Source organism: Lygodium microphyllum, chromosome 15 (genome assembly GCF_053477565.2).
Source record: "Lygodium microphyllum isolate KBCC chromosome 15, Lygodium_microphyllum_v1.1.10, whole genome shotgun sequence".
In the NCBI taxonomy this organism is placed as follows: domain Eukaryota; kingdom Viridiplantae; phylum Streptophyta; class Polypodiopsida; order Schizaeales; family Lygodiaceae; genus Lygodium; species Lygodium microphyllum.
In genome coordinates this window covers 13,441,223-13,585,401 of record NC_141149.1, presented here as the reverse complement: position 1 = coordinate 13,585,401, position 144,179 = coordinate 13,441,223, and the positions used below count along the sequence as shown (strand labels likewise).

The 144,179-nt window shown below is 40.8% G+C and overlaps 1 protein-coding gene across 5 annotated transcripts; it reads left to right on the top strand.

Moving 5' to 3' along the window:
- The first annotated feature begins 36,406 nt into the window (after positions 1-36,406).
- Positions 36,407-106,410, top strand: LOC148024277 (uncharacterized). 5 transcript variants are annotated; one of them, XM_087693881.1, is made up of 8 exons: positions 36,410-36,747; positions 37,402-37,575; positions 37,729-37,795; positions 86,360-86,424; positions 86,521-86,605; positions 101,666-101,734; positions 101,843-101,905; positions 104,979-105,525. In XM_087693881.1, the coding sequence occupies exons 1-8, from the start codon at positions 36,599-36,601 to the stop codon at positions 105,063-105,065; spliced, it is 759 nt and encodes a 252-aa protein (XP_087550007.1). In that variant the 5' UTR covers positions 36,410-36,598; the 3' UTR covers positions 105,066-105,525. The 5 variants fall into 5 exon arrangements, with proteins under 5 accessions (XP_087550011.1, XP_087550007.1, XP_087550008.1 ...); XM_087693882.1 differs by lacking the exon at positions 104,979-105,525 and adding an exon at positions 103,978-104,952 and having other exon boundaries at positions 36,411-36,747; XM_087693884.1 differs by lacking the exon at positions 104,979-105,525 and adding an exon at positions 106,102-106,410 and having other exon boundaries at positions 36,412-36,747.
- The last annotated feature ends 37,769 nt before the right edge of the window (positions 106,411-144,179 follow it).

Here is a 144,179-nt window from a genome sequence, read left to right as displayed (position 1 = left end):
AATAAATTCCTTCTCAAGCAAATTAAGGCACCTGAGTTTGATGGAGAAGGGATAGACGTCGCAGCATGGGTGGAGATATGGATTGAGTCGATAGATGATTATTTCTTTGCTTCAGGAACCACTTTTTCCAATCATGCAATAATAGGCTTGGTCAGGCTTGGATATGATGGAAGCAATGGTGCAAAGATCAAGGTATTTCTGAAGTCGTGGGCTCAGCTAAAAGATATTGTACGTGGACGATACCTTTTGCCAACCTACCAAACTTTGAGTGTTGGGGGTAAAGGTGCCTCCGCCTAGCCGCCCGTGTATTACTACACTGACAGTCACCGCCACTGCACACTACAGGTGGCGGGAGCCTGTCATCGTCACTTTATTCTTTATTCTTTTAGTGACAATTTGAATAAAGGAAGGCCCGCTCACACATTGGGACTATTGGAGTTCCCATTTCTTGTCTTTCTCTTTCTTGCTCTTGCTCTCCCGCCATAGCTCTCAAGTGCAAGCTTCAATCCTTCTCACCTTTCAACTGGTATCAGAGCATGGATTTTCGACTCTTGAGCTTAGCTCGTGGCATTCTCAGCTTTCCATTGACTCCCCACTTGCATTGGGTCTCCTTCCCAATAGCCATAGCTCATTCTCTTGAGCTCCTGTTACTCCCCAGCTTCCCGAGCTTCTTCCTGGCCTATTGACGCACCATCACGGCATTGACATTGAGGTATTGCTTCATTATTTCAGAGTTTTACTTTAGTCCACAAGTCTAGGTAAACAGGGCAGCCACCATTGAAGCTTCCAACCTTCATATCTCTTTGCCCCCGGTTGTGGGCTGCTAGAGGCTTGTTCCTAGGCCCCTTTGGCTCACGTTTGAGCCCTCCAACCACTCCAGAGTTGCCACATGGACTAGCAGGAGCAGCAGCAACATCATGCAATCTGCATCTATTTTTTGGGCAGCCACACAATCAACCACTTCAGCTCCAGCTCCAGCTTGGCATTGATCACTTGTTCGAGGTCCATTTTAGGCCTTTTTGCACATGTATTGTACTTGGCATTGATCCTTTGAGATTAGGCATTGGTTGGTGGCTGAAAACAGTGTTTCAGGACTATTATAAATAGTCCATAGACATTTGATGCTAGTGCTACATTCACAGTTTATGCCTATGCTTGTTTGGGCATGACTACATAACCGGTTTGATGCCTATTGCATCCCAATTGATTGGGGGATTGAAGCTACATGTAATGCTATGATTTTGGCCTAATTGTAGGGCTGAAAATACTTAGTTTATAATAGTAAATGCATGTTGAATACTCTTGGGCTGAAGCTATCTTTCATGCTTTGACATATGCCTATTGGTTTCGGATGTATGTCTTGGGTTATGCTATGATGTATTGATCATTGACGGACGACTTCGAGCTTGTCATTGGATCCGGATACTTTTTTGGAAGCTTGAGCTTATATCAGCCCACACTTATTGACATTAGTTTATGCTTGACAGTGGTCAGTGCTTTGACAGTTATATGCTCTTTGGGTACATGCTTACCTAACGCCTACAGCTTGATGCATTTGTCTTGGCACAGTGTACCATGTATTTGTTGAGCTTTAGGGCTCTCTGAAGACTTGGCTTGGATTCTCATTTGCTATTCTGGAATTTTGTATTGGATGTCATTTTGGTTGTCAGAGATATTTATCGGGATGTATGTCTTGCTCATGGATGCTACCTACAATTGCTTTGTAGCTGTCAAGCTCTTGGGATGCTATTGAGGCATTGTCTTGGTTACCTATCTTTGGTACTCTGACTTGGTTTGATTGAGTTGTTGAGCTCATTTATCTGCCTTTTGTGCCAGTGGGAGCATCTTGTATGCTTGACCAACATTGAGCAGGAGGTTTATGCTATTTTGAGCATTTTGCAGTTACTTGAGACTTTAGGATCTCTTACACTTAAATGTTACATGGTTCATGCAGTGATATACTAGAGTTTCTTTTGACCTAAGCTTGGGCTTTGCACTCTTGTGAGCATACACCTACTGGTGTTAAGTCTTGCCAATGTTATGTATACTTTGCCCTACTGTCCAAGGGGTATGCCTACTCACACTAACGGATGCTTTGGTGACATGTTTGGGTGTTTGCTCAGGGTCTTGATGACTTTTGGTGCTGATTTATGCCCATTTATGGCTGGTCATGTCTTGGCTATCATTTCTTGACTTGGTGCAGTGATTTGGTCAGCAATTGCCTCTCACGGTACCCTGCTGTCATTTATTACAGTAAGTATATAACTCCGTACTAACATGGATTTTTCATGCTGAAATATTTTGAAATGATGTACTTTCACTAGTACTTGGTGGGCAGCAACTTTGGTTATACTTTTCTTGCCATTTTCTCTCGATTTTGGTGATTTTTTGGTCATTTTCTACAGTAAACAACAAGCAGTTTTGAACTATTTACAGTCTTCCAGCCTGCATTATGGCGAGTTCGTCCAATGATCATGCTATTTTCAACATCACTAAGCTTGATGGTACGAATTACTCTTATTGGAAAAGCCAAATTTGGCAAGTATTGGTGCAGAAATCACAGATCAAACCATTGAGGTTGAGCGGACATCCGCCTACAACTATGTCAGATGACAAATGGCTTGAGCTTCATGAGTTATGCAAGTCCACTATTGTATTATCTCTCATAGAACAAGTTCATTACAATGTATTTGAGGAAGAACAAAGTGCATGGCAGTTGTGGGATAAAATCAAGAATCTCTATGACAAGAAAAGTCCAGTGAGTCAGATGTATTGTGGCTGAAGCAGCTTATGGATCTGCGCCACATGAAGGAGAATGTGACTATGTCTGCTCACTTGAGCCAGTTCCATGCTATACTCAAGAACTTGACTTCGCAAGACATCACTTTTGCAGAGGATGTCACTCCTCTTATCTTGCTTGTTACTCTTAATGAGTCATGGGATGTATTCCGCACTACATTATACTACTACCTTGAAATTATCTGATGTTGAGAGTGCTCTTCTGCATGAAGAGATTAATCGTAAGAATTTGGATGTCTCTCATGTATCACATGCTATGACAATTAGAGGTAGGAATGATGGTTATGGAAAGAATGACAGTAGCAGTGGCCGTGGACGGGATTCTCAAAAATCTTGGTCCAAGTCTCGTGGGAAGTCACGTAGCAAATCCGGTGGCAAGAATGCAGATGTTACTTGTCACCATTGTGGGAAAAAGGGCCATATTAGGCCACAATGCCATGAACTGCGCAATGAAAGGCGCAAAGATAAGGGAAAAGACAAAGTGCAGGATAAGTCTTCTGATCGCAACATAGTGCCCGCAAAGTCCAGTGTTAAAATTGAAGAGATCAATGTTATGCAGCCTGAGGATGTTGATGATGATGATTATATCCTTGCAGCTTCTTCTAGTGCTTTGTAGATGACAGAGATACACTCTATGTCTGCACAGTGTTGGCTCTTGGACTCAGGTGCGTCCTTTCAAATCTCTTCTTGAGATGATCCTTAAGAGTATCTAGCTCATCATGAGCTTTCCCTGCTATCAGCATATCATCCACATAAAGTACCAAAATCAATAAAGAACCATCACAGGCTTTCTTTGTGTAAAGACACGGATCCATAGCACTCCTATTGTAGTCCTGTGAGTGCATAAAGGCATCAAACTTATGATACCACTCCCTAGGTGCTTGCTTCAAGCCATAAATACTTTTCTTCAATTTACACACTAGGTGCTCCCTGTCAGGTTCTGCAAAGCCCTTAGGCTACTCCATATAAATCTCATCATGCAAGTCCCCATGTAAGAAAGCTGTCTTGACATCCATCTGGTATAAATCCAAGTCAAGCTGAGCAACCAAAGCCAAGACTAAGCGCAAGGTGGTCATCTTAACCATAGGAGAAAAGACCTCATCAAAGCCCACACCATGCTCCTGCTTAAAACACTTTGCTACCAATCTAGCCTTATATGCCAACTTAGGGTGTCAAGGGGTACTTTTCAACTTGTACACCCACCTGCATGGCAAAGCCTTCTTGCCCGTAGGCAAGGAAACCAAATCCCAAGTGTCATTCTTATGCAAGGAGTCTATCTCAGATTCCATAGCCCTCTCCCAAGAGTGACTATCACCCCTGTGTATAGCCTCATCATAAGTGAAAGGCTCTCCTACATCTGTAACCAAGACATAATGCATCGAGGGCTGAAATCTATCAGATAGACATTTGTCTCTAGTACACCGTCTTACGACAGGCTTTGCTGCCTGCCTAGCTGCCTGTCCAACACCATGACCATGAGCATCAGCTAGCTGTAGGCTGTCCAACTGGCTATGCGAGAGCTCTCGGCTCCTCCTGAAATATGACCCTGCGGATCTCAACAACTCTCTCAGGATGCCAATGCATCTTGTCTTCATGGAAGACTACATCATGACTGCTGATGACTTTCCGTGCTTGCAGATGACTTTCCGCGCTTGCGGATCCCAGAGATGGTAACCCATCTCGCATGCATTCCCATAACCAAGGAAAATGCATTTGACACTCTTAGGATCCAGCTTACTTCTCTTGTCCCTGGGCACATGGCAAAATGCCTCACATCCAAAGACACGGAGATGCATATAAGAGGGAGGTTTTCCAGTCCATACCTCCTCTATAATCTAGAAATCCAAACCACTAGAAGGTGATTTGTTTATGACATGCATAGCTGTACTAACTGCCTCAGCCCAAAAGCTCTGTGGTAGGCCTGTATGGCTAAGCATACTGCATACACACTCCTGGATGGTTCTATTCATCTGCTCAACCAAACCATTTTGGGGGGGAGGGGGGTGTAGGGGGCAGTCAACTGATGCTTAATACCCATGTCATCACATAACTGCTCAAAAGCATGTGAGACATACTCACCCCCATTATCTGTTCTTAGGCATTTTAGACTATACCCAGACTGGTTCTTCTCAACCAATGCAAGCCATCTCTGAAACACAGCCAAGACATCGGATTTCAGCTTAATGGGATAAGCCCAAACTTTCCGTGAAAAATCATCTATGAACGTAACAAAATACTTTGCACCACCCATAGACTGACAAGGCATGGGCCCATAGACATCCGAATGTACCAATGCCAAGGGCTCACTCATGCGTGGCTTACCAGACTTCTTATGCGTAGACCTAGTCTGCCTGCCATAAAGACAATGCTCACATGAATCAAAACATGCATAATCAAGGGGCAGTAAGTACTGCAAACCAGAAAGCATTTTCATTCCCTTTAAAGACACATGGCCCAAACGGGCATGCCAAAGAGATACATGTGGGATAGAACCCATAGACAAAACATGATCAAGGGAAGAAGTGGATACAATCAAGGGATAGAGGCTACCAGCCTTGGCACCTCTCACAATCACAAGTCTGCCACGAGTGATCTTCCATGCAGAGTCTCCAAAAGATACATGATGACCTGCGTCATCAAGCTATCCAGCTGACAAGAGACTGCGTGTCAAAGCAGGTACATGACGTACATTCTGCATAACAAAATTGCTGCCAGAAGGAAACTGCAGCCTAATATCACCAATGCTCACAATATCAAGAGAGTTGTCATCACCCAAGTACACAGAACCCGAAACAATATGATATGAATGAAACCACTCTCGGCAAGGTGTCACAGAGATGAAAGATCTGGGACAAGCCTCTCACATACCTGGTATGCGTATAGACGTGACAGGCATCAAGGACTCCTCTACTTGTCACAGAGGGAGTACATTCATAAAGTCCTTGAGCGCTTCCGCATGCAGGACATAAAGCCTATCGGTTGTCCATTGCCTTCTTATGTGAAGGTATCACATTCTGATTTTTCGCAAACAAATGAGCAGAGGGCCGAGATGGCCAAGATTCCCTATGCATCTGTAGTGGGCAGTCTTATGTATGCCATGATCGCCACTCGTCCAAATATTGCCTCATGAGGTACCTAAAGGGCATTGCAGATATGTGCATATGCTATGACAGCTAGGATACAGGAGTTGTGGGATACACTGACTCTAATTATGCATGACATGCACATAGTAGGAAGTCCACTTCCGGCTAGGCATTCACCTATGCTAGAGGTGCTGTTTCTTGGATGTCCAGGGTGCAGAAATGCACAACCCTTTCTACTACAAAGGTCGAATATGTTGCAGAGACCACTGAGGCTTTCAAGGAGGCCATTTGGTTGGGTCATTTGGTTGCTGACCTTGGTATTGATGCTACACCTACACTGCATTCGGATTCTATGAGTGCTATTCAGTTAGCTATTTACTACAGCACAGAGGATTACCGCAACACAAAGGATCGAAAAATGGAGCAGAAGTGCAGGAAAAATGGAAGAAGGAGATAACCAAAAAGGCAGAGTAAAAGGAAGGAAAAGGCGCCCCGGATGGAGGTCAGACCCTGAAAATTTGAATGATGACCTCTCCAGAAGGCTTCAGTGTAGCCTCGAGAAAAGAAAAGAGTAAAAAAGCGCCATTAAATATGAAGGCACTCCCGAACCTTGTAAAAAGAGCGCTGAGCTCACTCCTATGCAAATTGTATACATTAGTAGAAATGGGATAAGTTAGAACGGTGGGAAATAGGAAAAGAGGGCTAATGGCCGACCATGTAAAAAGTGGGGATGACCGCCCAAAAAGTAGGGCATGTATATAAAGTTCAAAAGTGAATGAGAAGCCCATGCTTGTGTGTGGCCAAAGCTTCTTCTTCTTCTTCTCTTGTTTCTTGCCTTCTTGCTTGTGCCTGAGTGAGGGAGTGAGGGAGTGTGGGGGAGTGAGGGAGTGAGTGTGTGAGAGTGAGTAATCATGGAGAAGAAGCTCTCCATCTTCTCTCTTCATCTTCTCTTCTTCTCTTCTCTTCTCTTCTCTTCTCTTGTGCGACTATGGAGGATGGAGCTTGACGGAGGGGGCTTGAGCTTGCCACAAGGATTGTGGAGCTACCGAAGTGCAAGAGAGAGGAGGAAACTCGATCGAGCATCAAGGTGAGCTCACTACACCTGTAAGGTAGGTATTGCGCATCGGCTATGTGAAAGGTAGCCATGGCCGCTCGGCTTGAAATGCTTGATCAATAAGCGGTCTGTAGGTCTCGGGGTAGAGCTTCGTAGCTCCCCTCCATTTTGGTTCTGTTGCCATGACCGATGGAATCGAGCCTTGAGCGTCACACGCATCGAATCAAGCATAGAAGTAGGGTTTGCAGCCCGAACCGGTGCTTAAGATAGTTAGGAGATTTAAGAGGTTTTAATCCTTGGAGCAAGTAAGTATTTTGATTTGTTGTTGAATATTAGAGTAGGACCATCCATCTCTATCTCTGTTTTTTATTTCTGTTGCATTAGGTAAGATTAGGATAGGAAAAAGAAGGAAAACAAAAGGGTCCTGCTGCTACTACTAGAGACAGGGAAATAGGGGCACAGATTCAGACTTCTGGCTGGAAGAGTGTGCAGGATTAATTTCTAAGGTTAGAACAGGCTAGGACGGGGCAATAAGAGGCCCAGGGAACCAGGAAACACCACATTTGATATTCTACCTTCTAAGAAGAGAGTGAGCTTGAGAGCCAGGGAGAGAGCAAGAGAGAGAGAGAGCTGCGGGGAGATCGCGAAGTGCTGATTGATTCAAGTGCCACATTGCTTCGAGGTATGCGAGACAGTTTCCTCTATTGCTCTGCACCTATTTGGAAGGCATGGCACGATTCAGTGGAGTAGGCATTGACCTTGAGGCATTGCGCACAACCCATGGGCCGTCATCCGCACCGTCGGACTAGTTTGTCCGAGTCCCAGAATAGGACTGCCAGATTTCAGGCGTCGGACCAGTTTGTCCAAGTCCCAGAATAGGACTGCCCAATTTCAGGAGTCGGACCATCCGACTAGTCCGAAAATTGGACCACTTATCCAATCTGATCTCCAAAATCGGACCAGCCATCCGATTGTTATAATCGGATCCGGTGTCATAGTCAAATCACGTATCCTAATCCCAGACTTGGACCACTCAACCCATTGCAGTAGTCGGACCTCCCCTGTTTGACCAGGGAAATCTGACCAAAGTAGAATTTGACCACCGTTCCTAGTGTGAAACTTGAACCAGCCTGTCCGATCCGCAGAAACGCACCAGCCCATCCGATTCCCATAATCAAACCAATTCACCAGAACTTTAATAGAAGGTTTTTAAACCTATCCCATAATCTTGGCCACCTTGGTCACATCTCTGATCCCCCAAGGAGCCCAGTTTAGCCTTAAAAGCTAAAGGCCAGACAGGATAACCAAAGATTCACCCCGAACATCTAGACACTGATGAGCAGACCAAATTTGGAATTTGACTTGACGTTCAGCGAGACCAACCAACCAACCAACCCTAAAGCAAAATAGAGAATGCAGCAAGGTCTTTCAATAAAACTTTAGATCAGCCAGAACCTACGCTTAGAGCCACATTAGGCTACGAACGTGAGGGGTAGAGTGGAGTCTGATTGAGCATTTCGTGCATCCGCACCTCACTTTTTGATTTCATCACCTAATGTGCACTACAAGAAAAGGAAAAGCCTATTTTCGCACTGAGCACTAGAAAGCACGAAGCACAATTGGTGAATAAGATTGACGACTGCTTCCAATAACAAGGAGCTCATTAGGAGACATAATAACATCAAGGAACCCACTACTAGGAGAAGATCCCAAAACATAGTTGGCTACCAGAGAGCCCCATCAGTAGGACCCTAAGAGGACACGAAGATCTGGAAGGCGACAACATAGAGGATCGGATGCTGCTGGAGTTACTCAAATTGATCGACGAACTTGTGGAGCTGGAAGTGGGAGCAATGTCAGGATCACAAGGCGGACAAGGAGAGGACCGATTGGACTTGGGGAAATTCCCAGTCACAATGCAGGAGTTAGTCAATGAGTATGACTTGTTGACTAGAATGGTAGTTCAGGCTAGGCCAGTAGAGGAAGTGGTAGCAAACCTAGAAGAGGAAAGAAAGGCGATTAGAAAGGCGCTAGAGAGCATAATTGCCTATAACCATGAGCAAAAGGCCAGGAAACTCCAACAAGATGTAGACATGTATGAGGCTAGCCCTGGCTGGCACAACAAAAGCAGGACCAAATGCAGAGAGAGAGCAACCCAATAGAGGCTGACTTATCATTGAGTGAGCTTGTAGCTAGGCAGCTCATGGACAACACGTCCGCTGAGCAAAGCACAACAGCCTTAGCCATAGCATTACTCTCGGGATTAGGGGTCATGCAAGGGGCAAAGGGGCAATCTAGGATCCCTGTTGCAGCAAAGCAACTAGACAAGTATGAACCTAGCAATGACCTATATAGCTTGGTGGAGCAATTCGAACAAGTTTGCGAGGCAAATGGCCTCATGGACCTTGCGCAACGCTCTCAAGCTTTTGGGCTGTGTTTAGGTGATAAGGGGAGAATTTGGTACACTAGTCTAGATGCAACCAAGCGCACGAACTTTGCCCGTCTTAAAGACCATTTTATCAAGAGATTCTCTAAGGTAGGGTACTCTAACAACCTCATCGTCCGGTTGATGAATGTCAATCAGAGGGAAAAGGAAGACGTAAGAGACTACATCACTCACATGCGTAGCCTATTCAAGAGGATCCCGGCCAATGAGCGACCTAACGAGAAGGTTGTGTCTACGGTGTTTATAAATGGAATTCAAAGCGAGGAGCTCTACAAGGCCTTGGCTAGTAACTCCACCCTACACAAAGACGTGTTAGCTAGAGTCTTTGAAGAGGCAATAAGGGTGGACGATCAGCTTAGGGAGAGAAGCATGAGGAACTCCAATAGGGACAGTGCATGCCAAAGAGCTCCAGAGTGGACAACAACTTTGGGGGAGAGAGAGAGAACTCTAGCATACAGGATAAGGAAAAAGGTGTTGACCAAGGCCAGGAGCTGGCTGAGGTAAGAATGGAGCTTGCACGATTGCAAGAACAGATGAGGAAGCATGTGCGGTCTCACGTGTAGTGTATACACTGTGGTGGAAACCACCTCCCAGCTGAGTGTCAAGATCCTAGATCTAGGCTCTGCTCGAACTGTGGTAGGTTCGGTTATGATGCATTGCATTGCAGATTGCCCGGGAGATTCCCATATGCGCAGCAATACAACCCTCTATACTTAGGCAACAGGCTACCTAACCTCTTGCAGGGGAGCCCAGTTGGCACTTCCAGCATCAAATGACGCAATACCGGCCATTCCTAGGCTAGAGATGAACCCAACAGGCATACCCAGACCACCAGGGCCCTATGTAGAAAGAGTGTACCAAGTCGCTTTCTTTGAATTTGAGGCTATCTTCTTCCCTTTGGGTGTTAACATTGAAGATAAGAGAAAATCGTATCACCCATGCTTTCCAAGGTCAAAATCAACTCCATGCTTTTGTGGGTAGGGCATGAAGGAGATCAAACTAATAAGAGGCACTTTTTGGAGTCCCTTTGGGAGATAGAAAGCAAAGTGCACACATGACTCATGGGACCCCCATTGTTCTAACATAGCAATCTTCCTATCCCAATTGGTAGGAATGGGCTATTTGTTTTAGCAGCTGAACTTGTTGTACTTGCTGTAATTAATGTTGTACCTATATTTTTGACAGCTGAACCATCATTAGGTACAGTTGTACTTGCTGTTTTCAGATCTGAACATGCAATTACAACATCATTTTTAGCAAATATAGACTCTGATTCTTCCTCATCCATCATCTCTTCTTCATCCTTATATCTGTCACGTAAAAGCATGTCAGCACAACTGGATTATCTCTTCCTGCAATATGTTTCAAATCAGGATTTAAGGATTTAATATAGGCTATCCATCTTAGCATAGCTATGTCGGGAGTGGAACAGTTGGCAATCATGCCCAAGAGTGGAAGATAATCGGTTTCAACTATTACATGTGCGCCCATGAAGTACTCCCGATCACATTTCAATGCAGTTACTACTCCCCAAAGTTCTCTTTTAATTTGAGCATACCTTCGTTGTTATTCATTAAGAACCTTTGCTCCAAAGCGAATTTCATATCTGTTGCCTTCAAGACTGTCTTGACTGACTGCCCATCCTATTCCAATAGGACTTGTGTCCACTGTGAGTATGATAAGCTGTCCATTAGAGTAATTAGCCTTCTTTAAGGTGGGGTCTGAAATTAGCAATTTCTTCAGTTTTCGAATAGCTTGAGTATGCTCTTTTTCCCATATAAACCTTTGGCCTTTTCTTAGTAGTTGATAAATATTTTCAGCAACATGAGCGAAATGTGGGATCCAAATAAGGTAGAAGACACATGCTCCAAGAAATCTTCTCACCTCTGAAACATTTGTGCATATTTCTCCCATTTTGCTGATAGCATCAATCTTGGTTGGAGAAGGCTTTCAGCTATATGGGCCACACATATGCCCTACCACAAGAACTTCTTCGACTCCAAAAATAGATTTAGCACCTAAAAGAGTAGGATGGAGTTCTTCCAATTTAGACAAGATTTGAGCACAATCATTAATATGATCGGAAACAAACTTGCGACATCCAAGTTCATTGAGTTCTTCATTCTTCTCATGAACTTCAAATCCTTTGATCGGTACATCATCAAGGAAAGGAAGAGTTAGTTGGGGAATATAATCTCTCAATATTTTATGCATGGCATTCATCATGTGAGCTACTGAATTTGTAGCTCCTTGAGGTAGAGTACACATGCGGACTAAACCAAGAGGCGTCTTCATTGTGGTAATGTCTCGGCTCTCCAAAGCAAGCTGAAATTGGTCATAGCCCTAATATAAATCTCCCATGGAATAAATACAAATCAAACTCAGAAATAAAAGGTTGTCCAAGAACGATAGGATAGCTGCATGAATCTTGAACAAAGAAATGAAATTCATCTTTTACATTACCAATAGTAACTTGTACATAAGGGCATGCTGCATAGAGATTGCTAGAGGAGTTATTGGCTGCTTTCTTGTGCCATCCTGGGTCCACATCTATGGGCCATCCGCCATTCTCGTAGAGACTTCTTGACATGACATCAATTTTCGAGCCATGGTCTATAAGGGCAATGCATGGAGTCTCTTTTTCTCCAATCTTAACAACGGTTTCAGTGGTCGCCCTTGCCCAATGGGTACGGGAGTAGTGACTACTAGGAATAAAGTGAGCATCACTTTCTTCTTGCATGTTGTGAAGATGAGCTTCTTTCTTATGCATGGGCTGCACTTTGGATTGAGAAGACCCCACCATAACATTTTCTACAATAGCTTCTTCAATTTCTGCTTCATAGATGTCTTCATCTTTGGCTTCTATGGCTACAATCAATTCTTTGATTGCCTCCAATAGAATCCCTTGAGTTTTCAACTTCTCTTCATCCTACAAATACACATGAAGTGCTTGCAAAAAGGCATGAGCGGATTCTTCGGTTTCCTCACCAACATATTGTCTTTTTGGTTTAATTACATCATGAAATCCTCGTTTTGCAATTCCGAGAATTTCACCTAATGTAAATTCAATTCTACTTCCAAGAATCCTTTCTTCTAGGATCTGCTTAAGATCCGTTGCAGTCTCTATGTCAGACTGTAACTTGTAGCTGGGATGTTTGCTTTTTTTTTTCCTTCCATCTTCTTTGCTTGAGGGGCATCTCCCATATCAAGCTCTAGCGGTGGTGGATTTTCACCAGCCTTCTGCTGATCTGGTTTACTTCTTGTCACACGTTTAGTTGGCCCTGAAGAGGAGGGACCGGCAACATCTTCATCTCTTCTTCTCTTTTCTTCTACCATAGCTTCATGATTATTAATTTCAGCTAATCGAGTAAAAGTTGAAAATGAATTAACTGGCTTGGTCCATCCGGTTCTTCCTCAGATGCATTGACTGGCAGTAGTTAAATCATCTTTGTTTGCCTTGCCTTGCTCCATGCGATCTAAGGCCTGCATCCACACTTTAGATTTTGCATCAGTTTTACATGCTTTAACAATTTCATTAGTTGGCTCAATTTGCAGCCCATAGGTTGCTGCATCAACAGTTGCATAGGCTGTTCTTGTTGCCAAATCCTCCAGTCTTTTCTTCATGCCACTGTTACCGAAATTTGGCTCAAGAGGAAGACCGATTTCGGTTACATGAATTTTACCATCCTTCCAAAAGACTAATTTTTGTGCTTCAGCTTCATGGAATGCACCACACTCCCTCTTATCATGCTGTAGGCTATCACACCAGATACAGCGTCTTTTAAAGCCTTCTCGTACGGGTCTTTGGGAAGTTGACCGTCCCCTTTCTTCCACTTTCACATCAAGTCTTTCCACCTTGGAATTAATCTCTATTAGATTAAGATGGAGATCCCGCATGCTCTTAATTAGCTCGTCCATGACATCCTTCTTTGGGGATGGAATAGCAGGATTTCTTGGTTACTCGGCCATAGAGACAGGAGGTCGAGAAACAGGAACAGGCTCCTTCATGGATTCAGTTGGTGCAAAGGTAGATCCCCATCTTAGGCGCAACTGCTCTCTTCAAGCAATCATATTAACTGCTTCAATGACATCACTCCAAGCAGTCTTCAATCCCGTCTCAAAGTCAGGATCTTCAAGCCGATCAGTTAGCTTCTCTTGAAGGAAAGGATCTGCAGCCTTCAAAAATAATTCAATCTTTTGGCTTTCCATACCCTGCTGATCGTCAGGATCTAGTTGAGCAAATTTGCTTTCAAATTCGTGGTGTAGAGCAGTGGCAATTAGTCCCTTATTGGGCCTTTCGACCCATTCAATGAAAACTTTCTTCATCATAAGGCCAGAATCTTCAAGAAAAAATTCTTCTCGAAGAGCCTTCTTGAATGTCGACCATCCCAGTCTTTTTGGAAAAGACCATGAATTCAATCCTGGAGGCCATGCACGGCCAAACAGGTAAAATATCAACTCCAGGCATGATGGGGAACTCCAAAGAAGACCATCTTGTCAGTATAGAGGCGAATAAAAGAGGACACATTTTGCCCATTAAATTGCTTGCCCAATTGCTTCCAAAGATTTAATGGCGGAGGCATCATTCCGCTCTTCTTCTTGTCTTCGTTGTTGTTGCAATTGCAATTGCTGCTAAAATTGCAATTGTTGTTGTTGGCTTTCTTGCATCAGACGAACCAATTGTTGCAAGGCATCTCCTCCCGAACTTGATGATTCTCATTTGTACTTCTTCTTCCGTAGCGGACCTTCATGTCAGGTTCACCACTGTCGTCGTGTTGGGGGTTGAAGGTCTACCACCGAGGTTTAAAGTAGAAGAAGAGTGTGGAATTCAAGGTTTGGAGAAGGGGGAAAGATTGGGGTTTGACAAGATTCGGGTTTTAGAAATGACTTAGTTGAAGAAGAAGATATCAAGCTTTTTCTGTTTATTTAGCATACATGAATGGAATGAATGACTTTGTCTTGATCACATCAAATGCATTTGGGAATAATAAGCCATTACATAAGGGATAATCTTAGATTTAAACCAAATGCATATTCCAAATGCAAGCTCAAATGGTTTTTATTTCATGTACATGGATGGATAACAACTCTAAGAAACAAGTATTTTGATAGTAGACTCAAGTACATTCAAGGCATAGTTCAAAAGCTCACGAAATGCATTGATTAAACATAAATTTAACTTCAGCCCTGTTTTAAAACAGTAATTTCCAGCCCATAATCAAGCTCCAAAAGTGTACATAAACTCAAGAATAAGCTCCTCTAATCATTCATAAGTAAAGCCCTGATGTTAAGAGGTCAATTTCTTCTATTACAACCACATAGATCACTTGTTTACTCATCAAAATGGACAAGAACAGTGGGCTGCCCTATTTATGACTGGTTTTTTCAGCCCATAATAGCCATACACCTTCAAAATCCTCCCCTTTGCTTGCCCCAAAGTCATACCAAATGGACGGGTAAGAGGAGGTCTCACCTTCCTTGTTTGTATCTCCTTCTTCAGCTCCAGTTTGCCTTCAGTTTTCATGCTTTGGAGCATGCACCATAGTCCACAGCTCTTCTCCATCTACCACAAGTATGTAGGCCCGCTTTTTGCATCAAAAAATGCAGGCTGCATCATGCTTAGCTCCCACTTATCACTTTGACCACTTAGGTCACTTACATGTCATTTTTGTCCATTATTTCAGGTCCCCCATGAACCTAGTGGACTTTTGGCACTTTTCTTGATTTCTAACCAAATTTTCCACTTGAACCGATGTGACTTAGCCTGCAAACTGTCAATTACTTCTAGCTGATCAAGTTGTGGGTTCCCATAGACTTAATTTTTTATCAATATACATGGTACAACTGAAAATTGTATGACAAATACAAAAAAACTTATGTAACTAAGTGATATCTAAGTTGGTTGTTGGCTAACAATGACTGAGTTATATATGAAAATTCCTCATATAAATCCTAGTAAAGTTCTTCTGTGTTCATAAGAATTCCATGATTTATATTATAAACAATAAACTTTCTGCGTGGCGCTCTCTTACAAAATTTTTGGGACACCTTTCACTTAAAAATATGCTTTTGCCTTTAACTTGATTTTAGAGGCCTCCCTTGTGCCTTTGCTTGTTCTCCATCCTACTTTTTCCATTTCATCTGCATTTCACTTTTTTTGCTTCCATCTTGAGCTAGGGTTAACATTACCCCCCTCCTAGACGAGTGCCAGTCCCATGGCACTTGCGAGGCTTTATTGTTAAGGGTTTGGTGCTTCGAAGGGTGGTTGCCTAAGTGGATAATGGAGCCTTGTGTTGATTGGTAGTATGCTGAGTGTATGGCGGGGCCTCCAATGTTGGTGGTTGTAGCATCTGAGAGTACTTGAAAAGAGAAGACATGCTCTACCTAGAGGGAGTGTCTATCTCACCGTATAGTGCATCATGCTTGTGCTGGTGGAACGGGGAGCTGGGTTGGCATGGGTGATGTCCCACACTTGAGAACCCCATTCCTGTGGAAGTGAGGTGCGATGGTTGTCGCGGCTCAGGGAGGTAGGTCTAACCACCAGCGAGTGTTACCTCCCTCGGTATGTCCTGCCCTTGAGGTGCCCTAAGCGTGTGTAGTGGGGCATCAAAAGGGCTAGGGATTAGACATGGAGCCGACTGACCGAGGCCACTGAATGCGCCTAACTTGAGAACCCCTAGGTGTAATGACTATAGTCTATGTGCAGCTCACTATGTCTTCGTGTGATTCTCTCTTTTCATTTCCATTCTCTTTGTTTTTCTTTTTATTTTGTACTTTTGCCTTTTCTTTCTTTGTTTCTTTCTTTTTTGAGTTACATAGTCATGACAAAAGCCAATCTTCGTCATCAGAGTGAAGCGAAGAAGGAGGCTTAATAGATTTGTTAAGGAATTGGCAGCTTTGGAGATACCCCTTGAGATTTAGGCGGACTTGAAGGGCAGTGGTGGAGAGGAATGGATGATTGCAATGGGTAAAGCGGCTATCATTCATATCCTCTAAAGAGATAAGCAAAATGAAGGCAGTAGTGCAATCAAAAAATAATTAACATTAAATATATTTATATTTTTTAACTTATTTGAAATTAAAAATTAGTGATTAAAATATTACTAATTTTTCTATTAATTTTAACTATTACATTTTATCTTAAAATCACAATTTAAAATAAAATATTATTTAAAATTTATAAAATAAAATATTTTAAACTTTACATATCAAAAATACAAATACTATTTGAAGAAAAAAAATCTCGTTAACACTAGAAAAACTACACCCACACGTGTCTGCACACACATACGTGTATGTATGTACATATGTAGGTATACATACATACATATGTATACATGTGTGTGTGTGTGTGTGTGTGTGTGTGTGTGTGTGTGTGTGTGTGTGTGTGTGTGTGTGTGTGTGTGTGTGTGTGTGTGTGTGTGTGTGTGTGTGTGTGTGTGTGTGTGTGAACTTCTTTTATTTTAAAAACCCTACCTTTAACACATTACATGCGCTCGCACGTGCACACACACACACACACACTCTCTCTCTCTCTCTCTCTCTCTCTCTCTCTCTCTCTCTCTCTCTCTCTCTCTCTCTCTCTCTCTCTCTCTCTCTCTCTCTCTCTCTCTCTCTCTCTCTCTCTCTCTAGCTCTTTGTTTCACCAAATGAAATGACAAAAAAAATTCACAATATATAAAATTCCTACAAAGCACAATTATAGTAATCTTATGCTCCATCAAAGCAAACTCCATTTGAATTTTCCTCTTCTACTCTGCACATGCAACTAGAGACTATGGTCCTCCTCTAAAAGAGCAGGACCAAAAATACACTACAATACAACTCGATGGCTAGGGTAAGAGAATATTATGTACAATCTAGCTTCTAACATGTAGCATGTATCATTTTTGCCACATACTATCATACATTTAAAGGTTAATGTCACAATAACACAATTGCTACATTGCTCTAATACAAAGCTGGGTCCTCCAATTGTGGACTCTTTCTTTCATGTGTTCATGACATTGTGAAACATGGGATCATTGATGTCTTCAAATTTACCACGTTGTTATTGATGCTTTTAAAATGATTCAGAGATCATTTCATAGGATGGTATTGATTGGTTGGATATTGTAGTAAATTTAGCATGTCTTTGAAAGGAGGTAAACTTTCTAAATACCCTGCACCAAAGGAAATGTTTTTCAAAGATCCATCCTTAAGAAAGGCACCTCTTAGGTAGAGCTTCTCAAAGAAAACAAGAGAATATAATTGCAAGGGCCTTCCAAAATTAAGAGCTTAGATTTGTGTAATTGAATACTAAAATGTCGAGTAAAGGCCAATCACAATAAATATCAATGTCTTTTTTTGTTAAGTTATAGAGGAAGGGGCAAAGAGGAAGGCAAGGATGTTCCAAGTGTGTGTTGGGCATCTTCTAAAGCATCAATTTCTAATTGCTTTACTTTGGCTCCAATAGTTGTTACAAATGGACATGTGGAGGCATGGGTAGACATGAGAAACTCAAGGTAACTTTTATGCATGAGCTAATCATTCATAACTCTATTGACATCTTTGGAATGGCCAATCTCTAGGCCACTTGGGATTAACAATGATGGCACGTGCTACCTTCAAAATATCATGGTTGATAGCTTCACATTTTCAAATCCCACTCAAGTTAACCTTGTTACCTCTAATAGAATTGTTGCAATAATGTGGTGATGCATGAATATCCTCCTTCATGCATCTAAGCAAAGTCTAAACTTTTTAGAGTCAACCTTGCCTTGCATTCCTCAAGGTTACATTACCTAATACACTTCCTTGTTGGGGGTAAAGGCGCCTCCGCCTAGCCACCCATGTATTACTACACTGACAATACCCGCCACTACACACTACAGGTGGCGGGCGCCCGTCACAGTCACTTATTCTTTATTCTTTTAGTGACAATTTGAATAAAGGAAGGCCCGGCCACACATTGTGGTTGTTGGAGTTCCCACTTTGAGTTCCACTCTCTCTCTTGCTCTTGCTCTACATTCGCCATAGCTCTCACCGTCAAGCTTCTTCCTCCTAGGTTCCACTTCCCTTTCAACTGGTATCAGAGCAAAGGCATTGGAGCTTGCCCGGCATTCTCTTCTGCTGCTGGGATTTGAAGAGCTTCAACCCGAGCTTCAATGGCAGCCATGGCACCTTCATTTGCATGTATGTTTTAATCTCCTGCCTCCTCCCCGAGCTTTCGGACTTCTATTGGCACCTTCTAGGGCTGCATCGAAACCCCCTTGACATGGCCAAGTGCTCCTGAGCCCTATTAAAGACCCCCTAGCCCCCAGGAATAGCTAGCACAAAATGCGGTGCATTTTTAGGGGGTTGGGCTGACCTGCTTCTGGCATTTCTCGCTTCTTCCCCACCTTCCCGGCACTCTTGGCAACCTTCTTGATCATTGTTGGACTCCTCGGCATTAGTTCTTGGCTCTCGATGATTGATTCGAGTGCTTCTCCCCTTCAACCATTGCTGTATACATAGTCCCAGGACTATCAAAACACGGCATCACTTGATATTTACTGTTTGATGCTTCTTAGCATTGCCCATTTGATGCCTATTGATGCCAGTGATGCCCAGATGTTATGGGATGCTATGTCTATGATTTGGGACTGATTTGGAGTAGATTTGGGCACCGATTGACCTTCTTTTAATAGTAAATATGCTGCTATAATACAGTGGGCTGAAGCTCATTTACTTGGTGTATGCATTGGTTCTTGGATATGGGGTGCGCATTGGAGGTTTGGATGATCATACCGATGTATTTGGAGATCGTCAAATGCTTCTTTTTGGTTCTGGAATGCTTTTGAGCTTGGATTAGACTCCGACTTGATCGTTATTAAATGGCATTTGGCTTCAGTTGTTGGCATGCTTTGGACCGGTCTATGCCTATTGTCACTACTTGACATTTAGGCCTCTTGCATTTATGCTTTGGTCAGATATGGATACCACTTGGTTTGCCCATGCTTGAAAGTCACTTGGAGCTTCGTCTTCAGATGTATTTGAGCATTTTGGACCTACTGGGAATTACATTTGGTTGTCAGTTACATGCTCTTTGAATGCTTTCAAGCTTATGCTTTACGGGTTTGAGATAGATTGGGATTTATACTCCAGATGTATCCTACTAGGATTTGACATGTCTGATGCTATGTACTCCATGTATTAGAGTGTTGCTTGCTCTATTTGCATGTGACTTTACTTCCAGTGGGAGCCTCTTGGTATATTCAGATGTACACAGAGTCTTACTTACACTTGAGCTTGAGCTTGTGGGACAATTACATGCATTTGCTCTCTTAAGAGCTTTTTGTCTGCAGTTAGTCTATAGTGGGCTGATTTGATACGCCTATTGGGGTAGGCACCTATCTCTGTCATAGGTTTGTCAGTTTTGTATACATCTTGGATGGTTATGCATTAAGCTTCTTGCTCATCAATTGTGCTTGTGCTTGGTCTCTTCTTTTACCCTGAGACCCATTACATGCATGACTTCTAGACCTATGAGATGTCTCTTGCCTGACAGGTTATTGATTTGACAGTTTGTGGTACATTCTTGCTCCTTGGCACTCCCTGTTGGATGTATCTTGCTACCTGGCAGTTATAGTGACATATGTATCAATGATTGCTTCACTTTAGGATAGTTTTACATACTACTGTCATTTATTACAACAAGCTGAAATTTGTAGATTTCGAGCACTTCTATGAGGGTAATGCTTACTATTTGATGTTATCTTGGTCATATTTGGTGGACAGGAGCTTTTCTTGGTGATATCCACTCTTTCAGCCAGTTTTAGCAGTGGTTCTAGTGCATTTTCTGCTAATTACAGCAATCTGCAATTTTGCCTTTTTGCTTTGATTTGGGACAGTATGGCTAGTCATCTGAAAGACACAGCTCTCTTTAACATTGCCAAGTTGGATGGTACTAACTATGGGTATTGGATGTCCCAAATATGGCAGGTTTTGGTGTAGAAGTTGCAGATTAAACCCTTGCATTTCAAGGGTGTTAAACCTGAGGATATGGATGATGATGTTTGGATGGAAGTTGATGAGCTATGCAAGTCTACCACTATCTTGTCACTCTCAGAAGAGGTCCATCATAATGTTGTTGAAGATGAGAATCAGAGTGCATGGGATTTATGGGAAATGATTCAAGACCTCTATGCGTAGCAGAGTCCTGTATCACAGATGTATTGGCTAAAGCAGTTAATGGACCTTCGCATGAAGGAGGGGACCTCCCTATCATCTCATTTCACTCGGTTTCATGCTATCATGAAGAGTTTGTTGTCACAGGGTATTGAGTTCAAAGACAACTTGCATCCGTTGTTTTTGCTTGGCACCTTGCCTGAATCATGGGATGTCTTCCGTATTGCCATATGCATGAATAAGCTTGATGGGTTGAAAATCAAAGATGTTGAGAGTGCTTTATTGACTAAGAAAATCAACACAGGAGAAACAATGATACTTCCCGCTCTTCACATGCATTGACCGTTAGAGTTGGCAGACATGGTAGGCATGATAATGATCATAAGGGCAGGGACTCTCAGAAGTCCAAGTCCAAGTCCAAGCCACATGGTCGCAATAAGTCCCGTGGATGGAAGTTTGATCTTACCCATCATTATTGTGGGAAAGCAGGATATATCAGGCTGCAATGCCATAAGATGCGTGATGATAAGCACAAGGAAAAGAGAAAAGAGAAAGTGCAGGAAAAGTCTTCTGAGTGCAGTATTGTACCTGCAAAGTCCAGTGTGAAGATAGAAGAGGTTAATGTCATGCAGGCCACTGTTTTAGATGAAGATTACATACTTGCAACTTCTTCATGCGATGCCTTACAGGCTTCTGAGATACATTCTATATATGCCCAGTGCTGGCTTTTGGATTTGGGTGCATCATTTCATGTGACACCCTGTAGAAATTGGTTTCATTGCAGGAGAGATGGGTTATTGTCTATGGGATCCGCAGGCGCGGAAAGTGATCCGCAGCCATGACATCATCTTTCATGAGAAAAAAATGCATATGCAACCTAAGAAAGTGGTTGAGGTACGTAGAGTTATCTTTCAGGAGAAGCCACCGCTCCTGTTCATCCCCGCTCCATGGCTAGCCAGACAGTGTGCAGCATCACATGATGCTCATGGCCCAGATGTTATACATGCTGATGTTGGACATGATGTCAGTCAGGCAACAGAGCCTGGGTTGAGGCGTTCTACTAGAGGTAGATGACCTCCTGACCGATTTGCGCCCTCTATGGATTATGTACCAGTTATAGATATAGGAGAGCCTCTCACTTATGATGAGGCTATGCACAGGGGTGATTGTCACTCTTGGGAGAGGGCTATGCAGTTTGAGCTTCACTCATTACATTAGAATCAGAATTGGGATTTGGTTTCCTTGCCTTAGTGTAAGAAGGCTTTGCCATGCAAGTGGGTGTACAAGCTAAAAAATACCCTTGGACACCCCAAGCTGACATACAAGGCTCGATTGTTTGCTAAGGGCTTTAAGCAGGAGCATGGTGTTGACTTTGATGAAGTCTTTTCTCATGTGGTCAAGATGACCACCCTACGCTTAGCCTTGGCCTTGGTTGCACAGCTTGACCTGGACTTGTACCAGATAGATGTCAAGATGGCTTTCTTACATGGGGATTTGCATGATGAGATTTACATGGAGCAGCCTAAGGGCTTTGCAGACCCTAGCAGGGAACACCTAGTGTGTAAGCTAAAGAAGAGTCTATATGACTTGAAGTAGGCACCTAGGGAATGGTACCATAAGTTTGATGCATTCATGCAGTCACAGGGCTATAGCCGCAGTATTATGGATCCGTACTTGTACAGGAAGAAAGCTCGTGACGGTTATTTACTGATTTTGGTACTCTATGTGGATGACATGCTTTTAGCAAGGATAGCTCATGAGGAGCTAGATGCTCTTAAGGATCAGCTCAAGAAGAGCTTTGAGATGAAAGATCTAGGACAGGCCTCTCATATAGTATGCGCATTACGCGTAATAGATATCAGGGACTACTCTATCTGTCACAGAGGGAGTACATTCATAAAGTCCTTGAGCACTTCCGTATGCAGGATGTTAAGCCTATTAGTTGTCCATTACCTTCTCATGTGAAGGTTTCGCAAGCCGATTGTCCACAGATAGATGAGAAGAGGGCCGAGATGGCCAAGATTCCCTATGCATCCTCCGTGGGCAGTCTTATGTATGCCATGATAACCACCCATCCAGATATTGCTTTTGCAATTGGGGTTGTGGCACGTTATATGGCTACACCTGGCAAGAAACATTGGGATGCTGTGAAGGGTATCATGAGGTACCTGAAGGGCATAGCAGCAGATATGTGCATTTGCTATGGCAACCAGGATACAGGAGTTGTGGAGTACACTAACTCTGAATATGCAGGACATACAGATAGTAGGAAGTCCACTTCTGGCTATGTGTTCACTTCTGCTTGGGGGGCTATCTCTCGGATGTCTAGGGTGCAAAAGTGTACAGCTCTTTCTACTACAGAGGCCGAGTATATTGCAACCATAGAGGCTTGCAAGGGGGCTATCTAGTTAGGCCGTTTGATTGCAGACCTTAGTATGACAGATGCTATGCCTACACTGTATTTGGATTCTATGAATGCCATTCAGTTGACCAAGAATCCAGTTGGCCAAGAATCCAGTCTTCCATGCAAAGACGAAACATATTGAGGTGAGGTATCACTTCATTCACGAGGTCGTTGAGGACAAGTCTGTTGACCTTGTCAATATTCCGACTAAGCAGAATCATGCAGACTTGCTCACAAAGAGCCTCACTACATAGCGCTTTGCCTTCCTCAGGAGATTGATGGGCATTGGATGAGATGACGTCTTTTTCCTCATACTATTGTACATGTATATATGTTGTACTGTCTTTTCTTTTTTCTCTCTCACTAGGGCAGATTAGCCTTTAAGTGGGAGGCTGTTGGGGGGTAAAGGCGCCTCCGCCTAGCCGCCCATGTATTATTACACTGATAGTAACTGCCACTGCACACTATAGGTGGCGGGCACCCCTCACAGTCACTTATTCTTTATTATTTTAGTGACAGTTTGAATAAAGGAAGGCTCAGCCACACATTGTGGTTGTTGGAGTTCCCATTTTGAGTTTCACTCTCTCTCTTGCTCTTGCTCTCCATCCGCCATAGCTCTCACTGCCAAGCTTCTTCATCCTGGGTTCCACTTCCCTGTCACTTCCACATGCCTTATCTCTATAAACATTAAGTCAAAGCTTGTTCATGGATAAACAAAGGTTTGATGTCATGTATCCATACAAGCACTAATATACCATTTTGTAGCATGACTTTCAAAATGGCCCTTTACATGTTTTGTGGTATTGATGCATCCTCTATGTATGGGGCTCCTCCAAGCTTTGATGGAGTTGGTGGTTGTAGAATAGTGGTTTACTTTTTATCAGGCTCAAAGAACGTGAAAATGACAACTATTTATATGCATGGCAAAAAGGGAAATCTCTATAAAGCTAATTGGTCATTATGATTCTAAGCTATTTTATATCTCATAAACCAATGTCATCTTTCCAAGATTTTGATTATGCTTGAATATGACACTTATATAAATCAAGATGCAAAACTCATTGCAAGGGAAAGGGAAGCTTGGCTTAAATATGTATGGACATAGGTCTATATCCACATTTCATTGCGCTTACACGTGCAAATGCATGTGTATACTTATATATTGTCCTTAATGTACCCCACATCTTCAATATCATGTGAAATTTTCAATGTAATTATCAACCTCTCTATGACTCAAAGCTAATACTAGAGTACCATCAAGATCAAGGGCTTGCAAAGAGGTGATGGCATTTGAGATGCACCTATAGTGTAAGCTAGTTCTCTTTGATTGAGTTTGAGTCCACTTTCGAAGCAATAAAGCTCTAGATCAACATCAAGGATTGGCAAACTTTATGATGATTATGATAGAATGAGGTTGCTACACTCATGAACTTGTACACAAGCCTTGACAATCCTAGTCAATTAATTGCCTAGCCCAGTAACAGCTATGTAGATCCTTGCAGCAATTCTTGTGTCACACAGCTCACTCTTTCTGGCTTGAACCTCAATGGTCAGCTCTGATACCATATGACAATTCAAAGAGAAAGAGATAGACAAAATCTCAGGCACGAAGGGTAGCAGACGTGCTCCCTATTTGTCCCATTTTTATCAACACATAGTGAAGTCAACTGTGTACTACACACATACAAAGATCATTCACACTCACACACACACACACACACTCTCTCTCTCTCTCTCTCTCTCTCTCTCTCTCTCTCTCTCTCTCTCTCTCTCTCTCTCTCTCTCTCTCTCTCTCTCTCTCTCTCTCTCTCTCTCTCTCTCTCTCTCTCTCTCTCTCTCTCTCTCTCTCTCTCTATGTTCACAATGTTTCAAATCCTTATGTAGGTTTTAGTTGCCACTTCTTTAGCCTTATGCTTTGTATACCTTGTTCACCACCTTACAAAAAGAAGATGAGATTGCATTCTATTCTAACATTGAAGACATGTTCTTTAGGGTCAATCATAACATTGTTTATTAAGGAATTTTAAGTTGAAGTTTGGAGTTTTTATTTATCATTACCACTAGACTTAAAAGTTAATATTTCATTATATTTATGTTTTGGTAAATGCTATCTAATTTCTATCTAAGACATTTATAACTTAAAATAGTTGTGACAAGGAAGAATGTGCACAACTTGATTTGCTCACAATGTCGTTCCTTTCAAGAGTATAGGATGCCTATGAATGAATAAGATTAGTGGAATGAAATTGAGTCTAGTACTCTTACTATGCAAAGAACTACTTAGGGTGCAAAGTACACTCCCTTTTTTAACATCCTACAAAGCAGGGCCTAAGCGGAAAACAATAGTATCTTGTCTACTTCCTATACTATCTCCTTATATGCATTTTTCATCAAAACAACAATCTCTACAAGCAATGAATTTTTTCAAGCTAAACCACAAGACAAGACTATAAGAAACCATAAGCATCCCTCCCTCACATGCACACGCATGCATAAATACTCTCTTAGCATTTCTAAAAGATATCATGTGTGATTGAACATCGAGGGTATTAATGATATGGTTTGAATGTAGGGTATGTGCTAGGATTGACCTCTTCTCTAAAACAATTTGTATGCGTACAAAAATAAGGGACTGAGAGAATATCATGTGTCCTTGAACCTCCATTGCATTAACAAATGTTTAGACATATAGTGTGTGCATAGGGTTGAGCTCTACTCTAGAATACCTTGCAAGTGCAAGACAACTAAAATATAAAGAGGGGGATACATAAAGCACTAACCTCATAGAATTAGGAGCTATTATGGTTAGCTTGAAGCACATGAAGCATGGTATGGTGCATAACACTTAGTAAAGTTTTAATTGAAGGCTTTGTCAAGTGGTCCTTGCCTTTGAAGAAGTAATGACCACACGGATAAATGAAGCAATGCTAGATATGAAAACAATTCCCACCATGACATGACTTTCACCTTGTCATACTTGTGAGTACTTGCATCATCCATCACTCACTTGAACTTGCAACATAAGAAGGATTTAGTGTTTGGTATAGGGGTTGTCCTTCCTTATGTAAATCTAGTTTACCTTTTGTACCGGAGAAAATGTGTTGCTGACTTCATGCATCTTATCTATCTTAAACTCACCAAGTTCCACAAATATAGTCACTTTGAGTGTTATGACATGACTCACTACTTAGTGCCTATTTCGAGCAACCCTATCAAAAGCTAAAGTTCAAAACCATCACTAGTCATATTACCAATTTTCTTTTCTTTTTTAAAATTGCCAATCACATTGTAACTCATTACTAAGCATGCCTAGACAAGAGCAAAGGGTCAGCTTTGCAAGTGGAAACAACTACTTTGCATATAAATAATAGAAAAATAAGAGGTTAGCTTAATGATTTCATTAGTTGAAAGGGAATTTATTAGTATTTGGTGGAAAAGACAAAATTGTGTGTGCCATCAACTACTTATCAAATAAAGCACTGCTTTGGTAGAACATCCTTCATCATAGTACCAACTAATCGAAAATGTGAAAAAAGGTTCAATAAAAAAATTAAAGAATCTTCCTTCCACATCAATTCCATCTTCATACAAGGCGAAATTGGAAAAAAATGATGTGGCAAGAAGGCAATAGCGTGGCTATCTAATATCAAAAGTTTTTGTCAAGGACTTTTGTTATTGAGCATGCTTGAGGAAGTTCTCAAGAGGAATGCAAATATGAACATGATCTTCAACTTGACATCCAGGCTAAACTAAATTGTCTTAAATTCACTTCACTTTACAATGTTGTTTCTTGCGCCCATGATGTTGAGAAATAACTCCAAACCATCACCCAGATTCTTCATGGACAATAGTCTAACCAATCTCAATCCTTCAATAACGGCCATAACCCAAAGAAACTCTTCAAACTTTATTGCCCTAATTCTTTTCCACTAAATCAATCTCCAAACTTCCAACCTAGAAGTGGGACTATGATTAAAAAAAACCAGGAGACAATAAGGTAAAACCTCAAGCTACAAACCTTAATGCTCAAGATAAAAGAGTCAAGCCTAGTTGTTACCGATGTGGACAACTTGGTCATCTTTGAGTGAATTGTTGAGTAAATCTTCTATCCAACAACAACAATAATGCCATGGCTCAGTTGCACAACATCAAGGAGGTACCTAATTATACATATGATTGAACTATGGATTCCTTACTAGGGATTCTCTTTTATGCACATCTCTTTGCACGCTTTGGATGTTTACACATTTGGATAGATAATATTGCAAATATGTAAAATTTAGAAAGACTACATGTACTTTTTATTTCACATAAATCTAGTTAATCATGAAGCTGTAATGTTTATCAAAAGATTCAAAATGTTGGTAGAAAATTAAATGTTTATTCCAGATATCAATCATCATTGTATACTTCATATGTAAGAAAAAAATGGAAATGTGGGGAATCAAGCCACATCTTGTAATGCAGCCATCATTAGAAATGGGTCCTTGTTTGAATTTTTTGATCTAGATACTTCTTGTACAAGCCATACAAAGATCGTCAATCCACTTGTTTGTTTTAGCTACTTTTTGTATAGGACATCTAGGAATGGTAAATTTACTTGTTATTTTACTTATTATATTTTGCAACAATGAAATTACAAACAAATAAGGAAATTTGTAAATTTAGTTTGAATATTTTTCATATGTTTTAAAACGTTTTTAAATATATTAAACTTATTGGATTGTATAATTATAAGTATATAGTTATATCTTGTTATATGACTAGCATAAAAGAATAAGTAATTTTTATAAAATTTTATTATTTTTCAATTCATGATTTATTATACTATAATTAGAAATTAAAAATAGTTATTTCTAACTTATTATTTCTTATATCCCTTAATATAATTATTTAAATTTTATTTTTATAATAAATTAATAAATTTACTTATATAATTTAAAATATCTATAAAATAATAATTATCATTGATATGTTTCAATATTACATTGTTATTTTTACTAGTTGTCTACAAAATAAATCATAATTTTAAATTAAGTATCTATTTAGTTGCATTATGATTGAATTAGAATATATATTTATTTTTTAGAGTAAATATAGAAAATCAATGGTTCAAATATGTTAAAGTACTAATACAATGATTTGAAGATATGTTTTATATATTGAGATTATAGTAGTTTTTTTAATATGATGTTAAAAATTCAAATGCTATTGTAAAATACATTTTCAATATTTTTTTAAATAGATAAAAACTTCGCAATAGACTTCACTAAAGAAGTTTGCACAAAAAAAGTATATGTCATTGATTCTATTAATAAAGATGAATAATGAATAACAAGTGAATCATACGCTTAAATATTTTATGACAAATAATGAAAATGATACATCTGTAATATCTACAATGGAAATATATTCAATCACAAATGCTAATAATCTTAACAAGTATATGAATCTTGATAATGATTATATTAGATCCAAATTTCAAAACGGTTTCTTTTTGGAAAGAGTTTTAGCAAAATATAGTACATATGGGATTCCAATTTCAATTGATTGTCCAAAACAACTTAAATTTAATCTTACAAATATAAGTGGAGAGGGATCAATCACATTTTCTATAATAGAATCTAATTTTTTAGATTTTATATGCATTATCAACTTGCATGATTGCATAAAAATCTAGGATTTTGAGGTTTATCCTTTAAAAAAATCAAAAAATGTGGTGAAACAAATAAATATAAAATATATTTCAAGCCATTAACAAATATAAAACATGTTACTAATTTTAATCATTTTCCATTGCTTTATCCTTCAAATAGTATTAGAAATTATAAAAACATTGTAATGTAATGTTTTCTAGACAATGAAAATGAAAAATGTCCAATAACAACACTTGTTGTCATCATTTTATCGCTACAAGAAAGAATATGTACTTATAGCTTGATCAATGTTGTTGATGGAAGTGAACTAGAAGATACCATAATGATAAAAATATAAATTAATATTTTGATAATATCTTTACATTAAATTTAAATAAAAATTTGTTTTAAAATTTTAAATGTTTTTTACAAGCATATATTTGAAAAACAAAAGAATATGATTTTAAAAAACTATGGAAATCTTTCTCAAAGTTGCATGAAACATATTATATATTTTGAAATGTGGGAGCATATAAGTACACATTATTAGATATTATAACTTTAAGAATTTGGGACACTACTACATAACACTTGTTGTTAGTACACAAGCTTTGGCTCATTTGAGAAAAGGTGAGACAAACATAAAAAAATATTACTCTTAAATAGGTTAATATTATTAAATTCTTTATATTATCAAATATATATATATATATTTTTATTGCATATATTTTATAAGTGATTGAAATTTTTCATTTTCAAAGTTTGATCGTACAAAATATGAGAAAGTTTGTTCTAACTATGAAAGCGATTAATATCTAGAGGAGTAACGTTTTGTGATATGTCTACAATACAATCAAAAAAGGTCATTAAGCTTATGGATGAGGCTTAAAGGAATTATTGACGATGGAAAATAAAACAACAATATAAATGCTACAATGATTGGAATCCCAATAGATGAACTATTTGGCTTCAAAGTTGTGGACTTGGTCAACACAAATTTTCTTCAAACAAGAGAAAGATTGTATTGAGTTTCATATGCTTGAGTCCTTTGAAAATATTGTAGATGCTAAGCTACAACTAGCATTCTCAAAAAGTGAATAGCATATGATTTTTTTTTTTTAAACTATTGAAATGTTGCACCATTTAGAACCATGTATATAACTTGTTCCAGTAAACTCATACATATAAATAAAACACAATTTTGGATATATAATAGCTTGTATGTTTACATAAACATAACATGTAGAAAACTTTGTATATATAGAAACAAAGTATGATATAATTTGTGGTTTGTTTTTATAAAAAGAAAAAATGGATATAAATCATATTAAGAAATATATATTGTATTTAAATTATTAGATTAAATAGATCGTATTTTACTATTTCAATATGATATTTGATTGTACATCGTATGCATTAGGGAATAATATAACTTTGTTTAGTTTGAGAAAATCACTTGTTATACATTCTTTGAATAGTTGACATCAAAATGATCAAATTGCATATACATATGTTTAAATAATAACTTGCTCATGTGAAGAAAATGATGATTAAAAATCATATTTTCAAGCATACATTGATATAATGCAAACTAATCGAAATATCAAATACTCCCAATATGATTTTATATTGCACTATTTATTACAACTTTATACATTACTTATAACATCAATAAAATTATGGACAATATAAAGAGTATATAATAATTATTAATATAATTAAAGATAAAAATTTATATAAATAAGTATTATCCAATTATATTAAAGTAAAAACTTAAAAATTTACTTCAAAAATAAAATTTAAAAGTATTATTAGAAAATATCACAACAACTTTACACACACACACACATTTATATTATTGTTACATTGAATGTGTGTGTATGTGTATATACACATATTTAAATAAATAATACTAATAATAATAAAATTTAAAAAACACTAAATTTAATAATAAATAGAAAAAACATGCACTTTAAAGTATAACATGGCATTAAGAGCGTAGCTTAGTCAATTAAAGTTCACAACTTTGAGTGTGGGTGCGTGCATTTGATTCTTAGATCCCGTGAAAAAATATGGCTATCCTCATCCATCGAAAAGTATATAAGAATGTGATTAAAAAACTAAGTATATATCAATAATAATTTTTATATATGAATAGTATGATAAATTTATATTTAAAAATAAATAAATAATATTTCTAATATAAGATGCATTAGTTGTGACACTCGTTTTTCTTCAATTTGAGTCATGTTTTTAATTTTGTGATACTATTATTTAATTTATATTAGTTGGACAAATAAATCTTGGTATTTTGTTTTTTTAATTACATAATTACAATATTTACATATATATTACTTTAAGTTTTTTTATAAAAAAATTATTGAACTAATCTAAAAATATGCAAATGATCAATACAAAAAACAATGAAAAATGGATAATTTGGCATTTGTTGAGGAACTATTAAACAATGCAAAATGGGATATATTGAGAAAGCTCATGGAATCTTAATTGATAGAAGTTCAAATCAAGGATAAAAGTTGGATCTCTATGTGGATACTTTACAATAACATACCTAGAATGCTTGGTGCAATTACCAATTGGAAACTCATTGGAAGTTGATAGACTGTATCATATTCACAACTTTCATCACTAAGGCCCTCGAAAGCTATTATTCCTATTATAATATCACTGTGCAATTTCTAAAGTAAATCAATTTTGAGGACTTTAAAAACAACTTTCTTCCTCTTTGCAGTGGCATAAAGCCTGAATTTAGTGAGTTAGATTAAAAAAGAAATTGAAAGTCTAGTAGCAAAATGATATCAAAACAATCATCCTATAGATATAATCCACTTCTAAATCTTGGAAGCAAATTACAACAAAAGCTTTAACTTTCGTGTAGTAAAGTTTACAATAGCTTGTATAGTCAAGATTCCCATTGTCAATATCCATACATACTAAGTTCGGCATCTTAAAAATGTTTCTTAAACTCAACTATATCCTTGGAAATTTCAAATAAACTTTATGATCTTAAAAGATTTATTGTGTTTGAGATCTATACAACAAATGTGAACTAGTCATTTAGTACTGATATTTATTGTTCTTTGATAGTATGTTGTAAGATTGAATGCTTTACAATATAAATTATCATTGCAAAACATAATGCATACACATATTTTTCAGTTTCCAAGGTTAAGTATCGAAGCATAACGTATATATACATACATACATACATACATACATACATACATACATACATACATACATACATACATACATACATATATATATATATATATATATATATATATATATATATATATATATATATATATATATATAGTTATTTTGCACAAGTATTTTTGAAAAATGCTTTTGTAGCATTTATCAAATTTAGTCCTCACAAAAAATCTTCTTTTGATTATGACATCAATAATTTATTTTCTTAACATATAATAATACATATTAGACTTTGATAACAAGATATATTATTTAAGTATTTGAGACAAAAAATATTTTTAATGTATAGAGTTAACAATTATTTTTAAAATAAATTGATTATGTGAAACTACTAACTTAAATGTGTAATACTATATTTATCTTATGTTGTTCCTCTCCTCTCCCCTCTCTCATCTCTGAACTAAAAAAACTCAAAAAAGTAAGCAAAAATATTGACGATAGCAATATGCATCGTATCTTTTTAGTAACTGCCATACAAAATTATGTGCATTCATAAACAATTCATTTTAATCTAATTTAAAATTTTATAATCAAAATAAATTTATATCATAAAATCTAATAAGGTTGACATTAGCTAGGTTTAGGTTTCTTTTAAGAGGATTTTAAAAAATCGTGAATGAACTTGTCTGTAGGTATCAATGTCTCTTTGTAAGCAAGTTATGCTCATGCTATTTGCAATCAAAGCAGCTTGTTTTAGTTGGTATAGAAATAAATTGTATAGCTTGTGCATGGTGTAGACAAAGAACATGGTTGATATGTGTATGTTGATGTATTCACTAAGATACATATTGTCATTATATACACCATGACCACATGGGAAGATGAATGGGAATAATTTGATCTCCAAGGCAATATCTAGATAGGATGAGATTGTTATAAGCAAGCTATCTATTATGAACATCATTATTCTTTTTAGAAGCTAGTTACTATTCCATAGGATGATGGATGTAAAGTCATGTTAATTGGCTCTTTAGAATCTCTATTGAGATGGATGTAAACTCGTGTAGATCAGCTCTTTAGAATCTCTATTCTCAGTTGGGATTGACTATGTTATCAAGTAGACTATAACCTACTTTATTTTTTGCTTCCACCATTGTGTTGAATGAGGATATTTCATAGTGGGAATCCTTTAAATTGATTGCTTATTGAGGACATAGAGACCCATCTTTGAATATGGATGTTTTACTATTGTGTTGTATTTTTGCATCTTTGGATTATGTAGCATATTAAAAGTGAAGACATAAGCAATGCTAGATGTTGTCAAGTCAAGCGCCAAGTGGATCATTATACAAATGATGCATCATTCCAAGACACCAAAGGATTGTTAAGAATTGATTGTTGGCCTGTTCCCTTTATGATTATTATAGTTGTTTTAGACACTAAGATCGACACATCGATGATGTTCAAAAGCTATAACTAGAGTGGATCAACATTAATAATCCTTTTTGTATAGTTTAGCAATAGAGCAACCACGTGCTTTTTTTAATCTTTGTTTGCACGACATGATCCACATTGTTACTATGGTCTTTACCATGTGCTATTGACATACAACAATGAAGATCGTGCTTGATAGAGTAGTCAAAACTTGCATTTGTTCAATAAATCAATCACTCGTTTGTGAGAGGGTGGTTTGATGCTACATCGTCACTACTCCACTAGATCCGCATATAGTGCACCAATGATACTTTCGCATTTAGTTGTGGTAAGAATATTTGAATTTGTAAATATCATACCAACTTGTAGCACACAGTTTTATTGATTTTTTTGAGAAGCCATAATTTTCATTTTCCTAGAAGACCTTGTGATTTGGTATTTGCATGGAGTGCATTGATGTTGTATATTCTATTAGGCATAAGAATATATATTTTTTCATGAGAATAGTACCATTCTATGTTTAAATATGGGTTAAGAAAAATGAAATGTTTATTTTTAAGCTATGCATTTGTTGAATGATTCTCACAAATTTTTGGAGCTATTTGAACTATATTCAAATATGGGTTAAGAAAAGTAAAATGTGTCTTTCAGACTATGCATTCAATGAAGAATACTCACAAGTTATAATTGAATTTCACTATAAACTTGTTGTATAGCTTGACATATTATGTTGATGGAGAAGACCTTGCAAAACATAAAACACAAAACCAAAAAGTTGCTTGGTCAAAGTTTGAGGTGTGATGGTTTTTACATTTGACTTTTTCTTTTTGTTTGCGATTTTAACTTAAAACTTCATAAAAGAAAGTCAAAACAAGAAAAAATACATAAATATATTGCTATAGAAATAGCATGTCGAAGAGTTGGCACAAGTCTCTTTATTGTTTATAATTATGGGAGAAGGTGTCATTTCCCTGTCTTTTAAGAAGATATGCACTTTTCTTTGCTTTTCTTTACTTTCCTTTATTATTGACGATGATAAAAAGGAAAATTCTAGCCTTGTGAAAGATTATATGTATGAAGATTGTAATTCCATTTGTGAAACTAGATCCTACAATGTGATAGAATGGACTTAACAAATTACATAAGTAGAACAACAGTATGACAATCCAAAAAACTAGAAAAAGACGTCTGAGCCATTTTAACAAAGCAACTATTTATCTCTATGATGCCCCTTTATTCATTAAAATAGAATGATATAAGAGTCATTGTTATGGAAGTCAAGGTCGAGATCCTACCTTTGGTTGTCTTGCAATACTAAACTAACAATACTAATTAACTATTACTTGTCTAATTAATTAACTAATAACTAACTAAAGTAATTAGTTTAATTATTAACAACTAATAAAGAATTAAATTGTAGAATTAACTAACTACTAATTTAGGTATTAACGACGACTAGCAAAACTAACTAAATGACTAACTTGACTAATAACTAAATGGCTAGGCTTTATAGAAAACAGCTATTGCTAGGGACATCTACAAACAACATAAAGGTAAGCAAAGCAACCATATAGAAAGTCAAATTTTCTATCATAAAGGTAAGCAAAGCACATAAAAGAGAAGAATGGAGAGAATGCAACATGGATAGAAGGAATGGAAGTGGACTCACTTGGATACTCAATGACACACTACTGTTGGACGAAGGCATTGAACTACTCCTAAGCTAGAGCTTGATCACCTTCATGTGCCATAGGACCTCATTGGTGTCATGCAACTGCTTGTCTTGCATGGCCATGAGCTAGTGTTGGATGCGCTGCATGGAGTGGATCATTCGTGGGGATGGGAACAACATTTGACATTTCAAGGTAGGCCATTAGAGCCATTACAGTCGCTTACTTAGGACACATTGACATGTCAAATGACATTGACTACGCTAGTGTTGTAGATCAATATTGCTACTTTTGATATCACATCTTTAGGTCAATATTGCATTGGTATCTTAGGACTCTTCATTATGACCACATCCTTGTATTGCTATGCTCATTAGGATGGAATCTTCCACTACTGCTCATGATGATCAATGCATTGTCTCATAGCTCCTACACATTAGTTGGTAATGTGTGGGCTAACTATAGTGACTAACAAGCTGATGTGGCACTGAATATTCCATTCCACCTTGGTGAATTGGGCTCTCCCCAATTATTGCAAGGAGAGTCCATGTTACTTCCTCTCATCATGATGAGTATTGGGTCCATGTTACTTCCTCTCACCATGATGAGTGATACCTTTGTGCTTCATGTGCCCAAAATAGTTGTAACTACATTTGGAGTGATACCTTTGTGCTTCATGTGCCAAAAATAAGTGATTGTCTCCTTGCCATATCCATGTTGGGCATATTTGAAGATAAGTGTGTTCCATGACACGACATCTATAGATGGAAGCATGTCAAACACTTTTGTGCTTTTGCAAGCATGACACATTTGGCATATATAGTGGCCAAGGAGTTGCCCACACATGTATCCCTTTCAAGGAGCCCCTTTTTGACAATCTCAGCATGCAATTTATTGCTCGATTCAAGATCTATTTGCAATGCATGGGCCTTTAACAATTTGAGATAGTTGCACGTACACCCACTAGTATAGTGGGCATGTGGGTTGGTGATGATCCTCTTTGAAGGGAGGATAGGCACTTCATCACACTGGCCTTTTCTTTTTCTTTTTCTTCTTCTTCTTGCATGTAGTAGACCTTTGATGATCCTCCTTGAAGGGAGAATAGGCACTTCGTCACACTAGCCTTTTCTTCTTCTTCTTCTTCTTCTTCTAGTTATGCATGTAATAGACTTGGCATGGGTAATTGCAATTGAGAAGCCATGATACTGTTGTTGCTTGTTGGTGATGCGAGCTTAAGCAAAGTGTTCAGAATGAGGCCAACGACGAAATATTGCTTATTTGGAGAAGAGCACTAGAAAAAGTAGAGCGTCTTGCTTATTTTGGGAGGTTGGACGAATGAAAGAGAAAAGCATGAGAAAGAGAAGAGTGTTCTTTTAAAAGAACGCTTTTAAGTTAGTTTCGAAGTAAAATGCTTGTTTCTTTTTTAAATATTTCAAATTTTATTGTTTCTCTTTTTGGATTAACTAGGTAGAAGATAAATCAAATCTGCTTGTAGATGTACGTGTAGAATAAACATAATGGCACTTCCCAAATACTGCCGCCTTGAAGCAAAGGTCTCTAAGCTCTTATAAACGTAAAGAGAGAAGGCTGAAGAGCGAGAATCAAACTGATAATACAAGGAAGCTTGTCAGTAAAGGATGCGTGTCTACGCGAGCTTCTCATTTTGTCCAGCCCGGCATACTCCAACGATTTGATCCTCCTTCCCGCAGGGCGAACCTCCTGAGCTTTCGTCCATCGTCTCCCGGAGATGATGGCGTCGCCTGTCATCAGTTCTACCGCGCCATATGGAAATGACCTGCATTCTCTACGCATCGAATTCCGATCATTGTTACCGCGCCCCCTCTTCATGCTCTCCGCGTTGCAACCACAGAAATCGTCACGACTGGATCTGATCGGGTCCGTTTTTGCTTGCTTAGCTCAAAATTCCAACCATTTGTCCCTGTAATGCAGAACGTTACGCTTGTTGTTAGTCTCGAGGATTGAACAACTGGTTTTCCGGTACACGGTACACGCGAAAGGAATTTTACCTCTAACAAGGATCAGCCAGATATTGCACATTCCATCATCACACAGTTGTTTGTTGATCTTGAGCATTGAAGAACTTCTTTTCTGTATTCTAAGCTCAATAGCAGAAAATTAAACCCATTGTTTGATCTTGACAAAGAACTGATTTCCGGTGCCCTAAAAATGACTATAACTCTAACAAGGATCAGGCCAATCTCCAAATTCCAGTATATATGCTGTGAAGTTTACATTTATCGTTGATCTTGAGGATTGAAGAGCCTATTTTCTGTACTCTAAGTTCAATAGCAGAATGTTACATCTGTTGTTAATCATCAGGATTAAGTAACAAATTTCCAGTGTACTAACAATGAATTTATCTCTAACAATGATCAGGTCAATCTCCACATTCCCACAGAGACAGAGAGAGAGAGAGAGAGAGAGAGAGAGAGAGAGAGAGAGAGAGCTTGAAGTTAAATGAAAGAAGCATTTGACATTCTACAATTTAGCCACATGATCAGAAATGCTTTGCAATCTTGCGCATTCCAGAACATGGAGAATGAAGCATAATCTCACCTGGATGCCAGTGCCTGGTCCATTGAAAGGAGCCGGCGGAATGATGGTATCATGCTTTCACATGTCTAAGCACACATCAAGGCGGACAATTGACATTGCAGTTGGCTCTACTGCTGATGCAGATCAGACATTTCCAAGTCCAGAGGAGTAAGTTACCTCTTTTTAACTCTGTAATGCATCTAATGTTGATATTTAGTTTAAGCTTCATGTGAGTAACACAAACTTTTCTAAAAAAGTGACTTGTTCTGTCAATGAAACAGACTGGCTTCATCATAGTAACTGTCCCTCTGTCTGTGGCAGTAATGAAGAGAGAGCAGTGAGCTGCTTTAAGGAGAAAGAAAACCCCCCCAGGCAGCCAAGTCCAGAGGTGTGCTTGCATTTGCTGCTTGATGCCTTTACATTGTTACTGTATGCCGTACATGAATAGTTTCTGAACTACAGATGCATATCTCCAGTTTTTTGCATGTGTAAGTCTATAACTTCTCCTTTTTGAGGCCAACATTTCATAATGGTTCTAAAAGCAATGACTGTGACTTTATCATACCTTCCATGTACCTTACAAGTTTTGGCAAGCATGCCATTTTGGCTCTTACTGATGTATATTTTGTGCTGCATGTGGAGGCTTGATGGGTAATCCAATTCTCCTTTGTGAACCTACTTAGCTTCCAATCACACTTTAGAGCAACGGCTAAATTTCTTCTTGCTGAGCGCGGCTCACACAATATGGTGCTGTATTTGCCAAGAGAGTTGCTCCAAATAATATCTTTGGTGGCCCTCTGACCTTTCTAGGGGAAGTTGATAAGGAATATTTTCCGAAAATAGGCTTATATGTTTCCAAGATTTTGATTTGTGCTTGGTTTTCAGGGCAGCCAGCCTCAACATCAGTGATTAGAGCAGGGCAGGCTGATCGTGAGCTTGTGTCATCATTTTTCGAGCCCAGGCAGCTTGTCAGCCAGTTTATGACTTGGCAGATTGCATTTATTGTTTCCCCCAGCAGCTGATCAGCCAGTTTCAGCCCTTTATGGCTATTTATATCTGCCTTCAGCTTTGGGCAGATCATCTCAGTTTTTTGCAGGTTGCACATCCCACATCTGTCTCTGTCTCTGTCTCTAGTGCTGCCATCATCTTCAGCCGGATCTGGTGTCCTCATTGATGCTTTGGGCTGCATCCAGGGACTGATTAGTCCATCATTGTATTCAGCATTCATTTCAGATTCAGTGCAGATTTCTCTTCCCTTCGTGTTCTCTTTCTCCCCTACTTTCTCTCCATGTTTGTGTTTCTCTTCCATTGCATACTCTCACATGGTATCATTACCTAAGGGAGGACATGGAGATTCCGAACAGAGGAGACCAACTTGTTGCTGAAAACACAAAATTTTGGCCTGCTGTTCGCTGCAGAAAAGGCAGATTTTTTGCATTGCTCGGGTGCTTTCAACAAAGTTGGGACATCTACAACTTATCTTTTGTAGGTATAGTTGATTGCTCTCTCCGTTCGGGCTCTTCTACAGCAAAACGCAGCAGATAGTGTGTTTGCAGGTTTAGAAACATGGAATATCACCGGTTCAATGGTTGTGATGACTTACATGAGAAGTCTATTCATACTCCCTCTCATAGACATCATGAACATCGCGAAGATTAGAGGGTAGAGTCCATTTTGAATGGAAAACATTGATTGATAGGTCACAAGGATCGGAGCAGCCTTTGCCTCCCTGCTCTCTTCATGTCTCCCACGGGGCCTGTTCTTTTGGCCCTAGGATGCCTATGATGGTATCTTTTGTATAGGTGCTTGTTTTTCCTTCTTTGCCCAAATAAGATTGGTTGGATGGATCTAACTACTCTCTTTGGTCTTGCAACGTGGAGTGTGTTCTTGACACATTTGATTTTTGGGCTTTTGTGACTACTCCTTTTCCTCATCCCATGGAGGATCTTGTAGTTGATTGGACAATGGATTATGCTCCCCTTTGGGCTAGGCCCAACTTTTGAACCGAGTCCTTTTTCTTTATGAGCCTACAAGATTCTATCCTTGTTTATGTGTGTAGGCTAAGGACGGCGGCTAAAGTGTAGACAAAGCTTTCTTCTCTTTACCATCAGAAGACTTTTTCCCACCAAATTAGCTTGGAGAAGAAGCTTTGCATGCTCTTGGTTGATGACTCTCTTTCAATGAGGGGTCACATCAACAAAATGGAGGATATAAGGGATGAGCTTGCATCCCTTGGATGAATGATATCTTCAAAGGATATGGCAATGGTTCGCCTTACCCAATTACCATTGCCTAAGTATGATGTTTTCTACACAAGCCTTCTTACCTTGAGAGTACAAGAGACTCTTCTTTGGGAGGAGCTAGTTCTGCTTGTCTAGGAGCATGATGAGCGTCTTGAAAAGAGAGAAGCCAACGGATCTGGCTCTACCAAGGGTGTTATTGAAACCAGCCTTCCTTCTCGGATAGGGTGGTTTAACCTGATTAAGTACTTAATTACAGCAATTAGCAAATGAACATAAACTGAAATGCTCACTTTACCTTTATAAACTTGGACAGTGGACACCCTGTTGGTCCCAAAACTGGCGCCCCTTTCGGTATTTCTTTAATTTCAATTGCTAATGGATAAATTACAAGCCGAGATTTCACAATCTCCTTGGCTGAGTCAAAAGCCCTTGCTGTTCCAATAATCAGCAAAGCATTCGGGCAAATTGCCTCTTGATTTTCACCCAGGACTTGCTCTAATGGAACCCCAACTGGTCAAATGCTGCCCCAAATTCACAATAGATGGGCTGGCATCTGAAATCCTTACGATTCCATGAATTTCCGGTGCTGATTTCAGTGTACAATGCCTTTGACTGATGGCACGAGTCCCAAGGTGGCTGCTAAACCCTAATTACTGCTGTAATTTAGGGTTTACAGCAGTAAACTTCTGCTGTCCACCAAATTTGGCTGTACTCTGCTACCCATGACTGAGAATTGCTGAGAATACTTAAGCATAGACTGGAGGAGATGAGAGAATGCTGTAGAAAGAGAGAAAATTAGCTGAAATGTATCTTCTGATTCGTAGCTCTGATGACAAATCTGATGGCACCAACAGCTTCAAAAGGGGGATAAAACACCAGCCCGGTTGGCGAGCCCTCCTCTCCTACCGCTGCCTCTCTTGAGGCGGAAGAGAAAACCTACTGCCCCCTGTCCTGTCGCGGCGTGCGATCAGTCGCCATCGCCTCTTAGAGCCAAATCTGATCACCTCCTCTCCCTCCACCAAGCTCCGAAAGGTTGCCATTCAGCTTCCACCACCCTCCAACAGCCTTCTCCCTAGTTGCATGGGAAAGTTTTGCCAAATGGTAGGCTTCCTAACGCATTTTCAGCCATTAAATTAAATTTTCAGAATTAATTAATTTTGAAAATTAATTTCAGCTCTTTTGACCCTGCCCAAAATTAAACATGCCCATTTGGAATGAAATTGGCTAGGCCATTTGCAACTTAGAGTGGTTTCCAACCTCTGTTGACCCTTAGACTAGCATTAATTAATTAATTAATGCTAGTTCTTAGTGTCACCACTGACACTTAATGGCCAAACAATTTTCCTAGGGTCCAACCTGGCACCAACTGACCACCAAAACCCAATTGGCATAACTTAACGTAACTTTTGCCTTTAACACCCACTGCATCCTCGGGGTCCTTGGCCCGTTCCCATGAAATAACTGCCATGTGCATCACATGTGCCAAACAATCTTGCACATTTGATTAGTAACTTAATTAAATGTTACTAGCAAGATTAAAGGATCTCAAAATTTCACGTCCCCGTGACAGACCTCCCCCTTGAAAACCTTGCAATCGTCCTCGATTGCACTGCATTGGGCCAATGCAAAAGTATATTGCACTGGAATTTCGATTTGGCATGACAGTGACCGCAACATTGGCCACTGTTGTCAAACCGTTGCATATGCACAAAACTTATTGAAAATTTCGAGCTAGCAAAACATAATAGAAAACTGAAAAAGAGTCCAAAACTGTTACTAGAAACCATTGGATGCATCCATAACTCATGTTTCTCAACCGTTTTGTCTTCAAAATCAGAGTAAAGCATATTCTTAGCATAAACCATGGCTGAAACTTTCAATGACATTCGTTTACATACGACTGTCCATGGAATCAGCTGTAAACCATTAAAAACTGAGCATGACCTGATCATAAACTGATCATGGATTGATATGAGAATTGATCACAAATGGCTGCAAATGTGACTCCAGACTGATCATAAGCTGATGGTAAAAAAAACTGATCAGAAACTGATGCAAAAGCTGATGCAAAAGTGATCCCAAAGTGATCATAAATGGTTCTCAAACTGATCAAAAACTAAGCTGAAATTAATCAGAAATTGATCTCAAAATTGAGGCAAAAACTCATGCCAAACCGGTCCAAAAACTCATGCATAAGTATAGTCTCAGAGCCGTGGTGACAACCATACTCATATACATGTATCTCACAGTGACTAGTACACCGAGTAGTGATCTCATGGCAAACATACTGTCAGCACAGTACCTTGGATGCATTTTGAATACATCTGAGATCCACTACATATGAGAGTTGTCCAAAACCGGTGGAATGGAAGTGCTGCCTTCCCCTTGAGCATCAAGCAATGCTCCGGACGCCCGCTTTGCTGAACCTGAGTAAGCCCGATCCAAAGTCGGATCTAACTGAAAGGCATCGAGATAAAGTTGCAACAACTGAGGATGGTCTGCCAAGTCATCCTCTTCTATCCATTTTGCATCCATTGGTGAATAATTTTGAAACTTCACTAAATATCTTCTGGAAACTTTACCTCTGACCTTCCTTTCTTTATGTGCCAAAATCTGCTCGAGTACCAAAATCTCATCTAGTTCCTCAACCTCTAGCTGAATTTCAGCAGATATATCTTCTGGCACATCACCACGAAAAGGTCTCAACAAACTAACATGAAAGGCATTGTGTATCCACCAATGTGGAGGTAATTTCAGCCGATATGCAACATCGTTGACCTTTTCCAACACTTGAAAGGGCTCATAGTATCTCATGCTTAACTTCGGATGCAATCTCTCTCTTCCCTTCATCTTTTTCAGCCTTGTCTTTTCGAAACGTAGCAATACATAATCGCCCTCTGCAAACTGCAAAGCTCATCTATGGTGATTAGCTGCCCGCTTTTGCTTGTCCTGTGACCTTTGAAGTGCATACTTTATCTTTGCATAGGCTGCATCTAAGCTTTCCACAAAGCGATTAGTCTCAAAGATCTTATTCTTAGTGTGCAAAATAGGTGGAACCTTCTTGCCATCCTCAACCACCTCAAATGGAGCCTTGCCAGTGGAACTATGTACCGTATTAATGTATGCAAACTCAACCAATGGTAAATATTGCTCCCATTGTGTCTTGTGGTCTGAAACATAGCAAAAGATCCAACACTGTGGAGTTTGCTTTCTCAGACTGACCATTTGTCTGCGGATGAAAGGATGATGAGAATTTCAGCATGGTACCCATATTTTTAAACAACCCCTTCCAGAATAGACTGGTCATCCGAGGGTCTCCATCATTGATCGACTCAGGCATACCATGATACTTGAAAATGTGCTGCATAACTAATCATGCCATATGATCGGCCTTTATCTTCTTTCTCACCGGAATGAAATGGGCTTGTTTGCTAAACCTGCAAATAATAGTCCATATCCCATCATTCCCTGTAGGTGTCCTAGGAAGCTCAAAGATAAAGTCCATAGCAATGCTCTGCCAAGGCCTATTTGGAATAGGCAAGGGTTGCAACAAGCCCGACATCTTTTGCCTATCATGCTTTACCTTCTGACATATGATGCATGCCCTAACAAACTGCTCTACATCATGCCTCAAAGCTGGCCAATAAAAGAAATGCTTCACTGCCTTGACTGTGGCATCAATACCTCTGTGTCTTGCATACGGAGGAGCATGACCTCAACTGCTTTGTGACATACAGTCATCCATGCATCAACAGAAATCCATCTCTTAGCATGAAATACTCATGCCTTTGGCCATTGCAAAGCTGATCATAAACATTAGCAAAGTCCGAATCGGCAGCATATTGCTCTTTCATGGCATCCAACTCAGTGTGATAAACCATAATGATGGCTGAAATTTGTGGCTTACGTGACAGTGCATTAGCCCCAACATTCTTTTTACCATCAATGTGTACAATCTGAAAATGAAACATAGAGAGAAAATTTGCCTATCTCATATGCTTCTTTGACAACTTTGTTTGCGTCAAAAAGTATCTCAAAGTCTGATGGTCTGTCTGCACTATAAAATCAGCCCCCAACAAATAATGTTTCCACGTAGACAGTGCATAAATTACAGCCAAGAGCTCTTTCTCATAAACCTGTAAATTCCTCTCTGCACCGTGGAGAATTCGGCTCTCATAAGCCACAACTTGGCTATCTTGCATGAGGACAGCCCCAATGCTGTTATCACATGCATCACACTGAACCACAAATGACTTCCTTAGATCAGGCAACACAAGCACAGGATCTGAAGTCATCTTTTCCTTCAACTTTTCAAATGCTGAAATTTCCACTGCTGTCCATCTAAATGGCACATCTTTCTTTTGCAAAGCATGCAATGGAGATGCAATTTCAGCAAACCCGCGTACATACTTCCTATAGTAAGAACATAAAGCCAAGAAGCTGCGGATCTCATGAACATTCTTCAAAGCTGGCCATGAACGTATTGGTTCAACCTTAGCAAGGTCCATACGAATACCATCAGCCGATACAATATGTCCCAAGAAGTGGATTTCATGCAAAAAGAATTCACTCTTCTTGTCATTGATAACCAGCCTATGCTTATGTAGCTCATTGAAAACAATGTCCAAGTGCTTTCTATGCTCCGTCTCATTCTTTGAATAGACAATCATGTCATTAAAGAAAGTATCCACAAATGCTCTATGTGACCGAAAGATGCGATCCATCATCCGATTAAAAGTGGCAGGAGCATTCGTAAGTCCAAAAGGCATGACAAGAAATTCATATAACCGGAAAGATGTCCTAAAAGCTGTCTTAGGCACATCCTCCGGTCTAATGCGTATTTGATGATACCCACTTTTCAAATCTATACGGCTAAATATTATTGCCCCCTGTAATCTATCCATAACATCATCGATCTGAGGGATTGAAAAGCGGTTCTTTATCGTGATTTTGTTCAGAGCACGATAGTCAATGCACGTACGCCATGAACCATCCTTTTTCTGCACCAAAAGTACTGGAGAACAGAAAGGAGATGAGCTGGGCTGAATCAGCCCTTTTTCTAACAGCTCATTTTTCTGACTCATAATCTCCTCCTATTGGGTTGCATTGACTCTATAGGGTGGTTTATTAGGAGGGCTACTTTCAGGGATAAGGTCTATGCCATTCATGAAATTCTTGCATTACTTTTACTTGTGAAGCTTTGTCACCCAAAACTCGCAATGGCATACCCTGTTTCTTTTTAGCATGTTTCCATAAGTATCCATCTTTTAAGAAAAATCCATAGGCTTTCCTCTTGATTTTCTTAAACTCCTCATCTGACCATTTATCTCTCTTTGTTAATGTACTGAGATATTGACCAATTCTCAGCCACTCTCCTGCATATTTGTCTTCCAAAAACACTTCTACACAAGATGCAAAACATTTAAAGTGTCTTCTCTTTGTTGTCCAAGCTTGTGTTAATGCTGTAGCAACACCTTGCATTACTACATTCACTCTCGCAATATCATTTTCAGCCATAAAAAAGTCATCTTCTTCCTCCTCATCCATCATCCCATCTTCATTCTCATAGCGTGCTCGAGATAACACGTCTGCCACCACTGGGTTATCTCTTCCTGCAATATGCTGAAATTCAGGGTTCAAAGATTTGATGTATGCAATCCACCAGAGCATAGCAATGTCCGGGGTAGCACAACTAGTAATTATACCCAATACCGGCAAACAATCAGTCTCAATGACTACATGAGCACCCATAAAATGCTCCTTATCACATTTAAGAGTTGTCACAATTTCCCATAATTCTCTTTTTACTTGTGGATATCTTCTCTGTCGTTCAGTCAATACTCTTGCACCAAAGCATATTGCATATCTTTGCCCTTCCTCATCATCTTGCCCAATTGCCTATCCAATCCCGATTGGGCTTGTATCAACAATAATAATGATAGGCTTTCCATGTGAATAGTCCGCTTTTCTCAACGTTGGAGCAGATTTTAAGAGTTGCTTCAATTTCTTCATTGCTTTCTGATGCTTCCTTTCCCAATGAAATTTCTGACCTTTCCTTAGAAGCTGATAAAGAGCATCGGTTGCATGTGCAAAGTGAGGAATCCATATCAAATAGAACACACATGCACCTAAGAATCTACGCACCTCTGATACATTCGTGCATACATCTTGCATTCTATCAATTCCATCTATTTTTGCTCGTGATGGCCTTTGCCCATAAGGCCCACACATATGCCCAACAATCAAAACCTCTTCAACTCCAAAGACAGACTTTTGTCCAGAAAGAGTAAAATGCACCTCTTCTAGACGTGCCAAAATCCTCTCACAATCCACAATATGGTTTGCAACAAACTGTCTACATCCATGAGCATCCATCTCTTCATTCTTTTCATCCACTGCACACCCTTTGATTGGAACATCATCCAAGAAGGGTATAGTCAATTGTGGTATAAAATCCCTGAGTACCCTATTCATAGCATTTGTCATGTGTGCTAGTGAGTTTGTTGCACCCTGTGGGAGAGTACACATTCGTACTAACCCCAAAGGAGTCTTCATGGTTGTGATATCCCTGCTTTCAATTGCAAGCTGAAATTGATCATACCCTGAGTAAAGATCACCAAAGAATAGATCGCTCTGCCTGCAAAAGCCTCTGCAAATTCATCAACCACGGGACCTGCACCCACATTTCTTATGGTCACTTTATTGACCGGTTGCATGTCTCTAATAAATCTCAAAGCCCCATTCTTTTTGGACACAATAAATCAACGATTTGAGTACGGGGCTGAAGAAGGCTCCAAGATCTTCATGCGAATCTTTTCATTTAGCAAATCCATTAGCTTTGGCAAGTAAGCTTTAGGCACTAGAATAGGCCTCAAGTTCCATGGTACATGTGGCACAGTAAATATGACCATAGGAGAGAGAACATTTGGATCCACACAACGTATTTCACTTGGTTGAAATGCAAATGCCTTCCCATGTCTAGCCAACATCTGCATAAAACAATTTCTCTTAGCAGGCAAAAGAAACCCTTCTGCACCAACTTTCAATTCCTGTAATGTTTTAGATGTAAATTGATGGCCTATATCTTTAGGATCCCATAAGCTTGGCTGCTTTGACACTTTTTCATACATACCCTCACTCTCTAGTGGAAGTGGCAAAGCAATTGGTTTCACCTTTTTGTCAACTATCTTATACTTTGTCTCCACAAGTGCTTCAGCCCATTGTAATCCTTCTTGTTGAGCAAACAATGCTATAACATCATACATATCCAAAGAACATATTGACAATACTCTGTTTTCAGCCTCATTTTCTGCATATATAGTTGTTGAAATTTCAGCCATAGTGTCAGTAATATTCAGCCCATAAAAGATGCCTGAAATGCCATCATTTTCAGCTAACAGCCCCAATGATCTTAGTTTCTTAATAGCCCGTTTCATAGATATGCGTTCAGCCCTACACATAGCTTCCATAGGCTTAAACCAACATGAACTGTTTACTGTAAACTGAGAATTACCAATAGTAAATACATGCTTCATTTCATCAAGAGGCGAGTACACCCTTTGAACAATACTACTGTAGCCCCGCATTACAGCAGTGCTTAATGAAAATCCAGGTCTTTGAATTCCCTTGCATTTGGAACCAAAGGAGACTCTTGAAGCGTATCACGATTTCTAGGATGATTAACACAAATAGTAAGAAATTGGACTACTTTCCTCCCATCTTTGCTTCTGACTCTTGCATAAGCAGAACCATCATCAAGTACCTTTGTTTCCATACGTACTTCTGTAATATAGGGCTGTCCCAAAATCACTGCATATGAGGAATTATCTTTCACAAAGAAGTGTTGCTCTTCGTGTACATCACCAATTGTCACTTTTACATTAGGACATGTAGCATAAAGCTCCCCTGAAGAATTATTTGCAGTCCTAATATGCCAACCATGATCAGTGTCCACAGGCCATGCACCATTTTCATACAATCCCCGCTCAATGACATTTATCTCAGACCCATGGTCAAGTAAAGCAACATAAGGAGTTTCACGCTCCCCTATTTTCACTACCGTTTCAGTGGTAGCTCTAGCCCAATGATTTCTTGTGTAGTGACTTCGAGGAATAAATCCTAGAGTCTCTTCTCCATATTGTTGCATTTGCCTTACTCCACCATGCATATTGCTACAAGACAATGCATTTTCAACCACTTTCTTCTCTTTTTCACATGCTGTCCACTGATTAGTAGCATCCTGCATAGATAATCTAGTATTTACTTCATGCTCATATTCAGCCCGAATACCCAACAAACCAATTTTCTCTTCAAATTGCAGCAATGCACTAGTGGTATCATCAAGAAACTGACGCTTTCTTTTAATTATGTCAATGATCTCATCATGAAATTCTCGCTTGGCAATGCCAAGCACCTCTTCCAAGGTAAATTCCACTCAACTGTTTATGATCCGTTCTTCAAGAACCTTCTTAAGATCTGTGGCTGTCTCAATGTCAGATTGCAACTTATATCCTGGCTGCTTGCCCTTATTTTTGCCCTCTTGTTTGTTATCCTGTTTTTGCTTCTGACTGACCTCTTCCGTAACATGCTCGGAAGGTTGCTGATTTGCAGCTTTAGGCTGATCCACACTTCTTCTTGTCATTCTTTTAGATGTCCCTACAATATCTTCATCTCTTTTTCGTTTTTCTTTCACAAGTACATCTGTGTTTTGTATCTTTGCTAAATATGTATACACTGAATATGCATCTACCGGTGATACCCAACCGGTTATGCCACGAATGTCTTGCCTTGCATGAGACACTTCACTATCAGTGACCTTTCTCTTTTTAGCTGCATGTAAAGCATGTGTCCATATTTCAGCCTTTGGACCAACCATCACTTGGCCATGCATTCTATCCAACTATAGACCAAAAGTAGAAGCATGTACTGCTGCATAAGCATTTCGGACAGCCAAGTCTTCCAACAACTTTTGCATACCTCCCTTTCCAAAATTCAAAGCAAGAGGCAATCCCGTTTCTTGTGCATGGATCTTGCCATCTTTTCAAAAGATAAGCTGTCGTGCCAAGGTCTCCTGATAGGCAGCATAATCCTTTCTTTCGTGTTGCAAACTGTCACACCAAATACATCTTTTTCCAGGCTTAGGTGCTGCTGCCCATCCCCTTTCCTCTTGTCCTTTTTCATCCAATTTTGCAACCTTTAATTGAAGATCCCGCATCCCTTTGACCAATTCATCTAAGACATCTTCCCTAACAGAGGGAACAATAGCAGGTACATGTCAGAAGTGGAGTAGCGGTGGAAGCATAAACATGTGCTGAAAGAAACTGCTGAAACACAAGACAAAAAGAGAAAAGAAAAGAACACGATACAGATGAGAACTCAGATGTATGCACGGGAAATGGAATCCATATATCTGAACACGAGACAGTCGCATACAACAGTGAGTCACTGGCTGCGTGGGCACTGGCACTGGCTCCTCTCTCCACAGAGTCTGCAGATGGTGAAGATGAAGTGACTGACTGAGGAGGAGCCACTGAGTATAAATAGGCTGAAAAAGTGGGGAGCAATAATGCTGGTCGGACAGCATTTAATGCTGGCCGACTGGTGCATAAAATGCCCCAATGGCATAAAATGCCACACCAGAAAAATACCTAAAATACCTATAAAAATGCCCAGCCCAGATTAAGCTCAGACTCACACATGAGCTGACAAATACTCTGCTAACACCCTCTCTCAGATCATGGGTGATCTGATACAATACAATAGTACAATGAAAAGGGATCATAAACTATACAACAGAGAACCACCAAGTAGAACCATGGATACCCAAGCAGTGGGTGATCAAGCCACCACCAAGGTGCCTCGGAGAGAACCGGATGTCGATGTCGATCGTACCAAACACTTGAAAATAGAGAAGATCATAGCATGTCACTGTGTCCATCACCAATGTCTCGCAGGAGCATACAAGACCATTCTGTCAAAAATGCCTCTGAACATAGGTGACCATGGATTCCCCGCCTTTGGCCAGACCGCCAAAGTGTCCCCTCATGTGAGCTCCAGACGAAAGCCTCCCGCTCTCTGTCAGATGACCAGCTCATCATGAACCTGGATGTCAATCCCAACTCCAGGATTTGATTCCGCCAGACTGAAGTCGATGCGTCAGGAATGTCCCTCTCTGGAACCTGTGCACCTGTATAAAAATATAGATGAGGCGCGGCTGCCCCATCTGAACACCCGCTCACACTCCCTCTCTGGCACAAGAGAGTCGTGAGGGATGACCTCATCACTACCACTAGAAAGCAGCCGAGGAAGGGGCCAACAAGCCCTTCCTGCGATCCAAAGAAGAGGATCCCTTCGGCGCCTTGGACTTCATCTTGGTCGGAGGATCGGAGTCGGAGTCTGATGAAGGAGAGGACTCATCGGTAGAGTCAACATGCCGCTTCGTCTTCTGCTCCTTCTTCTTGGAAGCCGCTAACTTCTTGCAGTCCTTCCGCAAATGTCCCTTCTTGCCACAGTGGTAACACTGGGCCTTCGACTTCTTCTTCCCGTCACCCCTCTCTGAAGCTACATAAGCCTCACCTCCATAATGTGCCGGAAGCCGCCCCTGTAATCTCAAGGATGCCTCATGCTCAAGAAGCATCGAGGTCATATGTGTAAAACTGACAGGAGTCGATGATGTCTGCGCCCGCAAAGCATTGGCCACTCCATCAAACTCCGGGGGGAGCTTGTAGAGAACCGTCCCGACAAGATGCACCTCGGGAAGAGCAGATTGCATGTGCCGAAGCTGGTCCTGTACCTGTGTAACACGAAGAAGAAAAGACTGAATAGTATCTTTCGGCTCAAACTTCATCTGCTGGAGCTGGCCATAAAGTGTGACGGCCCGCATGGTGGAAGGTGCCTCGTACATCTGCTGCAACTTCTGCCATACTTCAGGAGATGTCCTACGGGAGGTAACCGCCGGTAAGACCGCTTTAGAAATATACCGAAGCAATGCCGAGTAAGCACGGGCATCGTCCGAGTCCCATGTGAGCACCGCTTCCTCATTGTTGTCCTCATCAAAGTCTTCAGGAAGAGGAAAAGGACGGAGAGGTCGAGCAATAGCTTCACAGACGATGTACCATAGCCGCTTCTGCACAAACCAAGCTTTCATGATAGTACTCCATGTGAGATAATCAGGTCCATGTAACTTATCATCAGTGGAAGTGCACGGAGGAGCCATATGGAGAGGATAAGAAGAGAAGTAGAGAAGAGATGGAATTTAGAGAGGAAACACAGCCAAAACACAAGCACAGACTGCAGAAAATGAGAGTTCACATGCAAGATAACCCAAAATCTGATCAATAGAAGACAAAATCTGCTGCAGAAAGTCAAAAAATCAGTCAAAAACTGCCAAAAACAGAGAAAACGGCCTGAAGTAACAGTCACCCAGCCACGAGAGATGCTGAATCAGCAAAACGCAGGCTGTAAATTGGAGAAAAACAGGTAGAAAACTGTCGCCAGCAGCTGCAGATGAAAAACGCAGGCAGCAGAGGGTGCGTAGGCAGCAGAGGGTGCGGAGGCAGCAGGCGATGGCAAAACTGCAAAAAACGCAGGCTGAAAACAGCCCTAAAACAGGTCGCCTGGCTGCGACAGCAGTCGTCGGATCAGCAGGGGTAAAAACAGTCCTGAAATCAGCAATAAAACACAGCAGAAACACAAATCCTGAAAATTGATACCATATCAGAAGTGGAGCAGCGGTGGAAGCATAAACATGTGCTGAAATAAACTGTTGAAACACAAGACAAAAAGAGAAAAGAAAAGAACACGATACAGATGAGAACTCAGATGTATGCACGGGAAATGGAATCCATATATCTGAACACGAGACAGTCGCATACAACAGTGAGTCACTGGCTGCGTGGGCACTGGCACTGGCTCCTCTCTCCACAGAGTCTGCAGATGGTGAAGATGAAGTGACTGACTGAGGAGGAGCCACTGAGTATAAATAGGTTGAAAAAGTGGGGAGCAATAATGCTGGTTGGACAGCATTTAATGCTGGCCGACTGGTGCATAAAATGCCCCAATGGCATAAAATGCCACACCAGAAAAATACCTAAAATACCTATAAAAATGCCCAGCCCAGATTAAGCTCAGACTCACACATGAGCTGACAAATACTCTGCTAACAGTACAGTCATAGGGTTAGCCATAGAAGTAGGTGGCTTACTGGATACATTAACTGTCTTGCCCATAACAGTGGGCAAGCAAGAGACATGCAATCTTTCTCTTCTTCTATGCTTCTTCACAAGCGCAGTAACAGCTTCCTTGACATGTCTCCACTTTGTTTTCAAACCTCTCTCTGTAGTCAGATCCTCCAGCAAATCATCAAGCTTCTCTTGAAGCTCAGGATTAGTTGCCTGTAGAAACGATTCAATTTTCTGACTTGCAAGAGCTTGCTGTTCTGCAAGATCCAACTGCTCAAATTGACTTTCAAATTCTCTTAATAATTCTGTAGCCACAAGACCCTTATTGGATTGTATAACCCACTCCTGAAAAGTCTTTCGCGTAATCAAACTGGTGTCTTCAATGTAAAATTCTTCCCTGAGTTTCTTCTTGAAGGATACCCAGTCAGCATCTTGCAAGTATAATTCAGTAATCCGTGCTTTCAGTTCATGAACAGTAACACATACAAAATACCAGCTCCATGCAGATTGAGCCACTCCAAAGAATTCCATCTTTTGAGCATAGGTATGTACATATGTAGATACATTTCTGCCATTGAATAACTTCACCTCACGCTCAACTGCTTGCAAAGCATTCATCACAACACTTTCTGTAGAGCTGAAGCTTACATCACCCGTTGTTATTGTACCTGCATAAGCATATTCATATTTTGCACCAATTGTTGCAAAACATCATTGGAGAATGTATTCGAAGATTCTCCTATTTTGTCTTTTTTTCTTTTGACGACCTTTCACATCGGGTTCACCAATGTTGGAGGGGTTTTTGTCGAAAGGTCGAATCCACCGGGGATCAGAAGTAGAAGGAAGTAGAGATAGGAGATGGAAGAGAAGATAGAGAATACCCAAGTGGTAAATACGACAAAAATAAATCACAATGAATTGAATCAATATGTATTGAAAGAACCTGGAATCTTTGTACTACTTAGAAGCAATCTCCAGGCATTAGTTCTCCTGGAGCTCCTTCGTAGACCAAAAACGTGGATCAGAAAAATCAGCTCTTTCTCTGCTGCCCGGAACCCAAATCTGATGGCTCCGTTTGCTCCGAAAGGGGGGTAAAACCGTAGGACGCCTGGTCTTGGATCTCCCAGATCACTCCTTCTTCTTCTTTCAATTCAATCTGCAGTTTTCACCCTGTTTAAAGCGATCGCGACGCGCGCAATTTCATCAATCTATCTTTTTTGTGAAAATTTTCTAACTGGCTGAAAAAGCAACTAGCTTTTTGCATGCCATCCTAATCTAGAAGCTTTTTCTAACTTTTTTGGATTTTTACAATAAATAATATAAAAAATATGTTTAAATTATCCAAAAATCTAGTATTTTCGGATAATCCATGCAACTCACACTAGTACTAATGGCTCAGATCACATTGACTCTCTAGATCAATAAAGAAGTCGGATGATGATGCATTCCATACTTTTTCACACTGTGTCCTCATAACATCACGACAACGTGATACTCAACGGTTAATCTCCTCCAACTCCATGTAGAGCTCTCTAAAGATGGTGTCTTGCTCTTTGTCTCTCTTCCTATTCACACTTTTAAGTGTGCCCCCTACTAACTTGAACTCATCTACATTTACCTAAAAATTAAAGTTAAGATATATGAGACGACTTAAAAATTCATATTTTTGAATTTAGAATAAGTATGGACTCAAGCTTCAAATTACCTGTCATGCCATCGGCATCTCATGCATGTCTCTAAGCATATGCAATTTAAAACAATAATAGATAAGTTGTTCTAAGTGCTTGGTGCTGAACTTGTTTGGGATCTTAATGTGTATAAGAGAATAGACTGACCAATTTCTCTTACACATACCAAATGAATAGTCTTAAACATAAACTTTGCCACTATTTATGGAAAAAACCAATAATGAGATTAAATTTGCATTTAAAAAAATCTAATTACAATTTATTACCATGGAATCCCAACATCAAGAATGGTGGAAGCCTTTATCTCCTTCATGGCCCTTCCATGAAATGAGTAAGAATGTCTATAGTAGTGCCCTCCATATCCATTAGGTGAAGAGCCCTATACAAGGGTGTGATCACAATGACCATGGCTTGTATGTCCATCCAAAGTGTAGTTGAATGGCTTTGCCCTCCTCCATGCTTGCTATGGGCTCCTCGTCCATCCATGCTTTAAATTTCTTGCACACCATAAATTTTTGCAACTTAATTTGCATGTCATAGAGTTGCTTAAGGAGCAAGCATGTGATGGCAAAGCTAGTATTTGATGTCTTTTTTAATTCCATATCACTATATATGTGAAAAATAACAATCACTTTTGCCTTTTTTGTGATGAAATTGGCGGTTGCATTTGCATTTGCGACTATTTTTTTCACCCACTCGAAGTTGCCTATATCCTCTATGAGAAGATCAAGGCAATGTGTGGCACAAGGTGTTCACACTATAGAGTGGGATTCCATCTCAAGCAATCCTTCCATTCTTTGCCAATTTGAAACATTATCGGTGATGACTTGAACATTATTGCTTGGTTCCACTTACATACACATAGAATATAGTATAGCTTAGAGATAGAGGTGGGTAATCGGGAAATATGTAGAGATTGAGTCTCTACTAATAGAGATGGAGATAGATGTAGAGAGAGAGATTGAGACATTCAAGATTCAAGAAGCATAAAAGTTTAAAACATAAAACATAAAGCATAAAAAATAATATCCGAAAATCATAAAGCATGAAAGATAATTTATAAAACATAAAATATTCAAGAATGTAGACTCAACTCTATAATGGCTTGCTGGATGCGCTTGTAGATGAATTGGCCGGTTGTCCTATTTTCCTTCATGTCTGTATCCACAGCACTCAAGAGTAGGTTTTAAGAGGGCAAGAGACAAGTATTGAATTGGCCGGTTGTCCTATTTTCCTTCATGCCTGTATCCACAGCACTCAAGAAGTAGGTTTTAAGAGGGCAAGAGACAAGTATATTAATAATACCTCTTTTTTTTTCGGCTACTCTATCCATAAGAGAGAATGGAGCACCTATACTTCGCCCAATTGGCTTGAATGGGCTTGAGAGACTTGTTGATCCTCTCCCTCTTATCGTCTAGCTTCTTTGTGCACATGCCGATGTAGGTAACTCTGTGCCATCCCTTGCATGGATCTAGAGTGGAGATAGCCTTCACCATTCTTCTCCATCTATTTACTCTTAGGATATGGAAAGGGAGATTGCACTCCATGATGTTTCGTGCAATCTCGATTTTCGCATTCCTTTGTTGCTCTCGAAGAAATGAGAGTGGGCCCAAAACACATCCCATTGCCTCAACATGTGTGCCTTGTCTCTTGAGCCTCTTGTGTCAAAAATAATAGGTATGCTTTGATACCTTGTCAAAATAAGTGACAGTGCAGAGAGACGATAGGGTTTGCAGGGAGTAACATAGAGTGTGTACGGCAAACGCTGAGTGAGAAGAGAAACTCAGAAATATAAGAACACGGTGATGATGCATTGAATCATGCTATGAGAAGAAAAGTTGATACAGCGGAGCCGAAGCTCAAAAGATAACTACACTATCCTATCTGAATTAGGTGGCAACACTTGTGGAAAATCTTCATAGTGAAGGGAGTGAAATATAGTCCTCTAGACAGTGTGCTATTGAAGTAATCACTCGAAGGTGAAGGATAGCTGTTGAGGGAGAGCAAATTGCAGTTCTTTGATGCCGTTGGAGATATGGAAGATGATCACCAACTGTCGAGGGACTGAACCACAGTCCTTTGATGCTGGGGAGTGACCTAGGCAGCAAAACACAAATCCTGGAGTGTTGGAGCTGTCAAATGCAGGGAGAGCAGCCTAGATGGTGTCACGAGGTGGATAATGATGACACCAGATAACGGAAGATGAGCCGGGCTGTAAAAACGTAGGTCCCAGCAGCCTCTATGGTGACAGACAAGTGGTGACGCCAAGTGATGGAGGAGGAACCAAAGCTGTAAAAACGCAGATCCCAGCAGCCCCTGTGATAGATGAGTAATGAAATCACTAACACTCGGTGATGTAGACTATGACTAGAGGCTAGGATGCTGACTCTAGGCAAGGAAAAGATCTCCACACTGAAAAACGCAGGTGAAGGTGGAGCTTGATGGAGAAGGGTGGTGATGCCAAGCAGATGATGGTGATGCTAGGTGGAAGATGCTTCAAATGCAAGGCTTGATGTTGGAATAGAGCGCTTGAAGCAGAAGAGGAAGGGTGAAGGCAGCCACCAGTCACGAACTGCAATGTCCTCCTGAAGGGGTGTGAGGGCAATGGAAGGGGTTGGTGAGAGAAGGGAAGTGGTGGTGGTGACCGAAGAAGGTAGTGAAGAATGACTGAAGAGAGAGGTGAAGAATGAATGAAGCGATTGCCTATTTATAGGCATAAGCTATTTAGGGTGGCGCACCATTGTGTGGGCACCCATTGAAAAAGTGGCCAAAATGTGGACACCAGCTCTTTTTGGGGTTGTCAGTGCGAAACCCTAAATGAAGTGTGTAAACTGAAGAAGTGGTTTCTCAACATCCCCTCTTAGGCCCAAAAAGGGATGAAGAAAGAGGAGTGAAGAGAGATACAATGAAGATAAAGAGGATCCCGGAGCTCATGGATTTCTACGTGAAAGGTAACCGGTAGTAAGGAATAGTAGATGGGATGAACCGTAGACCTGACCCCACCTCGGGAGAGAAGCCACTAGCTTTGTAATGCCATGGTAAAAGGAATTCGAAGGTCTTGTCACCAAGTTGCGGTTGTGTTAGAAGTGGAGTAGCAATGAAAGCGTTAGCATCTGCTGTAATAAATTGCTGAAACATAAGACAAAAGAGAAAGGGAAAGAAAGAGCATTGAAGAATACAATACAAATGAAAACTTAGATGTGTGCTCGGGGAGTGGAATCCATGTATCCAACATGAGACAGTTGCATACAATAGTGAGTTATTGGTTGCGTGGGCACTGGCATTGGCTTCTCTCTCCATGGAGTCTCCACACGTGTGATGGCAGATGAGTGACCGAGTGAGGAGGAAGAGATTGAATATATAGGCTGAAAAAAGAGGAGCATAAAATGCTGGCCAGCCAGTCATAAATGCTACAAATGACCATAAAATGGCGCAAACAAAAAATGTCTAAATATCCTAAAAAATGTGCCCAGTCTCTGCATGCATAAACTCACACATGAGCTGACATATTTACTAACACCCTCTCTCAGATCATGGGTAATCTGATATAATACAATGGTACAATGAGAATGAATCATAAACCATACAACATAGAACCACCAAGTAGAACCATGGATATCCAAGCAGTGGGTGATCAAGTCACCACCAAGGTGCCTTTGAGAGAACCTGATGTCGAGGTCGATCGTACCAGCTCCTGAAAATAGAGAGGATCATATCATATCTTTGTGTTTGTCTCAATGTCTCTCAATAGCATACGTGACCATCTTGTCAAAAATGCCTCTGGAACATGCGTGATGATGGATGCCCGCCTTTGGCTAGGCCAAAGTGTCCCCTCATGTGAGCTCAAGACTAGGAGCAAAGCCCGCTCTCTGTCAAATAAATAGCCCATCATGAATTTGGATGTCAATCATCCTAGCTCCAGGATTTGAACCTGCCAGACTGCAATCGATGCGTTAGGGAAGTCCCTCTCTGGATCTTGTGCATCTATATAGATATATAGATGAGGTGCAGCTATCCCATCTCACCACCCTCTCACACTTCCTCTCTAGCATTGGAGAGTCGTGAGGGATGCCATCATTACTGCTACTAGAAAGCAGTTGAGGAAGGGGCCATCAATTCCTTCTTGCGATCTGAAGAAGGTGATCCTTTCCGCGCCTTGGACTTTTTCTTGGTCGGAGAATCAGAGTCAGAGTTTGAGGCAAATGATGACTCATCAGAGGAGTCCACATCCCGCTTCGTCTTCTTCTCGTTCTTCTTTTTGGAAGTCGCTAACTCTTTGCAGTCCTTCCGTAAATGACCTTTCTTCCTGTAGTGGTAACATTGAATCTTCGATTTCTTCTTCTTTGAACCCCTCTCTGAAGCTGCAAGAGCCTCGCTAGAACTCGATGAAAGCCTTTTCTATAACCGCAACGATGCCTCATGCTCAAGCAACATCGAGGTTATATGTGTAAAATTGACAGGAATTGATGATGTTTGTGCCCTCAAAGCATTCGCCACTCCATTGAACATCGGAGGGAGTTTGTTGCTTTGCCACTCCATCGAACATTGGAGGGAATTTAGAGAGTACAATGTCGTGCCGCTACGTGGACACAGTGTGAAAAACTCTAGAGTGCATTGTCATTTGGCTTTCTTATTAATCTAGAAAGTCAATGCCATATTAGTAATTAGTGTTAGTGTCCGTAATGTGGATGGTTGAAAAGTACTAGATTTTTGGACAAGTTTAGTCTATTTTTGATATTTTAGATATTATTTCTTGTAAATATCCAAGAGCTGTAGACAACTTCTAGATTAGGATGACATGTTAAAAAAAAGCAAGTGGCTTTCAGCCATTTTTGGGGGATTTTATGCAAAAGAAGGATTTGCGCAATCACGCGACGTGCCATTGCAGTTTACAGGCAGCAAATAGCACTCCGAACTAGAAGAAAAAGGAGTGATCTGGGAAAATTTTGATTAGGTGTCCTGGTATTTTATCCCCCTTTCAGAGCCAACGAAATTATCAGATTGGTGGTCTGAGCAATAGAGAAGAAGCTATTGTTTGATGCATGTTTTTGGTCTATAAGGGATTTATCTTCTTAGGATGCAGAAATTAATTGACAGGCTTTACCTCTATGAGTATTCTTTTAGATCTTCTATTTCTTGGAACCTCTTCTCTTTCATCAATTGCTCTCTCTGAATCTCCCTTCATCCTACTGTCTCTTACTCCCGTGGTAGACTTTTGATCCCAAACGCTTTGACAGTGGTGAACCCGGCGTGAAAGTCGGCAACAGGTGTGTAAAGATGGGGGATTCTGCAGGTTCAAGTAGTGGTGATGCTTTACAATAGATGATTGCTTTGTTGCAGTAACAATAACAGCAGCAGTTATTACAACAGTAGATGCAAACTCGGCAGGAAGCATAAATAATTTTTTCCTTAGCTGTGAGTGCATTGCAGGCAGTGGGATAGGAATTGAAGTAGTTTAAGGGTCAAAATATTTCGGCCTTCATCTGGTTTTATGAAAAAAAGATGTTGTTTCATGGAGTACCGCAGTATGCCTAGAGTCAGTATTTCTTCTGTTTTGGCCGTGCATGCATTGCATGATCGGATTGATGAGTTACATAGAAGAGATGCTGATTGTGTAGCTTGTAAGAAAGCTTTGAGAGAAGAGTTTTTCTTGGAAGATGCATGATTGATAACTAAAAAGACATTTACAGATTGGATTGAAAAGCCCAATAAAGGGTTAGCTGCAGCAACTTTACTCCTCCATGAATTTGAAAGTCAGTATGTGCAGGTGAATGTCGATGAGTAGCAATCATTGGAAAGTCAGAAAATTGATTTGTTTCTGAAGGCTGCAAAGCGTGTCTTGTAGGAGAAGCTGACTGATCGTTTAGAAGATGCCTCTTTTGAAATGGGATTGAAATCAGATTGGGCTAATGTAACTGAGGTAGTGCATATGTTGGTAAAGAGAAAGCGGATGAAATTAAGATGGGGTATAGGCACCACATCTACGAGTGCTCAAAAGGGGGGTGAAATTGCAGCCAAGGCGCGTGTGGCTATGGTAGAACAACAGGCTATACCTGTTGGTCCGGCTCTTAAAGGTAATTTTGTGGATGAATTAATTAAAGGCATGCGTGATTTGAGGCTGAATTTGATAGAAATCTATACAAAGGTCGAAAATTTGGATATTAAGGTAGAAGAGAAGGGTCGAGCAACAGCCCAAAGACCGTACAAAGAAGAATACAAGAGGAGATGCATTTGGTGTGACAGTTTACAACATGAAAAGCAAGACAATACAGCCTACCGTGAAGCGGAAGCGAAAAGATTAGTCTTTTGGAAATATGGCAAAATACATATAACAGAAACTGGTCTTCCAATAGAGTCAAATTTTGAAAATGGTGGCACGCAGAAGAGGTTGAAAGAGATGGTAGCAAGGACATCATTTATTGCCATAGATACAACCACATATGGATTGAGAATTGAAAGGACCGAAGAAGCTCGTAAATGAGGCATGGCTGAAGCAAAATCTCATGTTTAGATGCAGGCGTTAGATTGCATGGAAAAAGGCAAAACAACAAAGTCTGAATTGACTGATGCAAGTTAGAGTATACGAGGGAGAACATGATGGAGTGCACCAGTGGATTCATTTTCAGCCTATACTTATTTGGCTGATTTTCATAATCAAGAAGCCTTGTGGAAGAAAAGAGAAGAAGAGATGAGAACATTGTTGGTCCTTTCTCTTTAGGCCCATCTAAATGCATAACACAAAGTAAAATGGAGCAGCAGAAAGATACTGAAAAAGCCATACATGAGCATGTTATGGAGGATGCATCTCAAGAGAAGAAACAAGAAGGGAAAAAAAGGGGCAAGCAGCGCGGTTACAGGTTACAATTGGATCTTGAGACTGCCACAAACCTTAAAAAGGTCTTGGAAGATTACATACTTGGCAGTAGAGTGGAATTCACACTTGGCGAAGTTCTTGGAATTACGAAGCTTGAATTTCATGATGCAATCATAGATATGTGAAATGAAAAAGACAGTTTGATGGTGAAGTTTTACAAGCATTGATGCAGGTTGACAAAGACCTAGAGAAACAACTTCAGAGGGAATATGATGATGCATGTAATGCTGATTTGGAGTAGGCTAATGTTGAAAATGGGTTAAATGGGAGAGTAGACAACAAGCTTGTGGCTGAAATTGGTCTTATGGGCAGCAGTAAGCATAGAGAGAAGGCTATGTATAATGGGAATGTCCATCAACAAGTACATGAAGAAGAATATGCTCATTTTATTTCAAGCAGTCATTATTCACGAATGCATTGGGCTCGTGCTACAATAGAGACAATTGTTAAAGTTGGAGAAAGAGAGATGCCTTGCATAGCTCTCTTGGATCATGGTTCCAAAATCAATGTTATGGCATGCAGCTTATATGAGAATGGAGGTTGGCCGATTGATGTAGATCCGGGATGGCGCATGTGGACAGCAAACCATTCATTAGGGGATCCTTATGTGGCTTTTTCGAATGTACCCGTGACTATTGGAGATGTTAGAGATGAATATCATTTTTTTGTGCAGGATTCATGTAGTTATTCGGTGATTTTGGGGCAGCCCTATATTTTGGAATCAAGTCTGGAAACAAAGCCTTGGATGATGGTTTTTCTGTTAGCAGAGTATTTGTCAGCTCATGTGTGAGTCTGAGCTTGATCTGGGCTGGGCATTTTTTTAAGGTATTTTAGGTATTTTTCTGGTGTGGCATTTTGTGCCAGTGGAGCATTTTATGCACCAGTCGGCCAGCTTTAATGCTGTCCGACCAGCATTATTGCTCCCCACTTTTTCAGCCTATTTATACTCAGTGGCTCCTCCTCAGTCAGTCACTTCATTTCACCATCTGCAGACTCTGTAGAGAGAGGAGCCAGTGCCAGTGCCCACGCAGCCAGTGACTCACTGTTGTATGCGACTGTCTCGTGTTCAGATATATGGATTCCATTTCCCATGCATACATCTGAGTTCTCATCTGTATCGTGTTTTTTTCTTTTCTCTTTTTGTCTTGTGTTTCAGCAGTTTATTTCAGCACATGTTTATGCTTTCACCGCTGCTCCACTTCTGACATCTTCATATGCTTAAGTTCGGAGTAAAGACAATACAAAGGCAGTACAATTTCTCACTGTTTGTGTGAACCATTTCCGCACTTGGAATAGGCTGCGGGATAATCCCATGCCACCTAGTGCATGAGAGTTTAAGGGTTTTTAGATAGCACTGCTGTAAGTGGAGGCTATGGTAGTGTCTCAAGGGAAAATTGTATTTGTATTTGGATTGCAGGAATGGACAGCATGTAGTTTTGGCAATTTTAAGAATATTTCAGCCATGTGCAAGGCTGAAAAGATATATATAGGATGGGCTGAAAAAGAGCTGAAGACATATGGTTTGATGACTGCAAATGAAGGTGTTTTAGGGCTGTTTTGAGGGCTGGTTGATGTTGATACAGTGGCTGAAATTTTTGCAACAATTAATATTGAAGACAAAGCAGAAAAAAATGTTATTTATGTTGACACTTTAGAGATGTATGAAGTCATTCAAGAGTTTGTTGAGCATGAATGTTATGGGCTGCAAAACAGGGCTGAAGCAAGGGTGGATACAAAGTACATAATAGTTGCAAAGAAGGTTAAGCCTGTGGCTTTGCCTTTACCACGTGAAAGTGATAGGTTGACTGAAAAAGTGATTCAACAATCTAGTTTATGGGATCCACATGGAGTAGGGGTTAGGACATAAATTTACAGCTGAAATTTTACAAGAGCTGAAAATTGGTAATATAAGCTTCCTTTTGCCTACAAAAAGAGCTTGTTTCTTGGAGATGTTGGCAAGCCATAGGAAAGCCTTTGCGTCTTAGCCAGATGAAATTGGATGTGTTGATCTGACCATAATTGCACCTTGGTGATCTTTACAGTACCTCATGTGCCGTGGAATTTAAAGCTTATTCTAGTGCCTCAAGTATATTTACCTAAGCTGCTAGAGCTTTTGAATGAGAAGATCAGAATGCAGATTTTGGAGCCTTCTTCAGCTCCATATTTGAATTGGTGGTTTACTGTTACAAAGAGGAATGGTGCTTTGAGGTTTATACAGGATTTACAACCAGTTAATAAAGTCACCATAAGAAATGTTGGATCAGGCCCGATAGTGGATGAATTTGTAGAAGCATTTGCAAGTAAGGCAATTTACTCTATGGGTGATTTATATTTAGGATATGATCAGTTCTAGCTTGCATTGGAAAGCTAGGATATCACTACCATGAAGACACCGCTTGGATTGGTTAGGATGTGTACGCTTCCACAGGGAGCAACCAATTCAGTGGCGCATATGATGAATGCTATGCATAAAGTTTCGAGGGAGTATATTTCTCAGTTGACCTTACCCTTTCTTGATGATGTGCCAATCAAAGGATGCGATATCTATGAGAAGAATGAAGAGTTGAATGAGCATGGATGTAGAAGATTTGTGGCTGATCATATTGCTGATTGTGACAGGATTTTGAGCCGTCTTGAAGAAGTGCATTTAACTCTCTCAGGAGAAAAGTTGGTTTTTGGAGTGGAGGAAGTATTAGTTGTTGGGCACATGTGTGGATCATATGGGAGAGAGCCCTCACAAGTAAAGATTGATGTTATAAGCAAGACATGTTTGAATGTATCTGAGGTGAGAAGATTTTTGGGTGCATGTGTCTTTTACTTGATATAGATCCTGCATTTTTGCTCATGTGGTTGAAAGTTTATATCAGCTCTTGAGAAAAGGGCAAAAGTTTTGGTGGGGTAAAGAGTATACGAAGGTAGTTCAGAAGTTGAAGAGCTTATTGATTTCAGCCCCAACACTAAAGAGAGCAAATTATGAGAACGGGCAGCCTATTATTCTCACTGTGGATACAAGCCCAATTGGCATTGGTTGGGCAGTGGGCGAGGATGATGCTGATGGGAATAGGTATGCCATTCGGTTTGGAGCAAAGGTCCTCAATGAATGGCAACAACGGTACTCTCAAGTCAAAAGAGAGCTTTGCGGTGTAGTAACAACCCTTAAGTGTGATAGGGAGTATTTTATGGGAGCTCATGTAGTGGTAGAGACTGATCGTCTACCTCTATTGGGCATGATAGTAAATTGCTCAACTCCCGATATTGCCATGTTATGGTGGATTGCATATATAAAGTCACTTAACTCTCATTTTCAGCATATTGTAGGTAGAGAAAACCCTGTGGCTAACATGCTTTCACGAGCAAGGCTTGAAGATGAAGAGGAGCTGATGGAAGATGAAGAGGACGACGTGATAGGTGCTGAAAATGACTTTATGATAGTAGGGAATAAGTATGCAGCTGCTGTTTCTGCAGATACAGATCTGAAAACAGCAAGTACAGCTGTCATTAATGCAGGTACAGCTGTCATAACAACAAATACAGTAGATACAACTGTTGTAATAGGGATTTTAGTAGTAAGAAAGGAACTTACAGCCATGGAGAAGAGATGGGCAGTAGACAGAAAGCATCATCAGTATTATGCTTCAGTGAGAACACAATTTTTGGAAGAGTTGTATGTGGAATCATGTAATGACTGTCAGATGTATTCCATGGTAAAGCATAGAGATGGGTTGCAACCGACCTATCCATTGTCTATGCATTACAAATGGATAGTTCATTTGGTTACCATGCCTACAGGTTTATGGAATATGAGATATCTTGTGCTTGCACGAGAAGACTTGACAAATCAAGTGGAAGGTTGAGCTCTCAGTACAAAGACTACTCAAGCAGTTTGCAGGTTCTTATTGGAAGAAGTCTTTTGCAGGTATGGTTGTGTTGGTAAAGTGGTTGCAGATAGAGTAGAATTGGATGTGGATGAGGCTCGTGACTTCTTTTCACAATTGGGTATCAAGCTAGCTTTAACTTCAGCCTACAATCTTGAAGAAAATGGCAAAAGTGAAAGAGGTCATCAGCCTATCATTAAGGTATTAGCAAAGTCATGCAAGGGCAGGATGGCACTTCTAGAATAGGATGACATGTAAAAAAAAAAGCAAGTGGCTTTTGGCCATTTTTGGGGGATTTTATGCAAAAAGAAGGATTGGCGAAATCACGCAACACACGATCGTAGTTTACAGATAGCAAACGACACTCCGAACTGGGAGAAGAAGAAGGCGTGATTTGGGAGAGTTTTGACCATGTATGCTGGTATTTTATCCCCCTTTCGGAGCCAATGGAAGCATTAGATTGGCGGTCTGAGCAGTAGAGAAGAAGCTACTGTTTGATGCCCATTTTTGGTCTATAAGGGATTTATCTTCTCAAGATGCAGAAATAAATTGACAGGCTTCACCTCTATAAGTATTTTTCTAGATCCTCTATTTCTTGGAACCCCTTCTCTTTCATCAATTGCTCTCTATGAATCTCCCTTCACCCTACTGTTTCTTATCCCCTTGGTAGACTTTCGACTCCAAACGCTTCGACAACGAGACTAATAAGATGAGCCCCTGGAAGGGCAGACTGCATTTGCCGAAGCTGGTCTTGGATTTGGGTCATATGAAGTAGAGCAGGCTAGATAGTATCTTTAGCCTCGAAAGGAATGTACTGGAATTGTTCATAAAGAGTAACTGCCCTCATGGTGGAAGGGGCCGTGTACATCAGCTGCAACTTCATCCATACTTGTGAAGATGTCTTGTAGGAGGTAATCGCCAATAGGACTTCTTTGGAAATACACCGAAGCAAGGCCGAGTAAGCATGTGCATTGTGCGAATCCTATGTAAGCACAGCTTCCTCATGGTTGTCTTCATCAAAATCAGCTGGAATAGGAGGCCACTGAAGACGTTCAATAGCTCCGCAAGCCACATACCATAATCGCTTTTGTATAAACCAAGCCTTCATCATAGCACTTCATATAAGATAATCAAGTCCATATAACTTATCATCAGTGGACGTATACGAAGGAGCCATCTGAAGAGGGTTTAGAAGAGAAGTAGAGAAAAGAAGGTATTTGGAGAGGGAATATAGCCAAACCACAAGTATAGACCACAGAAAACGAGAGTTCATATGCAATATTCACTAAAATCTGACCAAAACAAGAAGAAAATTACTGCGAAAGTCAAAAAATTAGCCAAAAACTGCCTGAAATAGTAAAAATGGCCTGATAATGCAGTCGTTCAACTAGCATGAGATGTAGAGATACCAAAACGCAAGCTGGAATGGATACGCAAGCCAGAGAGGGGTTGACGCAGGCTATACGGATGTTGACGTTAGTAAAAATGCAGGAAAAACAGGTCACTTGGTTGGAGCAGCAGTTGCATGATTAGTATTGGCTAAAACATTCCTAAAATCAGCAAAGAAAACACAGCAGGAGTGCAATATTTCCACACAATTAAAAATTAGTTGGTTAGTTCGAAAGTTAGCTAGTCAATTAATAAGTTAGTAAAATTACTAATTAAAAACTAACTAAAGTAAAAACTAACTAACATTAATAAATAACAATTTTTATTTAATTAAAAATATATGTTTAAAAAAACCGAGAGTCGTAATCCGACATTTTTCTCGTATTGACAAGGACCGTAGCCACCCTTCACGGAAGTTACATCGTGAACAAGAGTTGTGAGCCATATTAATCACTAGTGTTAATGTGTATAGTATGGATGGTCTAAAAATATTAGATTTTTGGGCAAAAACTAGCATATTTTAGATATTTTAGATGTTATTGTAAAAAGATATGGAGATTTCTAGAATTGGATGTCATTAAAAAAAAAGACAAGTGATTTTAGTTAGTTTTGGAGATTTTATTAAAAAAAAAAAGAGAGAGATTAACGAAATCACACACGCCGCGATCGCAGTTTGCAGATAGTAGACAACACTTTTAACAGGAAGAGAAAGGAGTGATTTGAAAGATTTCTAAGCAAGTGTCGTTGAGTTTTATCTCTCTTTTGGAGCCAATGGAACCATCAAATTTATGATTTGAGTATTAGATCACTGATTTTTCCAAGATCCCCTCCATAAAGAACTCTTCCTCTCAGCCACGACCATTCTTCTCTTGTTTAGCTATAAATATGAGGCATGGGAGGCACAAGGAAGCACAAGGAGACCTCAAGAGGTTGCGAGAGAGAGAGAGAGAGAGAGAGAGAGAGAGAGGGGTTACCCTGAGAGACGTTACTCCGAGAGGCTACAAGGGAGAGAGTTGGCTCAATTTCCCTTATCCCGGTCTTCAACTAAGCCATCTTCTCTTATGCTCTTCCATCTCAAAATCCATTCCTTTTTTATCTCTCGAATCTACTTGCGGACGATGGCCCCCAAGCGAAGAATGTCGCATGCAGATGGCAATCCTACAACTGGCAACGAAGCTTCGGGCGAAGGCGTCATTGTTAATCCAACTGCAGTACCGGTTGTAAGTAATGTATTTCCAAATTGATAGATGTTTGCTTTGATTCTTGTATGAGATACGTTAGGCCCTATACTATGATGCACAAGTATAGGTCATCAAAAAGTATACATTTCATCTCATATATTTGAAAAATGGAGCTTGCAAAGTACATGTATCAAGGGAAGTTAATTATACCTAGTTGCATATGGCTTATTCGTTGATAGAGGAATTACAAGGAAGAATTGGTCAGGGATTATGCATGGCATAATTGTAAAAAGAATGGCATTAAAAATTGTGCATACAAGTATAATTAAATTTTGCATAGAATCGCTCTTTGAACTCAAGGGGGACAGCAGATATGTGATGGAATTGTTATTGCGTCTAATCTTGTATTGATTGGGAAAAAATACAATTGGTTTTTGTTGGTTGATTGAACAACTGCTTAAATGCTTGTACATTCAACTAGTTGTTGGATTGTGGTTTAGATGATTACTCCAAGTGCTTGTGATTGAAGGTAAATTCATGGTGGAGGTTTTGTGATGACAAATTGCCATGGGGAATAAAGAAATGTTTTCTTGAAAGATGATATTAGATTGATTGCCTTGATTGTGCTTGCTTCTTAATTGGATCAATTAAGGAAGGATATTTGCGCAGCTGGATTAACTCCAAGGTCACGCCACGTTTCAACCCAAGAGGGTATTGCTTGATTCACGGGCCGAAGGTTGAGTGGTGAAAAGGCCAACCACGGAAATTGTGTCTCACTCCTAGATCTCTTGGGATTAGTGGAGCTCTGGACACCCCTTGCCGAGTCTGAGACGGAGTTGTAGACTACTGTGAGCCCAACATTTGGGGCGTTGGAAGATCCTATTTTAGATAATGGATTGAAATTATGGTGCTATGTGATTTGGGCCAGGTACTTCTGCTGGACAGAAGGAAGCATATAAGTTCTCCTGTATGGACAGGAGACAAAGATTAACATGAAGATAAGTCAAGGAATTTGTTTGAGCTTGTTTTGCTTGCTCTGTTTTCGTATTTGTGCTGTAAGTTACACGAACGAACCCTGTTTCCTAAAGGCGTAATTAAGGAAGTTGGTTTTAAATGTCGCACATAAATGTGATAGGATCTAATTGGAAAACTAAAGCTATCAAGGGAAGCGGGTGGGGCAGAACCCCGACGGGTCTGTCCTACGGTAGGGTGGTGCTAGAGAAATGGGAGGCTTCTCACAAGGTTTTACCGTTATTCGACCTTTAGGTATTGTTAAGTTAGAACCCGATTCGTGCCGTTTTAGGGTACCCGAATGGGACTGTCCTATAGGCAGAGAGGTTGAGCGACGCATCTCTCTCGTTTCCCATTCTCTTTGAACCAAGTGCATTATGGATCTGCTTTGGATTGGGTATCTCTACGTAAAGTGGGATGTCGAGGACCCAACGCTAGACTGCTATCAGAAGATCTTGACTATTAGGAACCCAGGTTTCAGGTCGATCCTAGTGGTTTTGGCCGTGAATGTTTTGTTGTGAGGCGGACTCGGGAAACCTTAGGCGACAAACCCCGTAACATTCCATGGGAGTGCCGGGCGGCATCGCTTAGATTCGTCTCTCGATGGACCATTAAAAACATGCTTGGACAGCCGATAGACGGATACGTTACAGTTGGTATCAGAGCAAAACTTCGTAATGGTGCGGGATTGATTTATGTATGGTTCGTAGACATATCTTAATCAGAATAGCCTAAATGGTATGGCTTGATTGTTAGGCACTTTCTGCATCCACGAATGCTGACATGCAAGAGAAGAAATTCATTCTTAAGCAAATTAAGGCACCCGAGTTTGATGGAGAAGGGATAGACGTCGCAGCAGAGGCGGAGATATGGATTGAGTCAATGGATGATTATTTCTCTGCTTCAGGAACCGCTTTCTCCAATCAAGCAATGATAGCCAAACTTAAGTTAGTTATCTAGGCTCGGAGATGGTGGAAGCAATGGTGCAAAGATCAAGGTATTTCCAAAGCCGCTGTCACTTGGGCTCAATTGAAAGATGCTGTACGCAGACGATACCTTCCACCAACCTACCAGACTTTGAGGATGAATGAATTCTTCAAGCTCAAGCAGCTGGAATTAACCTTGGAAGTCTACTACTAAAATTTTGTAACCCTACTAAAATACGCATCGCCTATGGATATTGTGTAGCAAGTATCCAAGTTTTGCCATGGCTTGAACTCTCATCTGAACCATCGTCTTGAGGCAATGCGTCCAACAGACTTGCAAGATGCATTACTTTGAGCAAAGCCAATCGTCCAATAATTTAATTCAGGTAATTGTGGTAAAGATGATTTCCTGATCAAGACAAGAGATACCACACGTGCGGAGAGATAGGGCACATTTGTAGAGATGTCCCTACCGTCAATGCTTCCACTGCAATGAGCTAGGACACGTCCAAGTAGATTGCCCTTATTGAGCCTCCAAGAAAACGAAGCTACATAAGCGTAGTCTATGGATATATAGAGGAATCAGATGAAGACGAAGACCTAGAATCCACTACACCTTACGAGGATGACTAGAAATCCTAGAAGTTTTATCGACATGTAATACAAATTATATGGGGAATAAACCTTACTCTTGTAACTATAGTTAACCCGAGTAATATGAGTTGCATCAATTTTGAGCTTAGAACTTAAAAGTGATTAGAGATACTTTAGCAAGTATGACAATTATAACTTACAATGAATTTCTCTTAAGCCGTTTCTTCTCAGCTAATATAGATTGGGTCTTACCAAAATGTCAAAGCTTGGAAGTATTCTTTAGTATTACAAGCAAAGCCGATTGTCCATGGAGCTTAGTGCCGAACTAAGAAGAGAACAATTTGGGAATAGAGTTTCCGAGATAAAGGACCACTTCGATCTACTAAAAGGATCCTAGGGCAATTTGGTCTAAAGAAGGAAATCCTGCCAAGGACAACCAAGAATCTTGTGACCACGAGTGATAAAGCTTCGTGTTGTTTCTATCGCAGGGAGTTAGGTCATTTCAAAAGGGAATGTCCAAAGCACCCTAGACACCGATGCTTCGAGTGCCATAACATTGGACATATCCACATCATTTGTCCCAACATGACTCAAAAAGGAACTTGAGCTTACAAGAAATCTAGAACCTACCAGGAAATTATCCGATACGTAGGAACAACCTCGAAGATATCCATGAGATGTAAGTGCAATAAACTCTTCTCTTGTAATCCAGACTCGGATAAATCAAATACAATAAGTTGTTATTCTAAAAGACCGCATGCTTATAAGTGGTCAGAGTGTTGTAATGAATGCGTGATGGGTCTTACCCCATAGGTTCCAGAATGAAACCCCCAATTTCTCTCGAGATGAGGACATCTCGATTTCTCTAAGGGGAGGAGGATGCAATATTTCCACACAATTAAAAATTAGTTGGTTAGTTCGAAAGTTAGCTAGTCAATTAGTAAGTTAGTAAGATTACTAATTAAAACGAACAAGGAGAGAAAGGAGTTATCTGAAAGATTTCTAAGGTAGTGTTTTGGGGTTATACCCCCCTTTCGGAGCCAATGGAACCATTAGATTTATGATTTGAGTATGAGATCATTGATTTTTCCAAGATTCCCTCTACAAAGAGCTCTTCCTCTCAGCCACAACCCTTTTTCTTTTGTTTAGCTATAAATATGAGGCATGGGAGACACAAGGAAGCACAAGGAGACCCCAAGAGGCTGCGAGAAAGAAAGAAAGATATATTAACGTCTACATAAGGCCAATGTGGTCTATGAGACAAAATCCAGAGTACATTCATGTCTAATGTCATCTCATTAGTAAGGTAAAGATAACATTACAAATAAGTGGGTGGCCTATGAAACAATACTGAAAATATAGTGAAAATAACTATACGGTGGGACTATGCTAGGGTTGAACCATGTATAGTGTTGTTCCATCGACATAAAAGAAAAGGAAAGGAAAGGAGAACCAGATCTGATAGAGCCATGTACAAAAGTGTGGTGGAGACTATGGGCTGTAGCTGATCTCAAGATCCGCACATGATCTCAGCTATGATGCGGTCCCTAGCTGCTTCACTAATATGCTTGGTGGTGAGTCTTTGGTGTCTCGTGATAATGGCTCTAATTTGACTGTGGTGTGGTCTCCTCGGACGTGGTCCTGGTAGACGGGGTCGTCATGCTCGATGAAGGGAAATGGATCTACCTAATGTGACTCCACGGCATGGCCTGTAAGGTGTTTGGCGGGGTGGCTCTGTCTCTACTAGGTTGGTAGTGTCAGTAGGGTTGGCTTTGTAGAAGTCTGTCACTGCTCTCTGTGTGTGTCCTTTTGGATGAGCTGGCATCCTGTCTTGTAGTAGTGCCGTTTGGCGCCTCTCGAGCTCTAGGAGGAAAATACCTAGGCATCTCTGGTCCTCGTACTCCATGGCGTGACGAAGGGGTTCAAATCCATCACGGAAGAGGCAGTGATACCGTTCTCATATGTCATATGTCATAGTATACTATGCATCTGCATATGTAGTGCTCCTCCGTCTTAGGCTCTTGACCACAAAGTTGGCAAGTCCTATCCTTTGCTAGGGTATTTGTCCATCTATCTGTCTCCATCTGAAGCCTATGTGAGGAGGTGCGAATTTGTCTGATAGCAATCCGTACGCTATGGGAGAGATGGGTTTCCATATATGCTGGCCGAATAGTGAAACCATCATCAGAGAGACACAAGAAATGACTCCTGTAGAACTCCATCCTCGATCCTAGAGGGAGTGGTGGATGGATCCATGCCCTTGCTGACTCAATCCTCAAGATATCAGCTCTGATTACCTGGTTCAGCTCTGATCGGCTGAGAGAAAGTGTAGGGCAGCCCCTATAATCCAAAGGTGGAAGATGGTCAAGATCCAAACATGTAGACTCATCCAAATATCCATCTGTGAAAACCAACAGTTCTTCTCGCCTCCTATTGCTAGTTGTCTAGATGAGGTTAGTGCCAATCTAGAGTATCTATGGCGTGGAAGTTCCAATAGTTTGTGCCAGAAGGTCATTGCCCTGAAGAGTGCCTCCGTAACTATAGATGTTGCCCCTAGCTTTGCTCTGACAATGGGATGTGGGGTGGAGGGCTTACTCCTCATCATGCGTGCTATCATCATGATCAATGGCCTTTCCGTGCTATCCCAACCATCATAATAATGCCTCTGTACTCCAATCTGATCAGTGAGTGGGCTAAGACGCCTGTGGTACACGCTGCAATCCCATACCTCTGCTCCATACAATAATGTAGGTGTGACTAGGGTATCAAACAACCAAAGTTTGGTGCGAGGCTCTTGGAATTGTATGTGAGCACATTGACTCTCGAGTGCCCCTAGTGCTGCGTACCCATGTGCCAGACGTGCCTCTGATGTCCCTCTCAACGAAAAACGTGGGCCAGAGAAGGTGACTCCCAAATAGACATATTTCCTCACATGCTTCAATATGTCTCCCCCAAATGTGAATTGGTAAATAGATCTAGTCACCCATGCTGCCGAAGTATTGAAAACCATGGTTTTGGTATTTCGAAGGTTCACTGTGAGGTCTTTATCTCTACAGAAGATATGCAAAGCATCTAGATGGCACTGCAATCCCTCCGGTGAATCTGAAATGAGAACAATATCATTTGCATACAGTAATATCGGTATCAGCACCCTTGCCAAGCTGGCTCCAGCTCCTCCTCCTCGGTCTACGTAATCAGAAACTTCATCTATATATAGACCAAACAATGTGGGTGAAAGTGGACATCCTTGTTTCACTCCTATGGTACTATCAATCCTCTCTGATAGCCCCCTAGGTGCTCGTACATGACCTGTCAATGCCTCATATAATGCATAGACACCCCATTATATATCCTCTAGTACTCCAATGTCCTGCAATCTCTGTATGATGCGTGTACAAGGCATTGTATCAAAAGCTTTGCGAAAGTCTATAAAGCAACAATAGATCCTCTTGTCTCGGGCTCGACCCTTCTCAATAATGGCTCTAAGTGTGAGAATATGGTCCAGTGTGGTATATCCTTGTTTGAAACCTGCTTGTCCTTGTGCTCTCTTGCCTTGCATTTCAGCCCACTCATTGAGTTCATGCTCCAATATAGATGCATATATCTTGGCCAAAGTATGACCGATCATGATATTCCTGTAGTTGCTAGGAATCAGGGGATCACCACTTTTAAATAGCGGGATTATAGTATTGTCTGACCAACTCATAGGGAAACCTTCACATACTGCTCTGTTGAACATATGTGCTAATATGGGTGCTAATATGTCACAAGCATGCGAGAAATGTTCTGATACTAGTATTGTTTGGGAAAAAATACAATTGGTTTTTGTTGGTTGATTGAACAACTCCCTAAATGCTTGTACATTCAACTGATTGTTGGATTGTGGTTTGGATGATTACTCCAAGTATTTGTTATTGATGGTAAATTCATGGCGGGGGGTTTGTGATGGCAAATTGCCATGGGGAATAAAGTAATGTTTTCTTAGAAGATGATATTAGGCTAATTTGATATTTGCGCAGGTGGATCATCTCCAAGGTCACACCACGTTACAACCCGAGAGGGCACTGCTCAATTCACGGGCCGAAAGTTGAGTGGTGAAAAGGCTAACCACGGAAATTGTGTCTCACTCCTAGGACCTAATTAGAAAACTAAAGCTATAAAGAGAAGCGGGTGGATAGAACCCCGACGGGTCTGTCCTACGACAGGGTGGTTCCAGAGAACTGGGAGGCTTCTCACAAGGTTTTACCATCGTTTGACCTTTAGGTATTGTTAGGTTAGAACCCGATTCATGCCGTTTTAGGGGACCGGAATGGGACTATGCTCTACGGGCAGAGAGGTTGAGCGGCGCATCCCTCTCGTTTTCCATTCTCTTCGAATGAGTGCGGTATGGATCTACCTCGGATTGGGTATCTCTGCGTAAAGTAGGATGTCCAAGACCCAACGCTAGACTGCTGTCAGGAGATCTTGACCACTAGGAACCCAGGTTTCAGGTCGATCCTAGTCAAGCAAAATGTAAAAAATCAGCAAAAGGATGATGCTGGACAGCCATCAAATAAGGTTGTCCAAGACTCATAAAAGACTAAAAAGAAGGGGAAATGCCATTATTATAAGAAGCTCGGTTACTATGTCGATGAATGCAGAAAGAGATTGGCCAAAGAGAAGAAAAAGAACTCTGGTTTGGCTGTCCAAGAAACATCAGCCAACAAATCTACTGATGATGATACTTCAGCCAACTTTGTAGAGGACTATGCATTTCTCACATGCAGGTATGATTCTTCAATAGCTGATTTAGCATTTAATGCTGTTGAAACGTAGCAAACGTGGTATTTTGACAGTGGGGCGTCAAAGCATATCACTTCCAGGACGTGCTTGTTTACCTCTTTGCATTCAGCCCCTACTGAGAAGTGTGTTGCATGTGTAAACAGTAGCAGTTATGATGTATGTGGCATTGGGACAGTCACTATTACTGCTGCAAATGTTTGTGATTTAATGCTTCTAGATGTCTTGTTTGTATTTGGCATTACAAAGAACTTGTTGTCTATCTCTGCTTTTAATACGCATGGCTTTCAGGTCATCTTTGAGGATGACAAATGCATTGTTAGAGACAGAGAGATGGATTATGCACTTAGGCTGTCCGGCACCTTGCATAAGGGTCTATTTTTGTTAGATACATATGACAGACAGTCTCATGATGCTTTAGTAGTCACTACTCTTTCGCTCGCTATGCAAAATGCGGAGCTATGGCATGCCCGCTATGGACACATGAGCTTTGGGAGTTTGATGACCCTTCAGAGGTATCATATGGTAGATGCATTGCCTCCAGTGGAGACTCCACCTCCTCATGCATGTGAGGGATGTATTTTGGGCAAGATGCATAGGTTTGCCTTCAAAAAGGATGGTGTAGTGCATGCTGTCCAAAGAATATAGTTTATTTCCTTTGATGTTTGTGGTCCCATGAGGACACGTGCACTTGGAGGTCATCAATACTTTGTTACATTTATTGATGACTACTCTCAGTATACATGGGTGTATGGACTGAAGGAAAAATCCAATGTGTTCATGCATTTCAAACATCTTGTTGCAAAGCTTGAAGTTGAAACTAACTTAAAAGTGTAGACACTTAGCACGGATATGTTAGAGATCATAGCCTGTTTGGTGGGCAGGCAGCTGCACAGTCGGACTGTGCAGTCGGACTGCCACGTGGCAGTCCGACTGCCTGCAGCCGACTTATTCCAGGCTGCGCCCTATTTCTGGCGCCCCAGTTCAGGTAGTTTTTCGACTATTTATAGTCGACGTTTCCAGCAGTCTGGCCACTCTTCTCTGTTGCAGATTACAGACCGGTGCCGTGCAGATTTCTGTCTCTGTTCACAGATTTCAGACAACAGACAGTGCAGACTGCAGCAGACTTCGAGGTGGACAGCAGGTCGCATCGTCGAGGTGGAGACACGCAGTCCAGCGCACTGTGCCCGTGTATATCTTTGTATTCAGCATTCTTTATATAACAGATCTTCATTGTCCACTGTCTCTTTCTCTCCCTTCTCTCTCTGTGTTCTCTCTCTCTCAGTCCTACGCTTCCGCACCGCTGCACTCTGACATGGTATCAGAGCAGTGTTTGAGGGCTGACTGAGCGCAGAATCAACCTGAAGGGGAGTTTCCATCGCGACACAAATTTGTGTTTTTTGCGTTTAAGAGCAGACAGGAGTGCTGCGCCTTGGAACAAGGCTGAAACGAGTGTGGGCGTACAGGAAAGGAGTATAGGTGGTGGATTTGCTGCTGTTTATTGCTATTTGACGTGGAGGAAGTTTGAGTTTTCAACCTAAAAGTGCAGGTTTTGCTTTTTCATCGCCTCCGGCGGGTGAAGAAGCTTCGAGACGCAGAAGAGCCTTAGCAGGCTGAGTTTACCCAGTCAGAGGGGGTTGCTTTTGCGTTTGAGAAGGCATTGCAGGTAAAGATGTCTACAGAGATGGACTTGGAGTTCCAGGCGATTATGGACCGGAAGGTGCCTGTCCTACCGGCTTTTTCTACAGATCAGAAGCTCGACGGCGACAACTACCGCATTTGGTGCGTTATGATGTTGGCCATCCTTGAGTCCTATTATTTGGCGGAGTTGGTACAGGAGGATATTGACCGGCCTTCGGTAAGAGATGAGTCCAAACTCTCTTCCGATGCTCGTGCGGAGTTGGCCAGGGCCCAATCTCATTGGGACAAACTGAATGCCAGGATTTGATCCTTTCTCTTTCTATCATGCACTACAGCCGTGATCGCTCACATCGAGCACTTGACGGTGGCTCATGAGATATGGCTGGAGCTTGATCAAATGTACAATCGGATGACCCTGATGAAGAGGGTTTCTTTGGAGGTACAGATGCGGACCTTGTCCGTCAATAAGTCTTCTTCGCTAAGGGAACACATTAACAAGCTAAGGCAGCTACAGATGCAGGTTCAGAATGCGGGGAAGCCGATTTCCTCCGAAGACATGGCGATCACACTATTGTCCCAGTTGCCGCCACGATTCGGTACATTTTACTCTGCCCTTATTGCTTCGGGGTGAGAGTCTACTCTTCGTTGGGAAGAGTTGGTTCCTATGGTCTTGGACCAAGAGGAACAGTTAAAGGGACAGAATGCTTCCAAGTCGGAGGCGTTGACAGGTCAAGCCTCTCAGAAGAAGGGGGATAACAAGTCCAAGAAGGACAAGGACAAAGACTCCACATGTCATATTTGTGGAAAAACTGGCCATTGGAAGAAGGATTGCCCTGACAAAGACTCGAAGGACACCAAGAAGAAGGAAACCAAGGATTCTGGAGCGGTGGCTGCACCCTCATCAGCTGCATTTCTACATCTAGTTGTCATTGAGGACGCTTCACCGAATGCTTCTGATGCTGCGATGGCGGCTTCCCAAGCTCGAGAGTGGATTGTTGATAGTGGTGCCTCACGGCACATGACTCCTTCATCAGATGGTGTTGCCCAGCTGCGACCTTCGCGTGGGCAGGTTCTCATTGGAGACAGCTCTTCAGTTTCTATTGCAGGTCGGGGTAAGATGCAGCTTATTCTGGATGGACGAGGTGGCACCTATACCTCAGAGGTTTTGCATGTACCAGGATTAGGGTACCATCTCCTTTCAGTTCATAAGATTTGTTCCCTTGGTCTTTTGGTGGAGTTTGACAGTTCTACTGTGCGAGTCCTTGATCGTGAATCGAGGAAGGTTCTATCATCTGGATATGAGAAGAAGGGCATTTACAAACTGAAGTCTTCCACTGCCCTCTCTACTCTTCTTCTTACCTCACAGTCACAGTCTGAATTATGGCATGCTCGGTTTGGTCACCTGAACTATGACTATCTTCGGAGGGCGTCACGTGGACAGCTTGTTCGAGGGTTGCTGGATATAGTGGTGAGCCAGCAGCCATGTGTCTCCTGCATACGGGGGAAGCAGCATAGGGATGCCATTCCCCACACAGCTTCGCGGCGGTCTACTTCACCGATGCTGCGCCCTATTTCTGGCGCCCCAGTTCAGGCAGTTTTTCGACTATTTATAGTCGACGTTTCCAGCAGTCTGGCCACTCTTCTCTGTCGCAGATTACAGACCGGTGCCGTGCAGATTTCTGTCTTTGTTCACAGATTTCAGACAGCAGACAGTGCAGACTGCAGCAGACTTCGAGGTGGACAGCAGGTCGCATCGTCGAGGTGGAGACACGCAGTCCAGCGCACTGCGCCCGTGTATATCTTTGTATTCAGCATTCTTTATACAGCAGATCTTCATTGTCCACTGTCTCTTTCTCTCCCTTCTCTCTCTGCGTTCTCTCTCTCTCAGTCCCACGCTTCCGCACCGCTGCACTCTGACAGGATAGAGGGGGGGAGTACATGTCTTGTGCTTTTGATACATATTTGCTTGATCATGGCATTACACATCAAGCCACTGTTAGAATGACACCTTAGCAAAATGGTATTGCTGAAAGGAAGAATCGGACTTTGATGGAGATGACTCGTTATATGCTAAAAAGCAAGGGGCTACCTCATAAATTTTGGCTAGAAGGCCTTCAATGTGCAAATCATGTGTTGAATCATGTACCCACTAAGGCATTGAAGACGATCACACCGTTCAAAGCTTGGCATGGCAAGAAACCCAAAGTAGACTACTTTCGGGTGTTTGGTTGCATAGCCTATGCACATGTTCCGAAAGAGCTTCGTGGGAAGCTTGATGACAAGGTTGTAAAATGCATATTTATTGGCTACAGTTTGGAGAGCAAGGGCTATCGTTTGTATGACCCACGCACGAAGAAAGTCTTTGTCAGTAGGGATGTCCTATTTGTTGAAAATGCTGCATTTTCACATGATGAGTTTCAAATGCTAGCCACCCATGACATTGGTGATGTCTTTGAGAGTCTTTTGCCACTTACTTTGGAGTTTGTGCCTACTATAAATGGCAGGACAGATTTAATACAGCAAGCTGTTGCTGCACTATATACTCCCAAAGAGTAGGGTATCGATGATGGTTTGCCACATGTAGTGGAAGAAGCAGTACAACATGAAAGGGTTGCTGTGAATGCAGCCAAAACAGTCCCAAGATGGCTGTTACAGACTCTCCAAGAGAGTAAAATGGATGCTCCTATACCTCAAGCACTAGAAGGGCTGCTGGAAATGCAGCAAATGATGCAGGGGGAGGGGACATTTGATTGATTTTACAGAAATAGATGATTGTGGTGAGCATGTGTTTATGAGCTCACTATTGGATGATGATGAGCCTACTTCCTTGGACGAAGCTCAGCAAGATGTACATTGGATGCAGGCCATGCCGGATGCGTTAGACTCTATTGCCACTAACTCTACATGGGATCTTGTGGATTTACGACTTGGCAAGAAGGCCATTGGCACAAAATGGGTTTTTAAACTCAAACACAAGGCTGATGGTACAATTGATAGGTACAAAGCACAGTTGGTAGCAAAAGTCTATGCACAGAAGAAGGGCAGAGATTATGAAGAAACTTTTGCTCCTACATCCCGTATGAGTACGGTGAGATGTGTGATTGCTATGGCTGCAAATTATGGCTAGAAAGTACATCAATTGGACATTAAGACAGCATTCTTGAATGGGAATTTGCATGAGGATGTTTATGTGTCACAACCTCCAGGGTTTGTGTTTAAAGGGAAATAGCACATGGTATGCAAGTTGCATAAAGCTCTTTATGGTCTTAAACAGGATCCTCGTGCATGGTACTCCAAAATTGATGCTTATTTGGCTAGCAAAGGGTTCAAAAATAGTCCAACTGCTCCCACTCTATACATTAAGGATTGGGGGGGGGGGGGGGGGGACTTGCTAGATATCATTCTTTATGTAGATAACATGCTGCTCACTGGACTTACAGAAGAAAAAATTGCAGATTTTAAGGCTGAATTAAAACATGCATTTGCTATGTCAGATATGGGCTGCCTACACTATTATTTGGGGATTCAATGCATGGTATCATTTTGTCACAATCACAATATGTGGATAAGCTGTTACGTAGGTTTAGTATGCAAGATTGTAAACCTATGTGCACTCCTATGGAGCCAGGCTTAAAGTTGTCTATGCATGATGGTGAAGAGATGTTTGATGTTGCAATTTACAGCCAAGCTGTTGGCTGTCTTATTTATCTTTGCAAGAGACGCCTTGACATTCAATATGCAGTATCTCAGGTGAGCAGGTATATGCATAGCCCATGGACTATACATTGGCAAGCTATTAGCGGATCTTTAGATATTTGCAAGGTACTCAGTCACATGCATGATGCATTATTATTTCCTGGGGGGGGAGACTTGCACTTACAGGCTTACAGTGATTCAGATTGGGTTGGTGATGCAGATACTAGGCAGTCTACTAGTGGACATTGTTTTTTCTAGGCCATTCATGCATTTCATGGCTAAGCAAGAAACAGCCTATAGTGGCTACCTCGTCTTGTGAGACTGAGTACAGGGCAACCTTCACGGAAATAGTGAAATGTGTATGGTTGAATAGATTGTTGCCTGATCTACATTCACCATTGGAGGGTCCTACACCCATTTTTCTGATAGTCAGAGTGCTATTGCAGTAGCACGAAATCTGTGTTTCATCCGAGCATGAAACACATAGAGGTGCATTACCATTATTTCAGAGAGAGATGCTATGCAGGAGAGATCAGCTTGATGTATGTACCCACACAGAAAAATGTTGTAGACATTTTTATCAAGGCACTATCACGCGAGAAGTTTGAGGCTTTTTGAAAGTCCTTAAACTTGTTACCCTTTGGTGATTGATCATCCTTGTCCTTCATCACATTGGCACTGTAGGGGAGTGTTAGAATTTGCAGATTGTATGGGCAGCACCCAATGTAATTTGTGTGGTGTGGACACTTATTAAAGTGTCAATGTAAGGTGTGTACACCTAGTGTGTTAGAAACTTAAAGTGGTGACACTAGGCTCTAGAGTAAAATAAACCTAACTCTAGTTAGTTGGTGGAGGGCTAGTTAGGTCAAACCTTGGCCTAAACATAAGTTGTACTTTCACTCTATTTTTCATTCTAGCAAGTACACTCTTCTGTTTTTGCTTCAGCTCACTCTCTTGCTATCATTGTCTCTTCTCTCTCTCTCCATAGCTGGCTGCCATTTTCCAACATCTACTCCAGTATGACCATGAGAAACAAAATTATTTGAAGGAAAAGGAAGAGAAGGGATACTTACAAGTTTTTGCTTCTTTTTCTTACCTTGTCTGGAGTTTTAGAGAAATATCTATCTTTCTCATTACTTCCGAACCAAAAGATGTTATTTATTACCCCTTCTTCAAGAGAATCTCTCGAGCCATGAGGAATAGAAGAATCAGATACCATAGAATTAGAAACGGGATTGTGTATACCTAGCACTAGAGAAAAGAAGTAAGATGGAAGTGATATGTAATTTGTGCCAATTTCCACTTGAGGATGGCCAGTCTGAAATGGAGATTGCATTGTACCTGCATGGTCAACAGCTCTATATTCCAAATCTAAAGGAGGAAACTCAAGCTTACCTTCAATTTGCTGCTGAGCCCTATGCATAAGGATGAGATCGTACTCAGTGTGACTGAAATCTCGTATGGTCGATGGACTCCATGGTAGTCCGAAATTTCTCCACCCATGCCAAATCTAGCAAGGGCAAGTTGGGAGTCCCATTCCTGCTCATTTGTTCCATGCTTGGTTGTGGAGTCTGGAGCGGTATGTCGGTGTTCGAAGTCATGTGAACCTTTTGTTGTTCTTGCTTCTATGAATGAGCTCTCCGATCAAGTCAAGGTTTCTCAGAGAGAACCTAGCTCTGATACCATGTGACGAGATGTTCTAAACACAAAAATACAATACCAATCGTATGACATAGCACAAACTAATAACATGGAACACAGTTAGGGTTAGGGTAACTCAGAGACAATGAAAACAGATAATAATGAAAAGAATGATTATTGAATATACAATGCTCATGCAACAAATACATTATGCAGAGAGTGCATATTGTACCACAAATTCCTGTATCTCGAGGATTAGGGCAGGGATAATGAGCTGAAGATTGTGTTGTACTCCGAATGGATCTCGAAATGCAGCAAGGCAGCCTTAGGATGTTGAATATCAACAAATGCAGCAAAGGAAGGTTGGATCTGATACAGATGGTAGTGTAGGAGAGAGAAATACTAAAAACGTAGGTGAGGCGAGAGAAAGACTAAAAACATAGGTAAGGAGACTAACAATAGCAGTCAACAGGCTGAAATCAGCTCTGAACAGTGTGTGGTAGGCTGGAAATAGGCGCCAAACTGTTGTAGACAGCAATGCTCAGCTTGGACCACGATGTCCTTGGTGTCTGGGGTGTGGATAGCAAGCTGAAAGACATGAAATCTGCAAAAACAAGATTGGGAGAGTGGTGGGATGCATGTCTATTTATAGAAAGTTTGGGACACCCAAATTAGGGTTTTGTATGTGGGACACAGTAACTCTTTAGGATCACGTTTCATTTTAAAGTAAAAGGTTTTCTTCATTAATTAAGCATGTTTTGGGGCTGTTTAAGTCAAGCTAATGCATTTTTGGCTCAACATAAGTTTGACCATGTGATATGCAAGCTTTCTTGAGACTCCTGTATTATGAGACTAAAATCTGGAATAGGAGAAAACAAAGAAGATGAAGGTGAAGGTGGGTTGTCATCTTCCTCATTGAGTCGATAATGCCTCCTTAGGGCCTCTAGTGATGGAGAAGCTTGATAAGATATCGTGGGGTCTCCAAAAAGGTGACTGAGACATTGTGATTTGGTTATGAGTCGTTCGTGCATAAAACCAAGCACTCCACAATATTTGCAGGATACTCTTTACAAGAGCATTGACTTTGATACCATGTGAAGAAAAATGTGGAGTAGTTGCTAGGGTTTGCATTGAGGAAACATAGTGTATGAGTACGATAGAAACATAACAATATAGACACAAACATGCAAAACTTTAATCCTAAAAAGAAAAACTCAAAACTCAGAATTCAGATATAGAAACAAACACAAGTAGAAGGAGAGAGAAAGAACACAACTTTGAAGTGAATGAATACTGTAAATGAATGTAAGAGTCTACAGAGTGCCCAAGGGCAGAGCAGTAGTGTTGAAGAGTGACGTCCATCGGAGATGGATACCAAGTACTATGGCCATTGTTCAGAGTGTGGGAGTGAGGAAAATTGTCAAATGTAGATCCCAATGGAGGTTGGAGAAGTTGGCAAGAGCAGAGATGATGTCGGAGGAGGCAGGGGATAGCTAGAAGCTGCAAATGGGGATGTGGGGTTGTCGCTTGAAGAGGGACTTCTTGTCGTTGACTGATGGAGATCAAATGCAAGTTGCAGGAGACTATTTGGACATTGGTGATGATTGTGGAGTGTCAAATGCAGCAGTGGGAGTGATGCCAGGTAGGAGATGGTGTAGTTGTGAAGGTTGGACAACCACGTGGAGAAAGACTAATGCCTGAAAATCTGCACAAGAGATGATCAATGAATGAGGGCAGCCTATCTATTTATAGATGTGGATGGACCCTACCGAATTAGGGTTTCATTTAAACTCTCTTGAATTGCGCCCTGTTTAAGGGTTTTTCATTAAATAAGCATGTTTTGGGGCTGTTTAAGAGACTAAGCAGCATCTAATGCATTTTTTCTAAACAAAGGGTTCCACCGACTCTTCATCATCCTTAGGTTCCAATTCAAATTTCGATTGCTTGTCTACTGCCATATATGCTTGGGAAATGGAAGCCATGTACCAAACATAAGAGTGAGTTGTTGGCTGCATGGGCATTGCCATTGGCTCTCTCCAATAGAACTTGCAGTGAGAATATGCAAGTGGATGATAATAATGACTAAGGGAGCCAAAATATATAAGCATAAAATAATGCCATCAAATAAACAGGTCGGCTACATCATAGTGCAGTTGCTAGCAATAAATGCCCTAAATCATCAGAATGATGAGGATAAGAAATACATAAAATATCCTATAGTGCCTAGCCCAAAAATACTCATCCTCAAACCCACTCATGAGCTAACTAATGTGCTAACACCCTCTCTCAGATCATGGGTGATCTGATACAATGCAATGATATAATGATAATGACTCATCATCGTCCATACAATAAAATCCACTAGAATAGGACCATGGATACCTAAGTAGTGGGTGATCAAGCTACCACCAAGGTCTCGGAGAGAACTTGATGTCGATATCAATTATACTAGGTCTTGAAAATAGAGAAGAATCATAGCAACTCTTTGTGTTTGTTGACAATGCCTTGCAATAGTATGCATAACCATCGTTCCAACAATGAACTCTGCAGGAAGCTTATAGTCCCACAAGATGAGCCTCTAGAAAGGAAGACTACATGTGCCGAAGCTAATCTTGTACTTGCGTAACATGAAGTAAGAATGATTGGATAGTATCCTTCGGCTCAAACTTCATTTGCTGTAAGCTATCCATAGAGAGTCATTGCATGCATAGTCGAGGGAGCCTCATACAACATCTGAAGCTTCTCCCATACCGCTAAAGCTGTCCTACAGTAGGTGACCGCCGGTAGAACCTCTTTAGAGATACATCAAAGAAGAGCAGAATATGCATAGGCATCATTGGAATCCTTTGTAAGCACAACCTTCTCATGGTTGACAAGGTGCCAATCATCTGGAAGAGGAATGGGAGGCTGAACACGCTCAATAGCTCAAGAGCCCATGTACCACAATCGCTTGTGTACAAACCATGCTTTCATAACAACATCCATGTTAAATAATCAAGGCCGTGAAGTTTATCATCAGGAGAACAATAGGGAGGTGCCATGTGGAGAGGAAAGGATGAAAAGATAAAGTAAAGAAGAGAAATAAAGAGAGTGCAGCCAAACACAACACAAACTGCACAAATGATGAGTTCACATGTAGTGTAAAGAAGAGCTGATCATAAAACAACTGCAAAATCTGAGAAAATTGGGTGAAAACAGTCAGTAAACATATGAGTTGACTAATCTCCTAACAAGTGCTGATGGGGCTCTGTGGCCTCATCCATAATTAGGTGTAGGGGACCTTGAGCGTGGCTTTCTACATGCACTGATCTAGTCTGGCAGTTCAAACCCTAGAGTTGGTTTGCATTTTAGGTTCATGATAGGAGGTTAGAAAGAGAGCGATATTTTCCCCTAGTTTTTTCCTGCACAAGGGAACCCATTTGGCCGTGTGGCTGAAGGCACGGAATCCACGGTCATGATGTGGTAAGTGCTTTCCACAGAGCTTCTTTGTGACAAGCATTGAGATTTGGCTATTTCTACTCTCTATTTTGAGAGCTTGGTATGATCGACGTAGACATCAAAGTCTTTCCAAGGCACCTTGGTGGTGATGGCTTGACCACCTAGTTGCTTGAGTATCCATGCTCTTCTCTACTTGTCATTGTTGTATATACTATGGTGGTACAAGGGTAGATCATTGCTGTGGTATGGGGCCATGGTGATGCTTCCTAGTACATTCCATGGGTTTTTCTGATTGTATTTGGGCATTTGGGGGGGTGCCTGAGTGGGCAATTGGGCAGCCAATGTATGACTCAGTTGTGTTGGTCCCTGCCCCATGGCCTGTTTATAGGTGCCTCTTGTCCACTCTCCTCATTCATGGCAATCTGCATCCATTGGAGAGAGGGAGGCTGGAGGTACTCTAGTGGTTGCCATAGCCCATGTGGTTGTATGTATCTCCTCATGCTCTAGTATACAGATTCCATGGCCTGTTTTATCATTTACTAAGTTTTCGTGTTCTTGCTTTCTTGTCATTTTTTTCAACATTCAACAATAGTTTTCTTCCCTTTTGCATTGTTCTTTTTCTCACACATATGCAACACATGGATATACTTTTTATGCATTAAAAAGCTGTCCATTTTGCAAGGAGATCAATGAAAGCAAGAGAGGGATTCACTTTCCAAGTTCCACACACACACACACACACACACACACACACACACACACACACAAGCTATATCAGAAGCAAGAAGGTGAAGGGAAAGCTTGAACACTCAAACTATAGACACAAGAACGAGAGATCATATGCATTTATGCATTGTATACATAGGGTTTCTTGGGTAGGTAGCCTCAACCCTTGGCATCTTTTCCGTGTCCAATCACTTCATTTTTACATACCTATGACTTATTTGACGAATGAAATTGTGCACGGGACATTTTACCGCAATTCTAATTGTTTGAGCATTAAAGAATGATTAAATATTAAATGATATAAAAATATATCAAACAACTCGCACAAACAAAATTACCATTTTTAAAAATAGAGAATACAATAGAGGACATGCGTCGAGGAGATTTTACAATTTACATGGGAGTGAGCGGGACTCACTTTTTAATGACACCAGTTTTAAGTAATTGCTAGCTATTGGATCTTCAATTTGCACTCACACATGTGCACATGACTCTTCTGAAGTTTGGGTCTTGGCTTTGACACTTTATTGGCCTTGGCCCTTTTTCATCTGTGTTTCAGGATTTTCTGGCACATATTGCTTAAGCCTTACATTATTCAGCTTTTTTGATGAAATACGTACTCATTGTGCATCGAATGGTTCTGATATATGGTGCACTCATCATTTTGTTTTCACTAGTGCAATATGATCTTTTGAGGGATGCCTTTACAGTGTGTTTGCATACTTGTGGAGTGTTTACTTAGAATCATGAAAATTTCTTAATTGAACCTATTTCTAAATGTGCAGTTCCCTTCTTGTTCTTGAAATTGCCTTTCTGTTGCTACGCCTTTTCCCATTCCCATTCCCTTATTCCTGTTCCCTGTTTCTGGAAGCTATCCCATGCTTATTGTTCACAGCATTGTGCTAGCGTAGTACTGCTTACCTTGGTTTTCATACCTTTCAAAGTTCTTGTTGTGTTTAGAATTACTGGTGAAATCCTTGTGAGTATTTTTGCAGTAAAGTGCAGTGCAACATTCTGCTGTTATTAGTACAGATGTGCTCCTCAGCTTTGTACGTTTTCTGTGATTTGTAGATTGAACCAGCTGAGGTTGTGCAAGCTCAGTTGCAGGCATTACGTGATAAAGATATTGAAGTTGTGTAAGCTGTGGTGTCAATTTGGAAACAATGTTTGTTTCAAGTGCTGTTGGCATGAAGCAAAAATTTGCTCTTCACTAAGTAGGGTCGTTGTTACAGGTTTGAATTTGCATCTCCAAAAAATAGGGCACATACAGGACCACTCCAACAATTTACTCAGATGATCCAAGGAAGAGCTTATAATGTACATAGAATACAATTTCATTCCATGAAGTATTTTTTCTTATTCTCTATTTGACTGATTAGAAACATGAAGCATGCTGCTTGTAATGCAATTGAACAGGGAGAGCTCAATAGAGGCATGTGTTTTTCTTAATGTTCTTAAAGCTTCATTTGTGCTGTATATAATGGATTTGATCTCTGGCCAAGAGTTATAAGATATGCAGGATTCCTTGTAATTGAAGCTTACACTGTGCCATTTGTAGTGGAGTTGACCTTTGGATTTGAACATAGATTCAGGAAGGCAACAGTTTGGTGTTTACTCTGTAGACACAATTTCACGAGGAGCCATGTTACATCCTGGGATATCATGGTTGGGCGCCTTCAGCATTGGCCATCAACCATTTGGTCACTAGAGGTTGCTAGATGTGAGCGTGTCCTGAAAGTTCGGATGGCTAAAGGATGTTGTAGTATCAATGCGCTTGGGGCACTTTAAGATTAAGATGATTATGGTTGGTAAACAGAAGCCAAGGATCATTTGCACACTGTATGTGTGGACTTGAGACCATAAGCGGCTCTACCCACAGATCCATATTAGTGTGGCTTGGTGGTATCGGAGACCAACTCTTGTGGTAGAGGCATGGCCCATTTCTTGCTTGCTCCCAGGCTTGGGTGTGAGATGGTTTGGCTCTGTGGCTAGAAAGCAAGTCTTATGTCCATGAGGCAAGCAAGCTCTTATGCTGTGGTAGGTCTGGAGGCCCTGTCTAACCGCCAGGTACTGGAGCCTACAGCATGACAATTAGAGGCCTAGGAGATCATTGGGAGCCTCATAGGGTGGCACATCTAGATGATTTTTAGTGGCAAGAGTTCTCAATATATGCATCTTTGACAGAACTGTGGACATCCATAATTCACTTACTCCGTAGCCAGCAGGATAAGCTCTACAGGGTGACTGTCGGCACTGCCAAGAGCTTCAGCATCAGTTCATTCTCACCTAGGTTGGCCATGGCTTATTTTTCATGATGCAAGCACATGGCCTAGTGGCGATACATTCCTCCTCTATGGCTTTTATCCCCATCCCCCCTAGACTGCCTTGAGAGGCTTGCATATTTTCAGACAGCTCTAGCTAGATTGTTGGGTACATGTACTTGTAAACTAGGGGTGGGGAATTAGAGAAGGAAAGTAAGGAATTGGAAGAGAAGAACAAGGAGATGGAAGTGTTGAAGTCTCACTTGCACAACCTTGAAACAACACAGCAGCAGGAGCAAGGGACCAAAGTCCAGGCAGCAGTGCTCAAAGCACAAGTGGAGCATCATTGATATATTCTCTTTATCTTTCACCTAACGTGCCAATGAGTAAAATGTTGCCACATCACCTAGGCCTATGGTTACCAAGTTGTCACCAATAGAACCTGGTTGATCACTGGAGCCTTGCCTACAAAGGAGAGGCAGATTGTGCTCCAGTAGGTTAGCTTCTGCCGGATGGAATCGAGCGCAAGTTTCAACTGCTGGGCTGCTATGATGTCAAGCCCCACCTGGAACCCAAGATAGTTGACAGTTTGTCCCTTGGTCACCCAATTGAACCCCAAGTGAAATCTGGATGCTCTAGTCTGCACTCGAGTCCAGGTTCATAATAAAACTGACTGACTTATGCGAATTGAGTTTTTCACCTGCAATTGTGCAAAACACCTGGAGTGCCAGTCTCACTCTGTCAAGCATCAACTCATCATTCTCAACAGCCATGTCATCTATATACTCCAAGTCCAATTGCTTTGTCTCAACCTGCACTGACAGCCTTAGGCTTTGCAGCCGCTAACTCTTGAAAGAAGGAACTAGGACATTGCCTACACAAAAGAAAGGATGGAATGAGAAGGCAGCCATGTTAACCAAAATCCAATCTCTAAAAGAGAGATTGTAACATTGAAGAGCACCAGACGAGAAGAAGGAGAGATCTAAGAGGACACGATCACAGCCATAAAGGAGGAACTCTCCAAAGTGGCAGACGTTAATCTTGAGGCCACACAACAAGGGTGGATAGTAGTGAAGAAGAACATAAAAAGGGAGGTGAAAAAAAAACAATCAAAAGGAGGAGGTACACATTGTGAATGCCACATTAGAAGAAGAGAGGATGAGACAAGCAAGGTGATTAAACATACAGGTAAATGGTATACTGACAAAGAAGGCTTATTGCCTAAGGAGAATGGTAAGACCTTGTGCATATGCCTCAGATACAAAGAGGAAGAAGCATTCCCCTTCACAAAAGCTTGGAGAGTTGGGAAGGACCCACAAAAGTGCGTACTCATCTTGAGGGAGCTCTCTCTCAAGGTTGAGTTTCATGCCTATCTATGACACTTGGTCAGTACTGGAGTTTTCTCGTGAGATTGAGTACAGGCACTTTCCAACTACCTTAGTGGTTTACTATTCCCCCGCTCTTCCAGTTGGGGAGTGTCAGGTTTTCCTTCTTCATCCATTAGATCCATTTGCATGCTGGACTCCTATCTTAGTGATTCTAGACTAGCATGGAGCTCTCTCCCAAGGTTGGGATTTAGACTTGTCTATGTCACTTGGTAAGTATAAGGGCCCTTTCTTGAGATTGTGTACATGCATGTTTCGCATACCTAGATGGTTGATTCTCCTTTAGCTATTCTAGCTAGGGGGTGTCAGGTCTATCTTCATCATCAACTTCATTCTTTATCATGGTTCTCAGCACCACATGAAGACCCACATCAAATCCTCCTTGTTTGGCATTGACATCCGTGGTTGAGAGGGGGTTTCTACTCTTCATTGGTGTTTATAGATTTCGGTGTTGTCTACGACATTGGTCTCCCTTCCATCTTGTATCTCCCTTTGCATTGCATGATCATACTTATCTTTGTGAAAGCATGCTTGGGCAAGTGAGTAATCTCCCCACAAGGGACACTGTCCAAGTGGCATTTGCTGCATGCGCATTCTCGTCATGTAGTATTACTCTTTGCATCTCATTGTGCAGAGTATTGCCGAGCAGATTTGAAGGTGTTTCCACCAGCGGTTTCTTTACTCTCTTACCACCATACCTCCCTACTTCACCCTTGTACTTTGTCATCAGCACCCATGAGTGGATGGGATAACTTTATTCAATAGAATGAAACTTTATTCAAAACCGTCAGGGCACAATTACTCAATAGAATGAAACTTTATTCAAAATCGTCCAAAAAAAAGAGAGAGAAAAAATTCAATGTGGTTTTATCCGCCTTTGTAAGTCCTAATAGGCCATTGGGCAATTGATGAGCACGCTTTGTTCGATGCCTTAGCCTCTCTAGGGTGATCACTTGGACTCCCTTGGTAAGATAACCATCGCCTTTGTAGTCTTGGCATAGGCCATTGGGCAACTGATGTGCGGTCTTTGCTCCATGCCTTGGTTGCTTTGGGGTGGGATGCCTTGGGGTAAAATGGGCTTGAGCTATAGTGGTAGTCCCTTTCGGTTTCAGTTTTGGGTGTGAGAGGGGGTGTTGAACTAAAAAATGCATCATAAACTCATTAGCTCTTTAAAACAGCCCCAAAACATGTAAGTTATCCACAGTTTTATTAAACGGTGCATGGTCCTATAGAGTGTTTCTGTCCTATAAGCCAAATCCCTAATTTGAGAGGATCTACTTATCTGCAAATAGATAGGATGCCTACACTCAGTCTCATCCCTTGTCTTGCAGGTTTTCAACTGTTAGCTCTCCTTCAACTAGCTGTTGAGCCCATTGCGATTGCTGCCATGCCATCACCAACCACTAGCACCCTATTCACTATTGTCGCCTTACTTTCTAGGCTCTTTCCAAGCAACATAGAGCTCCTATTGCTACCAGTGTTCAGTTGCCATCATCTTCAAGTAGTTACATTGCTGTTTGTACTAGTTTTAGCTCTAGAGACTACTACGTTTTGGTTTCTAGCCTGTTGCCCTTCCAGTTTCGGCATCATCTCAACTTCGACTGGTGGTCACAGCACTCGAGATCCTTCTCTCGTGGACGTCACACTTCAACTACTCCCTCAGCCTACTCCCATGAGAGCCATTGGTTGTTGGACAGGTTTGCCTTTCCTTCATTACAACATTCATTCGTTCACTTCAAAGTTCTCTTTCTTCTTTGTTTGTGTTTGTGTTTTGTATTTGCATTTTGGTGTTTTTACATTTGTGTTTGAGTTCTCTATGTTTCAATCCTGGTCATATACTCATTGTTTTCTTTTGCAATCTAGCATATCTTCACATGTGCAAGTGAGAGCTAGAGATAAAGGAGCATTATATTTGTCATATACTCATTATGAGATCTAGGGGCACTTCTATTGTCCCTTTAGGGATGGGTTAGGTTGCTATTGAGAGTCATGGTTTAGACATATCAAAGATGCCTTGGTCTTTTTCTCTTGGAGATATGAGGATTGAGATAGACATCCTAGGAGGTAGAGCACCGGTTTATTGAGGGCCCATCTAGAGACAACTCATATACTTCTTTATGAGGAGCACCTAGAAAGCCTCAAACTAGTCTCTGTCCACATCTGAGAGGAGTATCAAGGAGTCCCCTACACAACCTCAGCTTACATCTACTCGAGGGACATTGATCAATTGAGCTTCAAGCTTGGCCGATCCAAGTGTCCTAGAGCCCAACAAATACGACCAGACACATGCACAAGAGGATACAATAGATCATTGCTCAATCGAAAGCTAGGCTAACTAGGTTCTTCTTTATATGGGATGAGAATGAGGATAAGTGTTGTTGAGCTGAAAATGCATTCTATACTAAATAATCTCTTAATTACAGCCCCAAAACTGAATATTACCAAACTTTTATTTAAAAGAATTGTGATCCTAGAGAGTGCCTATGTCCCATAAGAAAGACCCTAATTTGGGAGGACCCATCCATCTATACATAGACAAGCTGCCCATCACTCACCTCAATCTTGTTTTTACAGATTGTTGGTGCCAAAACTTCACTATCCACACCCCACACAAAGGATATCTCAGTTCAAGTTGTTGTCCACTGCTATATACCATTGGTGCCTGCTGTCCAGTCCTCCCGATATATTGGTGACTGCAATCTAGTCTACATTTGTTGTTGAATGACCATCTGCTACTGCTTCTAGCCTATCACCAACTGCCAGATGGCAGTTCTATCTATGTTTGCTGCTTCAAAGTGTCACTAAGAGTACCAGGTTAGTAGCTGCACCTGTGTTTTGCTGCTACACTCTATCATCTTGCTACCATGTCATCCATAGATCTGCTTTTTGCTGATTCTGCTCCATCGACGACACTAATCCAACCACTTCTGAGCTGCATTTGCTGCTGCCTAATATGTGTGAAGGCTGTTTGCCCTATGATTGAGGATCTGTCAGAGCACAACACACTCACTTGCGCATACTCTTTGCCTCAATCCTTTAGACACGAGAGTTTGAGGGTCATTATTTTACCTTTGTATAGTGTGTTTGCTGCATTGAGCGTTGTATATATTCAACATTCAGTATTCATTAATTTTCTTCAGTGTTCATTTTCTCTGAGTTACCCAAATCCTAAGTGTATTCTTTATCAGTATGTGCTTTGTTATACAATTGTGTTTGTTATCTATAGATAAGTATTTCTTTATATAGTATCAAAGTTATGTACTCTTTGAAGAAACCTAGGCCCTTGATCGGAAAGCTTATCATAAGAAATAGGTCCACAAAGGGAAGACTCTAGAATGTTCTATACCAAGAACTGAGCAAGAGTGGGCTTCACATCTTGCCCACGACACTTGTGGAGAGACATTTGACTATCATAGTGCCTAAGGCCGTATGAGATCTCACGGGCCAAGTATGATTTGATTATCATGTATCAAGCCCAACAACAACTAGAAGGTAATATTGTTTATTCACCCCTAGATTCCACACACGAGTCTAATGATTTTGCAGGAAGGATAAAACCTCCATATGGGATTGACCATCCTATTGGAGAGACAAACATAGAGTACAAACCTTTATATTCTCCCCAATTGAGCTAAGATTTGCATTTCATGCTAATTAGCCTCTTAAACAACCCCAAAACATGGTTATTTAATGAAAAACCAAAAATTAGTGTGTGGTTCAAGAGAGTTTTTGTGAAACCCTAATTTGGGAGGGTCCATTTATATCTATAAATAGACAGGTTGTTCCCATTTAATCTTCATCTCTTTTATGCAGGTTTTTTGCGTTCATGTGAAGTTCTTTGCGATCAGCCTTTCTCCATGTGGCTATCCAGCCTTTGTGACTGTTGCCACCACTTACTCCAATCCCTAGCAACTGCCCTTCCAGTAGCTGCCTATTGTCTAGCAATTCTTCCACTGCTGCATTTGGTCCAACGCAGCCATCGCCAACCCCACTTGACACCTTTTCTACTGTATTTAGAAGTTTCCGCTATCATTGGCATCCTCGTAGATCTCCACTGTTGTCACTATGCATCCTAATACTTCCAGTGATTTGTGCTTTGGTCTTCTACATCCTTTGATACATTTCGACTGGTGGTTACAACACTCGGGATATATATTTGGTGGACGTCACATTTTGACACTAATTGCTCTACCCTTGAGCATTTTGTACACTCTTACATTCATTTACTTCAAAGTTCTCATTCTCTCTTTTTTTGTATTTGTATTTTTACGTTTTGAGTTTTGTGTTTTGCGTTTTGCATTTAGTGTTTGAGTTTTGCACGTCAATGTCTGTGTCTTTGTATTTCTATTGTTGTTATACACATTGTGTTTTCTCAACGCAAACCCTAGGAGTTTCTTCATATGGTATTAGTGTCGGTGCTCTTGTAAAGAGTATCCTACGGATATTATGAAGTGCTAGTTTTTGTGCGAGACACATAAACGACTTAACCGAATCACAATATCTCAGTTACCTTCTTCTTGGGACCCTATGACGTATTATTAGGCTTCTCTATCACTTTGGTATTGAGGAGGCATTAGGGACTCGGCGAGGAAGATGATACTCCACCTTCTCCTTCAACTTCTTTGTTTTCTTCTATTTCAGATTTTAGTCTTATGATAGAGGAGTTTGAAGAGTACTTGCGCATTACGTATAGTCGATCTTGTACCTCTTCTATGTGTTGCTACACCATTCGGACCGGTTGGTGAGGTTGGTCACCTCTCTGATCATAGAGGACATACAACATTTGGGAAGAGTAGAGACCCATCTTCTTCATTTCAGCCAAGCCCAGTGCCAGGTTTGTACAAGCCCTTTGAGTCGTATGAATCAAAACCCTCTCAGTTTCTACTTTTGTTGTGTAGGATCCAGATGATTTTCTGTATATAAACATTAATAGAGGGGATTTTTGAAGCAGATATCCTTCATTAGGTATATTTGTATCATAGAAATAGGGAATGACCGTTCTGGCCTGTAGGAACGGCCTAACGTGTTCCAAATCCTCCAAGGAGGTGAAACGGCCAGGGAACGTTCCCTGCCGTTCCCTGTTTGAAACGGCCGTTCCAGGCCTATTGGCTGAAAATTGACGTTTTTTTTCGTTGTTTTTTTTTGCTTGGGTCACAGTCCTACCACATATTCACCCATCTCCATTGCCTAATGTGCACACACTAATCTCTCTCTCTCTCTCTCTCTCTCTCTCTCTCTCTCTCGGGTTGAAGATTCAACGTATCAAGACAATCCACAAGCTAATTAGGAGTCCATGCAAAGTTCAAATTTGATGCATTATCAACTCTTGCAAATCGGAATCAAATTTCAGCTGATCCTCAATTCCAAGGTATTCATTCATTTATATTGTCTAATTTCAAGGGAAATTGGGATAATTGGGGCAATTCAAGGCAATTTGGAGCTATGGGGATAATCGAGTCAATTTTGGGACATTTGGGTCAATTTCAAGCATTGATGGGTATTGGGGCAATTAGAGGGACATTCTTTGGGGCAATTTGGGTCATGCAAGGCATATTTGGGGAACTTAAGACACATGCCGTTCCCCCCGTTCCCGTTCCCCGACCTTGGACGTTCCCCCCGTTTCAGGGGGTCCCGTTCCCGTTCCCGTTCCAGGTAACTATGATCTGTATCTTTTGTTTCATTTGAGCATGTAAGCCACTCTTCTCAAATTCCTCCGATCCCACCCACCTCTTTTACTCCACATCTCGATTTTCTCTCTTCTTCATTCCAAACCCTTGGATTAGACCACACCTGCATCCTCCACACTGGGAGTTGGAACCTCCATTTTCGCTCCTAGCACATTCTCATTCTCTGTTCCATACTCACACTTTCCTACCCCTTCACATCACAGTACATTGTTAGGGGAAATACTACCCTTTAATAGTGTACCCTCCACTTACCCTCAAGCCTCTTTGCACCATGGGGCCTTGTTACAGGGCATTCCATCCTTTACCATAGTTTGCTCCACCTTTCCGTTAGTGAGCACATCATTTCCCATTGGGATGGCTGTGATGGGCACCTGTCTCACTATCCCTAGGGCCTAGTCACCCACATTCTTTGACCTCTCAGATATTGGGATTTCCATCCTTTGCTTATGGTGTGTCATCTCACATTCATTGGGTCACTCCTTAGTAGGGATTCCCATTCTCTGCGCCATATGTGGCTATTCCTCCACCATGGGCTCCTCGTGTGGTTACCATGCCCATACCTAGTCAGCCCATGCACACATTTGGATCCACTGTGCATACTTCTTGTACACATGGTGGCCACTTTGGGATTACTTCCAAAGTGTACTCCATTCTCCTACCCTATCCCCTATATCCACCGTACCTTCATTACATACCTTATCTATCTCCTAGCACTACCACTCCTATTGCAATGGCCACGAATGCCTTCACGGATAAGACTCATTTTAATGGGTCGAATTTCACCTCTTGGTTGAACTTCATACAACAAGTGCTTGAATCTTAGGTACTTTGGGACCTCGTCGTTGATCTAAAGCCTATGTCGACCCTCAATTAGCTCACCTTGTTCTCATTTGTCAATGGAGAGCCCGCAATGCCACGAGTGTTGGAGTTATCTCATTGACCACTATGCAGCACAAGATCGTATTTGACGTATCAATCTCAATTTTGAGCTTCAAGAGTTTTCCATTAAGAAAGGGGATGATTTGAAAGTCAAGTTGGCTAAATATTGGTGGTTACTTGCCAAGTTTGCCACTATTGACTCCTCGAAGTCAGGTCACGTTCTTCTTGAACAAGTTGCCCAACAAATACTTTCATTTTATCCAGCACATTATCTCACTATGTAGATTGCCAACCTTCTATGAGTTTGAGTGTTAGTTCTTGTACTTCCTCTCTTGAGGCAGATCTTGCAGCATCTCTCTTGATGCTATCATGGTGGTGACTTCTATCTTGTTCTTCTAGTTGGGATGCTTTCTCACATCATGGTTCTTGGCACCACACGAAGACTGACATCCGGTTCCTCTTTCTCCTTTAGCATTGACATCCATGGTTGAGAGGGGGTTGCTACCCTTCTTGGTATTCTACAACTTTCGGCACTTGTCTTCAACATCGGCCTTTTTACCCTTGTTGTATCTTCTCCTTTGTATTATATGATTTCATTATCTTTGTAAAGGGTGCTTGGGCAAGTGGACAATTTCTCCATGAGGGACATTGTCCAAGTGGCACACACTGCATGAGCATTCTCAGCATGTAGCATCCTTTGTATCTCCTTGTGTAGACCACTCTTGTGCAGATCCTGAGTTGTCTCCAGCAGAGGTTCTTACACCACACCACCACTTCTTCATTACCCCTTCCCTTGTCATCGATACCCTCGAGTGGATGGATAGCTTGTTTGTTTTGTGATGGGTTGGACCATCATCCCTCCTTATTTTCTTGTATCGTACAGTTACTTAATCGATTGCCAACCATCTGTACAAACACTTTTATATTTATTTATTAAATCCAAAAAAAAAACCACACAATTCATTGTGGTTCCGTTCGTCTTTGTAGGACTTGTAGACCAGTGGGCAGCCATCGTGCACCCTTTGTCCAATGCCTTTGTTGTTTTGAGGTGGGACGCCTTGGTTAAATCTAGGTTAGCCTTCCTTTCTTGCTCTGCTTTGGGCGTGAGAGGAGGTGTTAAGCTAAGAAATGCATTTCATATTGATTACCCTCTTAAACAACTCCAAAACATGCTTATTTAATGAAAAATGCACAATCTATGCGTAGTTTAATAGAGTGTCTATGAAACCCTAAATTGGGAGGATCCATCTATAAATAGATAGGCCCCCATTCAATCTTCATCCCTTCTATGCAGGTTTTTCGTGTTCATGTGAAGATCTTCACTATTAGCCTCCTCTACGCAGCCAATTGCCCTTCCAGCTTCCGCTTGTGCTGCCTGGTGCTTCGTCCACTGTTATGATTGGGCCCAAACAACCATCGCTATCGCCAGTCCCGATCTCGAGCCCTCTTTTGCTGTGTTTGACAGTTTTAGCTATTGCCGGCATTCTCGTACATCTCCATTGCTACTGCTAGGCATCCTACTGCTTTTGATGATCTATGTTTTGATCTTCTATATTCTCCAACACACTTCCAATTGGTAGTTATAGCACTTGGGATCCATCTTCGGTGGACATCACACTTTGACACTCACGGCTCTTGCCCTTGAGCATTCTGTACACTCTTACATTCATTTGTTGCATTGGTTCATTTTTGAGTTTTATGTGTTGCATTTTGTGCTAAGGGTTTGAGTTTTGCACATCATTGTCTGTGTCTTTGTGTTTCTGTCATGGTCATACACTCTGTGTTTCCTTAGTACAAACCCTAGCAGTTTCTTCACATTCCCCTTCTTCCACTGGGATGTTAGGTACGTAAGTGTTTACTTTTGTCCATTCCTTATGTTTCTACTTCCTTGCAAGATGTTGGTGATATTCAAGAAAAAGGGACTCTTCACTCAATTCAAAATAATCGGAGTCTCGAAGAGGACTGATTTTTGTATGTAGACGTAAAAAGATGTGCATATGAGGAAAGCTGAAAATTTCCTTCTTCGAGGTTTCCTTGAAGTTTTGTTTCTCAAAGTCAGAATGAAGTTGGTGGATCATCAGTTCAACCATCATCATCTAATTTTCAATTTTCTAAAATGAATTTCCATTCACTTCTCTTCCATCTATACCACAATTTCCAAACCTAGAAATCCCACCCTTTTTTCTCTATTGCACCCACATCTACATTTACACCATTATTTATCTCACTATTCACCATTCCACCTGCCCAACTACACTACACTAGGGGGATCTTCGAATGTAGGCACATTCTATCCCTTTAGGTCCTTTGGTTTTGCATAGCTAGGTGGTGGAGATGCATTGGTTGTGGGGGTTTATTTCCCAACCCAACAATCCATAGGGACCTTATGCATGGATATCCCACCCACGTGTCTCAAGCCCCATCCTATTCTCCCATCTTCTAGGTGGTCACACAATTTGCCAACATGTCAAGTACCTAGTGGGCCATCATATAGCTTTTCGGCATATGGACCATACATGAGTTAGTCACCTCCTTTAGGGCACACATCTAGAGTCACCATGCTAGGCACTTCGATGTCTCATGTAGCACCTAGTTACCCCCATTTTTATCCTATGTCGCCCATCTATTCTCCTCCTTAATCCATCCATCCATCCATTTGCATCAACTAAGCATGCATTTATGTATAAGATTCGCTTTGTGGGTCTATTTTTACAACTCGGTCAAATTTGGTATTGCATGTGTTGGATTTCCAAGGTTTGTAGAAACTTGTTTGGAGTAGGAACCTCAGCTTGACCCCCAATGGGCCTTATATGAGGTAGTTCACTCTTAGAAGAGAAGAAATGCCATAGCCATGGTCAAGTTGATGCAAGGTCTTATGCCCAGATTTCACTCTCAACTCCAACACTTTAACCTTGCATTAGAGCTTTGGGCACATCTAGTTGACCACTATGCAAGTCGTGGTCTTACTTGACAAATCAATCTTGACCATGAGCTCTAAGAGTTTAAAATCACTGAGGGGGATGATTGGAGTGTCAAGTTGGTTGAGTATCAGTAATTGCTCATTGAAATTGCTAAGTTGGTTGAGTATCGGTGGTTGCTCATTGAATTTGCCACCATTAGCTTACCCAAGTTAGCCGATGATCAAGTCACTTTGTTCATGAATAAATTGCCACAAAAATATTTCAACTTTATTCAACAAGTCATCTCACAGCCTTGGTTACCCACTTTCTATGAGTTTGTGTGTCAATTGTTGCATTATGCTTGGAAAGAACAACACCAAGACTGAGACGAATAGTGAAGAGCAAAGTAACTCCCCTCCAAGGTTGAATCTGGATTGGCAAAATGTCCCCAAAAAGCAAAGGTACCATTAGCATTGCCAAATGGCTGCCCATTTTGAGGAGTGTTGCTCAAAGGTGAAGGGTAATCACCCTATTTTCCACCAAGGAACTTGAGCACATTAGGCAAGGGCACTTCAGCCCCACCTCCACAACCGAGAGGGGATCATCCTTCACCTCCACAGGGTAGATCCATTGTTGACATGGCGGTAAGATTGTCTACCTCTACTTCACCGGAAGGGTCATCCAATTGGTCCGTCCATGCCATACTTTAGACTTCAATTCTCAGGCACTCCTTGTCTCTATTGAGGATAGATTTGATGAGTCCTGGTATATTTTTAAGTTACTGTCTATATCAAGTGCATAGCCAAATTTAGTTGAATCCACTTTACCTAGAGATCTTTCGATCTGATCGATCGTGGAACCTTCAATGGATTGAGATGTTGACAACACTGACCATAAATCTACCACACCTCCCACTTGCATATTTATTGATTTTTGCAAGGTGCTCTCTAGTCTAGCTTCACTATTCTCTTACACATTCCTACTGTTACTTCCCTACGTCTTTAGCGTGCCTATCTTTTGGTATTGGGACCCTCTCCAAATCCAACCCATTGCACTCACAAGAACTTTTTCTTGAAGATGAGGCATACATGTTTTATGGTCTTATGTGATATTTTTGCTCCTAACTTATCTTTTGCAGGTTGACACTAACCCTTACAGGACCTACCAATTCATTGGAGCGAAGACTTGGATCATTTGGCACTTCTTGGTTGCACTTCCTTGATGGGACTCCACACTCTAGTCAAGCAAGGAGTTTTTTCCTTCCAAGTCTGAGTTCTTGCCTTCCTTGAGGCACCCTTGGAGGTTGTTCATTTTATAGGTTTTTAGCTAGACATGCAGTTCACTCTTCTTTCTTGGGTGCTTCTACTTTTTCCCATCGACATTGACATCTTGGGGAGAGAGGGGGTGCTTCCTTCTCCTTCCACCATTTGACGGCGAGAGGGGGTAGTCTTCGACTCTTGGTTACAGGATTTTGATTACTTCATTATACGTATCATCAAGATGATTATGATTGTAAAAGGGTGCTCGTGTCAAGTGAAAAATTCTCTTGCAATGGCATTGTCCAACTAGCATTGTTGCATAGCATTTTGCATGATCATGATGTTTTGCATTGCCCTTTGCATTACCCCATGCATTGGCATTGTGTTCTTATAAACATGCATCTATGTGGATTTACCTCTTTTTCAGTACAGAGTGGTCAACTCTAGATCCAACATATTTGTGGCAGCTTATATAGCAATCTTCCCGGGCAGTCTTTACACATACCCCTATATTTTTCCTCGTCATCGACTACCCATGAGTAGTTGTGATAACTTGTTTGTTTTGTATTGTGTTGGATCTAACCATCCCTTTTATTTTTCCCTAGGGGCATGGATTACTCAATAGGATGAAAACTATCATTCAAAACACTAAAAAAACAAAAAAAAACAAAAAAAATTTTCATTTCATAGTGGTTCCATCTGCCTTTGTAGGTCCTAGTAGGCCATTAGGCAGCCACGAGCACCCTTTACCCAATGCCTTGGTCTCTTTGGGTTGATCACTTGGGCTCCCTTCGTAAGCTAACCATTGCCTCTGTAGTCTTGGTAGGTCAGTGGGTAGCCAACGGGCATCCTTTGTCCAATACCCTGGTTGCGTTGGGGTGAGACACTTTGGGCTAAAATTGGGCTTGAGCTTTCTTGTTTATTCCTTCTTGGCTTGAGGTTTGGGCTTGAGAGGGGTTCTTCGGCTTTAATGCATTCTAAACTTTATAAGCTCTTAATTACAGCCCCAAAACTCAAAATGACCAGACTTTTATTAAAAAGAAACGCGATCCTAGAGAGTGTGTATGTCCCATAAGACAAACCCTAATTTGGGAGGACCCATATATCTATATTACTATAAATAAACATGCTGCCAACCACTTGGCCTCAATCTTGTTTTTGCAAATTACTGGTGCCAAAACTCTGCTGTCCACACCCTGCACAGAGGATATCTCAGTTCGAGTTGCTGTCCACTGCTATATACTATTGGCGCCTATTGTCCAGCCTTCCCTAGGTGTTGGCGATTGCTGTTCACTGCTGTCCAGCCTGCGTTTGCTATTAAATGGCCATCTATTGCTGCTGCTCTGACCTTTCCAGCTTGTCACCAATTGCCATCTAGCAATTTTATCGGCATTTATTGCTTCAGACTGCCACCAGGAGTGCCATGTCAGCAGCGGTACCCGTGCCCCCCCTTTCCCAAAAAAAAAGGAGGAAAAACAAAAACCCAATTCAACATATATATGAGTTGGGGGGGTGTATGTTTTCTTGAGATTGAAATCTCTCATACATTTTAGTCATCTGTCACCAATTGCCACCTGGAAATTTTATCTGCATTTGTTGCTTCAGACTGCCACCAGGAGTGCCAGGTCAGCAGCTGTACCTGTGTTTTGCTGCCCCCGCCGCCCCTTTCCCAAAACAAAGAGGAGGAAAAACAAAAACCCAATTCAAGATACATATGAGTTGGGTGTGTGTATGTTTTCTTGAGATTGAAATCTCTCATACATTTAGTCGTCATCACTCTCTCTTCTAAGCTTCTTTGTTTTCTTCTTATCTCCCCAATCCTTTCCTAAGGCAAGCCCTTAGTGCTTTCATCACCTTGTTTTGGATATTGCTTATGTACAGAGATGTATTTGATAACAGATTCTGGTGTTTCTAACCTTTTCTTCATACATCGGTGATAGATTTTATGATAATGGCATGTGAGATGGGACTTCTTATGCTGGTCATATGTGTTCCTTTTTACATAGATCATGCTTGGTCACATAAGTGCCGACATTTTAAGCACATTATCAGTCTCACCTGGTCGATTTCAGCAAGTAAGCATGCTATTTCCATCTACAGTTTCATGTTAATCAATCGCAAATACTTTATTTCTCCTTTATGCTCATTGCAAGTTTTGTAATCTAAAGTTCCATATTCTGTAGCGTGTTCATATCAAAGGCTCAAGTGGAAATCAAGCAGTTTTCTCGTGGTCGCTCTCAAGGCAGGTAATAGTTCATTAATCCTTACAATAAAAGGAGATCACAGAATTATAAAAATGTCTACTATGTTATATATATTTGCTATTGTTCAAGTGAAGGAAAGCACCCTTGATCTTCTACAAACAAGTGAATAAGTAAGGCAACTAATGAGTAGTAATCTTCAGATTTTTGTTAACACTCAAACACTTCATATGAAAGGTGTAAGGGAGAATGGACAAAACTGAATTTAGAAATTCTATGCAAAGAACATTATAAACTCAACTTTGAAGAGCTCAGACATGCCTAAGGCATCACCATCTGCATTACTTTGACATGTGGGTCATCTTAGCACAAGGCACAGAGGTTTGGTACTGAAGAGGTCAGAGCCTAAGTCCTTAGCAAATGTTGATTGGGAAATCCGGTGGTTGGGATGTTTCAACTGATATGCAAGTTTCATAACCTTTGTGAGACTCTTGCATCCCTTTGGTTTGGAGAGAGTTTCAGAAGCCTGAGGACACTGAGCTTCAGTTCCCTTGTGTTTTTGGAAGAGATCTTCTGGGCACACTAGAGGACACTCAGCTGCTGATGAGATCTAGTATCTTGAAGCCTCGAATGATCATTGGTAGCTCCTGTAATGGCTGGTTAACTTGACCTGTAAAACAGGTGTTCCACTCTAAGCTTCGTTCTCTTCATTGAGATGGTAGCGCACTGTTGGGAGATGGTGTGAAGGTGCGAACCCTTGGAGCAGGTGGATTGTCTGTGGCTTCATTGCTTATTACTGTGGACCGGCAAGAGGGTTCTAGAAATCTAGGGATGTCTAGGGCATCAGCATCATGGGTTGTTAACCAGATTAACATGTCTTTCATGGTGCTCATGGAGATATGATCATGACCTGGGGCGAATGGGCTCAGGTAGAGGACCAGCCTACAGCTACAAGGATCTCTAGGTGAGTATAATTATAACATCATTTGATGACAGATCAGCATTTTACGTATTTGGGATTTCTTTCAGATAGTCCACAGACAGGAGCTTATCTCTATTATTATTGAACATTGGGACAGTGAGATGCAGTCAAGCCATTGAGCCAGAGCATTGTTAGATATGATCAATGCCCCACCCTCATTAGGTGCTACCAATGATCCATGGTGCTCAAAGTTGTAAGGCCCCCATTATGAGGAGAAGCCAAATGTGAGCCTGGACATTGGTTGAGTCCTGACTTGTATATCAGATGAGGTCTATGTGACCGGATGGCAAAAAGGTGACTGTTGTGGGTCTAATCTTTGGGTTAGACGGAGTGGTTAAGCTGGTCCCGATGGTAAAGGGAATATTCCCTGGCCGACTAGTGGAGGCTCATATGGTAGGTCGGTCAGCAGGCCGCCTAACGACCTTCGCGGGCTATAAAAGCTAAACCCCTTCGCAGCCATCACTCACTCATCTTTCACCCAGTCAGAGTTGTTGTTCCAGCTAGCCTTAAGCTCTTCACCTATCTTCTGTCTAGATCGCCATCTAAGCTTCACACAGTGGAAGCGCACGGGTGGACAGAGCCATCTTTGTATCAGTTGTTTGGAGTTAAAGAATTTACTGATTCTCTTCTTATCTGTTGTGTACTCTCTATCTCTTTCTCAGATTCTATTCGCTGCGCCGTGTATATTTTACAAGCATATTACAACATATGACACCCTTAGTCATGTTGGGAGAAAGATCGTTCATCCCTTAGTGGCAGATGCAAGGATTAGACTGTGATTCAGCATGTCTAAGGATCAATCTTACTGTCTATAACGCCAAACATAGGACATGCCTATCCCTACGATTATTTTGTGTCGAATCTCAAACTGAAAAGCAACTGATTGCTCGTCAACTTGAGAGGGCATTCTGGATGAAGGCAGGTTCACAGCATGAAAGCTTGCATTCAGGCGTTCCATAATAATGAATTCTGAAAACCTGTGCAAAGGAAACTGTAAAGTTGATATCCTGACCATACATGTGTGTCCAAGGAATGGGAAGAATTACAATGCATATAGCAGGGGTCTACTGCAATAATTACTAGCATAGCTTGTAATAAGCACCTGGATAATACAAAAACAACTGACTGAGTGCAGGATGGAAGTGTTCAAAAGCACAGATCGAAGCAGTGCAAGCAACTACCACAAACATATCGACAACTCAATTGACAAAAATCATAAAAGTGTAATCAATACTCAAAAGATCAAAATGAACATTGTGTAGGTGCTGGAACAGCTGTGGGGCTTCCCCTGTGCATGCTTGTTACATTTTCTCATGTATTTTGTCTTTTGGGTGTGCTTGCGATTGTAAACCATGAGAGAGTACAGGCAAGAGAACTAATGTGCTCCTAAAGCACAACTATAACTTGTATCGAAATAAAATAGGGTTTCTGGAAATAGCTAGGGTTTTGCTTTAAAGGCTGGGCTTTTGCATTTCCCAACAAAGAAGAGAGTTTACCAAATAAGGCTGGGCTTTAACAAAGAAGATAGAAGTGTTAATACTGAAATATCTTAAGCAGTGTGTCCAATCATGAATCCAATGTTGATAATCTCATCAATATATCAATATAAACATGAACAAATTTAACTGGAAAAAAGAGGAAGCTAATTGCAATTACCCTTGCACTTGTGACTCAAGGTAATGCTAACTGTTGTTACCTAGGATAACACTACTTGCAATTACCCTTAATCATAATGAGTAACACTACCCATTACTACTTTAGGGAACTAGTGAATTGTTTAGGGTTTTAAAGAGGGACCCAAGGCATTTCCTCCTTATAAAATAATAACTCAAATTGGCTCTTATAACAGGGTCCTGAGTCATCTTGTAGGCTGTATTTTGGACTTTAATAGGTAGCACAATCAATCTTTGAGGAAGGGTGAGTACAAGAGCATGGGTGCAACCAGGTTTTGGGAGGGGGCCACTTATAAATATCTAAGTCTATCACATGGGTTAAACAAAATGAACTTTTAGGAACCCTCTTTTAGAACTCTTTTAATACAAAGGAGTAGCATTTAATGGGGATATTCACAGCTTGGATAGGGAAAGTGTGTGTTTGATTAATGATACATTTACAAATAAGGGGTTTTTAAATTAGGCCTTGACACATGATGGTAAGGGTTTGCATCTATGGAAACCTCCAAGGGGTGCAAAGGCTGAAGCACAAGGAGTGGGTTTATCATAGCCTTTCTGATACCCTAGAAACTGGCTAATCACAACAACAGGACCTGATTTGGGCTTACCAAGGCTAATCACAACAACAGGATCTGATTTGGGCTTACCAAGTGCTGGAGTTGCTGGATCTAGTATTTCTGCTGTCCTAGAAACTGGCTAATCACAACAACAGGACCTGATTTGGGCTTACCAAGGCTAATCACAACAACAGGATCTGATTTGGGCTTACCAAGTGCTGGAGTTGCTGGATCTAGTATTTCTGCTGTCCTAGAAACTGGCTAATCACAACAACAGGACCTGATTTGGGCTTACCAGATGCCGGAGTTGCTGCATCTAGTATTTGCTGTCATCACATGGCTGCCCGATAGATCAGTGTGTTCACTGTATCTTCTGATTGTGGGTTGTTGTGTGGGATGAATGCTGTTCATAAATTGTATATTTTAAATGCTCCTCAGCAATAATATCATAATTATTAAGAAAAAATTGTGCTTATCAAGTACAATTCATGTTGTGGATGACAAAATGTGTATAGTATTTCGTAGAATCAGTGGGGTTCCTTATGTCCCTGGGCTCAACCGTGTTATCCAATAAGTTTGTGTATGAATATGTGCAGCAACAAATAAACTTTGACGGGGAAATAACGTTCATTGCTTTTAGAACACAAGCGGAGGTTTTCTACACTGCATACTTCAGTAAAAGTCCGTAGTTCTGGGTAGGTTTGGCTCCCTTATTGTTAGAGGTAATAACATTAGATATATGTGGACTTCATCATACGAGCAGCTGAAAATGGCTTACGAACTGTTGCTAGGTTGGCTTAGCTCCTTCCAACTCAAGTGTAGGCATGATGCTCGGGAAAGAGTACTTCTGAGCCTTTGTAAAATCTAAGGTCGAGGGAAAGAGAAAGGCATTCTTGCCTTACATGGTGAATTAATGAGCTTTTTGAGTGAGGGTACGTGGAAGCTTTAAGGTGGTTTTAACTCTGCAATTAAGCTTCTATACGTACATACTCAAGATTTCTTTCTCATTTTGGGTCGTTGAACAGGAAGAAGATCCATTCAAGGGCTGCTGGATGACAGATTCAGTCCATCGAGATGAATGATCAGCTTACAGCTATCGCCCACATGCCAGCTGGAAGAACACTGTAGGGATATCTTAACTTTTGGAGTCTGCCTTGAAAAGCATCAAGCAGAAGACGGCTCCAGGCAGGCCTCATGCCAGTCTTTGCACTGGCACAAAACCCTACGAGGTCTAGCAGTAACTAACAGGCCACCCAACCGGTATACAGCTAACAATGATGACACTCTTTACTATTTATGTATTTATGATATATGAACGTCCGTAGGTATGTTATTGTGTATGCCATCTAAGCACGGAACTGTATATAAAGGCAATCCCAGGACCCACTCCCATTACGTGCGACACTTCCTTGGAAGTATAGCAAGTAGAAGAACTTCCGTTTGTGACCTTCTTTAAGCTCTAAAAGGAAACAACTTTTTGTTTTCAAGAAAAGAAAATTCTATTAATAACACCTTGCAGAAAAACCAGAGGCAAAATGCAAAGTACAAGGAACTTTATAAAAATTAACCAAGCACATTATAAATACAATGGTTGTGTGAACAATCAATTTAGTGGGCTGTAATGCCAAACCATTTTAGGGGGCAATACAGAAGAATGTTTGCAAGTCCCATGTTTGCAATAAGGCCTCTCTTTTCTTTCTCATTTTGTTAGGGTTCCTTCGCATTCTCGTCCATCCCGTGCTGAGAGCGCATGATCTCTATCAAAATCTCTAATAGAGTTTTTGCGATGATAGATAGCTTTTGCTGTGATGTGTATTATAAGCAAAATGTAATACATAAGTTGGGTAAGGTGAATCATCTTATATTTTGGATACCGAGTTAATTGTTGAAGGTCAATAACATGACCGTGTCTCATAGTCTAGATGCACCATGATATGGTATTGACAATTAGCTCCCATTTATGAGTGTTCTTGGGTCTATTGTGTCTACAAGTAATTTGGGGTGGGGATCTTACATAGGTGTTTTTCTATGCTGAGAAAAGAAAAATTTTCTTAAATATCTTATAACATATCTGCCTTTATTACGTGACGAGTAACGTTTTAGTAGTTGCCCAGAGTTTACCTTCCAGCCATCGCCATCCGTACTCTAATCAAAATGATCGGATTCTATAACCCTAGGTTTATCCCGCAAAGGAAGCATCCTGTTATTACCCACGGAGGACTGACTTGAAGGTTCCTAATTGACCTAACAGTTATCTATTAACAAGTAGCTCACATCTGGAGGTATCCTTCGAGAGGCTTTTTGTCCGGAAGGAGTGACTGCCATTATTCTTCGTTCATAGTGTACAATATTTTTTTTTAGTAGCAGACTAAGGATTTATGAAATCCCTTGTAGTGCTCTGGCACAGTCGTCGTACATTTCCCCTAAGATAATTTACAGTTTGGATTCTGAGACTAAATCCTAGGTAAGTCAGCGAATCGGCCCTTTCTTGAGTTTCTTTAGCGTTTGTTTTTGGAAAAACCTCTCCGCTAATCGAGACCACCTTGCCATAGGACTGGATTTGTCAAGAATCCATCCATCCACTTTTCTCTATGGAAGTTCTTAGTCATCTAATTATCTACCATATTACGTGAAATATATAAAAACTTCATCAATTAAAAAGAATCCTTTTATGCACAATTGTTCGTATGTGTAATTTTCTCACGGACATACTCAGAATAAAAATAATTCATTGCTTATGTTCCATAATGTATGTTCTTGCCCATATAGGAGAAAAATTACAATTTTACGTGCTGTCTCATTCGGCGCATTTACACGTCACCAAGATCAAATCCACTTATAGCTAGCGTTTTTAGGTATCCCAAGAATAACTTGGGCGATACAAGGGACTAAGTAGTTCATAGGTGTGTAAAGGATTTACTAGCCAGAGCCCCCTTGGTATCCTATCCACCTCCTACTTAATACAATTTTTGCTGGGAGAGCTCTCGCCATCGAAGCCATCCATACTTTCGCGGCGGTAAAAACATTCCCTCTTGGTATGGGGGATTCAACACCTATCCTTAGGGGAGGTATATGGCTCCTCAATTTATATCTGTTCCAATATTTAATTCAATCAGAATCTAATCTAGAAAATCATAAACAAGATTGATGTCTTCAAGTAGTTATAACTTCAATCAATCATGTAACTTTCAAGTGATGATTAATCTAGTAGTAATCGATACTTGAATTTCACGTAATGAACTCTTCCCCTTGGAATTTAACTAAGGGTATTTAGATTTTGGGGTCTCTAACTTCTTAGTTTAAGGTTTATTATTGGAACCAAGTTTCTTGGCCTTAAGTCAGTTTCTTTAACTTAGAGTTATTTTCGTTTTTAAAAAAAAATATTCTATCGGAGCTTCTAGATTAAAACTATATCATTGGCTAGTTTCTTCAGGGTTTTGCTCTTAGTAATTTCGTCTTAAATTCACTAGTCTTCTTTTCTATAGGGTTAATATTAAAATTTCTCATGATTTCTCTTGAGTTCTAGGTTTTCATAATTCCCCTAACAGTTTCTAGCCTATAAGATATTCTAATAATTTATTAAGTGAATACTCTAAGATCGTAGTATTTCTCAAGAGACTTATCATATTTCTATTGAATTTGAATAGAAATTTTTAGAAAAACCTGTGGTATCACGATTGGTAAAGGGTTGTTATCCACGTTGGTGGCTGTATTAGTGACTCCCGTGCTCGTAACTCCAATTGTTGCTTCCATGTTAGTAGGGTCATTCATGATTTTTTCTTTTGAATTATTTATCTTTGGGACCATGATGGAAATATGATTTGTAGAAGAAAAAGAACACGACAGTAATACATGTTGGCAATGATCTAAGACTCTCGATGATGATGATGGTTATTATAGGATTCAATGATGTAGGCATCGCGGATGGTTCTTCTTACCTCATTGAGAGAAATATATATATATCTCAAGCGACGTCAGTTGGACACGCGCGACAGGACATGTCATTTTTGTCTGACAGCTCCACGTCAAGTCGCGATCCCGTTCCGCCGACAGTGCCTACTAGCCAGCTCCTACTCGTTGGCCTTGCCGTTAGATCCCTCGCCATCCCGCAGCCCCTCGTGACCTGCACCACCTAAGCCCTTCGTCGCCTGCTTTATCTGCGCCACCTAATGCCTGTCTCTCCTGCCATCCATCAGCTCCCCACTCACCACCTCTGTAGCCCCCAGTTCCTTGCTGCCATCTCCTAGTCCCACAATTCCTCATGTTGCAGACAGTAAATCTGTCATGAAATGACTGTTCCTCACATACACTGAAATGGTTATCCTCTATTCTGAACTTTGAATCGAGCTCCCCCACAGGCCTAACACAACAAGATGGAGTTCACCCCCAAAATGGAGAAGGTCCAGATAGAGCAGATGATTACTAATGCCATCAACAAAGTCAAGGAGTATGACAACAGATTGAGGATAGTGAATAGGCAGTTGAATGATAAGATTAAAAAGTTGAAATTGAAGATAGAAGCCGAAGATGGGGAGATTCAATCACTTAGGCAACTACTGACTGACATTTAGCTCAGCCCTAAGCTAGAGGAAGGAGAAATTAACCTAGTATGATCGAGGATCTCACCTGCATCAAAGAGGAAGTACAACCACCCCAAAAAAAGGAGGAGACGATGAAGGAGGCTGTTTCTTGGGCAGAGATGCTCAAGAAAACCCAATAGCAAGTAGAGGAGGCAGAGCAATGGATTCAAATTGCAAAGAAGGGGAAACACTTAGCACATGCACCTACAACAACCATAATCAGTGACACATTGGAGGAACAAAAAAGGAAAATGAGAGCACTCCATGTTTGGGTGATGAGGCTAAAAATGCATGAAAAAGTGCATGAGGATACCAAGGTGCTATACACGTTAATGAATATTAAGAAAGACACGCATGTCTCCACTTGGAGAGTGGGCAAGAAAAGCACAGAAGGGGAGAGCTCAAAAGAGCGTGCACTCATTCTCCACTTCCCCACCATGGAGGCTAGGAGAGACTTCCTAGCTCAATGCCGTACATTGAAGGGGACCGGTGTGTTTTTGGGTGACAATCTCACACCAACCTAACTAGTCCACATGAGGGAGTGCATGCCAAAAATTAAGGCAACTAGGGAGGAGGGCAAACCTGCCTTCTACAGAGCAGGGAGAGTCGTAGTCATGCAAAGGTGCCACAAATGACTGTGTGAGACCTATGGGACCAACCTTGCAGTGGCAGTTTGGAACTGTAATGGAGCCCTCCAATTGGATGTGGGAGCTTTTGAGGAGACATTGAGAGGGAGAGATATAGTGTTCTACTCAGAGACACATTAAGGACCACATACTACACTTCCATGGGTGACAGGCTATAGGTGGGAGTCAGCTTGCAGGAAGGAGACACACACAGACCATAGTAATCGCGGCTCGGGAGGAGTGGCAGTGTTATTAAGGGAGGAGCTACAGTGGATGATCCAAGTAGTCCGCAGAGATGAGCATGCCAGATACATGTGGGTGAGAGTGTATGGTGAGAAACACACTTTGTATATTGCCATATACTATTTCCCCTGACGTCCGGATACGCCCCACCCAAGGGGCAATCACCGTATGTGGCTTTGGATGAGGATATTTGGGAGTTCTCGAAGGAGGGAGAGGTTATCTTACTAGGAGACTTTAATGCCAGGACATCCTCCCATCAGGTGTCTTTCTTTGATGCATTTGAGGAGATGCTACAAGAGCATGATGTGTCAGAGCTATAACTGGAGAGGACATCTCAGGATATGGGGGAAGTCACCAAATATGGGAGATACCTTGTGAGATGGGCATAGCACACAGGTTGGCCATTCTCAATGGCATGGCTAGATACCCCCTATCCGATGCCTTCACATGTTATCCTCATCGACACGGTGCCAACACAACAGACTATGTTCTTGCCCCACTGATGCTGAAATCTCACATCCACGACCTCTCAGTATCCCCACGCTTTCTCGGACTTGCAGTTGGATCATGCCTACCTATCATTCACCATCGACCTCCAATTCACTGATACACAGACCCATCATGCAGCTCACCGACACCCGAGATACCTCTTTTCTAGAGAGACAAAGGATATCTATGAGGCGGAGATCCTTAGATTGTTACATGATGCAGACCCTGACGTTCCATTATAGGAGCTGACTCAGCAGTTCAGTGAGGCCCTACACATCGCTGTAGGTGTAGCCTTCCCACACTCATGACCCACACAGAGAGCCTCCACCGGGGTGAAACCTCAAAACAATTGGTATGATGATGAGTGATGTGAGACTAGAGCAGGGCTATAGAGAGAGATAGCACTGGGGTCCACTACCTATAGATAGGCATAGATACTCTTTAGATCCCTCACCCGGTGGAAGAAGAGAACATTCTTGGCCCAGCTGGAGTGAGATCTATATCAGTTATTCTTGAGCCACGACTCTAGAGAGCATTGCCCGACCACACCTATTACATCCACCGCTGTATGGAAGGAGTATGCAACTAGTTCTTATACTGTGGAGGGTCAACCACCTCTTCTTGACCCACTTGAGCCTTGTCCAAAGACCACTACTTTCTTTACAGAAAGTAGGGTCCGAGAGGCCATTGACAGACTTAGCAGAGGAAAGGCACAAGATCATGATGGATTAGTAGCTGAGCACTTGATCCACGCTAGAGATTTGGTGGCAGAATTCCTAGCTTACATATTTAACAGAGCCATGTGTGAAGGCCTACCAGAAAGTTGGAGCACGAACACTATTGTGCCTATCCTCAAGTTAGGGGACCCTACTCTACCTAGTATCTATTGGACTATCATGGTTGGGCATACATTGGCTAAATTATATGCTTTCATCCTTGAGCATGAGTTAAGCAAGTGGGCAAAGATGTAGGGTCTTAGAGCACAGGGACAGGATGGCTTTAGGAGAGGCTTCTCCACATTGGATCACATCTTCACACTCAGAGCGATCATTGAGGAGGGAAGGGCCCATGGCTGACAGACCTACTACTGCTTTGTGGACTTTCGCAAAGCCTTTGACATAGTACCGAGAGACATGTTGATACATAGATTGCATGCCATAGGAGTATTGAAAGAGCTCAGTTGGGGTATTTTGGCACTGTATAAGAGAGTTGTGGGCAGAGTCTGGACACCTGAGGGCCTTTCGACACCTATTTGCTCCAGCATTGGGGTGAAGTAGGGATGCCCCCTCTCTTCGACATTATTTAGCTTGTACATTGATGGGATTGCTGATTATATTTCACAGGAAGGAGATAGAGAAGCTCCACTAGCTGGCAGTTCTCCTATTGTATGTAGATGACATTGTATTGATAGATGAATCTCCAGAGGGTCTACAGAGACACTTGGATGCATTACACTTCTATACTTTGGATAGTGGGCTTTCAGTGAACCTTGGTAAAACCAAGGTGATGGTATTTAATACTACACTACAGTGGGTCAGGAGATCAACACCTAAATTCACATATGGATCTGAGGAGCTAGAGTATGTGGATTCTTATACATACCTGGGAGTCTTATTCATAGGGTCCACCCTTTCTATGCGAGAGGCATCAGACACTAGATTGACTTGCGGATACACAACACTAGGTGGTTTGGAGAGGATGTGCTCACAAGTGCAATTCCAAGAACCCCACACCAAGCTATGGCTCTTCGATACACTGGTCATATCCACACTACTTTTTGGAGTATAGATATGGGGGCCCGGTCTTGACCATCATAGAAGATCAAGGTGCACTTATGACGGATGGAGGTTGATGGAGAAACCCTTAGTGTCCATGATATCAACGATGATTAGATGTAAGGCCTCAGTGCCACATGAGATTATTAGAGCCGAGCTAACAGCTAGACTGATTGTGGTAGAGGCCCTCACCCGATCGGTCGCATACATACATAGCCTATGGGACTTATCTAGACAAAGATATGCACAATTGGCCCTTAAGTCCTCTAGGAAGCTTGCCAGAGAGGGTGATACTTCATGTTGGTATGCACAGATGTTGGCCTAGTTTGAGCTGCATGGCTTTAGCACGGACAAGTTTCCCCCCTTCCAGTACTCCCTTGATGCACCATCTCTTGATCTGAGTAGGTTAGAGATTCGCAAGATCATAAGGATGGTTCTTACCCAGTTGGATATCAGGCGGACATGGTTGATGCCAGCGTAGGAGCTAGGGATAAAGATGGCTTTCTACTGCGAGCATTTCCTTCGTACTACAGATGATGGATTTATTGTTTGCCCGAGATACATGGACACCCACCTTTCCCATGGGATTAGATGTACTATTGGCCAGTTGCGCACCTCCTCACATTAGCTAGAGATTGAGATTGGCAGATATAGATCCATCCCACCAGAGGAGCGCATATGCCAGATATGCCAATTAGAGCAAGGGACAAAGAAGCATTATATCTGCTGCTGCCCAATGCATTATGAGGTTCGTGGTTGTTTCCATTGTCTCTTTAGAGACCGATTTGGACCACTATCCAGAGTCATGGATTTTACTGATCAACGATGCCTTGGCATCTTTCTTCTTGAGATACGATGGCTTCGTGACATGTCCCTCAGGAGTACAGCTGCTCCAGGACACCGAGGCCCTTCACAGAGGTAGCTCATAGACTTCTTTGCAAAGGAGACTTAGAAGACTTCAATACAGTTACAATCACAGTCCACATGAGAGCCTCTCTCACTGCCACAGTTCACACACAGACAAGGAGTACTGATTGATCGAGCCGTTTAGCTTAGCTGATCTAGATATCCTAGGCCTCAACATAAACACCGACGACACCTTCATAGGCAGATACATGGGATTATTACTCGGGCTAGAGCTAGGCCCTCCATACCCACATGAGATTGTACCATTTGGAGCTTATTGTTAAAAGATAGAGCTCTATGTTTTACACATAACCATAGTTAGTTTTCTTTCTTATTTTTCTTTGTGCTATATATTTTGCCTAGACAATTGTACCATCATACACATGATTGTAACTCATGGTCTCATAGGTCATTTTGACATTTTGTAGATGCTAACATATCAGTTCATTTCATTTCTCTAGTAGACGGAATAGGGACGAGAGTAGAGGTATGACTTCTAACCAGATTGATAGAATAGGATAAAGTTCTTTAGTGTCTTCTCTTCTTGAATTAGAGTAGAAGAGGATGAGAGACCTTCTACGTATCCCCTTCCTTGGGTTGAATGGAATGATGTCTCTTCGTCTTGCGAAATAGAGTCTCCTCCTTCTCGATTAGCATCTTGTCCTCGTCAAGATTGCTCCTATTTCCCTTACTGGTCATCCCCAAGCCCTCAATTTATAGTTTTTCAAGCTTTTAGCATTTTTTGATGACATCATTGATGACAAAGAGAGAACGCTTTCTTTTAGCACTTTTGATGACATCAGAGAGGAAGCTCTATTTTTGTAGCACGAAGATAAAAATTTATGAATCTATGGGCGAGCACCGCATAGCACGTTGTCGCGGGTCCATCACTCCAAGGCTTACGATTAAGATGGCAACCAAGGCATAGACCTTGGCATACTTGGCAACAGGCTACGAAGGCTTCATTGGTGCCGTTGGTTGCACGCGAGAAGCTTCCACTAGCTTGTAGGAAAATCTACCCGAGAGGTCACCCATCCCGATAGTGTCATCACCCAAATGCACTTAACTGCCAAGTGACTATCCACTAGGCTAGTTCTTTTTGTTGTTCTATACTTAAAACATAGTTTTAATAAGCTAGTCCTAGGAGGGTCTTCCAAGTCTTTCTTCCATGAAATGGCATATAATACCTCATCAATAATAATAATTATCTTCATAATGAGAGTCAGTTTCATAATTAGAGCTAGTTTTTTTTTAAAAAAAAATAAATCAATTTTCTTTGGAATGTATAGGTACATTAAAATAAACTAAGTAATGGGGACATTACATATCCACATAGCTACATATTGGGCCTCTATTTGTGACACATGCTACAACGCCCTAGGTCGCCATTATGGTCTCAATTGTGCTATTGAATATCATCATTAGGGCTCCTTTTTATACCTTCTTGGCTCTAGGCCATTGGCTCTAGGCCAGTCCCATAGGCAATGTATGTCTCCCATGTTGGGCCTCTATTTGTGACACAGGCTACAACACACTAGGTCACCATTATGGTCTCTGTTGTGCTATTGAATATCATCATTAGAGCTCTTTTTCATATCTTCTTGGCTCTAGTCCAGTCCCATAGGAAATGTATGTCTTCCATGGGTCAACCCATCTAGTGCATGCCATTGGTTCTTGTTGTATCCCAGTTAGGTGTCAATCGTTAAGCTTATGTGAGCTGCAAGCTATGGGAAGAAAGATAACTTCCTAGGCCTAAAGTTTTCATGTAACCTCCTCCAAGAGTCATATAAGAATTCCTTTGAGGTTCCTTCTCTATGCCAATTGGAGGTTGTTGTTGGTTATGCTTTGATGTTGCTCATTTGTATCCTCCTATCCAACTTGATAGCGTACCTGAAGAAGGCCACAATACATGCCCTATCAAGGTGCAAATCCCTTTCCACCCACTCTCCTAGATCCCACTGTAATCTTTGTAGAGGTCTCCTTTGATAAGCCGAATATTGGTAGGGTTCGTGTCAATGTGCCACTTCCTCTTGTAGTGTACTACTATTCTAATCCTCTCTTGGAAGCATCTAGTGAATGATGTCTGGTCACAGTCCTTTTATAGGAGGTGGCCATCCTTCTCAACCAATATAGTGCATGTCTTCTCTTTGTTAGTTGCAATGATCGCTAGAAAAATGTCCCCTCCAGAGAAGAGATCGATCCAAGTTTAAGAAATACTTGTATCCATATGCCAATTTGGTGAAACGCCCTTTGTCATGACCTTGATCATAACTTTAGCTCCCTTGAAGCCATGTAATCTTTGTCTCTAAGTCTCCTATAGTAGCTCCTCAAATATAGACCAATCTTCCACTCTCCGACCAATGCAACATTCTCTTCTCTTCGATTATAGTCAGAGGTACTTGGCGAATACTTGATGAAACAAATCTCCATGGTCTAATAGTGGCAAATGTGAATGTGGCCTCAAAAGCTCCTATCTAAGACTTTGGTTTCGATCTTTTATAAGTTTGAGCGAATGTTGGGTTATTGTGGTCCTTCATGTGTAGTTGCCATAGGTTGAAGGTTTTTTATTAGAAGTTTCTTCTAGGTCTCCTCACTTAGAAGCAAACCCCTAACAATGAGCTAGCCAATAAGACTTTACTCTAGCTATCTAGATCTATGATTCCCAATCCTCCTCTAGATCTGCATTGTATCATGACATCCCAAGCCACCTTCTCTCTGGGGCTAGACTCCCATCTCTTCTCGACAAATAGAATTCTTAATAAGGGACTTTACTTAGCAAATGCATATCTTGGACAAATGCCTATTGGACAATGTCCAACAGGAAGTGATGTACAAAATAGTTGCAAGAACTTGGTTTGCTCCTCTCCTTGCTAGTGAGATTATTGTTGAGCTCCAATAAAGAAGGCTTTGTCTAATGCTAAAGAGAGGAGGTGCCAAATGCTGCTTTCAGGTAATGTTAGTATCTTAATTGAGACACATGTTGCTTTGCAAAATACCTTCATGGCATTATAAAGGCCATAAAGTTTCATCCTTGTGTAGATAGACTATTGCATCATTAGCAAACTCCACATCAAGAAGCTTCTCAAACTGAAGGCTGGGTAACTTGATGCATACCTATAGGTCTATCTCTTAGGAAGGAGCACATGACCTTTTCTTCAAATAAGAAGGGGCATAGTGGACATCCCTCTCCAACACAGGTAACTTTCCATGGAAGACTCCAAAATAGTCTAGTTATTAGTTGTGTGCGGTATGATATTGAGACCTCAATTCATGACATTTATAAATATATCAAGTGGCATTTATTACAACTTAAATGCACATGGCACATGTTCTATTTTTACCATTCATGCTTAATCAACATGAATATTTATTTGTAATTGTTAATGTTAATTTTTGTTTCATCATGCACATGATCATGATCTAGCAATCTTAATAGAAGGGTGCACTTTCTATTCATAATAAGGATGCACTTTTTATTGGTCTTGAATAAATTAGTGATATAAGTGGTAAGAATTACGATCGTAATTTCTAATTAATTAATATTTCAACAAATATAAATTAATGCTTTAATTTTATTTACGTTTTGTATGTGAAAAAGAATATTGTCCTGATATTTATATAGGCCATATAGCTTGAGGCATTCTTGTTTATGAAAGGTAATAGTAGACTTGAGAGAAGAGAATATCTCATGATAATGATTGATGAGCTTTGAGTTTGCTTATCGATCTACCTAGTTTGCAAATGGACTAGTTAAAGCCAATAATATTTGTGTTCTAAGAAAGGCATATTGAGCTAAAAATGCATTACAAAATAATTAGCTCTTTAAAATAGCCCCAAAACATGTAAATGACCAAAAGTTTCATTAAATGGTGTCCCATTAGCAAAACTCTAATTTGGGAGGATTCTTCTATATTTATAAGTGAATAGACTAGGCCATAAATTTAGCCAATCCTTGTTTGCAAGTTTTTGCCTTAAGTACCTCCTCCAGTAGTTGTCCAGCCTTTGTAGATTGTTGCCACATCAACATTAGTCCATGGTGCCTATCCATTGCTATTGTCCATTGTTCCCATTAGCCATTTGACAATTGCTCCTACAACTCCAAATATCAAAGCTTCTAGGTTTTGCAAGCCGCCCTAGTGTTCCATCTCTTACGTATCATCCAACTAGTGTTTTCATTAGTGTAGGCCTGTTCGGTATCCAACACATCTTCCTTGGTGGTTGCCCTACTATCTACAATCTTGCTAACTAGATTTCACTCTTAGATATGTAGGACGTTAATGTATCTACCAATTTTCATCCTCTACATTGCTATATTTTGATGACCAACATGTTGCCCTTTGATATTCAACATTCACTCTTAGCTCTGCTTGGTGGTTACAACACTCAGGATCGGTCTCTAGTGGACATCACACTTGGACTACTCTCTCAACCCACTCCCACAAGAGCCGCTTACTGTTGCCCTTGAGCATTTTGTACATTTTCTCATTCATTCACAACATTGATTTACTCACTTCAAAGTTCCCTTTCTTCTCTTTTTTGCATTTTGGGTTTGTGTTTATTATTTTACTATCTAAGTTATTGTGTTTTAGTTGTATTCATACACTATGTTTTCTGTGTGCAAAGCCTAGCTTATCTTCACATGGTATCAGAGTTGGTGCTCTTGCAAAGAGTATCTTGTGGCTATCATGGAGAGCATGGTTTGTGCAAGGTATGCAAATGACACATAACTAATTCATGATGCCTCAAATATCTCCATCTTTGAATTCTTTAATACTTTCTCCACCTATTTCAATGGAGGCCCTAAAGATACATTATGATCTTGATCTACTTAACTTTTAGGGATAATTCATAATGGTTATCTTATACTCATTCACAAGGTACATCTCAATTGGAGCACTCCATTGAGGAGACTAATCTCTCATTTTAGGAAAGACTATACACTTGGAATACAACTAAAAGTTCAAAATCTTTATAGTCAAGCCCAATGGTAAAATCCATTTTGTGTAATTTTGATTTTGTATATATTTATCCTTCCATTATGCAAGAATTGATTGTCAATATGGAGACCCAAATTTGTATCGGTATGGATTACTCTTTGCTCAAAGATGTCCCACAAGGTAATCCTTCATCCTCTATTTCATTTGATTATGAGTTGGTGCTTATCATTCACGTTCACATTTTTTTCCATGTCCTCCCACTTTCACTTCACATTTAGATTCCTCTTCTTTCAATCTAGAGCCTTACTTTAGACCTACAATAGATTACTCAATCTTAGTGCACATTGTCTTTGATACACATTAAGGTTTTAGGCCATCACTAGACACTGAGATGTATACCACTTTGTATCTTGTACATCATGAGTCAAGACTAGTTATGACATGATTAGGGCTATTGCCATTAGAAAAACTTGGCTTGCTAGAAATGGTGTTTTTTAAAAGAGAACTAGGAGGACATTCTCAATAGCTCAGAAGGTAGTAATGACCAATAATGTAGTTTTGGCTTATTTAGGTAAAGTTGAGAAGAAGCAACATGCTTATAAAATTTCTTTAGAAAGTCAAGCAAGTTGTAAAGTGCAACTTCTCAAGTTTCATATTCAGTATGCTAGCAATTGGAAAGGCAAGCTTGCATGTTTGTGGATGGGCAAATTGAGCAAAAACTATCACATATGCGGTGGAAAATATGCTAACGTGGCATGTCCTCTTATATATGCGAGGCCATACAATACTAGCATCCTCCTGAGTAGGTCCATTTGCTAAAGTCTCAAGTGTGGGTGCAAAAAGTTGCTAATGTGATGCGGGAGACTATGCAATTGCTATTTGATATGAATAATGTGATACACAAAAACTTGAGGAGGCACTTTGTTCTAACATGCATGTATTCAATGAGAAATGTAAAAGAAAAATATGCAAATAGCAAGAAGAGAGTCTATCGTGGTCTAGTAGCTTTTGTTTTCTGATGCCCTAAGTAATGTTATGCATCTTATTCTATGGTTGGTATTTTCTATTACTTTCTTTTGAACATCCCATGTGAGTAAGAGTTTAAATGTTGGTTTTTCTCCACATATGAATTGATGGTTGCATTTCATCGATTCAAGTTGATTGGAAAAGATTTTTGATTGCTTTATTTGTAGAGGGGTGTTGGGTCTTTGGTGGTGCTATTGGCTATAAAGAAGATTATGGCTATAGTATACTTTGGTTTTTCCACTTTACGTTTGAGAGTATCTTGCTATTTGAATGTTGTGTATCATTTACTTTTAGATTGATATGATGGGAAGGTTATTGCAATTGTAGAAGCTATTCTTACATTTTCCAAGAAATAAAGAATACACATGAGTTATGCATGCTGAAAATAGAGTGTGAATCCTTTGATATGAAACACATGGTGGGAGGAATTGCTTGAACCACTACACCAAACACACATAATAGATGGGGGAAGAAGCTCACTTAAGAATACAAGAAGAGAAATGGAAGGAGAAGCTCATTCAAGAACACACATAATAGATGGGAGGAGAAGCTCACTCAAGAACATGAGAAGAGAGATGGAGACCAAAACGTTTTCTTGTTGGCTTTTTCTTCTTCTTTCTTACCTAATACAATTTACACTAAGTGTAGATAAGATGCAACATAAAATGGACCCTACCTATGAAGTCACAAAATGCATAACTGAGTATAATAATGTGTAGGTGATGTGACTATGTAAGTTGTAAGTAGATGTAACTAACTAGATACAATAAATGACGAATTAATGGTAAGGCAATAAACACTCTTATATTAAGTAGTTTGTGTAACAATTTGTCTCTTTGGTACTATATTAAAATCTTTGTGAGTCCATGAAGCAGTAGTACATTTGCCAACTGTGAGATCTAATCTTCTCAATGGTCACCCTAAGTATAAGGATGCGATCCATTGTAGAAAGCCTCTCATAAAACTAGTTGTCCCTATGTAGTGTGTCCCCATTTCTCTATCTTGTTGCTTAGCTCATGCTCAAGAATGGAGGCATGTAACTTAAACAATGTGTGACCAACCATAACAATCCAATAAGGTAGGATCACTTGACTTGAGGATAGGTACAATAGTGTTAGTGCTCTAGCTCTTTGGGAAGTCTTCATACATGGCTCATATTAAACATTTATGCTATTAATCCTACCACCAAATCCCTAGCATGTATCAAGTGCTCAACTACTAAACCATTATGATTGTGTGCCTTATCTCTATCAAGTTTGTCAATAACTTCTTAAACCCTATTCTTTGTAAAGAAAGTTGATGTCTCTTGGCAAGGTTTTGGTGGATCATGGAGATGTACTGACCTCCCCTTGGGTAGAGACTAGTTGTGTATTACTCCCATGTATTAGGGAATGTAATGGGTGTGGCTAGACAATGCTTTCTAAGAAGCCTTGAGGCCTCCCTAGAATCTTGGCTTAAGAATAATTGGTACAAGCCTCTCTCCAATTGGGCTAAGAATTATCTCTTCTTTTTCCATATGAGGCATACGATGAGTAGTTGTGTCTGTCTCTAGGTAGTGGATTCCAAGGCTACCTCTCTTTTAGATGAGCTTGGTTTTGTGTTTCTCATCATCATATCAACTATGCCAAGATATCACCTCATAGGAAGCTCTTTGTGTAGATTGAGTGTGGAAACATTGCATTTGGTTGCTTTATGTAGTGGCTCATTGAATTATTGGGTGAGTTCATGTAATGAAATATCAAGCTTGGCATCATATACTAATTTGAAGATCCACTGAGTAGATATCATTTGTCACTTTGGAGAAGTAATACCTTGGATCTCAATGAGCCACATGAGGGATCTCTCCATGGGATAATTGGAAATCTATGATAGGTATGCATGATTCGGTGTAACTCTAGTGAGGTGTGGTGAGACTATGGAGCCCCAAGAGGAACACCAAGGAAAAGGGAATTCTCTTGCAAGAAAATCTATCTTGTAACATCAACAAGCTTGTTTATCATGTTTCATATGATCACAATGAAGAAGAGAACACCAGGCACAACAAATCCTCATGCAGCATCATGTAAATCTCCCACGGTTTTTAATAGAATCAACCATATTCTTCAATATCTTCATAAAATCCATCAATAGAACAAAGAAAGCAAAGAAATACACCATCTTTGAATGGAAATACATCACATAGTATTCATCTTCAATATCTTCATAGTCTTCTCTCTCAATCTCTCATACACAATCACTCTGTTTGAGTAAAATTGGCTATCTCTGACTCTCTCTCACACACTCCATCAATAATACATCATGTCCTCACTACAATCTCTCAAAAATCACTCTCAATAATCACTCTTAGGTCGTGGATACCCCTCCCAAGAGGTATGTCTGATATGAAAGGTCACCAGAGCCACTACAGTGTCTCTTCACGGCTCACTACTGTCACTTCACTCTAGTCTTCTCTTGAGTCTTCAGCAGCTACTTCTTCCACTTCCTTCAGCTCTTTTGCACTTGTATTCACCTCTTTCCAAGGCTAGAAAACTTTTCCAAAAGTCACACATACATTCCACAGAACACTTACAGAACAATCTACAGAACAGTACCAGAACAGAGACAGTACAGAACAGAACAGAAACAGAACAGAAGCAGAAGCTCTACAGAAGACCTACAGAAGGTTACAGAAGGTCATCAAAACCACATAACTCATACTCAAACCATTCAAAACTCTCACAAACCATTCAATAAGCTTTCACAATATCTCATTCTTCATCAATCTATACTCCATCCCTCCTTACAGAAGACAATCAGAACAAAACAGACCAAAACAGAACAAAACAGAAGGTATACAGAACCATTCAGAACATCACAGAACCATCAACAAACATCATGAACTTCCAAAACACAATCAATATCATCCCAAACCCTCTCAATCCACTTCCTAATCAATCAATCATCTCATAAAATCAACCATTCAGCTCTCAAAAACAACAAAAATCAGCCAAAAAACCAGTCATTTCCACACTCAACATATCCCCACACTTAATAAGGAAGCGTCCTCGCGACCCAGGAAAAAGAGAATACAAGTTCATTTCAAAGCTTCACTTGGATCTTCAATATCTTCTCACAAAGAATCCATCCACCACGACCCCATCTTTACAAATCTCCAAAACATAGCTCGTACACAAAATCCAATAGGAAACCACCACGTTCGTTTGACATAAATGAACTCACAACACAAACACTAATACACAACACAACCATCTGAATGACTTCTTCAAAAAGAAAGTTTGGCATTAAAAAGCTTGCACTATACATTGGAAAGGTATCAATGAAGATGATCCCTCTTAAAAGATTGATGTTGTCGGAATCGATCCATAGATAAGGATTCATCTACAAAGTTTTTAGGAGGATTTTGAAAAAATTGGAGACAGCACATCCTTTCCAATAGGACTAAGTATCTGCTAGGCAAACAGAGGGCATGAAAATACAGTATCTCCAGCTGTTGGGAATCAATGCTAACATTGACATTCATGCACAACTTTGGGATAGGCTTTGAATCAGTATGAGAGTGCCTATGCATATACGCCAGGTACCAAGCAAAGTGAGCAGTTAATCTCACTGAGGGATCTGCAGACTGTGAATATTGTTGGGCAAAATGAACATAGTTTTGATAAGCTTGACTTGAAGCTGTCCATTCCCCTGGAATTACTGGCCAATTAATCTGCGGTCCTGTAAGGCAATCATCCAAACTCCATCCCCTTCTTCTGAAAATCTGAGTATCAAAAACGGCACAGTCACTAACCAACTGAGGTGGTTGAGATATGGAAGTGTTAGGAGAGGGTAATGGAATAAGGGAAAGTGGATGTAGGGAAGGATAAGAAAAATCATAAAAGGAAGAAAAGGTTAAAGAAGGAGTGGCAGAAATTTGTAAGGAATCACTAAGGAAAGGTGTTAATTGATAAATAGGAAATGTAGAGGGTATGTTAATGAGGGGTGAAGGACAGGGCGGGGAAGGGGAAAATACCCTATCCTCAATAAAGGAACAGTAAGTGAAAATAGGAATTTGAGGGAAATTAGAAGGTTGGAAAAGAAGTGGTAAAATGACTGTGGAATTAGTTTGACAAAGGGAAATATATATAGCATAACGGTGAGCCAATTGTTGGTAATAGAGGAGGGTAGGAACAGAAGGTCCCAAGAGAGATCGTCTCTGATAGGCATCAAAGAAAGTAGCATCAAATGGATTATGTTTGGAAAGATAGGTTAAGAGATCCATCCTCAGTTGGCTAGTACTCTGTACAAAGGTAGGAGCTGTGTTTTGTCTTTGATTGAGGACCATTGAATCAATCATAGGATGCCACGAATTATCCTGACAATCAGCCACTTTGGAGGAATAACTCTGAAACATATCAGCTATGCGCAACTCCAAATGATTGACATACAGAACAGCCTGTAAGACCACATCCCCCACATACCATGCCATATCTACCTCATCTGGAATTAACAAATCTCCTCGGAGATACATGTATGACATCAGCATGGTGTCTGGCGTGACAGAATCTTCAAAGAGCATTCGGACTACCTCTGTCAACAACTTAGCAGACCAAGCCCCACTCCAGCCATCCTCTGGAAAAGGTAAATCCATCGTGGAAAGCTTCATATAGAAGACCAACTTCTGCAAGTGGTAGTGGACAAAGAAAGAATGGTCAGGTAAGACATATTCCTGAAACTATTCAAAGGTAGACCATAACAAGTCCATTCTGGACTGCAATCTTTCCACTTTGTCTTGGAATAGAGGGCACAAAGTAGCCTGTCTCTGTAGGGCAGCCAAGTCCTGCTGTGAAAGAGAAGGAATGAATGGAACAGGAGGGCTTGGAGGAACAGAGCGGGACTTTGCAAGCTGATCTTGCAACTGCTGGATTTGGGAGGCTTGGTTGGCCACTGTGTCATTAGCCATTTGTAAAGCTGAAAGCTTGTCATCTAAAAGAACTTGGAATTCTTTCGCTTCACTGGACATCCTCTCCTTCTCTGTTGAAAGGCTAGTAACCTGTGACTGAGCCTCTAGTAACTGGGTCTTCAATGAAGAAATCTCATCGCTTTGAGTGGCAACCAGTTGGGTTTGCTGTTCCATTTGCTTAAATAGATATGCTAGGGTATCCTTAGCAGATGCTAACTCAGATGTTGCCTTATGCAACTGGTCTTTGGACTGCATGAGCTCCTCATAGAAAGATGCGTACAGCTGTTGAATACAGGCTGTCACTGACAACTCAATGGAACTTTGAATATCCTTGCAGAGGAAATGAATGGCATCTCCTGAGACGAGACTGTTTAGGGAAGGAACTGAGATCTCCAAGGATCCTTCTCTATGTGCCCTGAATAGGTTATTGCAAGTGAGATACCCATGGAGTTCACTACCAAAAGTACCAGGGATAGGCACTGAGGGAAGTACAGTAGGGGCTTTATCCGCTACCCTCTTCAAGCGTTTGCGCTGTATGACCAGGGGAGGCGGAGAATCATCATCCTCAATGTCAATAGGTGCTGACTCTTCTGAAGGTGGAGGAGGAGGTACTGGATCTGATGGAGGAGGTGGAGGTACAGTCTTCTGTAAACCTGAATAGGTCAAGAAGGCTGACAAATAGGATCCATAGGTAACATTGGTAACATTACCCCTCGTGACTTTAACGAAATGCTGATCCATCTTAGTAAGGAGGTATGTGCTCCAATCAATGGCAACTCCTTTTAGCACCATCCTGGAAGCCGTGAAAAGCTCTTTGGACAAATAGTGGGATGGCGTTTTGGCAGGCATGAACCTGTCCTGAAGGAACTGGCACATCGTCTTCTAGACGGGATCAGTAATCATAGAAAACGAAACTCCTGAAGAGTTTATCACTTTCTTAACATCAAGGACTTCCCTTGTCTACTTCTGCAACAGCTTGAGAATCTCTTCATTAGAGAAGAGTTGTCGAGTGGTCACAAAAGGTTCCCCTTTGGAGGGTAAGGACAAAGCCTTCCCTAAGCCTCGAGACGTCAATGTCATAGACATGCCTTGGACTACTCCTGTCTTCTTGTTGTAAGAGGCCAGGAACTCATCACAGACGGACGGATCCTCTGGAAGTAATGGAAAAGGAGTGGCCACAAAAGCAGCAAGGCCTGCCTTCGTGAGGGGCTCAAAAGTAAGTAGGGACGAGTAATCCCTACTAACTAGTGGGACGTACTGGATAGGGGGAGGAGCATGAGAAGGCGCCATTCAGATGGTTATACACACACCACAAACACAGACAATCAAGGTGAATGCCTGCAAAGCAACAAACAAAAAACCAAGGATAAGAGAATTACCAATAAAACGTGACTCGACCGACTAACCCCAAGCAAACCACATCCTAGAAAAAAATTGACATGACCTCGAGACAAATGCGACCGAAAGCTTCATGCGATGCATCAAACAAACACCCTGAACCCCGTATCGGGCAATAAAAGAAAAAAAACTACATACCGTACCCGTAACCGTAACGAAGACATGAAACCAAAACCAAACCATATCCGACACATATCAATACGACATCTGTGATAGAACCAAGACTGGACCATGGAAAATTAGATTAAGAACTGCGTATACCCATCCCACGAAACGGTTCATTAAAAAGGGGAATTCAGTGCAGTGAGGGGGAATTTAATTTTATGAAGGGTTGATTTTAAGCAATTATTAAAAATGGGTGAATTTTTATTAGGTGATAAACCTTAATAAGAAAACGGCGGTTCCTTATTATAAATTTATTTATCAATTATTAGGTTAAACCGGTGCATTTATACGATTCCCGGACTTCGATTCCCGACTGGGTCTCTAAATGCAATTCATTGATTATAATTAAAGTGATGTGGAGCGCTTTTTTGCCAGCGCGTGCTCATGTGACGGCTGGTTTATTTGAATTTAAAATTTTAGAGTGCCTCTGTAGCGCACGTAGCGCGTGCTAGGTGAACGGCTGGTTTATTTTAATTTAAAAAAATGTGTGTGTTTAGCGCGAATGCGCGTGGAAACGGTGGGTGAATTAAAGGGTTTATTTTAACAATTAATTGTGATTAAGGGGGAAAATAAATAAATAAATAACAGAAAATAAATACCTGGAAGGGTGTGTATGAAATGCAGGAATGGGCACGGAAGAGTCCCAGTAAAGGAAAAGCAAAAAGCACTGATGAAACAACAAACAACACCTTAGCAGATGTGTTAATTTGATTTATGTTGGTTTTTTGATTTTTATTTATTTTATTTAATTTTTAGTTGTAAGTTTTTTATGGTGGAATAAATGGAAAATGAGCAAGGGAGGTGAGCAAAATTTTTTAGAATGTGTTTAGAATTTTGTAGAATTTTTAACAAATTTTTTAAATGATTTTTCCATATTTTTTGGCAATTTATGGGTAATTTAGGAAAGATGGATTTTTCTAAAATTTTAGGAAAGGCAATTCCTAGCAGACAAAGGTCCAAAAATTGACAACTGGCAGAAGGAATTTTTAGAAATTTTTTAAAAAATTTTTTAAGGAAAAAATTAATGTTGTGATTAATTAATCACATTAATCACATTAATCACATTAGTCACAAGTCACTTAAGTCAGGTTAATCATGTTAGTCAGGTAAATCTACCTAGGTTAGTCTGGTAAGTCAACCTAGGTTAGTTAAGTTAGGTCTTCCTAAGTTAGTTAAGTCTAACTAAGTTAGTTAATTAAGTCTAACTAAGTTAGTTAGACTAAGTTGTAACTAAGTTAGTTTAGTTAGGTTTTGACTAAGTTAGTTAGGTTAGGTTTTAACTAAGTGAGTTAGGTTAAGTTTTAACTAGGTGAATTTAGTTAGGTGTTAACTAAGTGAGTTTAGTTAGGTTTTAACTAAGGTTAGTTTAATTAGGTGTTAACTTAGGTTAGTTAGTGGCTAACCTAAAGAGGAGGTAGAGGTTGGAGGTGGAGGTGAGGGGAGGGCGATGGCGTTGCGGCGGGCGGCGGACTGGACGGCGACGGCGGCGAGGTGGCGGACGACCAGGCGAGGAGGCGGCGAACGCGGCGAGGTGGCGGACGACCAGGCGTTTTGGCAGGCGGCGACGCGGGCGGTCCGGCACGCGGCCTGGAGGCGACGACGGCAGTGGCGGCGAGGTGGCTACGACCACGCGAGGAGGTGGCCACGAGGAGGAGGAGGACAACGCTGGGGGGGGCGCTCTATGGAGGAGGAGGCGGAGAGGGAGAGGAGGTGGTGGAACGCGCTGGGGGGGGCGCTCTGTGGAGGAGGATTCCCCGCATCTGTAACACTCCACTTCTGATCTCTGACCACCGCCAAACTGTCTTCCTCTGTAACTTTGAGAAGGAAATCTTCTGGGTCCGAAATTGGGACCAAACTCTCTAGGCTTGGGTCCAATATCTTGTGTTGTCATTTTGGATTCCAGCAAGTTAAATCTTGCGTCTTCTTCCTTCCTTCTCCTATCATGCATCTCCTTTAGAGAGCAAATGTCCTCTGTATGGTTCTTCCGTAAACAGTAGGAACAGAAGGCCCCAGGAATGGTTGGTTTTCGTGTACATTCAGTGGCTAAATGGCCTGCTTGATGACACTTACCACACCAAGTATTTGACCGCATCACATCTCTTCCTGCTCCTGTAACGTTGGATATGCTCGCTGTGTTCACTTTCAGCGTCTGTAGTTGCTCTGTAATCACATCCATCAACTCCTTTTTTATGTTTGCAACTGAGTTGGATAAATAATCCTTCAAGCTTTCTCCTCCAGGCGTACTGGCAGGAGGGTTTTGAGGAGGCTCTGTAATCACTGCATAAACTGGTTGGGTTGGTACAGAGGGATCTCTGTTCTGGTTCTGATTCAGAGCTCCTGTTTGAACTGTTGGCTGTTGACTCCAGTTGGTAGGGTTCCACTGTTGCTGCTGATTTTGCATTGAGGAGATTGGTTGGGACCATTGTTGTTGTGGTTGAACCATCATTTGAGGCATGGATTGTGGCCACTGTGGATTTGTGCACTGTACTGTGATACCGGGGGCATCTGTTGGTAGGGGTAGGGAACAGTCCCAGCAACTGCATTTGGTGGATACATCATTCCTGGCATCAGAGGAGGTAGGACTCCTCTTCCTGTATTCATTGCTAATCTAGCTTCCACTTCATCGTACAGTCTTGCACCTTCTGTTGCAGCTTGTAGTGTAGCTGGTCTTTGTAGCTCCACAAACTTACGGACTTCTGGTTGTAATCCTCTGAGAAATACCCCCTTCTGAATGCCATCATCTAGATTATGGTTAGTCCATCTCTTCAGGATGGATTCCATTCGTGAGACATAGGCTTCCACTCTTTCTCCAGAGGACTGACTTAGATTCATAAATTCCTCTCTCATCCGCTCTTCAAAACCTTCACGCCTGAATTTAGTGAGGAAGGCCAACTTCAGGTCGTCCCATGTGCCAAAAGTTCCTGCTGCTTGTCTCTCATACCACTGAAACGCCGCGCCCTTGAAAGTGGCGGGGAATATCGCTAACCAATGCTCAGGGGTTCTGGCATTGTTAGCCACACATGCTACCATAAACTCTGCTACATGAAGATCGGGGTCTTCATTGTATTCTCCCTTAAAAACTAGCAATGGGACTACATTCGCTGGTCTGTCATCAATATTTCCAGGACGGATCTGGCTTGGAAGTGGACCTCCAGCAGGAGGAGGAAGGGCTTGATGTGCCATTGGGACTTCTGTAAAGAGTTCCGCAAGGGCGTCAAAGGCGGCTTCTGCTGCGAGCTCGCTCTCGGCTCTGATTCTTGCTTTCTCTCTTCTCACGTACCTCTGGACTCGTTCTAACGCTTGCCTTTTTATTGCGTCATTCATCAGGGGGTTGGCTCCACTATGTTGTTAGTGCTCCATAGAGGGTTAACAGAAGGCTTCAGTCTCTAGAGGACTCTCTTGCCAACATTTCTTCTACTTCTTTCCTCTCAACGTCCCTAAATTCTGCTTTCATGCCACTGCACAGAGGAAGGTATTCGGTTCTAAAGGTGTCAAAATGCATACGTCTGAGCATTGTGGTGGTACCATCATCATAGTAATGCCAGCTTCTGATGGTTTCAATAGTGTATGTTGTGAAAAACACTCTGTCTACCAACTTCCAGTGGGTTGCTAATTGAACAAACAGAAGATTATCAGTACACCAAGCATCCCATGTATCTTGCTGTTGAGCATCCACGAACAAATTCCAACTCTTTTCCTTCTTGTCCCTGTGAACCTCTACAGACCAAGACTCCTGAAGCTTCTTCACAATCTCCCACTTGATAATATCTGGAAACTTCTCAATGAATGCCAAATCTTCCATGGATGTTCATTCTCTCTATTTCTGCCTTTCAGTTTGTTCCCAAACAGTTTGCCACCAAGATGCAAGTTTCTGCTGCTTTAACAGGAAGAGGAAACTGTCCACCACATAGAGCATGCATCATGATGGTGATGTGTTTCCGCCATTGTGGGATGAACTTTTTGTGAAAAGTGGCTTTGATTATGAGGAATTCCAATTCTTCAGTGGAAGAAGGAATTTTACAAACATCCATTGAATTCTTCATCCATTGAATTCTTCTCTTCTTGGCAATGCCATTTCCTTCATTTTCAGCCTCTTCTGGTGCTTGTTGATGGCAAGTTTCCCCGGCTGCGCACCAAAAACATGGAGCCCCAAGAGGAACACCAAGGAAAAGGGAATTCTCTTGCAAGAAAATCTATCTTGTAACATCAACAAGCTTGTTTATCATGTTTCATATGATCACAATGAAGAAGAGAACACCAGGCACAACAAATCCTCATGCAACATCATGTAAATCTCCCACGGTTTTTAATAGAATCAACCATATTCTTCAATATCTTCATAAAATCCATCAATAGAACAAAGAAAGCAAAGAAATACACCATCTTTGAATGGAAATACATCACATAGTATTCATCTTCAATATCTTCATAGTCTTCTCTCTCAATCTCTCATACACAATCACTCTGTTTGAGTAAAATTGGCTATCTCTGACTCTCTCTCACACACTCCATCAATAATACATCATGTCCTCACTACAATCTCTCAAAAATCACTCTCAATAATCACTCTTAGGTCGTGGATACCCCTCCCAAGAGGTATGTCTGATATGAAAGGTCACCAGAGCCACTACAGTGTCTCTTCACGGCTCACTACTGTCACTTCACTCTAGTCTTCTCTTGAGTCTTCAGCAGCTACTTCTTCCACTTCCTTCAGCTCTTTTGCACTTGTATTCACCTCTTTCCAAGGCTAGAAAACTTTTCCAAAAGTCACACATACATTCCACAGAACACTTACAGAACAGTCTACAGAACAGTACCAGAACAGAGACAGTACAGAACAGAACAGAAACAGAACAGAAGCAGAAGCTCTACAGAAGACCTACAGAAGGTTACAGAAGGTCATCAAAACCACATAACTCATACTCAAACCATTCAAAACTCTCACAAACCATTCAATAAGCTTTCACAATATCTCATTCTTCATCAATCTATACTCCATCCCTCCTTACAGAAGACAATCAGAACAAAACAGACCAAAACAGAACAAAACAGAAGGTATACAGAACCATTCAGAACATCACAGAACCATCAACAAACATCATGAACTTCCAAAACACAATCAATATCATCCCAAACCCTCTCAATCCACTTCCTAATCAATCAATCATCTCATAAAATCAACCATTCAGCTCTCAAAAACAACAAAAATCAGCCAAAAAACCAGTCATTTCCACACTCAACAGACTATGAGGTCCTAAATATGAGGTATAAGCATCTTGGCTAGGGGGGATAGGGGCAAGTATATAGTCTAGCATATTGACACCATGTCAATGAAGGTAACATATGGATGCACCTAATAGAGGATATCTAGCTAGTCCATTAAGTATGGGTAGTCCATGTGTTGTTCCAATCTTGATAAGATACCTCCCATACTTTGTGAATTCTCCTATATCTTGGGATATCCTCTCTATCTTTAGCTCCTCGACATCCTGTTCCTATAACCTCTCCTCATACGCATAAAAAATAGACAATTGATGGCAAGCTATCCTAGCATTAGAGTCCCCTGGGGGAGAGAGAGAGAGAGAGAGAGAGAGAGAGAGAGATGTATGAACATCTGTTGAGGACGAAAATGGCCTTATAAGGCAAAGCCATTTACAAAGGTAATTATCATGAGGTATCAAAGTATAAGTTGCTTAACAATGGTTGGTGATATACATTGCATAACAAAGGAACTTGAAGAGTTGCGCAATATTCAATGCCTATATAAGGATATAACAAGGAGGTGGGGTGGATGTATGAAACAATAGATGGCCATTTGTGTGATTGTGTAATTATATATTGATGCTTAGCTCCATCCAATTAGGATCAGTGGGGATATTAGTATAGCATACATTTCAATAATGAGATAGTTTGCATCTAGATCCATACTCAATCAACATATCACTATGATCTCCTCAACTCTTTGGATTGTCATCCCTCTTTGTGTAAGTGTAGTGTGTTTGGTTACTCTTTGAAAGAAGCCAATGAAATGTGACTATTTTCTCCCTCTCTCCAGGATGCCTACTTGGGGCAATGATGTGCAGAGCCTCTATATCTCAAATAGAAAATAGCTTAGCTATTGCTACTTTGGGGCCTCATGACTAGTTTTAGGGGAGTTTCTCCTTTAAATCATGTGGGAGATCTAGCCCATAATATATTTTAGGCCATATATATGCAAGTCTAGTACTCCTCAATCTCCATATCCTCATGCATAAGTCTATAGATCCTCTTGACTCTAGGGACATGGGCTAGTTTCCTACTATTGATCATGATTTGATGAGAGGAGACCCCAAGATGGCTGATGGCTACTTGCATCTCATGTGGCATGTATATGTCAAGGCATCCAAGTCTCTTAATGAAACCATTTGTTGTAGTATCACAAATTGGCCCCTTTAATATGACATAGTTTGGGGAAGGAACTATTGAGGTGAGACCCTAGCATGTTGTAGGTGCAGCTTATAGTCATTTTGTTGCATGATTAGGTTCCTCTCAGTGCAAAGAGGTGTATGAAGGGAGGTCACATTGGAAGGAGGTAGGTGCTCTATGTTGATCCCATATCATGTGATTCCTAGCTCCACCTATGCATACCATGAGTTCGTGTCTTGCCTACACTAGCTACCTAGAAGCTTCAAAAGCTCTTCTAGATAGTTCATCTAGGTGCATGCCGTCTACTCTATGTATGAAGATGATGATCTGGAAGAGGGACTCTATCATCATGGGGGATGCAATCAACTTTTCTCTGATGATCTCTTGTGGCACTTATGGTTTGGTATGGATCATATGTGAGCATCATAGCCTGGGGTCTCTCAATGTATGTCCATAAATATGTAGCTAGGCTAGGGGTTAATCCTAAATCCTGATCTATGCGTGAAGGGGAGGGGGGGGGGTAAATTAAACCTTTTATAAAAAGGAAAAACAAAGAAAAATTTAGCCACCAACTACTATGCATCATCATCGTTGAACTTACCGCCACCTACTTTGCCAACATGCGATCCTACTGAGGCCTCCATGCCACCACTCGTTCAAATTGACATTCCAATGAACACTAAGTGTGTGTTCACAGGATGAGAGAAGTAGAGGAAATCGAATAATTATTGGAAGGCATGATACCCTAAACACTTAGCCTATATAAATTGGAGATAGCCAATGGAAAGGCTAATAGCATTCTGGACACTCATTGCTGGTGTGTGTGTGTGTGTGTGTGTGTGTATATATATATATATATATATATATATATATATATATATATATATATATATATATAGAGAGAGAGAGAGAGAGAGAGAGAGAGAGAGAGAGAGAGAGAGAGAGAGAGAGAGAGAGAGAGAGAGAGAGAGGAGGAGGAGGAGGAGGAGGAGGAGGAGGAGGGGAGGGAAGGAAAGAAGAGAGAAGTGGAAGGAGAAGGGAGAAGAGAAGAGAAGAGAAAAGATGTGAAGAAAGTGAAGGGAAGAGAAGAAGAAGTAGAAAAGAAGAAGAAGAGAAGAAGAGGAGAAAGGAAGAAGAGTTGTAGAGAAAAAGAGAAGAAAGGAAGGAGAGAAGAAGAGGTATAGAGAAGACGAAGAGAAGGAGAAAAGTGAAAGAGGTGAGAAAAAGGAGAGGAGGAAGGGAGTTGAGAAGTAAAGAAGAATAAAGAGAGAGGGGAGGTAAGAATAAGCAAGACATTCTAAAGCACAAGAGGAGTACTACCTCGACATCTTTGGCAAAACTCCTTCCTACTTAGCATGAGTGTGATCCATAAGGAACCGCAAAGATCTATTGGGAGTTTAAGACCTTCAAAGTTGGAACTAGTGCCATAGACATCTTCACACAATGGCCCCCAAGAGAAGATATTCGGGATCCAGGAGTGCCGGAGCTACTAATGTAGTCACATGCCACTTTAGACGACACAAGTTAAGTTCCTTCATAAATTTATGTTCATGCAATACATGGTTAGAAACATATAAATAAGACACATATAGATTTATTAAAAAATGTATAAATCCGAAGCTAGGTGATGGGACAAAAAATGGACCGGTGTCGAGGGGTTTTTGTTGAAAGGTTGAATCCATCGGGGATTAGAAGTAGAAGGAAGTAGAGATAGGAGATGGAAGAGAAGATAGAGAATACCCAAATGGTAAACACTACAAAGACAAATCACAATGAATTGAATCAATATGTATTGAAAGAACCTGAAATCTTCGCACTACTCTAGAAGCAATCTCTAGGCATTAGATCTCTTGGAGCTTCTTCGTAGAACAAAACGTGTATAAAATTACAGCTCCTTCTCTGCTGCTCGGAACCCAAATCTTGTATGGTTCTTGGTGGTCTCAGTCTATGTCTTTTGTCAAGCCGTTTCTTGTTCTGTATCCTTGCTGCCCTTAACTTTGCAGTTGTTTGCTGCCTCTATGTCTTCTGACTTTCTCTCCAACTTTCTAATGCATAAGGCCAACAACTCCTCTCGATTCAACTCCTCCTCCCAAGGTAACACACTCCATGTGACTGTCATCTCTTCTATCGGCATGATAGGTTTTTGACCATATATCAATTCTGCAGGCATATATCCTGTAACATCACTATGAGTTGTTCAGTCGGCCCACAAAGCATAAGGGAGCAATCGTGGCCACTCTTTTAAATTCTCTCCACATGCTTTTGCCAATGTCTTCACAATAGGTGGGTGACCTCTTTTACTTTTTCCATTTCCTTCAGGGTTATAGGCTGAAGTTAAAGCAAGATTTATCCCCAACCGTGCAAAGAAATCGTGAGCTTCATCTGCATCCAACTCACCCCTATCTGCTGTAATTTTTTCCACATAGCCATAACGACAAAAGATCTCTTCTAAGAGAAAAGTACACACAACATTTGTTTTCTTAGTACGTAAAGCTTTTCCTTCCACTTGATTAGTCAAGTCTTCATGAGCAAGCACAAGATACCTCATTTGCCAAAGACATGTAGGCATTGTGACCAAATCCACCACCCACTTAAAATGAAGAGACAATGAATATGTGGGTTGCAATCCATCCCGATGTCTCATAGATGAATACATTTGACATGTATATATTTTCACAAAGTGAGCAACATTCTTATACATACCCTGCCACCAATATCTTTCTTTGATCTTTGTAAAAGTACCCCAAATACCTCTATGACCAGCCCACAAGCTTTCATGAAATTCTTTTATTACTTTTACTTGTGAAGCTCTGTCACCCAAAACTCGCAATGGCATACCATGTTTCTTTTTAGCATGTTTCCATAAGTATCCATCTTTAAAAAAAAACCCATACACTTTCCTCTTGGTTTTCTTAAACTCCTCATCTGACCATTCATCTCTCTTTGTTAATGTACTGATGTATTGACCGATTCTCAGCCACTCTCCTGCATATTTGTCTTCCAGAAACACTTCTACACAACATACAAAACATTTAAAGTGTCTTCTCTTTGTTGTCCAAGCTTCTGTTAATGCTGTAGCAACACCTTGCATTGCTAAATTTACTCTTACAACATCATTTTCAGCCATAAGAAAGTCATCTTCTTCCTCCTCATCCATCATCCCATCTTCATTCTCATAACGTGCTCGAGATAACATGTCTGCCCATTGGGTTATCTCTTTCTGCAATATGCTGAAATTCAGGGTTCAAAGATTTGATGTATGCAATCCACTGGAGCATAGCAATATCCGGAGTAGTACAACTAGTAATCATACCCAATACCGGCAAACAATCGGTCTCAATGACTACATGAGCACCCATAAAATACTCCTTATCACATTTAAGGGCTGTCATAATTCCCCATAATTCTCTTTTAACTTGTGGATATCTTCTCTATCGTTCAGTTAATACTTTAGCACCAAATCAAACTTGCAGACCATATTGTGGATTGTGAGAGGATTTTGACACGTCTAGAAGAGGTGTATTTAACTCTTTTTGGACAAAAGTCTGTCTTTGGAGTTGAAGAGGTTTTGATTGTTGGGCATATGTGTGGGCCTTATAGGCGAAGGCCATCACCAGCAAAAATAGATGGGATTGATAGAATGCAAGATGTATACACGAATGTATCAGAGGTGCATAGATTCTTGGGTGCATGTGTGTGCTATTTGATATGGATCCCTCACTTTGCACATGTAGTCGATGCTCTTTATCAGCTTCTAAGGAAAGGTCAAAAATTTCATTGGGAAAGGAAACATAAAAAAGCAATGAAGAAATTGAAGCAACTCTTAAAATCTGCTCCTACATTGAGAAAGGCTGACTATTCACATGGAAAGCCTATCATTATTACTGTTGATACAAGCCCAATCAGGATTGGATGGGCAATTGGGCAAGATGATGAGGAAGGGCAAAGATATGCAAACTATCTGCATCCATGAGCATCCATCTCTTCATTCTTTTTATCCACTACACACCCTTTGATTGGAACATCATCCAAGAAGGGCATAGCCCATTGTGGTATAAAATCCCTGAGTACCCTATTCATAGCATTTGTCATGTGTGCCACTAAGTTTGTTGCACCCTGTGGGAGAGTACACATCCGTACTAACCCCAAAGGAGTCTTCATGGTTGTGATATCCCTGCTTTCAATTGCAAGATGAAAGAGATCATAACCCGAGTAAAGATCACCCAAAGAATAAATTTCTCTGTCTACAAAAGCCTCTGCAAATTCATCAACCACAGGACCTGTACCCACATTTCTTATGGTCACTTTATTGACCAGTTGCATGTCTTGAATAAATCTCAAAGCCCCATTCTTTTTGGGCACAGTAAACCAACGATTTGAGTACGGGGCTGAAGAAGGCTCCAAGATCTTCACAGTAAATATGACCATAGGAGAGACAACATTTGGATCCACACAACCTATTTCACTTGGCTGAAATGCAAATGCCTTCCCATGTCTAGCCAACATCTGCATAAAACAGTCTCTCTCAGCAGGCAAAAGAAACCCTTCTGCACCAACTTTCAATTCCTGTAATGTTTCAGATGTAAACTGATGACCTATATCCTTAGGATCTCGTAAGCTTGGCTGCCTTGACACTTTTTCATACATACCCTCACTCTCTAGTGGAAGTGGCAAAGCAATTGGTTTTACCTTTTTGTCAACTGTCTTATACTTTGTCTCCATAAGTGCTTCAGCCCATTGTAATCCTTCTTGCTGAGCAAACAATTCTATAACATCATACATATCCAAAGAACATACTGACAACACTCTGTTTTCAGCCTCATTTTCTACATGTATAGTTGCTGAAATTTCAGCCATAGTGTCAGTAATATTCAGCCCATAAAAGAGGCCTGGAATGCCATCATTTTCAGCTCTAACAATCCCAATGCTCTCAGTTTCTTAGTAGTCCATTTCATAGATATGCGTTCAGCTCTACACATGGCTTCCATAGGCTTAAACCAACATGAACTGTTTACTGTAAACTAAGAATTACCAATAGTAAATACATGCTTCATTTCATCAAGAGGCGAGTACACCCACTGAATAACACTACTGTAGCCCCGCATTACAACAATGCTTAATGAAAATCCAGGTCTTTGAATTCCCTTGCATTTGGAACCATAGGAGACTCTCGAAGCGTATTCCGATTTCTAGGATGATTAACACAAACATAAATTGGACTGCTTTTCTCCCATCCTTGCTTTTGACTCTTGCATAAGTAGAACCATCATCAAGCATCTTTGTTTCCATACGCACACCTGTAATATAGGGCTGTCCCAAAATCACTGCATATGAGGAATTATCTTGCACAAAGAAGTGTTGCTCTTCCTGTACATCACCAATCGTCACTTTTACATTAGGACATGCAGCATAGAGCTCCCCTGAAGAATTATTCGTAGCCCTCATTCGCCAACCATGATCAATGTCTACAGGCCATGCACCATTTTCATACAATCCTCGCTCAATGACATTTATCTCAGATCCATAGTCAAGTAAAGCAACACAAGGAGTTTCACATTCCCCTATTTTCACTACCGTTTCAGTAGTAGCTCTAGCCCAATGATTTCTTGTGTAGTGACTTCAAGGAATAAATCCTAGAGTCTCTTTCCCATATTGTTGTATCTGCCTTACTCCACCATGCATATTGCTACAAGACAATGCACTTTTAGCCACTTTCTTCTCTTTTCCACATGCTATCCATTGATTAGTAGCATCTTGCATAGATAATCCAGTACTTACTTCATGCTCATATTTAGCCTGAATACCCAACAAACCAGTTTCCTCTTCAAATTGCAGCAATGCACTAGTGGTATCACCAAGAAACCGACACTTCCTTTTAATTATGTCAATGATCTCATCATGAAATTCTCACTTGCCAAGCACCTCTCCCAAGGTAAATTCCACCTGGCTATTTAAGATCCATTCTTCAAGAACCTTCTTAAGATCAGTGGCTGTCTCAATGTCAAATTGCAACTTATATCTTGGCTGCTTGCCCTTCTTTTTGCCCTCTTATTTGTTATCCTGTTTTTGCTCCTGACTGACCTCTTCCATAACATGCTCGGGAGGTGGTTGATTTGCAGCTTTAGGCTGATCCACACTTCTTCTTGTCATTCTTTTAGATGTCCCTGCAATATCTTCATCTCTTTTTTGTTTTTCTTCCACAAGTACATTCGTGTTTTGTACCTTTGCTAAATATGCATACATTGAATATGCATCTACCGGTGATTCTCAACCAGTTATGCCACGAATGTCTTGCCTTGCATGAGACATTTCACTATCAGTAACCTTTCTCTTTTCAGCTGCATGTAAAGCATGTGTCCATATTTCAGCCTTTGGACCAACCATCACTTGGCCATGCATTCTATCCAACTGTAAACCAAAAGTGGAAGCATGTACTGTAGCATAAGCATTTCAGACAGCCAAGTCTTTCAACAACTTCTACATACCTCCCTTTTCAAAATTCAAAGCAAGAGGGAATCCCGTTTCTTGTGTATAGATCTTGCCATCTTTCCAAAAGATGAGCTGTCGTGCCAAGGCCTCATGATAGGCAGCACAATCCTTTCTCTCATGCTGCAAATTGTCAAACCACATACATCTTTTTCCAAGTTTAGGGGCTGCTGCCCATCCCCTTTTCTCTTGTCCTTTTTCATCCAATTTTACAACCTTCAATTGAAGATCCCACATGCCTTTGACCAATTCATCTAAGACATCTTCCCTAACAGAGGGAACAATAGCAGATACAACCATAGGGTTAGCCCGTAACAGTGGGCAAGCTAGAGACATGCAATCTTTCTCTTCTTCTATGCTTCCTCACAAGTGTAGTCACAGCTTTCTTGACATGTCTTCACTTTGTTTTCAAACCTGTCTCTCTGTAGTTTGATTCTTCAGCAAATCATTAAGCTTCTCTTGAAGCTCAGGATCAGCTGCCTGTAGAAACAATTCAAATTTTTGACTTGCAAGAGCTTGATGTTCTGCAAGATCCAACTACTCAAATTGACTTTCAAATTCTCTTAACAATTCCATAGCCACAAGACCCTTATTGGGTTGTAAAACCCACTCTTGAAAAGTCTTGCGTGTAATCAAACTGGTGTCCTCAATATAAAATTCTTCCCTAAGTGTCTTCTTGAAGGATACCCAGTCTACATCCTGCAAGTATAATTCAGTAATCCGCGCTTTCAGTTCATGAACAGTAACACGTACAAAATTCCAGCTCCATGCAAATTGAGCCACCCCAAAGAATTCCATCTTCTGAGCATAGGTATATATATATGCAGATACATTCTTTCCATTGAATAACTTCACCTCACGCTCAACTGCTTGCAAAGCATTCATCACAATACTTTCTGTTTGAGCTTGCATCACCTGTTGTTGTTGTTGTACTTGCATAAGCATATTCATATTTTGCACCAACTGTTGTAAAACATTACTGGAGAATGTATTCAAAGATTCTTTCATCTTGTCTTTCCTTCTTCTGACGACCTTTCACATCGGGTTCACCAATGTCGGAGGGGTTTTTGTGGAAATGTCGAATTCACCGGGGATCAAAAGTAGAAGGAAGTAGAGATAGGAGATGGAAGAGAAGATAGAGAATACCCAAGTGGTAAACACTACAAAGACAAATCACAATGAATTGAATCAATATGTATTGAAAAAACCCGGAATTTTTGCACTACTTAGAAGCAATATCCGAGCATTAGATCTCCTGGAGCTTCTTCGTAGAACAAAACGTGCATAAAAATTATAGCTCCTTCTCTGTTGCTCGGAACCCAAATTTGATGGCTCCGTTGGCTCCGAAAGGGGGGTAAAACCCCAAGATGCCTACTTACGGATCTCCTAGATCACTCCTTCTTTCAGTTCAATCTGCAGTTTTCAGCCTGTTTACGGCGATCGCGATGCACACGATTTCGTCAATCTATCCCTCTTATGAAAATCCCATAATTGACTGAAAAAACAACTAGCTTTTTGCATGCCATCCTAATCTAGAAGATTTTTCTAACTTTTTGGATTTTTACAATAAATAATATAAAAAATAGGCTAAAATTATCCAAAAATCTAGTATTTTTGGATAATCCATGCAACTCACACTAGTATTAATGGCTCAGATCACATTGACTCTCTAGATCAATAAAGAAGTTGGATGATGATGCATTCCATACTTTTTCACACTATGTCCTCATAATATCATGACAACGGCACTAGCCAAACCCTCATGCATACAACAGATACCTCCACCACCACATGGCCTCGTGGTCTAAGAGCACTTGTAATAACTAAATGCACACTAGATACTTATAATATTGCATTTGTAGTTAGATAAGAGTCCAATGACACATTTTCCAAAACCCCTCAAAGGGGGTATCCCACACATATTGGCAATAAGTGCCACGTATCACAGACACAGGAGACACCCCACCGGCTGATTTCCGTGGCCCTACTGCAGCTCTTTTACATCTTAGGGATTGGCTCCTCGATGCGCTGCTTTTACATATAAATACATTCGCACAAAACTCCTCTCTTTTCAGTGAGATCCAAGAGATACCATGTTTCTTACGAATAATTTTTTCCATGAAACGAACAGCTATCCTACGGCAATGGGAATTTCACCCTCTCAAACGTGGGTCAACTATAATTCAAACAATTGCTATGCATTTCCAGGAGTTGATACCACATGTATGATCAATGCAATAGTGGATGTCTCATTGTGCATAAACAATTATGTTTCAAAATCAGCCTATGTACTAGTATACAAATAGTCTTTCCATGAATTCCAACTAATACGTATATGCTTCGTTGCAAGAATCTAGGTACTAAGGTGAACCTTGCGCTACTAGATCCCTTATTTCCAAATAGGCTTTTTCTTAAATGCTATGCATAGAAAGAACCAATCAGAATTTATATAATTTCAGCCCTCAAACTATTGCACAAAATCCTACTTCCCCTCACCATTAAAGTTTTGCTTCGTTGCATAGGTGTATAGAGATTATTTTGTTATGATTTGGTGTATAAAGAGCAATAAATGACATTGTAAAAAAAAGATAGGGAAAACTAAGGTCAAACCTCCTGCTTTGCCCTACCACACATGCACAACTACTTATTATATTTTTTTGTATTTTTTTGAGGCATATTTCTATTTTTTCTCTATTTTTATCTATTTTTTAAATAAAAAATTGATATATTTTTAGAGATGTGACTCTTGATTCTTAGAACATCAAAAATATTGATTTTATTAGCATTTTATCCCATCCCATCCGAAAACACCAAAAACTTCATTTTTTCTCATAAAAAATTGTGTTTTACGAGTTTTAAAAAATTATTTCGAGCAATTTGACTTTATGGTTTTTGATTTTTTCATCATGCAAGCATAAAACAAATAGTAACTAGTATGCCTACCAATTTTCACTCCATAAGAACAACATTGGCTCAATCAAATGTAAAAAAAAAGCAAATTTCCTTTGTAAAATAGAATTACTGATTTTTTCCTTCTTTGCAGGTTTTAAAATCTGATGCGAAATTGCAGATCAACCCTCATTCAAGGCTCAGTCCACCTCCGAGTAGCCAACTTTAGCCCTCCACCACTCTGGGAGTGATCCGGTACCATGCTGGACAAACATTCTTCAATTGGTCTTCAATCTTCTTCATGGGCATGAACTACTTCTTAAGGGGGAGAGAGAGGGAGGAGAGAAAAATATTGAATTTGTATTTCAGCAACTGGGCAGTCATTTTAGAGGCCGAAGGCGGCGACATGAAGCGTAGGAAGAATGTAGATCATGCATTTGATTAGTTGGGGGGGGGAGTGTTTGCAGCCACCATAGCCCCTCTCCTACAAAAAAAATCGGCGCCTGTATAGATGTCTCCATTTTCTTCTTCTCCACAAAAAAGAACCAATCAGAATTTATATTATTTCAACCCTCAAACTGTTGCTTAAAATCCTACTCCCCCTCACTGTTTAAGTTTTGCTTCGTTGCATAGGTGTATAGAGATTATTTTGTTATGATTTAGTGTATAAAGAGCAATAAATCACACAATGTAAAGAAAATATAGGGCAAACTAAGGCCAAACCTCATGCTTTGCCCTACCACACATCCACAACCACTTATTATATTTTTTTGTATTTTTTGAGGCATATTCCTATTTTTCTCTTATTTTTTTTCTATTTTCTCTATTTTTAAATAAAAAATTGATATATTTTTAGAGCTGTGGCTCTTGATTCTTAGAACAACAAAAATATGGATTTTATTAGTATTTTATCCCTTGTGTATTGTTTTATCCCACCCGAAAACACCAAAAACTCTATTTTTTCTCATAAAAAACCGTGTTTTACAGGTTTTAAAAAAGTATTTCCAGCATTTTGACTTTATGGTTTTTGATTTTTTCATCATGCAAGCATAAAAAAAATAGTAACTAGTATGCCTACCAAATTTCACTCCACAAGAATAACATTGGCTCAATCAAATGTAAAAAACAAGCAAATTTCTTTTGTAAAATAGAATTATTGATTTTTGTTTCTTTGCGGGTTTTAAAATTTGATGTGGGATTGCAGATTAGCCCTCATTCAAGGCTCAGTCCACCTCCAACTAGCCAACTCTAGCCCTCCACCACTCTGGGAGTGATCCGGTACGATGCTGGACAAACATTCTTCAATTGGTCTTCTATCTTCTTCATGGGCATGAACTGCCTCTTAAGGGGAGAGAGAGGGAGGAGAGAGAAAGACTGAATTTGTATCTAAGCAACCGGGCAGCCATTTCAAAGGCCGAAGGCGGTGATAGGAAGCGTAGGAAGAATGTAGATCATGCACTTGATTAGTTGGGGGGGTGTTTGCAACCACCATAGCCCCTCTCCCACCAAAAAAATCGGTGCTTGTGCAGATGTCGCCATTTTCTTCTTCTCCAAGAAACCGCCCCCCCCCCCCCCCCCCCCCCCCAAAATCATCAAATTTTTGGGGGGTGAGACCCCAAGGGGCACCCCCTTTGGGCCCTTTAAGTCCTTTTACACTTGACCTTTCGGGTCTTGGCCTCCTAGGCACCCCATTCGATCGTGTGGCCTTTGAATTAGCTTTCGAAAATTCCTGGGCATCTGTCTCGGAGTCCCCCAATGCTTGGCATCTCCTGGGATCCAATTTGGCAGTCGAAAAAATTATGAAAATTCACCAATCGCCATCTAGTGGGTCTTTAAAGCACTTTTGGGCATTGCCGCTTAAAATCGTACTGATTGCAGCTGTCGCCTTCGACGAAGTCTATTTTTTTCCTAAATTTCAGAAGATTTTAATTATTTTTAGGCACTTCTTGATGTCAAAAATCATTTATCACTAGGGTAAATTATATGGCATGAGATAATTATCTTAAGATCCTTATAAATGAATAGTTGCATCATGAACATAACTCTTTTCATATTTATAAAGTTACAATAAGAAGTTTTTTTTTCCTCATGAGAACATTGAAAAAAGAAAAACTTACATTGAGAAAGAAATTCTTTTAACATTTATAAATAATGTAAAATCAAGATAATTGAAGTTGTATTAATAATAGTTCTTTAGTTTTATAAATTATATAAATGTGAAGAGAACAAAAAAAAAAGTA

Bases quoted from the DNA above. Each gene is read 5' to 3' on its own strand.
- LOC148024277 (XM_087693881.1), top strand. From the start codon at position 36,599: ATGATGGCGTCGCCTGTCATCAGTTCTACCGCGCCATATGGAAATGAC. The intron at 37,576-37,728 runs GTAAGTTACCTC...TGTCTGTGGCAG, and splicing joins ACATTTCCAAGTCCAGAGGA to TAATGAAGAGAGAGCAGTGA. The intron at 86,606-101,665 runs GTACATAGAATA...CTTTTTACATAG, and splicing joins TCCAAGGAAGAGCTTATAAT to ATCATGCTTGGTCACATAAG.